The 144179-nt window shown below is 43.2% G+C and overlaps 1 protein-coding gene across 1 annotated transcript; it reads left to right on the forward strand.

Annotated features, from left to right (window-relative positions):
• Positions 1 to 953: 953 nt before the first annotated feature.
• SCNN1G (sodium channel epithelial 1 subunit gamma) lies at positions 954 to 95091 on the forward strand. The gene is made up of 13 exons (XM_033962797.1): positions 954 to 1084; positions 1540 to 1867; positions 2105 to 2408; positions 24010 to 24203; positions 49650 to 49753; positions 59023 to 59186; positions 67910 to 68008; positions 70068 to 70185; positions 86334 to 86412; positions 86526 to 86583; positions 88330 to 88391; positions 89793 to 89868; positions 93829 to 95091. The coding sequence occupies exons 2-13, from the start codon at positions 1551 to 1553 to the stop codon at positions 94204 to 94206; spliced, it is 1953 nt and encodes a 650-aa protein (XP_033818688.1). The 5' UTR covers positions 954 to 1084; positions 1540 to 1550; the 3' UTR covers positions 94207 to 95091.
• Positions 95092 to 144179: the final 49088 nt, after the last annotated feature.

Raw genomic sequence — 144179 nt, forward strand, 5'->3', positions numbered from 1 at the left:
TCTCTTCCTGCCTCCTATGCAGCAGCATTTCTCTCCCCCCACTTCCCTGTGCAGCAGCCACAGCAGCAGCATTCTCTCTCCCTCCATTTCCCTCCCCCCAAACCTCTTCCCTGTGCAGCAGCAGCATTTCACCTACCCCCCCTTTCCCTTCCCACAGTCAGGCCGGCTCCCTTAGTCCCTTACCGCCCCCCCCCCCTTTCCCTTACCGTGGTCCCAACAAACCTGCCGACTCCAGCAGTGTCTGCAGCACTCTACGTTGACACACCGCTTCGGGGCCTTCTACTGCCCTGATTTACTCTGGCTCGTCCCTGATGACATCATCAGAGATGCGGCAGAGCAAATCAGGGCAGTAGGCGGCCCCGAAGCAGCATGTATAGAGTGTTGCAGACGCTGCTGGAGTCGGCAGGTTTGTAGTCAGGACCGTGGGAAGGGAAGGGGGGCGGCAAAGGACTAAGTGAGCCGGTCAGACGTCAGGAAGGGATGAGAGGGTCAGACCGCAAAAAAAACTTACGGAGTGAGTGGGGAGCCAGCAAAGGAGTCTTTTTGGTCAGTTCTTCTCTTCCCGGGCCGCTATTTGGGTTCTGCTGCCGCGAGCGTGGGGTCGTTTTAAGCGCGCATACGCACTCTTGCTGGCCACGGACATACGGATCAAGGATCACGCGGTAAGAATGCGCATGCGCGCTTAGCATTTTATTATATTAGATAACTACAGGGAGCCCCAAAGTAATTTCTATCAACTGAAAATCCAAGTTGGCAAAGATAAGAAGATCCAAATGGTAACAAAGCCTTGATTGCTTTGTTGCTCAAGTTAGATAACTATTACTGAAAGAATGATGCTTGTCTGGCCGGTTGTATCCTTTCCTTATGTACCCAGATGCTCATAACCTTGACAGACTTGCATGTCATAAATTCTGGAATCTGCTGGCACACAGCTTGGGCCAGTGCTATGAAGAGGGACCGGCAGGGGGCGTCCTGGTTCTGTTTCGGTGGCAGGTGAAGTTCTGGTACGATCGCTGGCGGCAGCCAGTTCGTGGACGGAGCCCAGCAGAGAGAGAACGAAGCTCCGGTACCGGGGACAGAGCAGGTGAGAGGCAGGAGGCTCGGCTGGGCTTCAGATCCGAATCTGGCACCGCATTCGGCTTTTCTACGCGTCTCCGATTCTCCCCAGGCTTTCGTTTCGTTTCGTTTCGTTCACTTTTTGGAATTCCTGCCTCGCTGCATTACATACCTAAACCGTGCAGACACATCTAATTGGAGCAAAGAGCGCTGAAATTAGATTGAGAACAGAAAGAGCGACTTTTTGAAAGCTTTACAGAAAAAGAGCCTGGTTTTCTAAAGCATTTTAACTGAGAACAAGGCTAAAAACATTGAGAGCTCTTCTCACAAGGCTCCGAGAGCGATTCTTTCAAGGCAGTGGGCTTCGGTGCCTGTGAATGTAACATTTACCTTGCTCTGGTTCTGTCGATTGACTAGTACTTTGCACATCTCGGTGGTCACTTTGTATTTCTAATGTGTTTTGGGGTTGTTTTTTTTCCTCAGGCCAGTCCATCATGCCTCCAGGGAAAAAGCTGACCCAGAAGCTGAAGAAGAACCTGCCTGTGACAGGTCCCCAGGCTCCCACAGTCTATGAGCTTATGCAGTGGTATTGCCTGACCACCAATACTCATGGCTGCCGTAGAATCGTGGTTTCGAAGGGGCGCCTGCGGCGTTATATCTGGATTCTATTGACCCTGGTGGCTGTGAGCTTAATTTTCTGGCAGTGTTCCCTGCTTATCATGTCTTATTACAGTGTGTCCGTCTCTATCACCGTCACCTTCCAGAAACTGGTCTTCCCTGCAGTTACCATCTGTAACCTCAACCCGTACAAGTACTGTCTGTTTATTCCTTCAGTCCCAGCTCCTATGAGTATCAGTTATTAATACCTTCCTGAGATTAGTGACCCCTCTTATCCCTTTGTTATCTTAAATTAATAACACTGCTCTCTTTAGCTACTCTAGGGATTTAAAATTTTATGGATTACTCACTTGGGGCAGTATCAGGTTTCCAGGGCTGCTTTTCACTACCTTATTTCTAATAAATATGATATTTGTTTCCCTGAATGCAGGTATAGCAAGATTAGACCTTACTTAGCCTCGCTGGAAGAGGAAACGGCTCTATATTTGCAAGATATCTTTAACTTTGATGGGAGCAGTGCACGTAGTCGGCGAAGCGCCAGAGCACAGCCATCCACAGATTTCCTGCAGGACATTTCCCTGGTGAAGCTGGTAACCGCCAAAAAGGGGAATCGGATGGCTTCTGAGATTAGCACTGGCAAGATGCGTAGCATTGATCCCAGGAACATTCGTTCTAGGACACAACCAGTAGTGAGGAGCGCAAATCCCATGGAGGAAGCAATTGGCTTCAGACTGGTGAGTTACATGACTGGCTTGCTGTAGTCTTTTCATGTGTCATTAACGTAATCGGTCCCAAAATATTTCCCAGGTACTGTCATCCCCACTATTCACAAAGTATGTGTCTGGAAAACCAAGACTTAAATAATGTGTGCCAAGGTGTTGAATGCTCACTTCTAGAAATGTAAGATCGGGGCTTTGTGTCAAATCCATGGGAGCAGGTGCTGAGACTCAGACCTCCAGGTTGTGTGAATTCTCTGTCCTCCAGGTCATAAGGGGCAAGGAACTCAGGCCTGCTTTTCAAGTTTATTTCAACACATTCAGGCAGTAAGGACGCCTCTGGAGAAGAGAATGGAGAGCACCTCTTGACCTAGGCAGAGTCGGTCTAGCTGATTGAGGGTAATTTTTAGAAAGCATTTCCTGCAGGTCAGATGTGTTTTACCTGTGGGAAAGGGTTCTTATAAAATGTGAGAGCAAGTCATTAAAGGGAGCCAGGTTTTAGGCATCAAGAAGGCCTACGATTTTAAATACGATAGCTTAGCACTGCAAATGCGCAGATATAATTTATGCCCAGCCAACTGTGCTAACCATAGAGCTGCTTCAGAAATGATTATAAATGAGACTGTTTTATAGGACTCCAGCCGTGTGCAGCCCATCTTCAAACTACAGATCGTTGCATTCAGCTGCTGTTTTTAAGAATAGTGACTAGCTGGATTATTGCCATTTCTATGCAAATACGCAGGCATTCCGGCCTTTTCCACAGATTCTTGGCACCTTCTGTATTGAATCGCCTCAGTATGCCTACTTCTACTCTTTGCAGACTTAGTCAAAAAACTCTGTAGGGGTAATAAACTCGACTAATTTGTTGTTGAGTGACTAAAAATACAACTACAAATGTTAAGAAAAGTCACTCCGTTGAAGTCAACTGAATTCAACACAATTTCAATTCATTTACATGTCTAATAGAACTCTACTCAGAGACATGAAGACTGAATGCTCCGCCTCACCACCCAATCATCGCAGTGTTCAATGTGAATACGCACCAGTACTCATAATAGTTCATTATTTTGTCACTGACTACTCAAGCTCCAGAAAATATCTATTTTAAATTGCTTGAAAGTAATATAAAATACTGGAACTTAGCTTAAACTGTTTACTGGTTCCGACGTGCCATGTTTCGGTACTGCTTGAAGAGTAAGAAGAAATAACGATTCATTGAGACTTCACCTCCAGTTTAATATTGTATTTAAACCTTTTGTCTGTTCCCTGAAGCAGTACCGAAACGTGACACGTCGGAACCAGTAAACAGTCTAAGCTAAGTTCCAGTATTTTATATTACTTTCAAGCAATTTAAAATAGATATTTTCTGGAGCTTGAGTAGTCAGTGACAAAATAATGAACTATTATGAGTACTGGTGCGTATTCACATTGAACACTGCGATGATTGGGTGGTGAGGCGGAGCATTCAGTCTTCATGTCTCTGAGTAGAGTTCTATTAGACATGTAAATGAATTGAAATTGTGTTGAATTCAGTTGACTTCAATGGAGTGACTTTTCTTAACATTTGTACTTCTACCCTTTAGCATAGGTGTTCCCAGGGGCACAGTTTGGGTATGTTGCATGTTTATAAAATTTGCAAACAGAGAATATGACATAGATAAAGAACAGATGAAGGTTACCCCTAAACATGAAGTTTGGTCAGTGGCCGAGGTCACAGTTTCGGAGGTAGTTTTGGAGTGTATTGCCCTCACCGCCTTGAGTGAATTCCTTCAAAAAGCCGGTAAATAAATCCTAATAAATGTCTATTGGACTGATGATTATAATTGGATATACCGATTGGAGAAGATCACTTTTTATGCCTATACCAAAGAAAGGTGATGCAAAAGTTTGTTAAAACTATAGGACAATTTCATTACTTCTGCATACCAGCAAAATAATGCTGAAAATAATACAACGAAGGTTACAATCATACGTTGAGCAAGAACTACCTGAAGTTCAGGCTGGTTTCAGAAAAGGTCGAGGGACTAGAGACATTATTGCCAATGAATATGGGAGAAGAGTAAAGAATCTCAAAAGCCTGTATGCTTTTGCTTCATTGATTATAGATTACGATAAACTATGGAGAACTCTAGTGCAAATGGGAATACCAAACATACTGTATAATTCAGTTGATAAATAACCTCTTTGAAAATCAAGAAGCTGCAGTGAGAACTGAATATGGCAACACTGATGGCGTAAGGCAAGGATGCATCTTGTCGCCCTATTTGTTCAATCTTTACGGCAAAGCCAGGGGACGGAGGGGAAGGCCTGCGAAGACAGTACACACTGGCGGCTCTTATCCTCTCTGCCCGTCCACATACCTCTTTAAGTGTTGGCACATGCAGCATCTTTCACTTGCTGCTCACACCAGCCTTGGCTCCCTTCTGACATCATTTCCTGGTTGCATGGCGACACTAGAAAATATTTCTTCACCGAAAGGGTGGTTGACCGCTGGAATAATCTTCCACTACAGGTAATCGAGGCCAGCAGTGTGCCAGATTTTAAGAAAAGATGGGATTGGCATGTGGGATCTCTTCATGGAGGAAGTTAGGGGGTGGGTCACTAGTCTGGGCAGACTAGATGGGCCGTGGCCCTTTTCTGCTATAATTTTCTATGTTTCTATGAAGGAAGCCAGTGAGCAGCGGGCAAAAGATGCTGCTTGTTCTGACAGACATTTCAAGAGGTATATGGGGGGGGAGGGGGCGCTCAAACAGTGGAGAAGTGGTGGGAGTGCTCAAGCAGTGCGGAAGAGGGGGGGCATACAGCATAGCGATGCTGGGCACCACTGCCCTAAGTACCAACCTTCCTTGCTACGTCACAGGCAAAGCTATTAAAGGAAATTTGGCAGATGAGAGCTTGGTTTTTAAAGTAGGTGGTCGAAATATAAACAACCTGTAATATGCAGATGAGACAATCCTCATTGCCAGTAGTAAAGAAAAGTTAAAGCCGAAAGTCATAACATGAGATTAGAACTGAATGTAAATAAAACAAAGGTTAGGAACATGGAAAATGGTGAAATTTTTGAGAAGTTGTAAAGAGTTTTAATCTTTCTGGCTCTTTGGTAAACAAGGGAACAACTAGCAGTTGCTATATAATAAAGGCTCTTGATAACTGTTATTATCCCAGGACAAGCAGGCAGCCTATTTTCAACCTGTGGGTGACGTCATCCATAGAGCCCGGATGCGGACAGCTTTGCAAGCTGATTTGCATGCAGAACTTAGAAAGTTCGCGACTGCCGCACCACACGTGCATGAGTGCCTTCCTGCCCATGCAAGGGCGCGCATCTCCTCAGTTCAGACAGCTAGCAGAGTTTTGAATTACAACTTTATATTCATCTCCTATTTCAAGCATTTGGTTAACACACTGCCTACATATTTCAAGTATGTTCCTCAACACCGTCTTACAGGGTTTTAGAATGCCATTACTACTCTGAACCAACTCCGCATGCATCTCCTCCAATCTTCCTATGATGCATTTGAGCTTTCCTCGAGCATCACCGCCTTCTCAGTGGCCTTGCGCAGGCTTGCCTGGCTTCGCACTGTTGACATGGACCCTAATCTACAGGATCGCCTCACCAACATTCCTTGTCAAGGCAATGATTTATTTGATGATTCTATCGAGGAAGCCACTAAGAAGTTGTCTGAACATGAGAAGTCATTTGCTTCCATTATTGGTCCTAAGCCTAAGCCTTCCACCTCTAATCTTGCCTCTTCACTCGAGTGGCAACCCTCCTTCCCACCCCCCAACCCAACATGCTCTCTCCATGCACCATCTCACCCTCCCCTCCAGTGTGTAGCACCTTTCCTTTCCCTCCCTTTCTGCCAGGTCCAGCAGCACCTCTTCTACCTTCCTTTTACCTCCCCCCTGTCCAGCAGTACCCCTTCTCCCTTCCCTGCTCCTCCTGTCCAGCAGTACCCCTTCTCCCTTCCCTGCTCCTCCTGTCCAGCAGTACCCCTTCTCCCTTCCCTCCCTCCCTGAAGGCCTGCCCCCCTTGAAGGCCTGGCCCACCCTCCTTCTTTGCAGGTCCTCCGGCTTCCCTCAGGGCCTCCCGCTCTTACTGCAGCCTGTAGAGAGGATCACTGGTGCTCTACGCGATCCTTGTAGGCTACCACCATCCTCAGAAGCACTTCCCTCTGATGCAATCCTACCCCTGATGTCAGAGGAGGGGCGGGACCATGTCAGAGGGAACGTGCTTCTGAGGACGGTGGCAGCCTACAAGGATTGCGTAGAGCACCGGCGATCCTTTCTGCAGGCTGCAGTAAGAGTGGAAGGCCAGGGGGGAAGCCGAAGGATGCAGCAAAGAGCACCAAACACGGAACAAGGTACAACCAGGATTTCTGTAGCTCTTCCCGACTGACCCTCCCCCTCTCCCCCTAAAGCAAGAGCAGCAGTGGCCTGCTTTAGGAAGGCATGGGGAGGCCAGGCCGATTTTTTTATTTTTTTTTAATCAAATCAATTCGAAAATCGGGCAGCACTGTTGCAGATTTTGATATCATCTACAAAGAGGCAGGCGAATGAAACTGAATAAATATGTATTCCCTGGAGGCGAGAAGAGATCAGAGATATGATAGACATTTAAATTTTTGCAGGAGAGTAAGGAACAAAACAATATTTTCCAAAAATGGAGAGGCTATAGAACCAGAGGGGAGAAACTTAAAAACCATCAGGAAATACCTTTTCACAGAGAGGGTGGTGGATGCCTGGGATGTTCTTCAAGAGAAGTGCTGGGTTGAAAGCAATGATGAATTTCAAAAAGGTGGGGTTAATCACACAGGTCCTCTATGGCATGAAGATGGAATAGAGCATTTCCATTTTAAAGAAAAAAAATGGGGTAGACTGCACTGGGCATCAGTTTCCACTAAAGGCTACTACTATGAAATATAAACGGGAGGTAACCCACACAGAGTCACAGGTATAACCCCGATTGCATTTCTGGGCAGACTGGATGGACCATGCTGTGTTTTTCTTTTTTACATTTAAATTCACCACTTCATAATCATTCCTGTGACAGTTTGAATCTATTTGTATATCCTGAAGTCACTCTATATTTCCTGCAATATTTGTGCTTTAGTTAATTGTTTTTTTTCTTGCTTGCTGGTGTAATTCTTTAGAGAGATTTTTTATCAAGTCTGCTGCTTCTCCACCCCATCACATGTTGGGGGACTCTCCCGTGTTCCTTCTATTCATTGAAATGCTTGTCCATTTTAAAGTAGAGATTTGCGTGGGGACAGAAATCCCACCCGTCCCCGCCGGAATCCCCTCTGTCCCTGCGAGAATCCCCTCCATCCCCACGAGAAATCCCCTCCGTCCTTGCCTGCCCCCCATAAAAGTTACCTGTCCCCATAAAAACCAGCAATTACTTCAGAAAGTTTTTTTTTTTGGGGGGGGGGAAGTCTCTGTACTTGAATAGCTATGCATTCTTGATGTACCACTTGCAACAAAATATTTTTATATTATTCCAAAGTATAATGAATGAGAGAGAACTCAGAGGTATTAAACCAGCATATTAAACCATTTCTAAACTATACATGTGGGGATAATTGAAGAAATGTATTTACACATAATATAGAGAAGGCTGATTTACATGCACAAAAGGGCTTTTAAAAACATGTGTGCCCTCATTTGCACATAAAAAGTATGTGAACAGAAAGTGCATACCTTTTCTTTTATGCAGTCTGCAGAAGGATGTTGCTGTGTTGAGTTAGGTCTTTGGTTGGCGTGGAAGAGGAGTTGTGATGTTGAATGAGACAACCATTGGGAGAGGAGACACCAGGGATCATTCCTGCCCCCCTTAACTAGACCCCCGGTGATCAAGTTTGGTCCGGTGCTGCGGCAGGAACGTCTATACTGAGCATGGAGCTCAGCTTGTAGGCTCAACATGTGGGCAGTGAGCTCAGCACGTAGGCACACAGAGTCCCCTCCCCCGGATGATGCGTGCCTACGTGTGCCTAAGTGCTGAGCTTATGTGCTGAGCTCTATGCTCAGCATAGACGTTCCTGCCGTGGCGCCAGACCCAGACTCGGACTGAATTTGAAATTAGGTAGGCCTCCCCATGGGAGTCCCGTGGGCCTGGGAGGGGTCCCCGTGGGAGTCCCGTTGACTGGGGGAGGATCCCCGCTCCCGTGCAGATCTCTTATTTTAAAGAAGGAAACTGACCTGACTGTTTTACTTTTGTACATTGGCACTTTTTGAGTATTTGGGTATGATGCTGTTAAATATACCTGAAGGTCTATGATGGTAGTGTTGAATGTGCAATCTACTGGTTCTTATAAATTGCCTGGTGGCCATGGAGAAGTTTTCTTGCTCTTGATCAATTGGTTCTATGAGAGCACAGAGTTGATTGATAACATATATCTTACTCCACTCTTTTAAAGCACTTTTCAAAATCAATCTTCTGTGATATATTTTGTTTCTTTTCTTTCTATAATTTATTTATCGCCTTTTGAAGGCATTCATTCAAGGTGGTATACAGCAAGAATAAGTCAAATATAAGCAATAGACAATTACAGCTAGTGGCATAGTAAGGGGAAGCGGGGGGGGGAGGGGGGTGGCAGACCACCCCTGGCACCATCTTCATAGGGGCTCTGTCGCCTCTCTTCCTCTCATCCCTCCCCCATGTACTTCTTGCAGCACCTTCCACCTGCTGCTCGCATCAGCCTCGGGTCACTTCCTGGTTGCAGGACCAGGACATGACATCAGAAGGGGACCAAGGTTAGCAGGTGAAAGATGCTGCTCGCCCTGGCAAACATTTCAAGATGTACACAGAGGGACCCTGAAGTGGCAGGGAAGAGCAGGGGGCACAGGGTGCCAATCTCCCTAAGTATGCCATGGAATACAGCAGCAAAATATTCAAGTAATACAAAGTATGGCATAGTATGCTGTTATTGGAATATGCAATAAAAATCTTCTTGATGTCTATTCAGAAACTCTTCACTATTTGGAGAATGTTCTATCAAGTGTTGATCACAGGAGGAAATACAGCTTCAGAACCTCCACCAATAGGTGTGACTTTATTTGAGGATCGTCAGCATTTTTAAGATTAAGGCTAAATCTGTAGCCCAGTAAGTTAATAGAGTATACACTGGATTTAGTGCCAGGTAAAACAAGATGTCAGAGAATTTTCACTGATGTTAGGAAGCGTAAGGAGAGGGGGGACATGATCGAGACGTTCAAGTATCTCACGGGCCGCATCGAAGCGGAAGAAGATATCTTCTTTTTCAAGGGACCCACGGCAACAAGAGGACATCCATGGAAAATCAGAGGCGGGAAACTACGAGGTGACACCAGGAAATTATTTTTCACTGAAAGGATGGTTGATCGTTGGAATAGTCTTCCCCTGCAGGTGATTGAGGCCAGCAGCGTGCCTGATTTTAAGGCCAAATGGGATTGACACGTGGGTTCTATTCACTAAGCAAAGGTAGGGGAGGGTCATTAGGGTGGGCAGACTAGATGGGCCGTGGCCCTTATCTGCCGTCTATTTCTATGTCTATGTCTAAATAAATTGTTCTTCATAATAAAAATGAAGTATACCTGCCACATTTTCAGGCTTGATAAAGTCACTCAGTCTAGAGTTTATTCTATATTTTAAGGCAATTTATAATCTAAGCATGTATTATGCTATTGATAGTTTTCTTTCTGTCTTGCTATCCCATAATATCAGACTCTGTGTGCTCATGCTCACAGAAATGGATGCAGATAATATAACTTGTAAATGTAGGCAAGCAAATTATTTATTTATTTATTTGTTTATATACCACTTATATCCTAAGTGGTTTTACATTCAGGTACTTTATCATATTTCCCTACCTGTCCCGATGGGCTCAAACTCTACCTAGTGTACCTGGGGCAAGGGAGGATCAAGTGACTTGCCCAGAGTCACAAGGAGCAGCGAGGGATTTGAACCCACAACCTCAGGGTGCTGAGGCTATAGCTAACCACTTCAAAAAGCAGTAGCTTTTGGAGAGTATAGTTGGGTCTCATTTAGAAAGTAGAGGGGTTAATAATAGGAAAGTGTTAATTCTAAGTGTTTGATCAATTAATTTTTGTAGTTCTGTCACATCATGTGAGGCGAGGGTAAATATTTGAGCCAAAGTTGGGCATTCCTTCAGGACCAGAGCTCTTCCCCAATCTAGATTCCTATTCTTTAGTTTTACTTCTGGTCATTTGATAACTTTCATAGGACATGTCTGTGGACATTTCATTAGAGAATGGCATGTAGACAAAGTCCTTGTCCCCGTGGGATCCGTTCCCATCCCCGCCCCATCCCCAAGAGCTCTGTCCCCATCCTGTCCTTGCCCTATTCCCATAGGCTCCATCTCTGTCCCAACCCCATTCCCATGGACTCTGCCTCATTTGCATAAGCTTCAAACACTTATGATTTTATATTTAAATCTTTTAATTAAAGTATTAATAATAATAATTAATTGTTATATACCGCCTAACCAGCAGTTCATAGCAGTTTACACAATTAGGTACTCAGCATACAACATAATAATAACATCATACATAATAAAATCAGAGTAACTAATACAAATATTAAAACTAATGAATAAGGATCCTGTACAACTGTTAATAAATCGCAATTAGATCCTTCCATTTTGATTTGGCTTTGGTACAACCTTCCCAAGATTCAGTTGCCTGTTTTTACATCATCTGTGAAGGTAATTGGATTGTCTTTCAGACATGGGTGTAGAAGAGAACTTAAACTGTGTATAGTAGATGAACAGGAAAATAAGTGTCGATTAAATGCTAATGTGAAATGGTGTGATGGCCGTGTTAGACCACTTTCCAAGGTAATATAAAGAAATAAATCAAAAAAACAAAGGAAATAAGGTGATACTTTTTTTATTGAATTAACTCAATGCATTTTATGATGAGCTTTTGAAGGTAACCCTTTTCTTCAGATCATAAAAAACCAAATGTTGAAAAATATCAGTATATATAAGGAAAACATGAAAGCATTTTGGGGATAAAAACCAAAAGGAATTGACTCCAAAATATTCACAAAGAAGAAAATCCAGAGAAAACCAAAAAAACTCTGTGGAGTGACGATGTTCCCAAATGGGCTTTATTTGAAAGTATCAAAGTTCCAAAGGTACACTAAAATCATCCACATAAAATAATTCCATCCACATAAAAGTAAATCATCCACATAAGAGCCTTAAAGGACCTAGTCCGCTAGGGATACAGGACCCAACACGGTCCGCGTTTCGACAAAAAGTCTTCTTCAGGGGTCCCTGGGGGTCCTATAAAGGTGAGTACGTGGGAAACAATTGTGGGTGAACTGGAAGTGAGACACTGCTTGCATTTGCAATGGGAAAAAAAAAAATGCAAGCAGTGTCTCACTTCCGGTTCAACACACAATTGTTTCCCACATACTCACCTTTATAGGACCCTCAGGGACCCCTGAAGAAGATTTTTTGTCGAAACGCGGACCGTGTTGGGTCCTGTATCCCTAGCAGACTAGGTCCTTTAAGGCTCTTATGTGGATGATTTACTTTTATGTGGATGGAATTATTTTATGTGGATGATTTTAGTGTACCTTTGGAACTTTGATACTTTCAAATAAAGTCCATTTGGGAACATCGTCACTCCACAGAGTTTTTTTAGCATTTTGGGGATAGAAAGAGGGAAGAATAGGTGGGCAGGCAGGAGACAGAAAGGTGGCAGAGTAGTTTTAAATGTCTTTATAATGGGAAAGAAAGCACAGTCTCTGTTAAGTCCTGTCTAGTAGGTGTCAAAATATCTTATCATTTTGATTGCAAAGGTTTTACATCTTGGATTGTCTTAAAGTTCCCTTTTAGTATTCTCACCATAAAATCATTGGTGCAGTGGTCAGTTTTTCCAAAGTGGTGTCTGACAGAGGTGACATCCTGGTTGGTATTGCAGTTCTTAATATGATATCTGTTGTAGGTTGATTCTGGTCTTTAGCATTTGGCTTGTTTCACCAATATAACTTGCCTCTTTGCACTTTTTGCACTGAATGATGTATACAACATTAGAAGATGAACATGTGAAGGATCCCTTTATGAATAAAAGGCTCCTTCATATGTTCATCTTTTAACGTGGTATACATCATTATCCCAGGACAAGCAGGCAGCGTATTCTCACACATGGGCGACGTCACCGACGGAGCCCCGCAGCGGACAGCCTCGAAAGCAGACTTGCTTGAAGATCTTTCTAAGAGCTTCCGAGTGCTGCACTGCGCGTGTGCCTTCCCGCCCGAACTAGGGGGCGCGACTCCTGTGAGGATCCTCAGTTCAACGTTTTCCGCGGAGCCGAGAATACCTGTTCTTCTTAGCTCTGCAGCGTTAGAAACATAGAAAGATGACGGCAGAAAAGGGCTACAGCCCATCAAGTCTGCCTACTCTACTGACCCACCTCATTAAGTCTGAGTGCTAATGACCTAGTTCCTTAACTCGACCCTTGTAGGGATCCCACTGGATGTCCCATTTATTCTTAAAGTCGAGCACGCTGGTGGCCTTGATCACCTGCACCGGAAGTCTGTTCCAGTGATCCACCACCCTTTCTGTGAAGAAATACTTCCTGGTGTCACCACTAAATTTCCCTCCTCTGAGTTTGAGTGGGTGCCCCCTTGTGACCGAGGGTCCCTTGGGAAAGAATATGTCATTTTCCACCTCGACACGACCAGTGACGTACTTAAATGTCTCAATCATGTCACCCCTTTCCCTGCACTCCTCTAGAGTATAGAGCTGCAATTTGCCCAGTCTTTCTTCGTATGAGAGACCCTTGAGTCCGGAGACCATCCTAGTGGCCATCCGCTGGACCGACTCAGCTCGAAGCACATCTTTACGGTAATGTGGCCTCCAGAATTGCACACAGTATTCCAGATGAGGTCTCACCATGGTTCTGTAAAGTGGCATTATGACTTCAGGTTTGCGGCTGACGAAGCTTCTATTGATACATCCCATCATTTGTCTTGCCTTGGATGAGGCCTTCTCTACTTGTTTGGCAGCCTTCATGTCTGCACTGATGATTACTCCCAAGTCCCGTTCTTCTGAAGTCCTAGCTAGTGTTTCTCCATTCAAGGTGTATGTTCTGCATGGATTTCTGCTGCCGAGATGCATGACCTTGCACTTCTTAGCGTTGAAGCCCAGCTGCCATGTCGAGGACCAGTTTTCCAACGTGATCAGATCCTGCATCATACTATCCTTGAGATTGCTTTTGCTTACTGTATTACACAGTTTGGCGTCGTCGGCGAACAGTGCTACTTTACCCTGAAGCCCTCGGGTCAAGTCCCTTATGAATATGTTGAATAGGGATGGTCCCAGGACTGAGCCCTGCGGCACTCCGCTAGTCATCTCCGATGTCTCAAAGAGGGTGCCGTTGACCATCACCCTCTGAAGTCTTCCACTCAGCCAATCATTGACCCATGCAGTTAGTTTCTCACCTAACCCCATCGATTTCATCTTGTTTAATAGTCTACGGTGTGGGACACTGTCAAAAGCTTTACTGAAATCCAAGTACACTATGTCCAGAGACTCTCCCGAGTCTAGCTTTCCTGTCACCCAATCAAAGAAGCTGATAAGATTGGATTGGCATGACCTGCCCCTAGTGAATCCATGTTGACAGGGATCCCTTAGATTCCCCTCATCCTGATGGGCCGCCATGGGAGCAGACCGCTGGGCAGGATGGACCTCTGGTCTGCCCCAGTGGAGGCAACTTCTTATGTTCAATATCGTGTCTAATTTACCTTTAAGTAGAGTTTCCATGAGTTTACACACTATTGATGTGAGACTCACTGGTCTGTAATTCGCAGCCTCTGCTCTGCAACCCTTTTTGTGCAGAGGAACGACGTTAGCTGTTTTCCAGTCCAGGGGGACTCTCCCCGTACTTAGGGAGAGATTGAAGAGCATGGCAAACGGTTCCGCCAGAACATTGCATAGCTCTCTGAGCACTCTTGGGTGCAAATTGTCCGGTCCCATGGCTTTGTTCACCTTGAGTCTTGACAGTTCTCTGTAAACATCTGCTGTTGTGAACTCAAAATTCTGAAATGAGTCTTCCATGCTTTGCTTTTTTTCCAGCCGTGGCCCGTGCCCTGGTGCCTCGCAGGTAAAGACTGAACAGAAGTAATCATTCAGTAGTTTGGCTTTATCGGAATCTGTTTCCACATAATTTCCATCTGGCGTTCTAAGGCGTACTATCCCGTTTTTGTTCTTTTTCCTGTCGCTAATGTACCTGAAGAAGGATTTGTCCCCTTTCTTAATGTTCTTCGCTAGAGTTTCTTCCATTCGAAGCTTGGCCTCCCTGACTGCTGTTTTGACCGCTGCAGACTTTGTCCTGTATTCAATGTTTGCTTCTTTTTCCCCCGTGCATTTGTATGAGAGAAATGCTCTTTTCTTCTCCTTGACAAGGTACAAGACCTCATCAGTGAACCATTGGGGTTTCTTTTTTCTTTGTTGTTTAGTTACCGATTTTATGTAGCGGATAGTTGCCTCATGAAGGGTCGATTTCAAGGTTGACCACATAGCTTCCACATTATCAGTTACTTCTTGCACCTGCAGCGTCTGATGGACGAAATCTCCCATGCGTGCGAAGTCAGTGCCCCGGAAATTGAGTACCCTTGTTTTTGTTTGTGATCTAGTGAAGCCTTTCTTAAGGTTAAGCCATACCATGTTATGGTCACTGGTGGCTAGCGTTTCTCCCACCGAGACCTCCGAGACGCTTTCCCCGTTCGTAAGTACCAGATCCAGGATGGCCTGGGCCCTAGTGGGCTCTAGTACCATTTGTTTGAGCCGTACTCCCTTCATGGACGTCAATATCCTCCTGCTATCACAAGTTGTCGCTGAGAGTGTGTTCCAGTCTACATCAGGCATGTTGAAGTCTCCTAACAGAACAACGTCCCCCCGTAAGGTGATATGCTCAATGTCTTCAATTAATTCTGCGTCCTTGACCTCCGATTGTCTTGGAGGTCTGTATACCACACCAAGATACAGGCATTTTTCTTCGCCTCTGGCCAGGTTTACCCAGATGGATTCCCCAGTATACTTGACATCCGTGATCCTGGTTGTCTTGATGTTCTCTTTGATGTAAAGTGCTACCCCTCCACCTAACTTACCCTCTCTGTCTTGGCGAAGCAGGTTGTATCCTGGTATAGTTATATCCCACCCATGAGAGTCTGTGAACCATGTTTCGGATATTGCTACTACGTCAAGGTCTGCATTAACTATTTCTGTTTCCAGTTCTAGAAATTTATTCCCTAGGCTGCGTGCGTTAACATACATAGCTCTCCACTCTTTATGTTTATTAAGCTCCTGTAGAGAGCCACCCATTTGAGTTAAGGTGTCTCCTAGCGATTCTTTTGCAGTAAGGGTACTTACCTCAGACTTAGAAGCGGAGTTCTGGTTTGCCACATCAGGATTGTTACTTACTGCTCCGGTGTAAAAGGCGTTGTGCCTTCTTTTCACCGCGGCTGGATTTTTGATTTAGTCGCTGTGTTCGCGTGTATTTGTTACCAGTTTTTTTCTTTCAGTACAAAAAATATATATATATTTTACTTTTCTTTCGTCTCGTTTGCCATCGGGTGCGGGGGCTTTGGGCCTAGGTCCAACCCTTCATCTTCCTGCGGTACGGACTTTATTTTTTCTATGTCCCGGCCTTAAACAGGGTTCAAACGTTGTTTCCAGTGCGGCCGGACGATCTCCATCACCGACCCTTATAGTCGGTGTATGGTTTGTTTGGGGGACAGTCATCAACCTGAGGATTGTGTTCGCTGTCTGACCCTTCAGCCTTGAGCTTTTCGCCGCCGTTGTGACCGGTTTCTTCAGCTCTTCGCAGTCATGGAACCCGATAAGACCTCGATCTCGACCTTGGCGACGACTTCGGTGTCGAAGACCTCGACTTCGGGGGCTGCCTCAGGCTTGAAGACCTCGCCCTCCACTCCGGTGCCGGCCTCGACCTCAAAGACCTCGGGGTCTTCGGTCTTGAAGGCCTCGTCGACTCCTTCCTCGAAGTCTGCTCCTGTGGGTAAGTCTCCTGCCTCTTTTTCAGGTGCCATCCCTAAGAAGCCACCGGAACCTCTGCCTCCGCAATCCGTGACCCCGGATTTGCCTGCCTCATCGAGACCTCCAGCTAAGCATGCCTCCAAGTCTCAGGAATACTCACATTCGAGGTCGCCCTACTTGGAGCGCACTGCGGCACCCACGAGACCTGATCCTTTTGTCTCGGTGCCCATGTTTGAGGATATGTTAAAGTCTATCTTAACTACTCAAATTTCCTCGATTGTGGCTCAATTGGTTCTGTCCTTGACTATGCTTCCAGTTGACCAGCCTGGGCAGCAGTCTGAGCCTCCTGTGAAGCCTCCTCGGGGCAGGTCTCGCAAGCGTGTTTCTTCCACTGACTCCTCGCCAGAACCTTCCTCGATGTCTTCGTTGCCTCGCCCGAAACATCGATCGAGGCACTCGAAGCACCTTGCTTCCAAACTTCCTAAGACTACCGAGTCTTCTTCGAAGTTAAAGCATCAGTCTCATCATTATGGTACCTCGTCACCTCCATCTCCAAGACCGTCGAGATCGGGGACTCCTCCATCGAGATCTCTGTTAAGGGACTCGTCTCCTCCTGCGTCGAGGCATTTCATGCCTCGAACCACGAGAACTTTGCCATCGAGGAGTTTGAAGGGCAAGCACTCCTTAACTCCGCCACAGACTGATAGTGCGGCTTCTTCCATCATGGTGCACTTGGAGTCGGAGCCTTTATCTCAATACTCTTGTGAGGCTTCACATTCCTACTCGGTGGCTCCTCGGTTTTGTTTTGCCTCCCCCAAGGATGCTTCTACTTTGAAATCTTCTTTGTTCGCCAAGTTTGTCTTCGATATGGGGCAGGCTCTTCATTTAGACTTGCACTCAGATTCCAAGTACACACCGGAATACTTGGCTGACATGGAGCTGCTGCATCCTCCTAAGGAGACTTTGAGGTTGCCCATGACTCCAGTCCTTAAGCAAACCTTCATGAGAAACATGGAAACTCCTTATTCTGTCATGGCCATTCCTTCTAAATTGGAGTCTCGATACCGCACTGTCCCATGTAAGGGATTTGAAAAGTCTCAATTATCCCATCAATCCTTGGTGGTGGAGTCCTCCCTGAGGAAAGCTCACCCATCTAAACTTTCTGCAGCTGTTCCACCTGGCAGGGCAGGTCGAACCATGGATAAGTTTGGCTGTCGATTATACCAAAATTCCATGATGGCTAACAGGATTCTCAATTACAACTATGTTTTCACCACCTACTTCAATCATTTTCTGAAGCTGCTGCGATCCTTCTATCCGGACCTGCCCAAGCCACGTCTCCAAGAATTTAAACAAATCCTCCAAACTCTTTCACAATTGAGGCTTTTCATATTACAAGCATCTTATGATGCTTTTGAATTTTCTTCCAGAGTTTCTGCTTTTGCGGTTGCCATGCGTCGCCTTGCCTGGCTCCGCACAGTCGACATGGACCCTAATCTACAGGATCGCCTTGCCAACTTGCCCTGTCAGGGGAATGAACTCTTTGATGACTCCATTGAAGCTGCCACCAAGCGACTCTCAGAACATGAGTGCTCTTTTGCTTCTCTGATTCGACCCAAGCCCAAGACGCCTACTTCTCGGGCTTACAAACTCAGAAAATGACACCAGCTTTTTCCAGACCTCCTCCTAGATGCCCTCAGCAACATCAGCATCAACAGAAGGCTCAAAATCCTGTTGCTACCAAGCCAGCTCAGTCTTTTTGACGTTCCAGACTTGAGCATTCCAACCTCGCTGCATCCGAATTCTCTTCTACCCATTGGAAGCTGTCTTTCCCATTTTTGTTCCTAGTGGGAAACCATCACTTCGGATCTCTGGGTTCTGACCATTATCCGAGAGGGATACTCTCTACGCCTGCTTCAGGTTCCTCCAGATCACCCTCCAAGAGAGTGTCTTTCCAGATCCTCACAACTTCCCCTTCTTCTTCAGGAAGCCTGGGCTCTTCTTCGCCTTCGAGCGGTCGAGGAGATTCCTCTTTCCCAATGGAACCTGGGACGGGGGACTTGCGACCCATTCTGGATCTCCAAGCCCTCAACAAATTTCTAGTCAAAGAGAAATTCCGCATGCTCTCATTGCCGACCTTGTACTCCCTAATGGATCAGGGAGATTGGATGTGTTCAATGGATCTCAAAGAGGCTTACACTCATATTCCCATTCACCCGGCCTCTCGTCAATACCTTCGATTCAAGGTGGGGAATCTTCATCTGCAATACAGGGTTCTTCCTTTCGGACTCGCCTCCTCCTCCAGAGTTTTTACGAAATGTCTGGTGGTCGTGGCTGCTGCTCTTTGTTCTCAGGGTCTTCAGGTTTTTCCGTACCTGGACGACTGGCTTATCAAGGCTCCCTCTTCTCCAGAGGTTATTGCAGCGACCCATCAGACTATTGTATTTCTCCAGAGTCTAGGGTTCGAAATCAACTTTCCCAAATCCCAGTTGACCCCTTCTCAGTCTCTTCAGTTCATCGGGGCCACTCTAGACACTGTCCTGCTGAGAGCATTTCTACCTCCGACACGTCGAGATACCCTCTTTTGCCTTTGTCATCAGGTTTCTCATCTTCCCTCGATGTCTGCAAGACAAATGATGGTTCTGCTCGGCCACATGGCTTCGACAGTTCATGTGACTCCTTTTGCCAGAATTCACCTTCGCATTCCTCAGTGGTCCCTGGCAGCTCAATAGCAACAAGCAACAGACCCGCCTTCTCAACAAATTATGGTAACGCCTTTGTTGAAGAACTCTCTCCGCTGGTGGATGCTCTCTTCCAATCTTTCCAGAGGTTTGCTATTCCACAATCTTCCTCATCAGAAAGTTCTCACAACCGATTCGTCCACTTACACATGGGGAGCCCTTGTAGATGGTCTCTGTACTCAGGGGCTGTGGACTGCAACAGACCGTCGCTGTCACATCAATCTGTTGGAACTCAGAGCGATTTTCAATGCTCTCAAAGCTTTTCAATACCTTCTTCACGACACAGTAGTTCTTGTCCGGACAGACAACCAGGTGGCCATGTATTACATCAACAAGCAGGGAGGGACGGGTTCTCATTCCCTTTGTCAGGAGGCTCTGAGGCTATGGCATTGGGCAATTCATCACAACATCTTTCTCAGAGCTGTCTACATTCAGGGTCAAAACAACTGTCTGGCGGACATATTGAGTCGTCTTCTGCAACCTCACGAATGAACACTCAATTCCCCCACACTTCGTCAGGTGTTTGCTCGTTGGGGAACCCCTCAAATAGACCTTTTTGCGTCCCCCCTCAACTTCAAACTGCCTCAGTTTTGCTCTCCTCAACGTCTCGAGGCGGATGCTTTTCTCCTGGACTGGAGGAATCAGTTTCTTTATGCCTTCCCTCCATTTCTACTGATTCTCAGGACTCTTGTCAAGCTCAAGACGGAGTGTGCCACTATGATTTCGATAGCTCCTCGGTGGCCCAGACAACCGTGGTACTCCCTTCTTCTTCAACTCAGCACCAGGGAGCCTCTACTTCTGCCAGTTTTTCCTTCTTTGCTCACTCAGAGTCAAGGGTCCTTACTTCATCCCAATCTGCAGTCTCTACACTTGACAGCTTGGTACCTTTCTACATAACAGACTCTTCTCAATTTTCTCAGTCTGTTCAAGATATTTTACTTGCTTCCAGGAAGCCGTCCACTCGACAGTGTTACGGCCAGAAATGGACTAGATTTTCTGTTTGATGTTCCACACATCAGCTGCAGCCAGTGTCTTCCTCCTTGGCATCTGTTCTGGACTATTTGCTTCACTTGTCACAATCTGGACTTCAATCTACATCTATTCGAGTCCATCTCAGTGCTATTGCTGCTTTTCAACAGCCTCTTGATGGAAAACCTCTCTCTGCACATCCCGTGGTTTCCCGTTTTATGAAAGAACTTTTTAATCTTCATCCACCACTTAAACCGCCTCCAGTGGTTTGGGATCTTAATGTTGTTTTGGCACAACTGATGAAGCCTCCTTTTGAACCACTTGACAAGGCTCACCTCAAGTATCTCACTTGGAAAGCTGTATTCTTGATTGCCCTCACATCTGCTCGAAGAGTCAGTGAGTTACAAGCTTTGGTTGCGGACCCACCTTTCACAGGTTTTCACCATGACAAGGTGGAATCACTAGTCAAGGACAGCATCTGCGAACACATGGAAAGCAATGGACAGCTGAGGGCGAGCCAACATGGCTTCAGCAAAGGAAGGTCGTGCCTTACGAACTTACTGCACTTCTTCGAACGGATAAACAGCCAGATGGACAAAGGGGAATCCATTGACATCATTTACCTTGACTTCCAAAAAGCCTTCGACAAGGTACCTCATGAACGGCTGCTTAAAAAGTTGTGGAACCACGGGGTGGAAGGGGATGTCTACCAATGGATTAAACACTGGTTGGAGGGCAGGAAACAGAGGGTTGGAGTAAAGGGCCAATACTCCGACTGGCAAAGGGTCACGAGCGGAGTTCCGTAGGGGTCGGTACTGGGACCGCTCCTGCTCAATATATTTATAAACGACCTGGAGACGGGGACAAATTGTGAGGTTATAAAATTTGCAGATGACACCAAACTCTGCAGCAGGGTTAGAACCACGGAAGACTGTGAGGACCTCCAAAGGAACTAACGAAACTGGAAAAAATGGGTAAAAAAGTGGCAAATGAGCTTTAACGTAGAGAAATGCAAGGTCATGCATGTAGGGAAAAAGAACCCGATGTTCAGCTACAAAATGGGGGGATCATTGCTAGGGGTAAGTAACCTTGAAAGAGACCTGGGTGTGTTGGTGGATACAAACACTGAAGGCATCGGCACAATGTGCGGCAGCCCTCAAAGAAAGCAAACAGAATGTTGGGTATCATCAAAAAGGGTATCACAACCAGGACGAAGGAAGTCATCATGCCACTGTATCGTGCAATGGTGCGCCCCCATCTGGAGTACTGTGTCCAGTACTGGTCACCGTACCTCAAGAAAGACATGGCAATACTTGAGGGAGTCCAGAGAAGAGCAACTAAATTGGTAAGAGGTATGGAAAACCTTTCATACACTGATAGGTTAGATAAGCTGGGGCTTTTCTCCCTGGAAAAGCGGAGACTTAGAGGAGACATGATAGAAACCTTCAAAATCTTGAAAGGCATAGAGAAGGTAGACAGGGACAGATTCTTCTGACTGAGGGGAGCCACAAATACAAGGGGGCACTCGGAGAAATTGAAAGGGGACAGGTTTAGAACAAATGCTAGGAAGTTCTTCTTTACTCAGAGGGTGGTGGACACATGGAACGCGCTCCCGGAGGCTGTGGTAGGGCAGGGCACGCTACAGGGGTTCAAAGAAGGTTTGGATAAATACCTACAGGATAAGGGGATTGAAGGGTATAGATAGACATAGAGATAGGTATAGGAAAGGCAGGGACAGATAGACATAGAGATAGGTACAGGAAAGACAGGGACACTTAACAGGTCATGGACCTGATGGGCCGCCGCGGGTGCGGGCTGCTGGGCGCGATGGACCTCTGGTCTGACCCGGCGGAGGCAACTCTTATGTTCTTATGTCCTCTGTACTCATCCTAAATTCTTACTTAAAGTTGTTTCAGAATTTCACATCAATCAATCTATTGTTCTGCCAGTGTTTTTTCCAAAGCCTCATTCTCATCCTGGAGAAGCGGCACTTCATACTTTGGACTGCAAACGTGCCTTGACTTTCTACCTCCAACGCACTCAACCTCACAGAACATCTCCTCAACTTTTCATCTCCTTTGATCCGAATAGGTTGGGACGTCCTATCTCGAAGCGTACCATCTCCAACTGGATGGCTGCTTGCATCTCTTTCTGCTATGCTCAGGCTGGTCTACCTCTGCAGGGTCGAGTGACGGGCCACAAAGTTCGAGCTATGGCGGCGTCTGTAGCCTTCCTCAGATCAACTCCTATTGAGGAAATCTGCAAGGCTGCCACTTGGTCCTCGGTTCATACTTTCAGCTCTCATTACTGTTTGGATACTTTATCCAGGAGGGATGGCCATTTTGGCCAATCTGTTTTGCAAAATCTTTTTTCTTAACTTGCCAACTTTCCCTCTATCCCATTTTGCTTAGCTTGGAGGTCACCCATGTGTGAGAATATGCTGCTTGTTATCCAGGGACAGCAGGCAGATATTCTCAGAACCCACCCACCTCCCCTGGTTGGCTTCTTAGCTAGGTATCACAGGAGACGCGCCCCCTAGTTTGGGCAGGAAGGTACGCGCGCATGCGCAGTGCAGCACTCGGAAGCTCTTAGAAAGATCTTTAAACAAGTTTGCTTTCGAGGCTGTCCGCTTCGGGGCTCCGGTTCGGTGACGTCACCCATGTGTGAGAATATCTGCCTGCTGTCCCTGGATAACAACTGTTACGGTAAGTAACTGTGCTTTCAGGCAAGTCATAGGCTGGGGCAAGCAAGTAATTTTTCAACAGTTTAAAATTAGATACTGCCTGAACTCCAAAGACAAGCTATTCCGCTCTTTAGGGCCTACATGCTCCTCTCCCTCCTTTTTAGCCCTCCCTAGTCCTCCCTGCCCTCTTCTAACCCCTCCCTCTGTAAGTCGCCTAGAGCCTGTATAGGTATGAGAGACACACAAATGGAAGATTAGATTAGAGGTGCCAGTCTGTGGGTTTTGGGGTTTTTTTGAGTCTCAGATGACAATAGGTAGTGAAGGAATGGAAGAAGATTAAGAGAAATTGGAGAAAAAACATTGGAAAGAGCAGAAGACATAAGAATAACTACTGGGTCAGTCCAATGGTCCATCTAGCCCAGTATCCTGTTTCCAACAGTGACCAATCCAGGTCACAAGTACTTGGCAGAAACCCAAATAGTAGTAATATTTTAGGCTGCCAATCCCAGAGCAAGCAGAAAAGAGAAATAGGGACCAACATCCTTGGAAAAATAAAATTATCAGACAACTTTATTTAGAATTTAAGAAGAATATGCTTTTTTTGAGAAGCTTTGGGAAATGTGTATCATAGGTGTCTTTATGTTTTGTTCAGTAAAAAGGAAATGCATTTGTTTTTATTTTTTCATGTTGTGGTGCAAGCCTAGCTTGACTTATTGAGATTCCCAGTTCAGTTTTTGTCTTCTTTTTCTATTTCTAATTTTTGATCTTTTTTTTTAATGTATTTAATGCAGCATTTTGCCTGTGACCAAGGAATGTTATTTTGTTTGCATGTTCTATTTAACGTTCATTTAATCAGTTGTAGGTGAATTTGTTCTAGGGCCTAACCTGAAATGTTCTTCAGGGCCTTCAGCAGATCTGTCTTCATGGTATTCTCTTTTATCTTTCTTTCCTATCTATTGTTGAACTGCTCAGAAAGTGCATCTATTGGGTGGTATCTCAAAATTGTAATAAACTTGAGAAACTTGATCATCTCCAATACAGCCTAGCTCAGGAATGAGGTTCCTGAGAGTATGCCCGAAATTTAATTCCTTTGGAGGTGATAATGAAAAAGTGTTTCACAGTGACTGTCTCACTCATAGCAATGTGAATCAGATATCTCATGAAGTGTCTCGCTGGTTATAAACAGCACAGACTGCTTATATATATTTTGTCTGTATTTTTAGTGTGATCAGCAGAACCAGACGGATTGCATGGTTTATACCTTCAGGTCAGGAGTTTACGCCATTCAGGATTGGTACAAACTGCGTTACATGAATTACCTAGGTAATATATCTATGGAGGAGAAGATCCAGTTGGGTTACTCTGCTGAAGAGTTCATCGTCATGTGCTCTTTCGATGGGATTTCCTGCGACTACAGGTAAGAAGGTTCAGTAATTCTGTACTCCATGCTCATGTATTGCCCTTCTCCTTCTAGTCACCCTTCCCCTAGGCCACCTCTGAGCCCTCATCCTATCAGTCACCTGCTAGGCTGCATGCTTAGTTGAGTGTCCTATCACCCTGTCACCTACTTGACTGAGAGGGGTAGTTCCTAAGCTGTGGTACTGTTTACAATGGGATTGACACTCACAGTAAATATAAACTTACTTACTGAAGCTGGGAACATCATGCAAAGATACTTGACCCTAAGTGAGGCCCACTGTTGTTTAAAGTAGCTGGTAGTGGTCTTTTTTTCCCACAGATAACACAACTTACAGGTGTAACTGCAACCTGTATTAGCTCGTATCATGAAGAGGTCTTTGCATCTCATTATTTGGCTCGTGTCAATAAAATGATATGCATTAAGGGCAAATAATGCACAGTTTTGCCATTTTATTGCACATCATTTGGCAAAAATTGTATATTTCTCTTAATGCATCTACCCCTTTGCCCATGTCACATGTTGAGGTGAATGTTCCATAACTCTTCCTTGATCACCTACTCAGGTACACATTCCAGCCTCACCCCACCGGAATCTTCTCTGATAGTGCCACAGTGTCATTTTGTGCATTAGACCATATGGAGTGTCCTGACTGTGTCACACTATGGAAAACCCTAACCCCATGTCAGATCCAATTTCCCCCATACCGTAGACAAGAACATTAAAAAGAGAAGCAACTTTATTTGAAACGTATAAAGTATTTATTGAGTGTTTCAATTATTGAAATGTCATTTCATAAGCATTGATGTAGCATGAAAAAATATTGTGGATCAGTGATGATATGCACATAAAGCTGTACCGCAGTGAGACATTTTGAGCGGTGAGTGGCATCGCTGAGATCCTGAAGACAGCTTGAATAAATCCTAAGAGTTAATATCTCTATACTATTATATAGAACAGTGTTTTTCAACCTTTTTACACCCGTGGACCGGCAGAAATAAAAGAATTATTTTGTGGACCGGCAAACTACTAAGACTGAAATTAAAAAACACATTTCCGCCCCGTCTTCGCAAGCTTGGTCCCCACAAACCATCTGATCCCATCCGCACAAGCCTCAGTTATGATTTTATATTGAACGTATTTTATTAAAGTATAAAAAGAAACAATATTATGAACAGTGATATAGAACACTTGGATTAGTGATTGAGTTTCTGTTACACTATGGAAAACAGCATCTATGAAAATCTGAACTCGTATGAGACATGTAAGGTTAGCAGCTGCTCCTAGAGGTGTGTCTTACTGGATGAGGTTATCTCATTCAGGTTTGAGGCAGACTGAACTGCTATGCCTATCCCTTATGGCCCTCCCAAACTCATTGTGCTTTCTTAGGCTAGCTTCCAGATTTGCTTGAAAGGAACATGAGGTGTGTAGTGAGTTATGAGAAACATCTTGTTATACAAGATCTCTCAATTGGATAGTGTGTATTTGTGTGTGTGTGTGTGGTGAATTAGTTACATAGTAAATCTCACCTTGACTGTGTATTATGTATGTTAACCTGTAACCCGTTCTGAGCTCATTGGGGAGAACGGAGAGAAACAAATTAAATACAGTAAATAGTTGAGAGGCCTCAAAGGAGCTCCAGCTATATAGGGAAAAGAAATTAGGTCTTTGCAAGACAATAGATTACTTATACCAGCAGTTAATTCAACAACGTGGGAGTTACACGGTTAAAGGCTTCTTTCTACTTAGCACCTTGCCTTTGCAATAGCCTCCCAGATCACATATGTCAAGAATTTAATTTTAAAGCATTTAAGATATCTTAGAAAATGTACTTTTTAAATTTGGCTTTTGAGGAAAATAGTCCCCCAAATGAGCATATATACTAATCCTATAGAGGTAAATATTCAGTGAAATTGCCTTATGAATGATTGTGTTAGGTCTGTCCTATTATATATTTATTAAGTTCCTTTCATTTATATTTGCTTTGTTGTAAACCTCTGAGAACTGTCATAAGCTTCGACACTATATCAAATTTTAATAAACATAATTTGCAGCCTGTATGCAAGAGCCCTGCGCTGGCACAGAGAGAGCTACTGTAGTTATGTTACCATGAGGGTTAGGCTACAGGAGAGGCGGCCAGTAAATCCTGGGCATATGCATTCATTTCAAACAGAATAGAAGGCAACAATTTGGTTTCCTTTCATTTCTTTAAACAAAACAAAGGAAGTATTCTTTTTATTGTTTCATTTTAAAATAATGAAAGACAATCCTACTGCTGAAAATGAAAACTCCTGCCAGGTCGTTGGGTTCTTAAAAGTTCATAGACTAGTAGCGTGTGTGTACACAATTGGCACCAATAGCCGGCAGCAACGTATGTCAGGGGGCATGTATGTGGTCAGAACATGGGTGTGACATAGGCATGTCAGCAAGCTGTCTGCGCAATTTCTATAGTGAGAGATTAGAGAAGCTGGGCCTATTCTCCCTTGAAAAAAGGGGACATGATCGAAACATTCAAGATAATGAAAGGCATAGACTTAGTAGATAAGGACAGGTTGTTCATCCTCTCCAAGGTAGGGAGAACGAGAGGGCACTCTCTAAAGTTGAAAGGGGATAGATTCCGAACGAACATAAGGAAGTTCTTCTTCATCCAGAGAGTGGTGGAAAACTGGAACACTCTTCCGGAGGCTGTTATAGGGGAAAACACCCTCCAGGGATTCAAGATAAGGTTGGACAAGTTCCTGCTGAACTGGAACAAACGCAGGTAGGGCTGGTCTCGGTTGGGGCACTGATCTTTGACCTAAGGGCCGCTGCGTGTGCTGGGCACGATGGACCACTGGTCTGACCCAGCAGCAGCAATTCTTATGTTCTTACTATCAGTTGCATGCACTGCATAGCACACTTAGAAGTGTCTCACCAGATAATGGCTTTTTTTTTTTCTTTTAAATTCTAAGTTGTAAACTGCTTTGTGTTTAATAAGATAAGTGGGATATCAAATTTTATTACATAAGCACATAAGGCATTGCCCCCCGCTGGGTCAGACCAGAGGTCCATTCATGCCAGCAGTCCGCCACACATAAATATACACCAACCATTGACCTCTCATAAGTAGATGTCCCCTAATGTCTGGTGCACTGATGTGCCTTTGCAAAATTTTATTTTTTACAGATTTGGTCACACCCTGAAGTGCTTAGAGAATTGACAACACACCCATTTATGATGCCTAACATGTCTAGATTTACTGTGAAGTCTCGTAGGTCAGTGGCTCTGGTCCCACTTGTGCACACATGCACAAGAAGAGGTGACTTGACCAATAGTTGTGTGCGTGCGTTCTTGTGCATGCATGTCAGCATGACCATGCAGTCACACATGACCCAGCAGAGCTTGGCAGGGCTTCTACTCTACCTGCTATAGCGGCAAAACCTCCCAGTGTTCACATCTGCTCCAGCTCAGTCCCGAAAATTACAGCAAAATGGAATTAGTACAGGTTTACTGGTTGCTGCTGATATATGTCTCCCATTTGAACACTGGCTGGCTTAATAGGTTTTAAAAATTTATGAAAAAGTCTGTGATAAGCAAATTAATGGAAACGCTTTTAAAACAGAGAATGGTCAAGTTTCTGGAATCCTGTGGATTACAGGACTGGAGGCAACATGGATTCCCTAGAGGTAAGTCTTGTCAGACAAATCTGATCAATTTCTTTTACTGGGTGACCAGGGAATTGGATAGAGGATGTGCGCTAGATGTGGTGTATTTAGATTTTAGCAAAGCCTTTGATGGTATTTCACACAGATGTCTATAAATAAACCTGAGTGCCCTCAGGATGGGACCCAAAGTGACAGGCCTGGGTCAAGAAACTGGTTAGGTGGAAGGTGACAGAGGGTAATGATCAATGGAGATCGCTCTGAGGAAAGGGATGTTACCAGTTGTGTGCCTCATGGTAGAGAATGACACGGTGGTTGTTATCCGCGGCTAGCTGCGAGTAGCTGCGGTTAACCCGCCAAAACGGGGAAGAAAAAATAGTGGTCTCTGCTGGGACGGGGACAAGGCCATTCACCGCCCCGTGGAGCGGTGAATGGTCTTGTCTCTGCAGTGAGGCAATCACGGATCGCACGGTCCCTCAGCCCCCCCCCCCCCCATCGCAGCGTTCCGCCATTTCCCTCCCTCCACCCTCACCTTATATGCAGAGTTTGCCGGCTTTCTTTTTCGCCCAACCAAATGCGTGGCTGCTGGAGTTGATCAATCTTCTCCTCTCCTGCAACTTCCTGTTTCCGGTTGCATCAGAGGAGAAGATTGAACAACGGAGCAGCCGTGCGTGCGTGACTCTTTGAAAGCGTGTGGCTGGGCGAAAAAGAAAGCCAGCAAACTCGGCATCTAAGGTGAGGTGGAAGGAGATGACGAAACGCTGCATTCGGGTGGGAGGGGGCTGCTGGACAACGCGATTGCGCGTGTTCCGGCTCACATTAGGAAGGAGGGGGTGAAAGGGAAAGAGATTCTGGGCCAAGGGAATGAAGAGGGAGAGAAAGAAACCCACAGCAGGAAAGAAAGGGGAGGACAGGCAGGTGAGCCAGATGCTGGAAGCAGGGGGGGGAAGAAAGAGGGAAAAATGCTAGATGGGGTTGAAGAGAAGAGACACATTGGTGTGGAAGAGGAAGAGAGGGAAAATCTGGACACAGGAAGGTAACAGAAACAGGGTAAATTATGTGCATGGGGGCATAGGGACAGAGACATAAAGGGGACATACATGCCATGGTGATGGTATATGGACACAGGGGGTGGGGCAATGCCAGATACATAGGGGAGATATTAGAAATGGGGAGAATAGGAACACAGAAGCGAGATTGTTTGGGGACCGAGCTCGCAGGCTCCAGCTGCTTGCACAAATTACATTGTAACGTGCCACGAAAGTAAGAGGGAGGTAGATAGGCTGTGCGAGAAGAACTGAAGGGTGGTAGAAAGGAACAGATGGTGAAGAAGGGAGGGAAGTATGGTGGTAGAAAGGAATAGAACAGATATTGAAGGAGGGTGGAGAGGAACAGACCCTGAAGGGAACTGTGGAAGACAGAGTGGAGAGAAGACGCTGGAAGGGAAGAAGACAGATGCCAGACTATGGGGGAGCGGAGATAAGAAGATGGGTGCCAGACCAATTGGAGGGAGGAGGGGGGTGAAGGGAGAGGCACAGTAAACAAGCAAATGGAAGACGCAGAAAGAAGACACACAGTGGATGGAAGGAATTGAATGAGAAGATGAGGAAAGCAGAAACCAGACAACAAAGATAGAAAAAAAATTCTATTTCTTTTCTTTCTTTTTTTTTTTTTGCTTTAGGATAAAGTAGTATAAGTTGTGTTGATAAAAATTTATAAACAAAGCCCTGCCAGCTGAACATCTCTTTCTCTAGTTCAGTAGCCAGAACTTTGATTTATAAGGAAGGCATAAGCTAAATATTGCAGTACTAAGGCTTATATGGATGCTGAGGGGATGGTGACAGGGCGGTGAATGTGATGGCAGTGACGGTAACGGGGCGGTGAAGGGGATGGCAGTGATGGTGACGGGGCAATGAAGGGAATGGCAGTGACGGGGCGGTGGGATGGGGACGGGGCAGTGACGGGGACAGATTTTTTTCCCCGTGTCAATTTTCTACCTCATGGTTCTGTTCTTGGGCCTGTTCTTTTTAACTTTTTTATAAATGATATTGCTGAAGGGTTGTCGGGTAAGATTTGCCTCTTTGCGGATGATACCAAAATCTGCAATAGAGTAGACATGCCAGATGGTGTGAATAACATGAAGAAAGACCTGGCGAAGCTTGAAGAATGCTTTGAAATTTGGCAGCTAAAATTTAATGCTAAGACATGCAAGGTCATGCATTTGGGCTGCAAAAACCAGAGGGAACAGTACAGTTTAGGGGGTGAAGAACTTATGTGCACGACAGAAGAGCGGGCCTTGGGTGTGATTGTTTGTGATGATCTTAAGGTTGAAAAGGTGACAGCGAAAGCTAGAAGGATGCTAGGTTGCATAGGGAGAGGTATGGCTAGTAGGAAAAAGGAGGTATTGATGCCTCTGTATAAGACTCTGGTGAGACCTCATTTAGAATATTGTGGACAATTCTGGAGGCCACACCTTCAAAAAGATATAAAAAGGATGGAGTTGGTCCAGAGGAAGGCTACTAAAATGGTATGCAGTTTTCATCATAAGGCATATAGGGACAGACTTAAAGATCTCAATCTGTATACTTTGGAGGAAAGGCGGGAGAGGGGAGATATGATAGAAATGTTTAAATACCTACGTAATATAAATGTGCATGAGTTGAGTCTCTTTCATTTGAAAGGAAACTTTGGCATGAGAGGGCATAGGATGAAGTTAAGCGGTTATGGGCTCCGGAGTAATCTAAGGAAATGCTATTTTACAGACAGGGTGGTAGATGCGTGGAACAGTCTCCTGGAAGAGGTGGTGGAATAGGCACATGGGATCTCTCAGGGAGAGAATGAGATAATGGTTACTGTGATGGGCCATTTGGCCTTTATCTGCTGTCATGTTTTTATGTTTCTAAGTCTGAGGTAGTTTTCACAAGGTTGGCTGACAAGTCGCAATGGAATGTTGTTACACCTTCATTACTTGCACTTAACCTGCACAATGTTGTATTGTTGAATGGCGGTATGATTGCAGAATCAAAATTAGTATTTAAAATTACATTTATAAGCCTAAAATCTTTTGGAGGGTCCCAGAGCTTTCTAGTGTCCACATGGAAAAGGTTGGAGATCTGTTTTATGAAATTTCATACAATTAGCCTCTCAACAGTTTTACCCTATTTCAATTTAATTAGGGGCGAGCACAGACCATTGAAGCAAACAAAACATTTTAAAACAAACAAACCCCAGAATAGAAGAAGAAGCAAGATATCTGCCCCTTCTCGGGATTCTTGAAACCCCAATTTTTGAGACCTTCACAGGGTGGCATTTTTGTATGTAAGAAATTGTCAACAGCGCCATCTGAAGGTTCACTGGACCTTTTCTCTATGCTTAGTAGCAGCAGGGGGCACTGGATATAAGGACCAAATATTGGAGACCACTGCCCTGCTACAGAGGTCAGCATTTTAAGGAGCAAGGTGGGTGCGCTCTGGGCATTTGCAGTCTGAGGGAAGAGGGCAGTGTGTGATCTTTGGCTGGTTTTTTTTTTTCTATACATGTGGATTAATGGAAGAACTTATACATTCTCCACTGCTCTTGTCTGCGGTATATACAGTGGAACCTTGGATTACGAGCATAACTCATTCCAGAAGCATGCTTGTAAACCAAATTACTCATATATCAAAGCGAGTTTCCCCATAGAAAGTAAGGGAAATTTGCTTCATACGTTCCCACCCTTCTGGTTCTTGCTCTCTCTGATATGCTCGAGGCCCAGGCAAGAGGCAGGAACTTCTTTCACTGGCACCAGCACGTCCTGTGGGCTGCGTGCCGGTGCCAGATGGGGGGTAAGATTGAATGCTGTTCGGGCGGGGGGATGGCGGTTCACACGGGGGGGGGGGGGGATGCTCGCAAATTGAGTCAATGCTCGGTTTGCGAGACAAGATTTGCAAGAATGTTTTGCTCGTCTTGCAAAACACTCGCAAACCGCATTACTCGCAAACCGAGGTTTGATGTATATGGAAGCATTTGGTGATATCCTTCAGGAATTTGGCAACTATTATCTTTATACGGATGAAGTGAAACTGTCTTCCTCTAGGTGGAAATCTACAGAGACTTCAGTTCAATTAATCAGCATCAGAATGGGTGAGAATAAATAGAGATTGATCCTAAAATAATAGAGATTGTGATGTAGCAGACAGGAATCTGAATCTGGAACGAGCCATGGTTTGGGTGGTGTTCTGACCTATTAATATAGTGCTGCTATTACACAACTTAGCTAGTTTGTCAGTTGCACCCATGTCATGAGTAGATTTAGCTTTGAATTAGTGCTTTAGTTACATCACATTTGAATTATTGTAATTCTCTTGTTGAATGTTCTAATTAATGCAAAATGCATGTGTCTGTATACCATCTGGTTGTTGTTCTGAGGATCGTATTATTCCTATTTTAAGTCTTCACTGGTGTCCAATCGTGGGGGGGCTCCCAGTCTCAGTCTCAGATTTTGACTTTCAATTAGTAAGAACTTACCAGTTTATCTGATGTGTAAATGGTTCTAACTTACAATCTGCCTGTTGAAGTGCACCATCTCTGAATAAGAAGTGACTATTTACAACAGGGGTGTTAAATTCAATCACATTAAGGGGCTGAAATCCAAAACACAGGCTAAGTCGCAGGCCAGACCCCGCCCCCATAATAATACTAATTATAACACCATTTTCCATTCATTTTTCATATATACACACACAATATAATCTTAACACATAATGGTAATGGTTAACCACAAAATTAAACTACATGAAAAACACACTGTATGCTTCTCAACATTAATTCCTACCAGAACACAGATAACCCTATGCAAATACGGGACCAAAATCTAAAAGTACTAATATATTTTTAAAAAACGCCCTAAGATTCAAGATTCTGCATGAAATACAACCCCCAGAGAAAAAGAAACAAATCAGTGCAAAAGATAGACAGCAGATTAAAATACTCAAAATTGACCTTGTGGCCGGCTCCCTCCTCCTCACAGTCGTAGTGTACACGGAGTCGCATGCAGTGTCTCCTCGTGCGTCCTGCACCTGAACCGGAAGCCTTCTCTCTGACGTTACAACTTCGGAGGGAATGCTTCTGGATCAGGTGTGGGACTTGTGAGGAGCCACTGCACGCTACGGCTGTGAAGAGGAGGGAGCTGGCCACAAGATAAAATGACCAGACGAGCCGGATTTGGCCCGCTGGCCTTGAGTTTGACACCTGTGATTTACAAGGTGGGAAACCTTTTCCAGCACTTCTCCTTGTTTATTTATGCAACTCTTCTCCAAAGGAAATCTGGTCAACAACTGTTTTTGTTGGGATTGACATATGAAAGGATGTTTGTGGCTGAAATCAAGTGCTGAACAACACACATTTCAGCTGGACATCTTGCTGTCTGGTCAAGCATTATGGAGGCTCCAATTAGTTCCTCAGCGCATTCTATAAAGGATCTGAAGTGCCGAAGTTCTGTTACTAGTGAAGCAGGTTATCAGCATACCTAAAGTTTGAGTACCCAGACATAGACTGGCTGCATTAATGCTTGTGCCTAACATGCATGCAACTTCTATGCGTACTCTACAGAATACTGGGCCTGAAATCCCCACGTACCCCCCCCCCTTTGCAAAATGGGCTTTAGGCATCGCTCTAGCATCTATACTCCCAAAGGCTGTTTTCCAAACAGACATAAATGGTAGAGGCAGGATCAGAGGCATTGCAGGGATGTGTCCAAAATTATGTGGAGAGTGCCAATATCCAGACCACATACACAGAAACTGAGACAATGATAGCAGATAAAGACCAACTGCTAACTCTGCTGTCGCTCTGTGCTTGTCCATTGCTCTCTTGAATTTGCTCTCTTGATAAAAATCCTTGTGTCCACCAAGTCCAATGTGAGATACTCAAGTAAATAAATTACCTTCTAAGTTTCTGTGCAACTGTTTAGTTACATATTTTTTTATTTTTTTTATTCTAAGTGCTTTTGATCTCAATCGACCTCTCATCGGCTTTCGACACCATTGATCACACTCTTTTACTTAATAGACTTCAATCTATAGGCATCTCTGATCAGGTACTTGCTTGATTCCACTCCTACTTTGACAACCGTTTTTCTACAGTCAACTTTAATAATACCACTTCGGAAAGTATCTCAGTTCCATATGGAATCCCACAAGGGTCTATTCTTTCTCCTCTTTTATTCAATATTTTTCTCGCCCCCCTCATGACCCTCTGTCAATCCATAGGTTTTACTGTATTTGCATATGCGGACGATATACAACTTTTACATTCCTTGGATCCCAACAGTTCTTATGAAATAGCCAATATTAATTCCAAATTCAACCAGATTCATCAGTGGCTGGAAATAAATAGACTTGCTCTAAATATTGATAAAACAAATGTCTTACTATTCCCATGGAAAGATACTTTTACTCTCATTAACCCAATTACTATTAGAGGTATTCCTCTGAAACTTATTCATAAGATCAGGATTCTCGGAGTAATTTTTGACGAAAAATTAACTTATCATGATCATATTAGTCATGTTGTGAAATCTACTTTTTATAGTCTCTGCCAAATACGTTCAATGAAAAAATTTCTTTGTCCAAAATCCCTGAATATTTTGATACCTTAGTAATTTCAAAGATAGACTATTGTAATGCCTTATTTAAAGGAATAGCACAAAAGGAAATTAAGCGCCTGCAGATTATCCAAAATACCTCGATTAAACTTATTGAAAACGCTAAGAAATTTGACCACGTTACACCGTTGCTCGAGAAAGCTCATTGGTTGTCAGTTTCATATCGAATAATGTATAAATTGAATTTGCTCACTTTTAAATCAATAATTTTTAAGACTCCGGCTTTTATTTATAAATTTTTAATTCCCTATAAAACTTCAAGAGTTTTACGGTCAACTGATCAACATTTATTAGTTGTTCCATCGTTAAAAGTTATAGGTACAAGACGACATTCTATTTTTTCAGTTGCGGCTCCTCTAGCCTGGAACGCCTTGCCAATTTATTTAAGAGAAGAAAGAATTTTAGATAAATTTAAGAGCAAGCTTAAAGGATTTCTTTTTAAAGATGCTTTTAGCGATTAATTGATTTTTTTACATTTTATATTGAATCTTTTTTTCAGTCCATTTCAAATTTCCGTACCTCTCCCTATTGTTTTTATCCTTAAATGTTTCTTTTATATTGAATTGTATTTCTTTCCATTACCTTACCTACTGTTGTCACGTATGTTTATTGTTATATTGGAATGTTTAGTCATGTTAAGTATTTCAGACTATTCTGATTTGTTTTAAGTTGTTATAAATATGTATTTTTTACCCGAAATCTGTAATTGATGTTGTACATCGCCTAGAACCTTGAATAGGCGATTAATCAAATCTTATAATAAACTTGGAAACTTGGAAACTTTCTGCTTCATTTAAATGATACTGTTTTAATTTTATGCGTATGAGTTTATTTTAAATTGTGTATGTTGTACTGTAACCCGCTTTGGTTTAAATGGAGAACTAAAAAATCAAATATTCCTTAGATTACTCCCAAGCCTGTTCCCTTTCACCTTCATTCTATGTGCTCTCATTCCAGAGCTTCCTTTCAGTTGAAAGACGTCCACCTCCAATGCATTTATGCCACAGAGATATTAAAATGTCTGTCTTATCATCTCTCTCCCACTGCTCTTCCAAAGTATTGAGATCTTTTGATAATCTTTGAGGGCCACTCACCATTTTACTAGTTACCTTCTGAACTAACTCTATCCTGTTTGTCTATTTTTGAAGGTGCAGTCTTTAGAACTGTACAGAGTATTCGAAATGGGGTCTCACTAAGGACTTATGTGCTGGCTATTCCTTTCTTTATGTACCCAGCATCCTTCTGGCTGTTTCCATTGCTTTTTCTACCTGTTTGGCCACCTTAAGATCATCAGATATGATGATACATTTAGAAGGCTACATAAGAAGATAAGATCTACTAAGTTCATCAAGCCCAGCATCTTGTCTCAGAGTGGCTAGATCAGGTCATGAGGAAAATTCCTTGCCCATACCCAAAGATGAGCAGTGTTTAATGGCTTCTCAACTTCTCCACCAGAAACCTCCCAAAGCCCTTTTTAAATCCAGCTATGCTGACAGCCTTGACATCTTGCAGCAACCAATTTCTCAGTCTGATTATGTAAGTGAAAAAAAGTCCATTCATGATTCTTCTCAGCTATCTTATCTCCAGCTGAATCTGAACAGGTTGAGGTTCGTTCTTTGTAGGGAGCTGTTCCAGCCTCTTTATCACATATTTAGTATTTAATAGGACCAGTAATCTGGGGCATAAAGACTTTTTGTCATTCACCACTATGATTTTTAGACACCTGAGCTCATTTCATTTCTTTCTTATATGCACCTTTTTGGTAGAATTTGGTTATTTTTAACATGCCTTTGATATTTTGTGCTTTTGTAATTTATTTAGTAGAAAACTGTTGAAGTCTTGCCTGCTCATTTGAGCTAAATGAGATCAATATTGTTGCAGTGAATTTGACTTACCTGTATAACTTCAACTTCTGCCACTTAATATAACTGATTAACTCGTTAAAGCTGTCTGGAAATACTTCCTATATAACTTTGCTGTTTGTACAGCCAGATGTACCCAGATAAGTTAACTGGACCAGACTGAATATTAGCGCTGTTCACTTCAACTAAGCATGACCCTGGAACATCACAAGGGCTGCCTTTCTTCAACTGGATAAACTTGTCTAGCCAGCGAGTTAGCAGAACAAAAAGTATCCAACTGGTGGGAGGGATCTTCAACAACAAATATATCTTCAGTTAACTCCCAAAGTTACCCAGATAGATTTTCTCATTATCAGCTTCTGTGTTTGTCCTTACTGTTTTCTCCTTGAGCATTTTAAATGGAAGGTGGTTTTATAGATGTGAAAAAAATAATGTTGCTATTTACATATGGTTATGCGTGTGCAGAGCTCTTGCTTCACAAGAGGCCTCTGGAGGCAATAGTGAAAGACCTGATGAACATGAAGCAGACAGAGGTATATGAGGAGACCTCAAGGAATATAGTAGCGTGGAACAAGGGTACCCGAAAGAACAGCATCTCAAAGGAGTAGCAGGAAGTAGTTATGTAGCTAGGACTCCCATTAGATGAGTTATCCTCTCACAATGTGCCCCTAGAGCTTTGATAGCAGTGTGGGTGGCTGATGGCTTTAAGTATTATTTGCTGACTTGCCTGCCTATTACAAAGCTAGCAAACTTCACAGGTTACCTGGATAGAGTTTTATAGAGAGGAGCCGGTTCATGGTTCACTCGGCTGTCAATTACCTAGGAAGGTGTGGGGGAAGATTCTGGAAGCCATACGTAGGAAACTGAAATTCAAAACCTCCAAGGTACTGTTGTTAGCATGGCATAAATTCCACACATATTGTATGAGCCCTAAGACAAGCTACATTCTGTAATTTCAATAAGTGAAAATAAGATAATGGTTCTAGATTCTTTAGGAACTGGTGGTTGTTGAGCCTGTTCTAATGGGAGAGGCTCCACCTTAGCCATAATGAAACTCAACTACTGTTGCTAATAATTGAAAAGGAAAGAGAAAGAGCTGGGAGAAAGCTGACTGAGCCACACACTGTGAACAACAAGGGCATTGTTTCTGCAGGGAAGTGAGAGTATCCTGATAGAGAAGATCTATGTGTTTATCTAAGCTTAACTTTCTTGCAAATTCTCTTCCATCTAAACTCTGGTTCGATTCTATCCGTAGAACTAGTCCCAGCTGAATGGAATTCTCTTTGATATGTGTATGGAAATTTAAATCAGTGCTGAAAATAACCTTTTCTTGAAGTAAATTAAACTTCCTGGTAGTTTAGCTGTCAGCATCAAAAAGGGCCTGATCCACCCTTTCAGTTCTCTGTTTACTATATCTTTTTTAATGAAATTTTCGTTCTATGGCATCCCCACCCTTTTATCTTTATGTATTTATTGAGAGATAACAGAGAAAACCAATAAATCAAAATCCTCCCAATTGGAGCAAAAAAACAATCGATTATGTACCCATGCAACACTGGGCATCTACTGAGGCACCATCCTTTCCAGTGTGGACAACCCGCATGACAACTCTGGCCCTTTATGGAAAGAATACTGTGCGCTATGGGAAAAATTCCCGCTGTCCTGCGCTATGCCTTAGCACTAGCCATAGTATGAGCTTCACACGGCTCATTTTGTTCTGTTTGTTTAGGATTTGACCTGCATATGCTTTTGCATTCATCTCCATGGCATCCCACACAGTGGGCTGTTTGTAGTGTGCTTGTTGGGGGGGGTGGGGAGCGAGTGTTGTAGGGTGAGTGCTGGTTTGACTGTGGGTTGACTGTGAGGTTTTTTTTGGGGGGGTTCTTTTCGCAGAGCAGGGGGTCTACGGCCTTCCATTACAAAATGGGCATTCTGGGTGACTGCAATTCCCTTACTGCTGTTTCTTCTTTTGATTGGTATTTACTGTTCCAGCTTTCACATTTAGACTGTACCAATGCTGTTATGTACCTTGCTTGTTGTTTTGCATGTTGACTCATTTTGCTCAATAAACATGATTATACAAAAAAAGGGTTAACAAAGCAGTAAACTTTGTCCCACCCAAACCCCCCAGATGAAATGAGAAGCAACACTTTCCCCAAATAAGTCCAATACATGAAGGGCAGAGAAAAAGAAAGGTAGGACACCAATAATGACATATGCATTCAAACTTCTGTAAATTGCCAGTCTTAAAAAATCTCATTGGCTCCCAGTATCGCACAGAATAATTTACCAAATATCTCTGTTATCATTTAAGACCCAATTCCATAAGTCTCCAGCTTTCATCGACAGGATTCTAATTCCCTACGCTTCCACTAGAACTCTTTGATCTAATGACCAACATTTGCTAACCGTTCCATCACTTAAAACCAATAATACACAAAGACAATTCATTTTTTCCATCGTGGTCCCTCAATTGTGGAATTCCTTGCCAATCGACTTAAGGGAGGAAAAAAACGTTGACAGATTTAAGAGTCTTTTTAAAGATGCATTTGACTGCTAGACATCATAAAAACACCAAACCAAAGCAAAATCCATCCTTTTTTAATAAAACAAAAATCCCTCCTAAGAACATAAGAATTTGTCTCCGCTGGGTCAGACCAGAGGTCCATCCCGCCCAGCGGTCCGCTCCCGTAGCGGCCCCTCAGGCCTATCACCTGTGCAGTGGTCCCTGACTCTTCCTATAACCTACCTCAACTCCTATCTGTACCCCTCAATCCCCTTATCCTCTAGGAACCTATCCAAACCTTCTTTGAAGCCCTGTAACATGCTCTGGCCTATCACGGCCTCTTGTTGTTCTCCTTGATTGTTTCATTTGCCTCCAATTATTGTATTTCTATCCTATTTACCCAATAGTCCCGTCTGTTTTGAAAGTCATTTATTTGCTATATGAACTTTTTGTTCCTCTGTGTATTGTTATAAACCATTTTTAGAATTGTACATCGCCCTGAATATATGATAGGGCGATTAAACAAATCTTAAAGAAACTTGATATTCTTAATAGATTTTTGGCTTGATTATTAGTTGGTTGTCAGTTGCTGTTTATAATAATAGTAAAAGCAATGTTTGACTAGTTGTATACCAAATTCCTAAATAAATAGACAAATGCGAATGACTAAATTATCTGAATCAAATGTCAATAGTCAGTTGTATATAGGAATTTAAAGAAAATATCAGTTTAAGAAGCTTCAACAAGAGCAGAGAGGGGAACGGGACCAAAAAAGTAAAGTTTGAAGTTAGTAATGGGAGAGAAGGGTGCAAGAGGTTGTGAAGAGCAATATAGAAGCAGGTAAGAAAGCAGGAAGGTGTGAGAGAAGAGGAATAACATGGTCTTAGTGATGCTGGGGAGGAAAACTGAATAGACTGTAGTGGAGAAAAATGATTCAGTGGCACAAATGCAACATGACAAGAAATGAATGCAAGTTTCGTTAGTGTGTTAAGATATTGTATGGAATGAAATGTAACATTTTGAATAGACATCAAAGATAAAGGCCAAATGATCCATCCAGCCTGCCCATCCGCAGCATCTTTCCTCTGGACCGTCTTCATCATGTTTATATCTTTATGAAGGTGAGGTCTCACCAGAGTCTTATACAGAGGCATCAATAGCTCCTTTTTCCTGTTGGCCATACCTCTCCCCAGCATCCTTCTAGCTTTTGCTGTCACCTTTTCGAACAGTTCTCCTTGTAGAGAATCCAGGATTTCCCTACTTCTAGAAGATCCCAATCAACATCCATTCTGTTAAAATCATCTATTAGTAAAAATTTCCCTTTTTTAGATATATTCTGAATATCTACTATTAAATCTCTGTCCACCTCTTCCTTCTGTGAAGAGGCCTGTATATCACATCATTGTAAATATATTCGCTATTGCCTCTTTCCAGTTTGATTCACAGTGCCTTTTCCTTACCCTGTAGATCCTGCAATTGTGTGGCTTTAATACAGTGTATCACAAATTGTGTTAGTGTGCCACAGCGAGATTCCATGTGTGCTGCGAGACGCTGGCAAGGAGGCATGTTCTGTAGGCAGTCAGCTGGCGCCAACGCCTCTCCACTTGCAACAGCCCCCACACTGGCTGCCCAGGGCACAGTCTGGAGGGTCTTTGCACATGTGCGGACATTGTCATGATGATGTCATGCATCCTAGTGACATCATCGCATTGACATTCATGCATTTCCAGATGCCATGCAGCCATGGTACAGAGTTTAGTGTGCTGCTGCTTCCAGAAGTTTGCGAGATACTGCTTTAATATAATTTTTAACATATAATGCCACTCCCCCTCATTTTCTCCACTCTGGAATCTCTATAGACAAAAGTCCCTCATATGACAGGGAGGAGTTATAGCCATAGGCAGCAGAATAAGGTGGGCTAAGGGGTCCCCACCAATATCTTCTGTTGGAGCACCAGCATCTAGAGAGCTTAGAAGTAAGGCTGAAGATTGATTTGTTTTGCTCCTCTAACCAAAAAGCTGTCTCACAGCCCCTGAGTATAGTAGTGAGATTTCCTGTCATGCAACCGACTAAGATGATGAAATGATAACAGAACAGACAGTTTTCTAATTGCGGCAACACAGTAATAATGGAAATATTCAATTACTCCAGATGCTGTGTTTTAATCTCTTGTTTTATGTTCCATTGTGAATCACACTGGGCAGTCTGGTTAAACTGGTAGAGTGGAATATAAGCAATACAATGGAATGAAAAAAGTCAAGTCTCATCAGGGAGGTTAAGTATCTCAATGCATTAAATGGAGCATCTGATCCTAAAACCTGATGAGAGGGAAGGCTACTTTGATTTGGGTCTTTCTGAAATGCAGAGAATAACGGTGGTAAAGTGATCATAATGGCCTGGATTCTGTAAACAGTGCTGTCAGTGGTGGACTCCTAAGAAATGGCTGCTGATCATGTGTAATTCATGCAATAGCGCCGTTTATAGACTCACAGCTTCATGAAAGGACGGGGCCTACATTTCCAGCACCTTCCTTTCATGTGAATCGTAGCTATGGAGGTGCTTTATCACGCCTAACGCTACTTCCGGCATTAGCCATGCCTTCGGTGGTTTTAGGCATTGTAAAGCACTTCGGTAGCCGCAATGCAGGTACTGTTTACTGGCGCTTACATTTTTCTTTTAAAACCACTTGTAATCGTTATTAAATTGCATTTTGCATTTAAGTTATGTGCCAGTGGGGCCTATCTTTTCTCTGAGTAAAAAAAATATTTCCTCCTATTAGTTTTAAAAGTACACTTCTCCCTCCATATTCGTGGGGCATGCGGGCAGAACATAGGTACGAATATGGAAAAACCACAAATAACTTTTAAAATGTTATTCACGGTTTTTAGAAAAAGCTGTCGTTTTTTTTGTATTGAAACCGCGAATAACTTTTCTAATGTTATTCGCTGTTTTTGGAAACAAGCCACTAATTCTATTACAGTATTAAGAGATTGAACTTTAAAAAAAAAAAAAAATTTTGTTGAACAACAATACCAGTACTGTACAGTCATATTCTCAGGGCAAACAAAAAGTTCAATACTAATAGTTCAAAACAGTACTGAGAGATCAATACTGGAATACAGTACAGTACTAAACAATACTCAGGCAGTGTCTTCATCCTCATCGTCCTGTACAAGTATTGCAGGAGCAGGAGACGAAGAGGATAAGTGAGCACCAGGGGCCTCATCATGCATTGAAAGTGGGTCTTCAGTAGGAGGAAGATGAAGAGACAAAGGGGATGCCTCCTCATGGGTGGAACAGGTGGATTGTGAGGCAGTGGATGGAGAGGCACTGACTCTAGGTATCCTTGGGAAATACATTGTGATTTCTGTCTGGGTCTTCTGCTTCATCATCTCTTTGTATATATTTTTATATGTAGAAATTGCTGCTTCTGCTAACTCCCTCATCTTTAATGCACGTACCATGGATGAGCTGATATCATAGAAAAAGTCAATCGCACCATTGAACCTGCATATGCCCTCTTCAACATTATCCAGTGTAAACTTGTCTTCTATCACTTCTTCTAATCCTTTCTTCATCTTCATTATCTGCTATTGCCCCTCCTTCAGGAACAGTCAGGTCAATGAGATCATCTTCCATTAGTTCATTTGCTCTGGTGTCTATTAAGTCTTGAATATCCTCCATATCCATATCTTCAAAGCCTTCCCCACCCACCTACTTTGCCAAGTCAATGATGTTTTCCACAATTTCTTGGCCGTGCTCTGTGTTATTGATAGTGTTATCCCTTTGTACACATTCAGGCCAAAGATTCTTTCAGCACAAGTTCACTGTCTCTGGCTTGACAGCTTTCACCGCTCTTTCAATAATATTGATGGCATCCGCAATAGTGAATTCCTTCCAATTTTTTATGATGATCTCAACATTGGGGCCTTCGTCCATAGCGTGGACAATCCTCTCTAATGAATACCGTGTGTAGTGTGCTTTGAAGGTCCTTATTATCTCCTGGTCGAGAGGCTGGATGAAAGATGTTGTGTTAGGGGGCAAGTAGACTATCTCAACACCCTCATTGTGGAACTCATGTGTGTCTGGGTGGCCAGGGGCATTGTCCAATACCAACAGAACCTTAAATTCAATTCCTTTATTGGCCAGATATTTTCTTACTTCAGGCACAAAACAATAATGAAACCACTCTAGGAACAGAGCTCTGGTTGTCCAATCCTTCTTGTTGTTCATCCAGTAAACAGGCAGCTGGAACTTATCTTTTCCCTTCAAGGTTCGGGGGTTTGCGGCTTTATAAATCAGGGTTGGCTTTATCATATGGCCTGCTGCATATGCACAAAGGAGCATGGTTAATCTATCCTTGCAGCTTTGAAACCTGGTGCTTGCTTATCCTCTTTGCTAATGAAAGTCCTCTGTGGCATTTTCTTCCAAAAGAGAGCAGTTTCATCGGCATTGAATGCCTGCTCAGGTTCATATCCCTTCTCTTCAATAATTGCCTTAAAGGTAGAAGGAAACTCTCTCTAGTTGCCTCTTGGTTGGCAGATGCTGCTTCTCCTGTCACTCTCACATTTCTCAGGCCATACCTGTGACGGAATTTATCAAACCACTCTTTACAGGCCAGGCGCTCTTCAATCTCTCCCTTAGTACGGGTAACGTCCCATTGGACATGGAAGACGGCTAACGTCATTCCACTCCACAAGAAAGGCTCCAAGATGGAGACAGCAAACTACAGACCAGTGAGTCTCACATCAATAGTGTGCAAACTAATGGAAACTCTAATCAAACGCCAATTGGATACGATCCTGAAACGAGGAGAATCTACGGGATCCCCGTCAACATGGATTTACTAAGGGGAGAATCCTGCCAATCCAATCTGATCAGCTTCTTTGACTGGGGTGACGAGGAAGCTGGATGTGGGGAGTCCCTGGACATCGTATTACCTGGACTTCAGTAAAGCATTCGATAGCGTAACACACCGCAGGTTGCTGAGCAAGATGAGTTCTATAGGATTGGGCGACACATTGACGAAATGGGTTGGGAACTGGCTTAGAGTAGGCTTCAGAGGGTAGTGGTGAATGGCACCCCCTCCGAAATGACGGAGGTAATCAGTGGAGTGCCCGCAGGCTAGGTCCTGGGCCCGATTCCTATTCAACATCTTTATAAGAGACTTGGCAGAAGGCGGCGAGGTAAAATAACATTATTGCGCCGATGACCGCCAAACTAAGCAATGTAGTGGGCAAAAGCACAACAGACATAAATTCAATGTCCGACAACATGATGCACGACCTACTCCTATTGGAGTGCTGGTCTAGGTCCTGGCAACTCAGCTTCAGTGCCAAAAAATGCAAAGTCATGCACCTGGGCAGCCATTAATCCATGCAAAGACTTACACCCTTAATGGCGAGATCCTAACAAGAACTGAATCTAACGAGACTAGGGTGATCGTCAGGAGAACATGAAGACTGCCAATCAAGTGGAGCAAGCTTCATCCAAGGCAGGCAAATCATAGTTGCATACGCAGGAGTTTCATCAGCCGTAAGCCTGAAGTCCATTATGCCATTGTATAGAATCCATGGTGAGGCCCCACCTGGAATACTGGTGTGCTAATTCTGGAGGCCGCATTACCGTAAGGATGTGCTGAGACTGGAGTCGATCCAGAGAATGGCCACCCGGATGGTCTCGGGACTCAAGGATCTCCTGTATGAGGAACGGCTGGATAAGTTGCAGCTGTACTCACTTGAGGAACGCAGAGAGAGGGGTGACATGATCGAGACATTCAAGTATCTCACGGGCCGCATGTGAGGTGGAAAGAAGATATCTTCTTTTTCAAGGTCCTGCGGCAACAAGGGGGTATCCGTGGAAATCAGGGCGGAAACTACACCAGGACACCAGGAAATTCTTTTTCACTGAAACATAAGAACATAAGAAATGCCTCCGCTGGGTCAGACCTGAGGTCCATCGCGCCCAGCAGTCCGCTCACGCGGCGGCCCATCAGGTCCAGGACCTGTGCAGTAATCTTTTATCTATACCCCTCTATCCCCTTTCCCAGCAGGAAATTGTCCAATCCTTTCTAAACCCCAGTTACCGTTTCGCTGCCCTATAACGTCCTCTGGAAGCGCATTCCAGGTGTCCACCACACGTTGGGTAAAGAAGAACTTCCTAGCATTCGTTTTGAATCTGTCCCCTTTCAACTTTTCCGAATGCCCTCTTGTTTTTTTATGTTCTGAAAGTTTGAAGAATCTGTCCCTCTCTACTCTCTCTATGCCCTTCATGATCTTCATGATCTTCATGAAAGGGTGGTTGATCGCTGGAATAGTCTTCCACTTCAGGTTATTGAGGCCAGCAGCGTGCCTGATTTTAAGGCCAAATGGGATAGACACATGAGATCTATTCACAGAGAAAGGTAGGGTAGGGTCATTGGGGTGGGAAGACTAAATGGGCCTTGGCCCTTATCTGCCGTCTATTTCTATGTTTCTATGTAGATTGCGACATTTCACCTTCTCTCTTCTTCAAGTATTCATATAAAGACTTAGCCTTTCCTCTTATCATCAAAGAGTCTTGCAGGAGACCTGATCTGTTCCTGAAGGAGGCAAGCAATCATTTTCTGGGCTTGGAGCAGACAAGCAGCGGTTTTCTGGGCTAGGAGCAGGCAAGCAGCGATTACCAGCAATTCAAAGAGAATTCAGGGCTTGGGCAGGCATGCAGACAAACAGCGATTTTCTCCATGCATGCTGGGAAGAAGCCTTTCTTTCTATGGATCCTGGAAGCAGCGTTTTTCTCAGTGCACACTGGGAAGCATGGAAGTAGTGAATTTGTGGGAGAAAGTTTATAAGCAGCAATTTTCATTGCTAAGCAATAAACTTTTTTATCGGTTCAGTACAGGACAGTAAAAGGAAAAAATGCTTTAATGATGATGTAATTTTGGGGGGGCGGAGTCAGCGGCCGAAAAATTGTGAATAAGCAAATCCGCAGATACGGAAACCACAAATATGGAGGAAAAAGTGTATATCCCTGTAACTTCATCAGCGTCCCCTAGTCCTTTTAATTTTTGACGGAGTGAAAAATTGATCTATTTGCCCCGTTCTACTCCACTCAGGATTTTTCAGTCATATCTCGCCTCAGACGTCTTTTTTCCAAGCTGAAGAGCCCTAACCATATTAGTCTTTCCTCATACAGGAGGAGTTCCATCCCCTTTATCATCTTGTCCACTCTTCTTTGAACCTTTTCTAGTTCCACTATATCTTTCTTGAGATAAGGAGACCAGAATTGATCGCAGTCCTCCAGATGAGGTCACACCATGGAGCGATACAATGGCATTTAACATTCTTAGTCTTGTTAACCATCCCTTTTTTAATAATTCCTAGCAGCCTGTTTGCTTTTTTGGCTGCTGTCACACATTGTGCTTAAGATTTCATCGAATTGTCTACAATGACACCCAGATCTTTTTCTTGGACGCTAACTCTCAAGGTTTGACTCTTAACATCCAGTAACTGTGATTTGGTTTATTCTTCCCAATGTGCATCACTTTGTATTTGTCCAAATTAAATTTCATCTGTCACTTGGACACCCAGGAAATTTCCTAAAGTCTGCTACAATTTTTCACAATCTGCATGCATTTTAACAGCTTTGAACAGTTTAGTGTCATCTGCAAATTTAATCACCTCACTCGTTCCAATTTCCAAATCACTTATAAATAAGTTAAATAGCACCAGTCTCAGTACCCCTGCAGCACTCCACTATTTACTCTCCTCCAAGTTTAAAAAAGGGGATAGATTCATAAGAACATAAGAACATAAGCAGTGCCTCCGCTGGGTCAGACCATAGGTCCATCCCGCCCAGCAGTCCGCTCCCGCGGCGGCCCGAACAGGTCACGGCCTGTCTGAGTCACCAGAAGGGGCCCCTTGCCACCTTGGTTTCCCATTGAGTCTTATCTTCCCATCGAAGTACAACTTAAGGAAGTTCTCTTCACCCAGAAAATGGTAGAAATCTGGAACGCTCTTCTGGAGGCTGTTATAGTGGAAAGCACCCTCCAGGGATTCAAGAAAGGGTTAGATAAGTAGATAAGTTTCCTGCTGAACCAGAACATACACAGGTAGGGGCTATCTCAAATAGGGCACTGGTCTTTGACCTAAGGGCTGCCGCATGAGCGGACTGCTGGGCACGATGGACCATTTTAACCCTACCCCTCTGTTTTCTATCCAATAACTAATTCCTAATCCACAACTGAACTTTGCCACCTATCCCATGACTCTTTAATTTTCTCAGTTTAAGTGAGACTCATGACTTGAATATTGTGGGAGAGCCGCTTTGCTCATGTTACCCTCTCCTAAAATCACTTCATTGGCTTCCCATCCATTTCAAAATACAATTTAAGCTCTTCTTACTGACTTACAAATGCACTCACTCAGCTGCCCACTATTTCTCTTAATTTTTCTCCCCGACAGCTCTGCTCAGGCTGGTAAGTCCCTCCTTTCTGTGCCCTTCTCTTCAACTGCCAACTCCAGACTCTGTCCCTTCTGCCTTACTGCGCCGTATGCTTGGAACAAGTTGCCCGAATCCCTACGGCGGGCTCCATCTCTAGCAGTGTTCAAGGCCCATTTAAAAGCCCACCTCTTTGACAGTGCTTTCGACTCCTAACTCCTCTCGGGTTCTGCATCCCCAACCCTATATATCATGTCTATCTGTCTGTAAGCTCTTCAGAGCAGCAACCGTCTATAAATGTCAAAATGTACAGCGTTATGTAAGTCTTTTCAACGTTATATAAATGAGGAGTAGTAGACAGAAATGATGAATAAGGGATGGCTGCCTTATGGAGAGAGGCTAAAGAGGTTAGAGCTCTTGACGGAATTGGTTCATAACCTCTAACATTATCTGATCGGACATAAAATTTACTCTTAATCCAGCCACCCACTTCTATTTATCCCAATGCCTTTGTCTTGCTTATTTTGTCTGTCCCCCTCTGCTGCTGATTGAGATGTTTCATTGTATGTGCCTCTATCATTCCATAATTCATACAAATGTTTTAGTGTGCTGTTTTAACAAGACTGTATCATATTGTTGCTATTACAGTGCTTTAATCTGACCATTTCCAAGTTTACCTTACTATTTTAATTGTGTATTATGCTGACATTTGGTCATTCTACTGATGTTACATTCATGTTTGTTTCATTTTTATTAACATTTGATATACCGCCTTATCAAAAATCAATGCGGTTTTACATAGCTAATTGATAAAATAAAAAAGAGACGGGGACAACAAAACAACACCAAAAATGAAAGACATCAAACCAACGGGCAGACAGTGACCAACTGGAATGGAAGGAGATGGGGAGGAACTACAATGGTTGTAAAGAAAAGACCAAAAAAAGGGAAAAAAATGAACTCAACCAACAAAAGGCTTGGCTACCGTAGACGTAAAACATCCTTAAAAGGGCGATTATGATTCTAACAATATGATGCCTATATAAAGCTATACCTGTTGTATAAGAACATAAGAATTGCCATCTCCGGATCAGATCCTGGGTCCATCAAGTCCGGTGATCCGCACACGCAGAGGCCCCGCCAGGTGTACCCTGGCATAGTTTTAGTCCCCATATCACTGTATGCTTCTCAAGGGAGATGTGCATCTAATTCATCCTTAAATCCTTCTCCCCGGCATCCTGGCCCTACTCGGTGGTCTAGTGGGCTTTCGGGGCAGGAGCGATCCTCCCACGCTCCTGCCCCGTGTAGATCGCCAACAGGAAATGGCTGCCATGAGCTCCCGTCGTAGTCTCAAGAGACTACTGGAACTCATGGCAGCCATTTCCTACCGGCATCTTTACAAAGAGCATTGATAAATCTGAATAAATAAAAATAAAGCTCTATAAAATTATGAGTGCGATGGAGGCGTTAAATAAGGAATTGGTTGAACTAGAAGGATTGCCATGATAATAAAAATAATAATAATTTATTTTCTTGCATACCACCCCACCAACAGTTCTAGGCGGTTCACAAAAAAAAAAAAACTGAGACATTTCAGTAAAAATGCAGCTTCAAAACACACAGCTACTATAGTTACAACATCAGTTAAAAATAAATTTTAATGTGTTGGGTTTTGTTGGTTTTTTTACTTATGGGACAGTTGAGCTGTGAAATTTGTTCCTGCAAGATGGCTGTCTCCTTCTCTTTCATATGCTGAAAGGCTAGAGAAGCTGGGGCTTTTTTCCTTGGAAAAGCAGAGACTTAGAGGGGACATGATAGAAACTTATAAGATCATGAAAGGTAGAGAGGGACAGATTCTTCAGACTAGCAGGGGCAATAAAAACAAGAGGGCATTCAAAAAAATTTAAAGGAGACAGATTCAGAACAAATGCTAGGAAGTTCTTCAGTCAGAGGGTGGTGGACACCTGGAATGCATATTGAGGAGGTGATGGGGCAGAGTACGATTTTGGGTTTCAAAATGGGATTGGATGATTTCCTGAAGGAAAAGGGGATTGAAGGGTATAGTTAGAGGGTTACTCTACACAGGATATTAAATGATTAGGGAATAAAATGTTTTAGGTAAAAGATCACTTACAGGTCATGGACCTGGGGAGGCCGCCGCGGGAGCGGACTGCTGGGCATGATGGACCCATGGTCTGATCCAGCAGAGGCGATGCTTATGTTCTTATGTTCCAAGAGGGAGCAGACTTTCTGATTTGGTATTAGGGTCAATTAATCCAGACTGGCCAGGGTCAGAGCAGGATATATAAATCTAACTCTACATTGTGTAACAATCTCTCTCTCACCATGTTTGATCATATTCTTTTTTTTCAGAAATTTCACCCTGTTTCATCACCCGCTATATGGAAACTGTTACACGTTCAATGGAGGAGAAAATGGAAAAGTCCTGATGTCATCTTTTGGAGGCCGGGCCTATGGTAAGTGATGGGAATACTACATTTATTATGTCAGGCCGGTGAGCTTGACCTCGGTTCCGGGAAAGATGATGGAAGCACTGGTTAAGAACAGCATCTGTGAACACATAGAAAACAATGGACAGCTGAAGGCGAGCCAGCACGGCTTCTGCAAGGGAAGGTCGTGCCTCACGAACTTACTGTACTTCTTTGAGGGAATAAACAGCCAGATGGATAAAGGGGAATCCATAGACATCATTTACCTTGACTTCCAAAAAGCCTTCGACAAGGTACCCCACGAACAGCTGCTTAAGAAGCTGTGGAACCACGGGGTGCAAGGGGATGTCTACCGATGGATCAAACACTGGCTAGCAGGCATGAAACAGAGGGTTGGAGTAAAGGGCCATTACTCAGACTGGCAATGGGTCACGAGCGGAGTTCCACAGGGGTCGGTGCTGGGACCACTCCTGTTCAGGGAAAGGGAGGGAGAGGGAAAGGGGAAGAGAAATGCTTCTGCTGCACAGGAAAGGGGGAAGGGAAATGCTGTTGCTGCTGCACCCAATTGGGGAAAGAGAGGGAAGGAAGGAGAAGGGAGAGGAGAGGAACAAGAAAAGCCAAGTTCATGGGAGGGAGGGAAGGAAAGGAGATATCAGACCATGGAGGGGGAGGGAGAGATGCCAGGGCATGGGGGAAGGGAAGGAGACAGATGCCAGACCAGGGGAAAGGAAGGAAGGAGGGAGGGACAGAAAGGAAGGAAAGAGATGCCAGACCATGGAAATAGGACGGAAGAAGAGAGAGATAGGAAGGGAAGGTAAGACATGGAAACGTAGATTTTGAAAAGAAAGCAGAAAAATTGAACATTAAGTTAATGCCAAAGATGGATGCAATGTTCACAGTATACACAGGGAAAGATTATGCAAAAAGTCAGCCAAAGTGTGTATAATAGCCAAAATAAGAACTGACTGTACTGAAAACTAGTGCACAGAGAGTGGAAAGGATTTATAAAGAATATGCTCAGAAAAGTGAAACTCTGAAGAGAGAGTGACAACCCTCTCTTGGGGTAAGAGTTTACCGTCCAGTCATTGCATAATTGATTCAAAAAATCACTCTCTGAGAACTAGTAAAGGTAATAAAAGCTAATTTCAAATCTTGTAATTTCTAAACACAGTCCAGGTTCAAAAAATTTTTGAGATATAAAATATAATAAATCTCATTGGATTTTTGATGATGCACTTATCTTATAAAGATAAACTTGTTATAGGGGTCTCGGGTCTCGAGACCCCTATAACAAGTTTATCTTTATAAGATAAGTGCATCATCAAAAATCCAATGAGATTTATTATATTTTATATCTCAAAAATTTTTTGAACCTGGACTGTGTTTAGAAATTACAAGATTTGAAATTAGCTTTTATTACCTTTACTAGTTCTCAGAGAGTGATTTTTTGAATCAATTATGCAATGACTGGACGGTAAACTCTTACCCCAAGAGAGGGTTGTCACTCTCTCTTCAGAGTTTCACTTTTCTGAGCATATTCTTTATAAATCCTTTCCACTCTCTGTGCACTAGTTTTCAGTACAGTCAGTTCTTATTTTGGCTACTATAAAGATGAATGCAAGGCAGAACATGAAGACGGAGAGGAAAAACAGTCAAAGGACAAGAAGGCCCTGGAAACATAGTTGAAAGTACAGAAAAATAAAGTCACCAGACAACAAAGGTAGGGAAAATGATATTATTTTCAATATAGTGATTGAAATGTGTCAGTTTTGAGAAAGAAAAGATATTGAACTTTAAATGTGAGGGCTGCAGAAAAAATAGAGTATTTGGAGGGCCGCAGAAAAAATAGTTAATGTCTTATTAAAGAAATTACAATTTTGCATAAGGTAAAACTTTATAGTTTATATATCTTTCCTTTTAACTGTTAAAGGAAAGTTTTATAAACTATAAAGAGTTTTACCTCATGCAAAATTGTCATTTCTTTAATAAGACATTAATTATTTTTTCTGCAGCCCTCCAAGTACCTACAAATCCAAAATGTGGCCCCACAAAGGGTTTGAGTTTGAGACCACTGGTCCAGAGTATTTAAAGAATAAGTTAGCCCTTTATACATCTTTGAGACTTCTAAGGTCCTTTCAAGGGCTATTGCATGATGATGTCATCAAGAGTAACCTCCACACACTGGAACGTACTCCCATAGGGGCTGCGTCTAACTCAAGACCTGTAGTTCAGGAAGCAGGTGAAAGCCTGCCTCTTCTTCCAAGCCCTTAGTACATATGGTGATGGACTATCCACTCAATCCGCACCTAGACTAGGTCACTGCACACCCTGTCACTTAGGCCAGATCTCATATTTTATTTAACTGTACATTAAATTTGCCTTCAGTTTGTCCTGTCAATATGTCTCAACTGCACTTCCTGACTTGTAGAACTATTAAGATGTTTCCTTGTATGATATGAACAGTGTTAGCTTCTAATCTGTTATTTGAGTGTTTTAATGTGTTGCCTATTAGAAACCTAAAACATGATGGCAGATAAAGACCAAATGGTCCTTCCAGGCTATCCATCCACAGCATCTACTATCTCTTCCTCTCCCTTAGAGATCCCATATGCTTGTCCCATGCTTTCTTGAATTCAGACACAGTCTCTTGTTTCCTCCACCTGTACTGGGAGACTATTCCATGCATCTTCCACCTTTTCTGTAATAAAGTATTTCCTTTGATTATTCCTGAGCCTATCATCTCTTAAATTCATCCCATGCCCTCTCACTCTGGAGTTTCCTTTCAATTAAAAAAGATTTGTCTCATAAATATTTATGCCACCTAGATATTTAAACATCTCTATCATATATAACACTCTGTGAGATCTCATTTAGAGTACAATTCTGGAGACAACACCTTCCAGAAGATATAAAAAGGATGGAGTTGGTCCAGAAGAAGGCTACTAAAATGGTGCATGGTCTTCATCATAAGGCGCATGGGGACAGACTTAGAGATCTCAATATGTATACTTTGAAGGAAAGGCGGGAGAGGGGAGATAGGATAGAGACATTTAAATACCTATGTGGCATAAAGATGCATGAGGTGCACCTCTTTCATTTAAAAGGAAGCTCTGGAATGAGATGGCATAGGATAAAGTTAAGAGGTGATAGGCGCAGGAGTAATCTAAGGAAATACCTACTTTTTTACAGAAAGGGTGGCAGATGCGTGGAACAGTCTCCCAGTAGAGGTGGTGGAGAAAGAGACTGTGTCTAAATTCAAGAGATAATGGTTACTACGGATGGGCAGACTAGATGGGTCAATTGGCCTTTATCTGCCATCATGCTTCTATGTTTCTATTTACAGAAAGGGGGTAGATCCGTGGAACAGTCTCGAGACAGAGACGGTGTCTGAATTCAAGAGGGCCTGGGATAGGCACTTGGGATCTCTCAGAGAGAGAAAAAAGAGAATGGTTACTTCAGATGGGCAGACTGGATGGGCTATTTGGCCTTTATCTGCCTTCATATTTCTATATCTCTCCTCTCCTGCCTTACACATATTGAGATCTTTGAGTCTATCACCATACGCCTTATGACAAAAACCACTGACCATTTTAGTAGCCTTTGGACCAACTCCATTATGTTTATATATTTTTGGAGGTGCAGTCTCCAGAATTGTATACACAGGAGAATCAATACCTCCTTTTTCCTACTGGCTATTCCTTTCCCTATGCACCCAAGCATCCTTATAGCTTTCACCGTCACCTTGTCAACCTGTTTGGCCACGTTAAGATCATCACATATTTATTTATTCAATTTTTTATACTCTTCTCCTAGGGGAGCTCATAACGGTTTACATGAACCTATCCAGGTATTCAAGCATTTTTCCCCATCTGTTCCAGTGGGCTCACAATCAATCTAATGAACCTGGGGCAATGGGAGGATTAAGTGACCTTGCCCAGGGTCACAAGGAGCAGCGTGGGTTTGAACCTACAACCTCAGGATGCTGAGGCTGTAGCTTTAACCATTGCACCACACTCCCACATACTATCGCACCAAGTCCCGCTCCTCTTTCGTGCACAAAAGTTCTTCAACCCTAAACTATATTGCTCCCTTGGTTTTCTGAAGCCCAAATGCATGACCTTGCAGTTCATAGCATTAAATTTTAGCTGCTAAATTCCAGACCATTCCTCAAGCTTCAATATGTCCTTCCTAATGTTTTCCACACCATCAGGGGTATCTACTTTATTGTAGATTTTGGTATCATTCATAAAGAGGCAAATTTTATCAGTTAGCCATTCAACAATATTACTTACAAAAATGTTAAAAAGAACAGACCCAAGAACCAAACCTTGTGGCACACCACTAGTAGCATCCCTTTCCTCAGAGTGATCTCCATTGACCACTACTTTGTCACCTTCCACTCAACCAGTTCCTGACCTAGTCCATCAATTTGGGACCCATACTGAGGGCACGCAGTTTATTTATTAGATGCCTGTGTGGAACACTGTCAAAGGCTTTGCTAAAATCTAAATACACCACATCTATTGCACTCCCTCTATCCAATTCTCTGATCACCCAGTCAAAGAAATTGATTAGATTTGTCTGACAAGACCTGCCTCTAGTGAATCCATGTTATTAACCATCCCTTCTTTAAAAATAATTGGGACAAGAAGACCAACCATATGTTCAGTACAAGCACCCCAACTGTGGAACAATTTACCAATTTATCTACGTAACGAACCATCACTGGTCAAATTTAAACGCGGTTTGAAAAACATTCTTTATAAAGATGCATTCAATACATAGATAAATAATTGTAATAAACACAGTACTTATTCTCTAAAGAATCAAATGAGTAGGACATCAACATGGAAACTATAAGTGCTTTTTAATCTTAATCCTCTTTCTTCTCTTCTTTCAAAAGATCATTAATACTAATCTGGATCTTTATTTATTCTTCATATTAAAACTATCTACTTTTAAACAGATCAATTATTCCTAACATTACCTCTTTCCATGAATCATTTTAAAATAACTGAAGCTCTTTTTATCAATTAATTTTCTTAATAATTTTTTTCTTTTTTCTAAATTGACCCTATCCTTATGTACAAACCTTAAATGTTTGTTTTTTATATTTTTTTCTTTTTTTATTCTTTTTTTAATTAATTTTATGAATTGTATAAATTGTATTTCTCCCTTTTACCTACTTGTTTCAGTTTGTATTAATACAACATAATGTCTGTATAATAGTCTTATTTGTATTTGTATTTGTCATCCCTGGCTTTTACAATTATGTAATACGCATTGAAATATTGGATATTGCGTAAAATCAAAATTTAATAAACTTGAAACTTGAACTTGAAACTTGAAACTTGCCTTTGGTCCTGTACACCTTGCGGGGCCTCCGCATGTGTGGATCGCTGGACTTGATGGACCTAGGGTCTGTTCCGGAGGTGGCACGTCTTATGTTCTGTAATCCACAGGATTCCAGAAACATCACTATTCCCTGTTTTAAAAGTGTTTCCATGAGGGGAGTGGGAGGATAATTTTATTATTATTATAAATTGTACAAAGTATTTGATTATATGATAGGAAAGGGTGGGAAGGGTGGGAGATAAGTACATATTATTTGTACCATTGATGATAATTAAGTGATATATTTATTGTTAATTATTTTGAACATATTGTCACACTTATTGTAATGAATAAAGATTTTAAAAAAAAGTGTTTCCATTAATTTATTTATCAAAGAAGTCAGACGTACTGGCCTGTAGTTCCCTACTTCTTCCTTACTTCCACTTTTGTGGAGAGGGACTACATCTACCCTCCTCCAATCCTCCGGTACCACTCCTGACTCTAGAAAAGCATTGAAAAGGTAAGCCAGCAGAGCCATCAAAACTTCCCTAGGTTCCCTCAGTACCCTCAGATATTCACCATCTGTCCCCATCGTTTTATCCACCTTTAGTTTAGCGAGCTCCTCATAAACACAGTCTTCTGAAAATCGATCAGGGTCTGCCACACCTCCAGCCCTATTTGTTTTTGTTTTCTGTTGTCCCTTCTTGGCGCTTCAGCTGTTGTTAAACAATTCTGCCTTATCATTATTAGCTTCTACATATTTCTCCCCTTCACCCTTGAGTTTCACAAAGACACTTTTGTACTTCTTTCTATCACTACTATATCTAAAATATGTCTTATCTCCCCATTTTCCTGTGTGCTGTTTTTTCTTCCATTTGCATGTTTGCTTTCCTGACTACTCGACTAGCCTCTCTTAATGTTTCCAGATACTTTTGCCTGTCTTCTTTCTGCAATCTTTTGTAGCTTATCTCATGTTCCTTACCTTCTCAGCTACTACTTTTGAGATGTTTCACTCTCATTGTTCATTAGATAATTGCCCTACCTATTTGTTTTCTTCTGTACCAGCAGCAATCATAAATTAGATTATTTTAGGAGTAAATAATCTGTTGCAGATTACCTGTTACCTTCTGATATGGGTCACATTGTTCTGTCACTAATACCTAAAGCACCTGAATCAGACTTATTTTTGCCTGCCAGCTTTCATCCAATTGCAAGTATTCTTTTTTCACAAAATTGAGACTTCTGTCAGCCTACAGTTTGCCAAATATTTTGATGGATTTTCTTGTTTACATCCTTCACAATTTGGACTTGGGTCTGCTCACAGCACAGAAACTCTGCTTTTAGTACTAACTTATTTTAGTACTAACTGCTAGAAAATCGTGGATAAGGGTAATGATGTCCTTCTGGTGCTGCTGGATCTCAGTGCGGCGTTTCACACTATCGACCATCCTCTCCTCATTGAACAGTTCTCTGAATCTGGAATCCAAGACATTGCGCTTTGACAGTTCAACTCTTTCCTGAATAACAGATCCCAAAGCATTCTGCTCAACGACACACTATCGAAACCGATCAAATATGGTGTACCGCTATCCCCCCTATTATTCATTCTCTATGTTAGACCTGTCCTAGACATAGCCTGTAAATATTAAATACAGATTCACTGTACCTACCACTAGGAGAAGCTCATGACACGCATATAGCAAAACTCCTAAACTGCCTCTCAGAAATCAAAAATTGTATGTCCATCAACAAATTACAACTACACGCTTCCAAGATGGAACTCCTTTGGATCCACAAAGAACACTGTGACTGCACCCATCCCTCGCTGCATAGGGATTCGACTACCATAACTGCGAAAGACCAAGTGCACAACCTAGGAATACTCCTTGACTGCAACCTGTCGCTTTCCAGCCATATCTCTCAAGTGATATCTTCCTCATTTTACTACCTGCGACAATTCCGAAAAATAAGGAACTACTTTTCAGAGTCTGACTTTGCCCAACTGCTCTATGCCTTAGTACTCTCCCGCATGGATTACTGCAATGCGCTATTCAATGGTCTCACGGCAAAGAACACACAACGTCTCCAGCATGTTCAAAAAACGGCAGTCGGCCTTCTAAAAAACCTCCGTGCCCACAACCCTGTCTCCCAGGCTCTAGCATTGGCTCACTGGTTGCCCGTAGCCAAACGTTGTGTCTTCAAGGACCTGATGCTAGCATTTAAATCCCTGCATGACATGGTGCCGGGCTACATGATGGCTAAGTTTCCTCTGTATGTGCTGAACCGGTTCCTCCGCTTCAAGGATGAAATATGCCTGAAAACGCCCCCGGTTGTGCCCTGCAATCCGCCAAACAATATTCCTACTTCCACTTCATACCAAGCTATTGGAATTGACTGCCCCCGCAGATCAGATCCCTTGAAGGACTCCTCTACTTTAAGAAAGCAATAAAAACATACCTCTTCACTTAACTCCCCTACCCTTGACCGATGGATTACAAAGAAATGTATATTGGTACTGGATCCCAGTATGTGTCATGTAAATGAAACTTGTATTGTAAAATCTTGCACTACACTATGGCAAATCTAACTTGTCTGTGTTAGGACAAAACTTGTACAGGAAAACTTGCACTATAAGGATAACTATGGCAAATTGTAACCAGTAAACTGTATATTATGGGACTCGTAATCAAAACTTAAACGTCTAAAAACCCGCCCAAGTCGGTACTTGGATGATCCCAAGTAGTAAAACAGATTTTATGCTGCAGTGGATTTCCCCAAGCCATCTCAATAACGGACTTCTCTTTTAGGAAATTACCCAAATCTTTTTTAAGCCCTGCTAAGCTAACTGCTTTCACTTCATTTTCTCACAACAAATTCCAGAGTTTAATTACGCATTGTGTGAAGAAATATTTTCTCCAGTTTGTTTTAAATCTCCTACTTAGCAGCTTCATCCTAGTATTTTTGGAAAGAGTAAACAAACGCTTCACATCTACCCTTTCCACTCCATTGAGCATTTTATAGACCACTGAGCCGTCTCTTCTCCAAGCTGAAGAGCCCTAGCCACATAAGCCTTTCCTCATAGGGAAGTCATCCCATCCCTTTTATCGTTTGTCGCCCTTCTCTATATCTTTTTTGAGATGCACATTGAAGGCAAGATGCTGCACATACGTTCTCCACCACACATCTGCCATACTCTGCCTATGATGGGCTGCATTTTAGTGATTCAGATGTATGTTTAAATTTCTTTGTTTCATATTCTACTGTGAAACCTAGTGACTGAAATGTCTAGCTTGCTTTATGACTGTGTATACCAGCTTATACTTGGACTGTGGCATCCTGTGGTTAAAATGTAAAATCCATCCTTTGACATCTGTTGACAGTGACATCTAATGAATTATTTCCCTTGGCTTCATTTTATTCTTATTTCCAAAACAGAATGTTTGGGTTCAGCTCCAGTGTAATTTCAACCCTCTCTATTTTATGGGAGGAGTTGTCTGTGTCATGCTTGCAAACATGAGCTTAGTAGTGAAGACTGTAAGTGGTGGATAGATGGCATTATATGCTGTGGGCATAGTACACAAAGGCTTGATAAAGTTCTTCCATGCTTTATTATAACTTGGAAACTAATTTCTTTAAAAACTGCTGGTCAGATTCCACTGTTTATCTTAAGCAAGTCACTAAACCTTCTTGTGCTGAGGTTAAATTAGAAGCTCTCTGTAACCAAGTGAAATGTTTTTTATAGAATGTATATGGTAACAGTCCAGGGTTCTTTTCAAGAATGAATCATCATAGGAAGTCTTTGTAACGACTAAAAGCATGCTGGACAGAATCCTGGGAATGACACAGAGGCAGACCTGGGAAAATGCAGGAAGTAGATTGGGGAATCTGAATTCAGCTTCAGTGCCCAGTATTTAGCAAAAATGTGACATGTTATGTTTTCAAACCATTTCCCTCTGCTACAGGCTTACAGGTTGTGCTGTATATTGATGAAGAAGAATACAATCCATTCCTTGTTTCATCATCGGGAGCAAAAATCCTTGTTCATGATCAAGATGACTATCCATTCATAGAGGATATAGGAATTGAGATCCAGCCAGCAACAGAAACCAATATTGGAATGCAGTTGGTAAGTGATACTTTTGAGCACCAAGGGGGGGGAATAAGAGTCATAGAAATCGTAGAAGCTAGTGAAGATATTGGGGTCCTACTTATTCAAAGTGCATCTCTACTGCCTGCATGGGGAGTAGCCCAATCGCACCTGGAATCTATTTATTCATTAAGCCAGAAGTAGCTAAGAAGGGGTCATTTTTCCCTCTTGTTTATATTTCTTAAATGGGAGGAACAAGCAACAAAAGTGGTGATGGAGAAGAAGTGGGAAAACTAAGGACTGATGAGCCTCTCTTTGATAATTGGAAAAGTAATGGAGACACAGCGGAAGGAAAGGATAGTGAATTTCCTGGATTTGATGGGTTACAAGATCCAAGGCAACATGGTTTTACTAAACGAAAATCATGCCAAACGTACCTGAGGTTTTTGACTGGGTGACCACAGAACTGGATGAAGGGTGTGCACCAGATGTAGTCCACTTGGATTTCAGCCAATCCTAGAGGCTTATAAATAAATTTATAAATAACACTATTTTTTCTCTAATACTGTATCAGATTAAACTTATTCCAATGAACCTCAGCGACTATACTCAATAAATCAATCATTTAATATTGAGGTGAACTTAGCCAAACTTCCGTCCATTGTAACTTCCTGGCTAACTGGCCCAACCTCTTATGATGTAATCTGACATTGAACTGAATGGGTAAAGGAAGAATAGAAAACCTGATTAACATAACATAACATTACTCTGGTTTCATTTGAATCCAAATTTTACTATTTTCAGATTTAAGACTAAAATCAGATACTTATCTTGAAGCCTCTGATGAAAATATTGGGAACTCCCGACATGACATCATGTTTCACCAAAAGGCTGTTTCAAGGCTTGTCCCCTAAAGCAAAGAGCAGCTTTTTAATTATATTTGTTCATTAAAATAGTCAAACAAAAGTCAATTATACTTTTTTTTAAATTAACAGCTTTTTATTGTAGAAACACAAAAGAAATATGCTTTACAACAAACAGTGCACAGCAAAAGAAACAGGAGTACAGTGATTCTTCAGTACCCTCGCATAAGTAAATGAAAAACAGAAACCCCACCCCAGTACAGCAAATATCAAACATGGCATGAAGTTCCCTCCAACAGTCAAATCGTTTCCAAATTCAATTAAAGGACCTCATTCTAGAGTTCTTTTGAGCAGTCGGAAAGTACAAACTATCCCACTGATCCAAGCACTGAAGCAGCTTAGCACAAGACGGAGAATATGGCTGCTTCCACACTGCAGCCAACTCCAGACGAGCCACAGTCAATAAATTGAGTTTACTAAAAGTCTCATCTTCCAGTTCAATGTCCAGAGGAAAGTGGTGCAAGAATACCAAGGCTGGCAGGCACTCAACCCGTCTATGCAGAATGGACAAGAGAAGATCAAAGACCTGTGCCCAATATCTCTGCACCACAGAACAAGTCCACCACATGTGAAAATAAGTGCCCCTTTCACCACACCCATGCCAACAATGATCTGTTTTGGTCGCCATATTTCAGAAAAGATATAGTGGAATTAGAAAGGATTCAAAGAAGAGCGACCAAGGTGCTAAAGGGGATGGAACTCTTCTCGTATGAGGAAAGACTAAATAGGTTAGGGGAAAAGTGATGGCTGAGGGGAGATACAATTGAAGTCTACAAAATCCTGAGTGGTGTAGAACAGGTAAGAGTGAATCGATTTTTTACTCTTTAAAACGTTACAAAGACTAGAGGACACTTGATGAAGTTACAGGGAAATACTTTGAAACCCAACGGGTGGAAATATTTTTTCACTCAGAGAATAGTTAAGCTCTGAAACGTGCTGCCAGAGGATGTGTAACAGCGGTTAACGTAGATGGAGGGAACAAGAGGAAAAATTATTATCAATAGAGGTGAGCCTCGAGAACGTATTCAAACAGATAGATAGACTAAAAACTGACAAATCGCTGGGACCTGATGGAATCCACCCGAGAATATTGAAGGAGCTCAGAGACGAAATAGCGGAGTTACTACAGAAGATTTGCAACCTATCCTTGAAAACAGGGGTAGTCCCGGAGGACTGGAGGATAGCGAATGTTACACCTATCTTCAAAAAGGGATCCAGAGGTGACCCGGGGAACTACAGACCGGTGAGCTTGACCTCAGTCCCGGGAAAGATGGCCGAATCATTAATCAAAGACAGCATAAATGAGCATATAGAAAGAAATAATCTGATGAGAACCAGCCAGCATGGTTTCTGTAAAGGGAGATCCTGCCAAACGAACCTACTGCACTTCTTCGAGGGGATTAACGAACAATTGGACAAAGGTGACCCCATAGACATCATATATCTGGACTTTCAAAAAGCCTTCGACAAGGTACCCCATGAACGCCTGCTAAGGAAACTGGAACCATGAGGTGGAGGGGGAAGTGCACAGATGGATCTGTAATTGGTTGGCGGACAGGAAGTAGAGGGTAGGAGTAAAAGGACACTACTCTGACTGGGAAGCAGTCACAAGCGGTGTCCCGCAGGGGTCAGTGCTGGGACCACTGCTGTTCAATATATTCATTAATGACCTGGAAGTGGGGACGAAGTGCAAAGTCATAAAATTTGCGGACGACACAAAACTCTCCAGTAGGGTTAGAACTGTTGAAGAATGTAAAGAACTACAAAGGGACTTGAAAAAAACTGAGTGAATGGGCAAATAAAAGGCAAATGTGTTTCAATGTAGAGAAATGCAAAGACGGGAGCACAATGCGCAGCGGCCTCCAAGAAGGCGAACAGAATGTTGGGAATTATTAAAAAAGGAATCACTACCAAAACCAAAGAAGTTATCCTGCCGCTATATCGGGCGATGGTATGCCCGCATTTGGAATACTGCGTTCATTTGATCAGACATACAACATAACCCATTTACCACAAAACAACAAGATCTATCTCCCTCACCAATAACAACAGGACAAACGACTTTCAGAATCAGTCCAGACCCCCACCAACTGCCACTAAAGATGAAGCTATCCACACAAACACATACTCAAGCCACCCTAATAACAATCCTCCTCATCACCAGCTGGAAAGTAGTAGCAAACAACTTATACACCACACCCACAAGCTCCTCTGTAACCAATTTCCAACTCCATAACGGCAGAACCTTCTTAACAAGAAACTCGAACCACCAGACCAGCACCCAACATTCCATCACCACAACCTGGAGAAAAAGAACAACACCTCCCAAGACCAAACCTCAACCTCCTCCCAAAACACTCATCTACCCTGAAACGACCCACAAAAATCAAACAGAAACCACTACTCTAACGTGTGCCTACCTAAACATCAGAGCCTTAGGATCCAAAACAGAACATATAAAAAATTGGTTAAAAACCGAAAACCTAGACTGTCTCTTCCTCACAGAAACCTGGTTAACCTCAGACACAGACCCCAGAATAACAGAGGTATGCCCGCAGGGGTACAAAATAACAGTGACCTGCAGAGAGAAAAAAAGAGGAGGAGGACTAGCAATAATATTCAAAGACTCCCTAACCCTAAATATACAAGAAAAAACATCCACCACACAAATGGACTTCCTTGCCTGTCATCTCACAAGCTCCACACTAAAAAACTCACTAGCATGCATGCTCTGTTACATAACACCGGGAAATTGGACCACAACGAGACCTGAATTTGAAAACTTCATCTACCAAAACTCCTTAACAGCAGAATATAACCTTATCCTAGGAGACCTAAACCTCCACCTAGAAGACCCAAAATCCACACCAGCAAAAAACTGTCTAGCATTTCTCAATGCCTTATCCTTCCAAATCCTAGACCCACAAACCACTCATGAAAAAGGACATCAACTAGACATTGCAGCCTTCATGACCCACCAATCAACCACCCCAGTAATTCAAACACCCAATGGAACCTGGTCCCCATCCCTCTGGTCAGACCACTACACCTACAATTTCAGCATTAACTGGACCAAGAACAAAACCACACCTAAATCCCAAAAAATAACATACACCTCACGCAAACATATCGAGCCAACTGCATTCTGGAAAAAAATAGATGAAACACTCCAGGACTGCGACCCAAAAGACTTCATCTCTCACTGGAATTCTCTAGCCACCAACACCCAGGACGAACTAGCCCCACTACAAACCAAAACTAGAACCAGTAGAAGATCAGACCAATGGTTTGACAATGATCTGCTCCAACTTAAAAGACAATGCAGAAGATTAGAAAGAAAATGGAGAAAAACAAACCTAGATCAAACGAAAACCGCCTGGAAAAAAACTAACAAACAATATAAAATCCTACTAAAAGACAAGAGAAAAACTCACTACACAAACCTTATAGGCACAGAAACCCAAGATACCAAAAAACTATTCAAAATATTAAAAGACCTAACGGACACCAAACCCTACACGACCACTAACAACAACCCAACCCCCTCAGCCACCCTTCTAGCAGACTATTTCAAGAACAAAATCACTAACGCCAGAGCCACCCTCAACTCTACCCCATCCCACCTAAACGAAATCACAACCCAACCCACGGATAAAGAATCTACTACAGCGGACAGAACATGGTCTCAATTCCCCAACATACAATGGTCCGAATTCAATAAACTCTACAAAAAATACAGCCACGCCTCCTGTGACCTCAACAACTGCCCAGCATATCTCCTTACCACCTCCAGTATAAAATTCCGTACTCTACTTCTGCAATGGATACAAACAACACTCACAGATGGCTTTTTCCCTACTGACTTCAGCGAAATTATCATCACCCCAATTCAAAAAGACCCAAAAGGACCAACAGACCAACCATCCAACTTCAGACCCATTGCCTCTATACCGCTATATGTCAAAATTACAGAAGGCCTAGTAGCCAAACTCCTCACAAACTATCTAGATGACCATAACCTACTCCACCCCATGCAATCAGGATTCAGAACTAACTTCAGCACAGAGACACTCCTGGGCTCCCTTATGGACACAGCCAGACAACACCTCAGCACAGGAAAAAAAATGCTTCTCATACAACTGGACCTAACTGCAGCATTCGACCTAGTTGATCATAACATCCTTCTCCAAATCTTGGATGCAATAGGTATCTCAGATACAGTATATTCTTGGTTTGAAGGCTTCCTAAAATCCAGAACCTACAGAGTAAAATCAAACAAAGAAAAATCAGATCCTTGGTCAAACCCTTGCGGCGTACCACAGGGATCCCCACTATCCCCTACTCTCTTCAACCTATACACTGCCTCTCTCGGGGCATACCTGGAGAACCTAGGCATCACCACCTATAGTTATGCGGATGACATCACCATCCTCATACCATATGATCAGCCAAAGACCACCATGACAAACATAATACACCAAACAATAGAAACAGTTACAACCTGGATGAAAGAACACAAACTAAAACTCAACCCAGATAAAACTAAATTCATCCTCCTCGAAAATGACAAAGTCCCAACTATAACCAATTTAGAACTTAACTCAATCAACTATCCAATCCAAACCACCATAAAACTACTAGGAGTGACAATAGACAGATGCTGCACTATGCAACTGCAAATAAATAAAACCATACAGAAATCCTTTGCAATAATGAGAAACCTGAGACAAGTCCGGAAATTCTTTGAAAGATCACAATTCCAGCTCATAGTGCAATCCCTAATCCTAGGATTGCTAGACTACTGCAACATCCTCTACCTCCCCTGCCCTGCCACGATGACCAAGCAACTACAAACAATCCAAAATACTGCTCTGAGACTCATCTACTCACTGAGGAAACATGATCATATCACAGAAGCCTACATCAACTCACACTGGCTACCAATCCAAGAAAGAATATTATTTAAATTCTACTGCATGATATTCAAAACCCTAAATGGAAACAGCCCAGCCTACCTAAACAATCGCCTCATCCAAGCAACCTCAACCAGACATAGAAAAACGCACTCCCCTTTCACACCTCCCCCGATCAAGGAAGTAAAACGGTCAAAACAATACGACGGCCTCCTAGCCACTCAAGCTGCAAGAATGGATAACCAAATCTCCAACCTACTGTTAATCACCCCAGACTACAAGATTTTCAGAAAACAAATAAAAACTATACTCTTCAAGAAAGCCCTGAAACAGTCCTAACCACACCCACTCTTAAAACCTCTTACTCTTAACAACACTTTTACCTATCAAATGCTATCTAAAACCCATAATTTCACCATATTCTTACCTCCCAAAGACCTCCACTTCCCTTTGGTAACTCTTTATCCAATGTTTATTACCTTAAAAAATTCTATGTCATCGCTTATTCTATTCCTTTTAATTTGTATGTAATTCCTGTTTTTTAGTTGGAATGTAATCCGCCTTGAACCGCAAGGTAATGGCGGAATAGAAATCACTAATGTAATGTAATGTAATGTAATACTGGTCGCCGTACCTTAAGAAGGATATAGCGACACACGAGAGGGTCCAGAGAAGAGCAACAAAGATGATAAGGGGCATGGAAGGCCTCTCATATGCTGAGAGTCTGGAGAAACTGGGGCTCTTTTCTCTGGAAAAACGGAGACTTAGAGGGGACATGATAGAAACTTACAAGATCATAAAGGGTATAGAGAAGGTGGAGAGGGGCAGATTCTTCAGACTGGTGGGGGAAACAAAAACAAGAGGGCACGCAAGAAAATTGAAGGGAGACAGATTCAGAACAAATGCTAGGAAGTTCTTCTTCAGCCAGAGGGTGGTGGATACCTGGAATGCGCTTCCGGAGGAGGTGGTAGAGCAGAGTTCGATTTTGGGTTTCAAAAAGGGGTTGGACATGTTCCTAAAGGAAAAGGGGATTGAGGGGTATAGCTAGAGGGGTACTATAAAGGATAAAATGTCTTAAGTAAAGGATCACTATAGGTCATGGACCTGGGGGGCCGCCGCGAGTGCGGACTGCTGAGCCCGATGGACCTATGGTCTGACTCGGCAGAGGCGATGCTTATGTTCTTATAACCTCCAGGTTATAAGAGGTCTTATGATATGAGTCTATCCGGCTTTATGATACGCACTCCTCCTTAGTCTCATTTATTATTTATTAATTATTTATTATGTATATATTTACACATTGAGACATTCGTAGATGAAGATATTAGAAAGGTGAGAAACTTTCATTGAAGGGTTGAATAAGTGATATTTTTTATATAATTGTGGTGAATGTTTTCCATTACTAATTTTGTTGCTTTGATTTGGTAATAAGTTTTAAATTTATTTAGTTTAATCCTTTGCTTGCCCATTTGTTCTATATTTTTGATTCGTTGTGATGGGTAGGATTTTTGAAAAGCCCATTTGACATTGTTTCATGTTTAAAAAAAATGTTTGACAACTTCTTGGAGGAAAAAATCCAGAGTCTGCTATAGAGACAGACATGGAGGAGCCACTGAATGTTTCCACAAGTACTTGTTACTACTACTACTATTTATTATTTTGGAAGCGCTGAAAGGCGTATGCAGCGCTGTACATTTTAACATACAATAGATGGTCCCTTCTCAGAAGAGCTTACAATCTAATTTAAACAGGACATTTCAGGGTTGGGGAGATTATAGTGGATATAGGTATCTGACAGTAGTGAGTGGGAGTTAGGAGTTGGAAACAGATTCAAAAAAGTGGGCTTTTAGCTTGGATTTGAATGCTGCTAGTTAGGGAGCATGACGTATTGATTCAGGCAGCCTATTCCAGGCATACAGCTGGCAGTGGAAGAAAAGGGTACAGATAAGAGGGGGTTGCCCGATGAACGGAGATCACGGTGAGGAACATAGGGGGAGATAAGTGAAGAGAGATTTGGGGGGGCTTCAGAGCGAATGTAGTTGTAGGTCAGCAAGAGGAATCTAAATTGTATTCAGAGATGGACGGGGAGCCAATGAAGCGACTTGAGGAGAGGGGTAATGTGAGAATAGTGGCACAGCAGAATTTTGAACGGATTGAAGAGGCAAGAGATGGGCACGTGGGAGGCCCGAGAGAAGTGCATTGCAGTAGTCTAAGCGCGAGGTGACGAGAGCGTGGACAAGGGTTTTGGTCGTGTGTTCAGAGAGGAGAGAACGGATTTTGGGAATGCTATAGAGCAGTGTTCTTCAACTGCTGGTCCATGGTGCAATCGATGCGGCGTTATTTTCAAGCCAGCTCCCTCTTCCTAACTGATTCAGTGCACAAAGCCATGGGCAGTGGCTCCTACGGGCATCCTGCGCCTGGAACCGGAAGCCTTCTCGCTGATGTTGCAACGTCAGAGGGAAGGCTTCCAGATGAGGCATGGGACGTGCAAAGTGCAATTAGTACTATTATGGGGGTGGGGTCTGGGGTAGAGCTGGGCGGTGTCTGGCCTATGACTTAGCCCGGTGTTCTTCAACCGCCGGTCCATGGACCGATGCCGGTCCACAGAATAATTCTTTTATTTCTGCCGGTCCATAGGTGTAAAAAAGTTGAAAAACACTGCTATAGAGGAGGAAGCGACAGGATTTGGTGGTCTGTTTAATCTGAGCAGAGAAGGAGAGAGAGGAGTCAAAGATCACCCCAAGGTTGCGAGCCAATGAGACAGGGAGGAGGATAGTGTTATCCACCGAAATAGAGATTGACCACTGTGGAAACAGAATACTAAGCTAGATGCAGCCCTGGTCTGACCCCGTATGGCTATTCTTATGTTCTTATCATGACTCTTCCTTTCTTATCGTTTTTCTGGTTGTTCCATGTTTCATTCCAGATGGAAAGCAGTAAGTTGAGCTCACCTTACAGCGACTGTACCATGGATGGCAGCGATGTACCTGTGCCAAACCTCTTTAATAAGAGCTACAATCTGAACGTAAGCACAAACCTTTTCTTAAGCTGTCTTTTGTTTGAGCCTCGCAACTAGAGAACTACAGTGTTTTTTTCACCACACAAATTTCTGCCATTTTTTTTTAATGTCCTAATAACGGGACAGAGCAGGAGTGAGGCGCAGTAGTGGAGGAGGAGATGTGAGTACTGGGGTAGAAAGGGTCCTGCAAGAAATTGTAGCTCTTCCTCAATGCCTCTGCTTCTATTCCCTGCATCAGTGCCTATTTATATAGGCAGGAAGAGGTAGAGGCTCCTCTTCTAGTCCCTACATGGTTATATATTGCCACAGAGACAGGAATCGGCTATGCCAGAGGCAGAGTGGGCTGTGGGGTCAACCCTGAATCTCCCCTTTTTGAGGGGATTGTTATTATTTTTCCCCCTATCTTAATGTACTCATCCCTCCATGCCTGATTGCCAAGACTTCCTCTGTCTCTAACCTGTGAGTTGGCAGTGCCCCTGCTTGCAGCCCATTTAAAAAGGTGTTTAAAGTTCATAACTGACTTCATTCCTTCTCTTTTTGAGGCATGAGTCTATTTATTTGTAGCCGTTCTTTAACCCTACTTTCTTATCTTTGGTGGCCTCTCGCTCTTTAACTCTCCCATTACTGACCTCCAAGTGCATTCCCTCAATATCTCTCCACACTTATCTCCACCCCCCCCCCAGTGAACTCCATTTATCGGGCTAGACTCTCTTATCCTTCTCCACTGTCAACTCCAGACTCTATCCCTTCTATCTTGCTACACCGTATACATGGAACAGACTGCCTGAGTCTTTACATCAGTCTCCGTCTCTATCAATATTCAAATCCAAACTACAAGCCCACTTGTTCGAGGCTGCTTTCAACTCCTAACTCCCACTCACCATAAAACTCCTAACTCCCACTCACCATAAAACTCCTAACTCCCACTCACCATCCTGTCATTCTCTCTGCAAGTAACTCCCCAGCCCTATATGTCCTGTCTGTCCAAATTAGATTGTAAGCCCTTCTGAGTAGGGACTGTCTATTACATGTAAATGTACAGCACTAGAGAAATGATAAATAGTAGTAATAGCCGCTGCCCTACAGCTCCTTCCTTCCCTCTCCCTGATCTGTCAAGTTATGCAGTTCCAGATGTGAATTTTTGGACTGATTCTGGATTTCTGACCATCCCCTCCTGATTCAGTATAAGAACTGCAGCCCGGATTTCCAACTGTAAAAACTGGACTGCATTGGAATGTAACTTCCAAAACCAGGACTGTCCAAAAATTCTGTAACTCAGCAGCAATATTTCTGCCTGAACAAGAAGAGGGACAAATAAATCCTTGGAAAAAGGAAAGGAGGAGATAAAAATTGCTGTAGGGTGAGAAGCAGGATGGATGGGGCAGTAAAGAAGAATGCTGGATATTGGGTGCAGACAGCAGTTTCAATCACCTTAGAGAAGGATTTATAGTTTGAGGAGAGGAGAATAGCTGCTAGTTATGTTCCCTCTGAGCCAGTAAATCACGGCACACTAGGGTGAGATTCTGGGTGTGCTGCCAGGAATTGAAGGACACACGACATATACAGAGTGTTATGTCCGGCATCAATGCCTCTCCTTCTCTCTGTCTCCACACGAACCTCATCTCATTTTCCTGAGCTCCGGGCCATCCGGAGGGCCTCTGAGCATGACGTGTGGGGTGGGGCTGGGAGGTGAAGCAGGGCCAGGGGTGGGCTGGGGGTCGGGCTCCATTAGTGAGTCAGAGCAAAAACATGTTTGTGGGACACTAAGCAGAATGTGTGAGCAATTGCTCATATATTGTGGGAGCAAATCTGGAAAACTGTTGATTTTTAGAACTTGTCGCTCACATGAAAAAAAATGTGCATGCATCTGGGCAATCCGTAGAGGGAGCATTGGCTGCCGCCAGTACTTTCATGGCCATTATATGTACCGAAATTCTGCACAATTGTATGGACAAACTCCTAATGTCTTTTGCTGCTCTGTGACTCCTAATATGGGAATAACGAGAAAGAAGCAAAACTACTGAGTCCATTGAAGGGCTGACACCTTCCTGTGCTTCCCTTCCAGATTTGCCTTCATTCTTGTTTCCAAAGGGAGATGGTGGAAACCTGTGGATGTGCCCACTATAGTCAGCCCCTGCCAAGTGGGACCCAGTATTGCAGTCAGGAGACAAATCCCAACTGGGGTAAGTGCGCAGAGTCAGCTCTCCTTGACAATGTCACCGTCCTCCAGAACAGAACGTAACTGCTGTCCCTCTTGCAACAATGTAACCTTCCTCTACAATGGGTTGTAACTTGTTCCCCTCTTATAACCTTCCTCTTTATTGTGATGTAACTATTTCCCCTTGATGCTGCTTGGGCATCTTATTTTGTAAATCACTTAGAACCTACCTGTACTGGATAAGTGCAATTAAGAAATCCTGATTCAATTTTGATTATATTTTTTTCCCCACAATTTCTAAACCTCTAAATGACATGGTAGCTGTGTTAGTCCACCTTTGCAGGTTGTAGATTGAAATTTTTTTAAAAAAATTGATGATGCCTTTTAATTGGACTAACATAATATGTTTTGACCAGCTTTCAAAGGCAATAATTCCTTCTTCAGCTCATTAATGAGCAAAAGATGACAAATACCAGAACATATAAGTGAAACACAATAGCATTGCAGTGAATACAATTTTAAACAAAAGGACCTGAAACAATGGACAAAGCAACAAATTTGGAGTTTCAGTCACAGATGAAGCCACAACTTCCCAGCAAAGAAAATTCTGTACAATCTCTGTCTATTAGAATGAGCTTAAGTGACTTGCCCAGGGTCACAAGGAGCAGTGTTGGATTTGAACCCATAACCTCAGGATGCTGAGGATGTAGCGCTAACCACTGTTCCACACACTCCCTGCATTTGATAATGAGGGTTGCAATTAGATGATTGTTATATTTGGGGTGGGTCCTATGGATGTGATAGCGTATGGTCAAAATAACTATAAGGACAATAGTAGAATTGTTGTTGCTTAGCTGTTTTTAGAATTGTAAACCACTATAGCACTTCAGTTTGTATATTAAGTATTCCAGTCAAACCTGGAAACTCTGACAGACCTATCCTGCCTGGTTTTGGCACATTCAAGAGGAAATATCTGGACTTACAGAGGGGGATTATCCCCAAATTCTCTATAAGGAGCCTTAGGTTGTGCACTTACATTGGCATGCCAAGCTGATGTAACTGCACAGCTTAATTGAGCAATAGACTTAATTGGCATTAATTGAAAATTAGGCACACAGCTTGCTATGAGCATAGTACAAAGTAGTGTGTATCTACTCCAAGGTGCATAGCTACAGTACATAAGAACATAAGATTTGCCGCTGCTGGGTCAGACCAGTGGTCCATTGTGCTCAGCATCCTCACGCGACGGCCCTTAGGTCAAAGACCAGTGCCCTATTTAAGTCTAGCCTTACCTGTGTATGTTCTGTTCCAGTAGGAACTTATCCAAAGTTTTCTTAAATCCCTGAAGTGTGTTTTCCCCTATAACAGCCTCCGGAAGAGCGTTCCAGATTTCTACCACTCTCTGGGTGAAGAAGAACTTTCTTACGTTTGTACGGAATCTTTTCCCTTCTAACTTTAGCAAGTGCCCTCTCGTTCTCTTCACCTTGGAGAGGGTGAACAATCTCTCTTTCTCTACTAAGTCTATTCCTTTCAATATCTTGAATGTTTTGATCATGCCCCTCTCAGTCTTCTCTTTTCAAGGGAGAAGAGGCCTAGTTTCTCTAGCTTCTCATTTATGGCAACTCCCCCAGTCCCTTAACCATTTTTGTTGCTCTTCTCTGGACCCTTTCGAGTAGTACTATGTCCTTTTTCATGTACGACAACCAGTGTTGGACACAGTAATCCAGGTGGGGGCATACCATGGCCCAGTATAATGGCATGATAACCTTTTCAGATCTGTTTGTGATCCCCTTCTTAATCATTCCTAGCATTCTGTTTGGGGCAGATGGTGAGTGTTTTTTCATGTCATACACATGTTGGGTTTAAACCCTGGGCAAGTCACTTAATCCTCTACTGCCCCAGATTGGGAGCCCCCTGGGACAGATAGGGCAATACTAGAAGTACCTGTATGTAAAACCACTTTGAGTTTGGTTGTAAAACTACAAAAAGGCAGTATACAAGTCCCAATCCTTTTCCCTGATGTCATAATGCCTGGCAGAAACCCAAAGACTAGCAACATTCCAGAGCTCATATTGTGATGTCATAATGCCTCATTCCACCAATGCCTAAGAGCCAACCTCATCATTGATGTCACAATGGCTTCATTGTTCTATACTTGGATCATTTCTGATATTGTACTGGAGGAGAATGTGGCACAGTGGTTAGAGACTACAGCTTCATCATCCTGAGATTGTGGGTTGAAACCCTATGCTGCTCCTTGTGACCCTGGCCAAGTCACTTAATTCCCCACTGTACCAGGTACATTAGACAGACTGTGAGCCCACCAAGACAGATAGGACAAATGCTTGAAGTACCTGTATGTAAAACCGCTTTGAGTGTGGTTGAATTAACTACAAAAAGTCCCAGTCCCCTTTTTGACATGGATGCCAACACATATGCCAAGAAAACCCTGGCATAATTAGGGTGCACCTAAGAGAACACATAGCGATGCTTAGGTGGCTCTAAACATGATTCTATAAAGTGCAAATAACTTTCATAGACTCACGCTTAGCTCCGCACTAGTTGGTGCTAATTATTTTGGCAAAAGATGTAGAATTGGGCCCCTAGTGCATAAGACAAACAGCTTAATACAAATAAGAAAAACTGAGTGATGCGGCTACCTTCAAAATTCTAGCTTCAATCATTCACATACAAAAAAGTCCATTATACAGAGCCAAGCTACACAGTATCAAATCTCCACCTCAAGACACAGAAGAACCTCGAACCCTTTCGCCTTCCCCCCACTCAAAGGCACACAACGCAAGAAAATGTTTGACAACCTTCTGGCAACACAAGCAGCAAAAATCAACCATTCCATCTCCAATCTTATGACAATATCAGACAACTTCAAAACATTCAGAAAAGAAATCAAAACCCTGCTTTTCAAAAAATTCATCCAAATATCTTTACCCCTCCTCTTTTACCTCCAGAAGATTCACCTACCTTCAGATAACCTTCCCCCAAATTACCCACCTTAACACCTTCCAATTAAACAAATACCATAAATAGATTGTAACCTACCCTCTCTAACTGCATTCCATATGTATTTTTCATACAGTTCTTCACTGTCAGTTTAATTTCCATCCTATAAGTTCACATAGAATTTTTCTTTTTTCAACCATCTTTATTTTCTCTTCTTTATTAATTTCCAGGTACTTTAGTTAGATTGTGAGCCTTCGGGACAGTAAGGGAATTTTTTTAAGTACCTTCTTACTTCTCATTTATAATCTTAATGTATATTTTCTTCAAACCGCTTAGAACCTAACGGATGTAGCGGTATATAAGAAATAAATTACATTACATTACCATTGTGTACCATATCATAATTGTGACTGAATCCTTCAATCAAAAATGGTAGAACCCCAATATAATCTCCAGGAAGATTTGCCTCTTCCCTTAAAACACCCAGGGGAAACCTGTTGCAGTATAAAGAAAAGAAAATAGTGAGAATAGTGAATTTTCTGGAATTGAATGGATTCCAGGACCTGATGCAAAAATGCTTCTCTAGAGGGTGACCAGAGAATTGAATAGAGGGAATGCGCTAGATGTGGTGTATTTAGATTTTAGCAAAGTATTTGACAGTGTTCCACACAGGTATCTAATAATCCGAGTGCCCTCGGTATGTGACCCAAAGTGACGGATTGGGTCAGGAACTGGTTGAGTGGAAGGCAACAGAGGGTAGTGGTCAATGGAGATCACTCTGAGGAAAGGGATGTTACCAGTGGTGTGCCTCAAGGTTCGATTCTTGGACCTGCTTTTTATTTTTGTAAGCAATATTGCTGAAGGGCTATGTGGTAAGATTTCTTTGTGGATGATACTGAAATCTACAATAGAGTAGTTGGATGGTGTGAATAACACAAGGAAGGACCTAGCAAAGCTTGAAGAATGGTCTGAAATTTGGCAGCTAAGATTTAATGGTAAGAAATGCATTTGGGCTGCAAAAACCCAAGGGAACGGTACAGTTTAGGGTGGTGAAAGAGGAATGGGACTTGGGATGATAGTATATGATTATTTTAAGGTGGCCAAGCAGGTAGAAAAGGTGACGGCAAAAGCTAGAAGAATTCTTGGGTGAAGAATGGCCAGTAAGAAAAAGGAAGTAATAATACCCTTATATAAGACTGGTGAGACCTCATTTAGAATATTTTGTACAATTCTGGAGACCACGCCTCAAAAAAGATATAAACAGGATGGAGTTGGTCCAGAGTAAGGCTACCAAAATGTTCAGTGGTCTTCATCATAAAGCAAATGAGGAGACACACTTTTTTTCCACCCAAAAGTGGGTGGAAATCTCAGTGCATCTTATGGAGCGAAGGTACAATTTTTTAACCCCCCCCCCAGTACCGTTTAAAAAATCCCCCTGCTGCACGCCCCTTTTTAAAACATCCCCCCACATGCCTGCCGCTGTACCTTTTTAAAACACCCCCCTCCCACAAACACCCACCTCTACACCTTTTTAACCCCCCCAACACCCGTCGCTGTCGTACCTTGTTAAAAACATCCTGGTGGTCCAGCGTGATTCCTCCCTCGCTAGCTGTCTCCTCCTATTTCCCAGCCAGGAGCGCGGAGGTCAGGCGCGAGCTTTCCGTGCTCCTGCCTAGCCCTGCGCTGCTTTCTGATTGGTTGCTGTCAGTTCTCATGAGTTTCTGCGCTCCTGCCTGGCCCTGTGCTGCTTTCTGAATGGCTGCCATCAGTTTTCACGAGTCCCGCGTGAACTGACAGCAACCAATCAGAAAGCAGCGCAAGGCCAGGCAGGAGCATGGAAAGCTCGTGCCTGGCCAGGAAATAGGAGGAAACAGCTAGCGAGGGAGGAATCACGCTGGACCACCAGGATGTTTTTAACAAGGTATGACGGTGGCGGGTGTTTGCAGGGTGGGGGGTATTTTAGAAAGGTACCAGGGGAGGTGATAAAAATATTGAGAAAGCCATCGAGGGAGGGAGGGATTTAAAAAGGTACAGGGATGGCTACCAATGAGGGGAGGGGTGGGAGGGTTTTGTGGATCATGGGGGCTGCTTTTCTCTGTTTTGCTGGAGGGGTTGTATACAGGGGATGGGTACTTTAGATTTCGCCATAACAAAAATTTTGTATTGGGCATGCCTTCAGTTCAGATACTGTACATTATGCTTGATCTTTACTTCATCTTGTTATTGTTATTCTGTATTTAGTGGTATTCAACACTGGTTCTGCCCGAGTGCTATTGATGTACTTGTATTCATTATGGTTTTGCCTAATAGAGATTTTACAAAAAAAAAAAAAAGGTACGGGGGTGGGGTGTCTGGCTGGCTTGGGGCTTTCTAACTGCCATTAGACGTGCCCACCACTAGACATACCCTGTCCCGGCCTACCACTAGACCACCAGAGGGGAGACAGGGCACACCATTTGGTTCAGAATTTTTTGTTTGTTTTTCCTCTTCTACAGGTGGGTGCTTCTTATAGTCAGGTGCATCTTATGGAGCGAAAAATATGGTGTATATATATATATATATATATATACACATATACATACTTTGGAGGAAAGGCAGGATAGGAGCAGTATGATACAGACATTTAAGTACAGACTGGGTATCAAAACAGCAGATGATGTTTAATGTGAGCAAGTGCAAAGTGATGCATGTGGGAAAGAGGAATCCAAACTATAGATATGTGATGCTGGTGATATGTTGAAACCCTCAGCTCAATGTGCAGTGGCGGCTAAGAAAGCAAATAGAATGTTAAGAATTATCAGGAAAGCAATTAAAAACAAAGATGAAAATGATATAATGCCCTTGTACCATTCTATGGTACAGCCACACCTCGGATACTGTGTGCAATTCAGTTTGCCATATCTCAAAAAAAGATATACCGCCTCTTCTGCGAAACTGCGATAGCAGTTTCTAGCGTGGGGAGCCGTGCTGAATGGCTCATGCTGCTCCTGATGCTCTTAGGAATTCGATGAGCGTCAGGAGCAGCGCGGGCCATTCAGTGCGGCACTCTGCACTAGAAACTGCTATTGCAGTTTCGTAGAAGAGGGGGATAGTGGAATTAGAAAAGATACAGAAAAGGGTGATGAAAATGATAAAAGGGATGGGATGACTTCCTTATGAGGAAAGGTTAAAGCGGCTAGGCTCTTCAACATGGAGAACAGACAGCTCAGGGGAGACATGATAGAGGTCTATAAAGTACTGAGTGGAGTGGAAAGGATAGATGTTGTTTGCTTGTTTACTCTTACCCCCAAAAAAAAAACAGAAAAAATATTTCTTCACTCAACATGTAATTAAACTCTGAAATTCATTGCTAGAGAATGTGCTGAAAGCAGTTAGCTTAGCAGGGCTTAAAAAAGGTTTGGATAATTTCCTAAAACCAAAGTCCATAGGCCATTATTGAGATGGCTTGGGGAAATCCAGTACTTATTCCTAGGATAAGCATTATAAAATCTGATTTACTTGTGACCTGGATTGACCACTGTTGGAACTAGGATACTGGGTTTGATGAACCTTTGGTCTTCCCAGTATGGCAACTCTAACTTCTATAAAGCTAATCAAAAATTATCCCCCCCCCCCTTTTACTAAACTGTGATAGTGGTTATTAGTGCAGGGAGCTGAATGCTCACTACACTCATAGAGTTCCAGAACAAGGCAGAAAAACCCACAATTCGCACATCAGCAACGCTTCTTCTGTGAAAATTATTAAGAGGAGGTAAAAGCCTCAGTTCCCCCCTCCACCAAACTGAGAAACTCAGGTTGAAAACAGGTGGAGTTTTACAGGGTGTAATAAAGTCACTGGCATAAAAAACCTCCTCAATAATATTTCAATAGAGAAAAGCCTTGTGCAATGCAAGTGGGATATACTCTGCCTTGTATCAGGACCCCTATGATCTGAAAATGATTTGAAAAGCCAAATTCTATTGAGTAAACAGAAAGACACCGCACATCGACAGTGGCCAGCGTTTCGCTAATTATAAGCTGCCTCAGGATGTGAAGTCACAGTCAATCCTGCAAAACACAAAGTTATATATGATCAAATACTTAACGTTTGAAGGATAGCTGCTCAAACCTCTCAATGAAATGGACCGGACACTTTTCAACGTACTCTCAAATCAACTCCTCGATCAAACATGGTGGTTCCCCAAACACAGAGAGTGGATTATGCCCCGCCTATTTAAATCCCATTGGTTGTGGTCACATGGGACAGAGATAGAACAGGATTGGATAAAATCCTACATGTTAAAACCTCTCCCGAAAGTCCTAACCCATCCCCCACACGCACCACACTACCACTGCTGTCAATCACAATGCATGATGCCATTCAGTTCTAGAGTTTAACCCTTTAGGTTCCTCAGTTTCCAAAGCACAAATCCAAAAAAGTTCTCTTTGTAAAAGCAGACGCTGGCGATTATGATGGTTTGTAGGAATATAATCTATTGCACAACACCGCAGGTCTTCAAAAACATGATTAAACTCCAGACAATGAGCAACGATTGGTGCGTGCAGTTTGCCAGTGTGGAGACAACTTTTATGTTCTGTCATACGTGTTTTAAAGGGGCGTGTTTGACCCACATAAATCATCTGACAGGGACAAATAATGAGATAAACTACATAGTCCGTGAGACAAGTGGTATGAAAACGAATAAAATGCATTTTACCCGATGCTGGGTGTTTAAAACCACCAGATAAAACCATCGTTATGGCACAGATTTGACACCTCTGACATTTAGAATGACTTCCTTCATGTTGGCTGTATTGAGGTTTTGAAACAAAACTATCTGAAGGACTCAAAAGTTCCTTAAGATTCTTTTGCCTAGAATAGGCCATACAGAGGTGGCAATCAAAAAATGCAGGATCCTGACTCAAAATGTCCCAATGTCGACGTAAAGATTTAACCACATGTTTTATTGATGGCGAAAACTGTAATACACACGTAATGGTTTGTGCATCTGGGGTTCGTACTTTAGGCAGAAACAAAAACCTCCGATCTACATATTTAGCTCGTTTATAAGCTTTCTTTAAGATTTGTGGAGGATAACCACGATGCAATAATCGCTGAGAAAGATCCTTGATCTGCCAACGAAACTCCCTGGAGTCAGAACAAATGTGTTTGAACCGTAGGAACTGGGACGTGGGTAAACTCTGTTTGAGTGGCAATGGATGATTACTAGTGAAATCTAAAAAAGTGTTCCTATCTGTGCTCTTACGAAAAACTGTATTATCCCAGGACAAGCAGGCAGCATATTCTTGACTGATGGGTGACGGCACCGACGGAGCCCTGGTATGGACAATTTTAGAGTGATTGCACTCTAAGAACTTGGAAAGTTCTGGCATGCCGCACCGCGCACGCGCGAGTGCCTTCCCGCCCGACAGAGGCGCGCGGTCCCCAGTTTCTTAGTTTCCGCGGAGCTAAGAAGACGCGTTTTTTCAACGGCTGTTGAAAATTTTTTTCACTTGCCTTCCCGCTCGCGTAAACCTTTTTGGCTTTTGCCTTTTTCCTTTTTCTTTACTTTTTGTAAAAAAAAAAAAATCTTTTTCTTTTTAGTCAATTTGGCTTTTCCCCTGCGGGGCCTTCTGCCACCATCGAAGCCTCGGCCTTCGATTTGGCTGAAGCCGTTTTTACTTTCATGCCCCCTCAGCCAAGGTTTAAAAAGTGCCAGCGGTGTGCTCGGCCTATATCTCTCACGGACCCACACAACTGGTGCTTACAGTGTTTGGGTCCTGAGCATCAGGCCTCCACCTGCACCCGCTGTGCCACACTTAAAAAGAGAACATTAAAAAATCGCCAAATACAACAGCGATTACTGTTCGGTGCCGAGATGTCCGATCCCGTTCCATCGACTCCGACTTTGGCACCAGTTCAGTCGGCACCCTCTTCTTCGATGCCGCGCGACACCGCACCGGCGTCCCAGCATGCAGGTAAGCCGGCTAAGAAGCCTTCCCCGCTGGAGCGTCCTCCGGTCTCGAGTGCAGTGAGTCCAATCCTGCCGACTGTGAGGCGCCAGCAGAAGCGCTCCGCCCCTATCGAGGTGAGTCCCTCGACATCGGGCTCCTCATCTCCGGGGCGTCGAGCGGCACCGCAGGTACCGCAGAAGAAAAAAGCGGTACCGGTGCCATCCCTTGATGACCGTATTACGGCCATTCTCCAGGCACAGCTCAAAGAGCAATTACAACAGCTCTTTCCAACTATCCTGGCACCGAACCTTCCGGTGCCAGTCCGCACTGAGCCGGTACCGATAGTGGAACAACCTGTATTGTCGGTATCCACTCCCTCGGTACCGATTCACTCCACCTCATCGGTATCGATGCCAGTCCTTGCACCGGAGCCGAGAGCTCAACATCAGTCGGTGCAGACTTCGGCACCGGTGCCACCGATTACATCGCCTGGTTCGGTATCGATGAGATCGGGTAAATCGGTGCGCAAAACCCGACATGTAGAACCATCTACACCAGAGTCTCGGGACCGTTCTCCCCATGTCAGGGATCCTGATCTGTGGGGAGATTCAGAGGAACCCTTTCTCTCTGAAGGAGAATGTTCCTCAGATGAAGAGGAGTCTGCTGTACATGACCCGTCCTCTAGGCATGACACTTCATCTTTCTCCAGTTTCCTAAAAGATATGTGTGATTCTTTGTCCATCCCTTTGGAGGCTGAGTCCAAAAAGTCTAAAGCTTTTTTGGATGCCCTTGACTTTGACCAACCCCCAAAGGAATTTTTGAAGCTCCCTCTTCATGACATCTTGAGGGAGACTTTCTACAAGAATTTAGAGACTCCCTTAACGGTTCCAGGGGCCCCACGTAAGTTAGACTCTCTATATAAAGTAATTCCCATTCCTGGATTCGACAAACCTCAACTTCCACACGAATCTTTACTTGTCGAATCCACCCTTAAAAAATCTTCAGGAGCCAGTGTATATGCTTCTGTACCTCCTGGCAGAGAGGGTAAAGCCATGGACAAATTTGGTAAGAGGCTCTACCAAAATGCTATGTTGGCAAATAGAGCTGGTAATTATGCTTTTCATTTTTCTTTCTACCTTAAACATCTCCTTACCACCATGGCTTCATTTGAGAAGTACCTTCCCCAACGGAAACAACAATCCTTTCACCATTGCTTGTCGTCTCTGTTTCAACTGCGTAAGTTCATGGTTAGGTCCATTTACGACACCTTCGAACTTACATCCAGAGCGACAGCAATGTCTGTGGCAATGCGTCGCCTGGCCTGGCTTCGGGTGTCCGAGCTTGATGTTAATCATCAAGATCGGTTAGCCAACGCCCCATGCCTAGGGGATGAGCTCTTTGGGGAATCCATGGACTCGACCACCCAAAAGCTCTCGGCCCATGAGACACGCTGGGATACCCTGCTTAAAAATAAGAAAAAGCCTCCCCCAACAAGGCCTTTTAGACAACAGTCAGCCTATCAACGCCGCTTCACAGCTCGCCCATTGCCAGCAACAGCTCAGCAACCCAGGCGTCAGCGGCAGCAACAACGTCAACCTCCCAGACAGCAGCAGCAACAGCAGCCTGTGAAGCCACCTCCACAGCAGAAGGCACAGCCCTTTTGACTTAATTCTCCAAAGTATAGCCAGTACCCCTATATCTGCTCTCCTGCCTCAACCTATAGGAGGTCGTCTCTCTCTGTTCCTCAGCCGGTGGGAAGTTATCACTTCGGACCAATGGGTCCTCAACATCATCCGCCACGGCTACTCTCTCAACTTTCAGACTCTTCCGCCCCAAAGCCTGCCAAAAGAGTCTGCTTTGAACAGTCCTCAATCTGCCCTCCTGATCCAGGAAGTCCAATCCCTCCTCCTTCTAAACGCTATAGAAGAAGTTCCTCTAGATCAAAAGGGGCAGGGATTCTACTCCCGTTATTTTCTAGTACCCAAAAAAACAGGAGATCTCAGACCAATTTTGGATCTTCGCGAACTCAACAAACATCTGGTAAAGGAAAAATTCAAGATGCTTTCCTTAGCCATTCTTTATCCTCTTCTCAATCAAGACGACTGGCTATGCTCCCTCGATCTCAAAGAGGCATACACTCACATACCGATCAACATAACCTCAAGACGGTATCTCCGCTTCATGATCAATCATTGTCATTACCAATACAAGGTGCTGCCCTTCGGTCTTGCTTCATCTCCAAGGGTGTTCACCAAATGTCTTATTGTGGTAGCCGCTTTTCTACGCTCTCACCACCTTCAAGTATTTCCTTATCTGGACGACTGGTTAATCAAGGCCACATCCGCTCAAGCAGTTCTCTTGGCCACCAACCAAACCATCCTATTTCTTCAAATATTGGGATTCGAGATCAATCTACCCAAGTCTCACCTCATTCCCACTCAAAGACTTCAATTCATTGGAGCGATACTGGACACACTCCTCATGAGAGCATTCCTACCATCCAACCGTCTTCAGACCCTTCAGTCTCTATGTCAGCAGGTACTTCCTCAACATTCCATCTCTGCCAAGCAAATGATGATACTCTTGGGTCACATGGCATCCACAGTCCATGTCACACCCCTCGTACGTCTTCACCTGCGCACTCCTCAATGGACCCTTGCTACTCAGTGGTCCCAAGCGACGGATCCTTGCTCACGACACATATCTGTGACATCATCTCTTCGTCAATCTCTACAATGGTGGTTGGTATCCTCAAATCTATCCAGAGGTCTTCTGTTCCATCAACCTCCTCATCAACTAGTCATCACCACCGACGCCTCTCCTTATGCATGGGGAGCTCATTTGAACGAGTTCCAGACTCAAGGTCTTTGGACAGCCCAGGAAAAGAAGCATCACATCAATTTCCTGGAACTCAGAGCGATGTTTTATGCCCTCAAGGCCTTCCAACATCTTCTCTTTCCTCAGGTCCTTCTGCTGTGCACAGACAATCAAGTGGCCATGTACTACATCAACAAGCAAGGGGGGACAGGCTCTCGCCTCTTGTGCCAGGAAGCCCAGAAAATCTGGACTTGGGCCATAGATCACCATCTCTTCCTGAAAGCTATCTATATTCAGGGAGAACAGAATTCCTTGGCGGACAAGCTCAGCAGAATTCTCCAGCCTCACGAGTGGACACTCGATCCTGTAACTCTACAGTCTATCTTCGCTCAGTGGGGCACTCCTCAGATAGACCTCTTTGCAGCTCCTCACAATCACCAGCTGCCCCTATTCTGCTCCAGACTCTACTCTCCTCACCGTCTAGCAGCGGATGCATTTCTCCTCGACTGGTCAAATCTGTTCCTGTACGCTTTCCCTCCTCTGCCTCTCATGTTGAGAACCTTATTCAAACTCAAGAGGGAACGAGCCACCATGATTCTGATTGCTCCGAGGTGGCCCAGGCAACATTGGTTCTCCCTTCTACTTCAACTCAGTTCCAGGGAACCTTTTCTTCTTCCACTGTATCCTTCTCTGCTTACACAGCATCAGGAGACCCTTCTACATCCCAACCTCCAGTCTCTGCACCTGACAGCTTGGTATCTCTCGGGCTGACCTCTCATGATACTCTTTTGTCTCAGCCTGTTCGTTCCATTCTAGCTGCCTCCAGGAAACCAGCCACTCTGCAATGTTATCATCAGAAGTGGACAAGATTTTCTTCCTGGTGTCTTCTTCATCATCTTGATCCAACTTCCCTGGCAGTGGAGACGTTGTTGGATTATTTGCTTTCTTTGTCTGACTCTGGCCTTAAGTCTTCTTCTATCAGAGTCCACCTCAGTGCCATTGCTGCTTTTCATGAGCCGATCCATGGAAAACTTCTATCAGCTCATCCCCTGGTGTCCAGGTTCATGCGGGGTCTTTTCAATGTGAAACCACCTCTTAAAGCCCCTCCTGTTATCTGGGATCTCAATGTGGTTCTTTCCGCCTTAATGAAGCCTCCATTTGAACCTTTGGCTTCCACTCCTTTCAAGTTTCTCACTTGGAAGGTACTTTTCCTTATTGCTCTTACCTCTGCCAGGAGGGTCAGTGAGCTTCATGCACTGGTTGCGGATCCACCTTTTACGGTCTTTCATCATGACAAGGTGGTTCTGCGTACACATCCAAAGTTTCTCCCTAAGGTTGTCTCTGAATTCCATCTCAACCAATCCATTGTTCTGCCTGTTTTCTTTCCAAAACCTCATTCTCATTCTGGGGAACAAGCTCTGCATACTTTGGATTGTAAAAGGGCTCTAGCTTACTATCTAGAGCGTACGAAACCCCACAGATCAGTTCCCCAACTCTTTCTGTCCTTTGATCCGAATAAATTGGGACGTCCTGTTTCTAAACGTACGTTGTCTAATTGGCTGGCAGCGTGCATTTCATTCTGTTATGCTCAGACCGGACTGACACTGGAAGGTTCTGTCACGGCCCATAGAGTCCGAGCAATGGCAGCATCTGTAGCTTTCCTCCGTTCCACTCCTATTGAGGAAATCTGCAAGGCTGCTACTTGGTCCTCAGTTCATACTTTTACATCTCATTATTGTCTGGATGCATTCTCCAGACGGGATGGACACTTCGGCCAATCTGTGTTGCAAAATTTGTTTTCCTAATGGCCAACCTTCCCTCCATCCCTCTTTTTGTTAGCTTGGAGGTCACCCATCAGTCAAGAATATGCTGCCTGCTTGTCCTGGGATAAAGCACAGTTACTTACCGTAACAGGTGTTATCCAGGGACAGCAGGCAGATATTCTTGCGTCCCTCCCACCTCCCCGGGTTGGCTTCTTAGCTGGCTTATCATAACTGGGGACCGCGCGCCTCTGTCGGGCGGGAAGGCACTCGCGCGTGCGCGGTGCGGCATGCCAGAACTTTCCAAGTTCTTAGAGTGCAATCACTCTAAAATTGTCCGTACCGGGGCTCCGTCGGTGCCGTCACCCATCAGTCAAGAATATCTGCCTGCTGTCCCTGGATAACACCTGTTACGGTAAGTAACTGTGCTGTTTCCAGCTTGGAACCCTTTTTACAGAGGAAAATGTCCAAGAAAGAAATTCTAGTGGAATGTACATTGATGTCAAACTGTATTTTGGCGTGGCGGGCATTAAGCCAGTAATAAAACTCAAAAAGAGTCTCATGAGAACCGGTCCATGCTATAAAGATATTATCTATGAACCGGAGCCATAGTTTAATATGCATGCTATATGGGTTAGAAAAAATCCATTGATTTTCAAAATGCTGTATATACAAATTAGCCACTGAGGGGGCCATAGTGGCACCCATTGCCACGCCAGAGACTGTTGAAAAAACCTATCGCCATATCGAAAATAATTTCTTTGCATTGCCAAGGCTAGAATCTGTACAATAAAAGAGGTAGGTATCTTCCATTCAATAGCAGTGGCATCTAGGCAAGTATGAATAATAGAAATGGCTTCAGCCTGAGGGATCATGGTGTATAAAGATCTAACATCAAGTGTGACCAAGAATGGAACTGCTTGCCAATCGGTTATTTCTTCAAGTCTCAACTGAAAATGTGCAGAATCTCTTAAATAGGAAAAGCCTCTAGGAACAAGTGACTGAAGGAAGTGGTCAACAAAGCATGATAGGGGCTCTAAAATGGAACCATTACTGGATACTATAGGACGGCCGGGAAGCTGCTATAGTGACTTATGTACTTTAGGCAGGACATAAAATACTGGAACTCTGGGATGTTCTTCATTAAGATACTTATGTTCCTGTCTAGTGATATGTTCATTCAACAGAGCAGAAGATGTTATTTCTCTAATTAGAAGACTAAGTTCTGTGGTAGGGTAAGAGGTTAGTTCAAGATAATCTGTCTGAACAGATAATTGTCTGATGATTTCATTGTGATAGTATACCATATCGAGGACCACCACCGCACCAACATATTCTTATGGAGGGGTTACCTCGTAGCCGTTCCAAGGCTATATATTCCTCCTTGGAAAGATTAAACGGCTGAAATTGCCTACGATTCCCCAACTTTTGAGTGTCACGTAAAACCAAATCCTTAAAAGTTGTCAAATGAGGACTTGGTGCTGTGGGCGGAAGCCAACGCGATGGTCTACGAAAAGCAGAAGGGGTAACTGGAGGGCAAGATTTTGAGAAAAGAATTCCTGTAAATGCAGCTTACGGAAAAATCTATCTAGATCTTTATGCAGATGCAAATATTGTAGCGGCTGAACAGGAACAAACGTCAACCCTTTCGAGAGCACACCAACTTCTAGTGGTGAGATAAATTAATGACTAAACTCTCTGATTGGTCACTTGACCTCTCTGTGACCGAGTATTGGGCTGATATTGTTGTTGATTGCGGTTCCGCTGACGGCCTCGATTCTGTTGATATTGTCTGTTGTGTTTGTTCTGTCGGCCTTTGCCCTGTGAAAAATCCTCATCAGATGTAGACAAAGAACTGCCATCGGACTTATCAGACCGTGCAAAATCAGGGTCTGTTGGCTGAGATTGAACTTCTAACCATGGGTAAATGGGACCTTTGGTGTAGTCCACCTCATCGCGTTTGAATTTTTGAATTTTGTATTTTTGTAGTCCTACCTTAAAACTATTTATCTTTTTCTGTATATCATTTAATTGTGTATCAAAAGATTCAGAATCCAGAGTACTCTTCAGTTCATTCAGTTTTGTGTCCAATTCAAACTGAATGGACTCAGTAGCTACTCTCGTCCGTTCGATGATTAAGACCATAAGGTCCAAAGAACATTTGTTAAGAATGCCAGCCCATTTGGTAAAAAAATCATTATCATTCACAAACAGAGTTGGTGCTTTAAGGACTCTCAAGCCCCTAGGTATAAATTCCTTTTTACAATATTCCAATAAGGTAGCACCATGTAAAGTAGCCCTTGTCAATTTCTTAGAGATGTTAAAAAATTCAGTCCATGATGTACACTATCAGTATTATCCTCTATCTGTAAAATAGATGGCCGTTGAAGGACATTGGACACAAAATCTGAAGTGAAACCGTATCCACTTGTCCATGTTTGAGAAGCCATGTAGAGTGCTGTGCCCTTCAAAATCCTACTACTAGCAAACACTACACAGCCCCTCGAAAAACCAAACAATATAATCTCACTACACTTTCGACCTGGTTTACAACACAGCACAACTACTTATGAAAGATCAGCAGTAAACAGTGTCATCTATTTTTGTTGTTTTTTATTTCTATTTATGATCTTGAATCTGTAAATAAGACAGTTGATTGATGAACTGATAGACTAACAGTATCTTGGTATTTTCTTTGCAGTTTTTTGCTTTTACAATCTGCATGAAAAGTTTTTGCAAGAAGAGCTGAAATGTCAGCAGATCTGCAGAGAGGCTTGCAGGTGAGCCGGCTGTGGAACCGAAAGTTTGTTTAAACATGTAGATAAGATGCTCATTTATCTGAATTTCCTGAAACTTGAATTTACCAACTGTACATATACACATTTTTTTAAAGGTCTAAGGAATGGGATTTAACCAGTAGCTTTGCAGAATGGCCAGATGTCATGGCAGAGGTAAATTTCATTTTTCCATTTTATCAGATTATTAAGATCTTGAGTTGACCCTGTCCTTAGGATATTGCAGTAATAATTCCAACATTTATATGATGAAACAACTTACACCAGCCTTTTCTCTGCCTGTCTTACCCTTGTGGATGTGTATAGGTTTTATTTGGGAATCTTTTTGTGTGTGTGTGGGGGGGAGAGTAACTAGTGAATAAGTGTATGTATGTGCACGCATGCATTCATGTATGCTCTTATTGGGGAACAAGGGTACCTCTCTTCTGCAGGGGTAAGAATTTTGTGAGAAATGGCTCTTCTGCTGTCCTCATCTGTCAGGTTTGATGCTCCCTCTCTCTGCTTTATGGAGGAGTTTTACCCCCTTAGCCCAATTTACCTCTATACTGGGTCCCTTCACCATATGATTTTATTAAACCGTATGAATATATGAGGTGCTTAGACAATGCATATTTTAAATCAATTATTTTCTGAGCATAACAGGATATGATTTAGAATTTACAGTATTTGGTGATAATGAACTCCATTTCCATAATAGTTTTATCTGTGGAATGTGGTTTTTTTGGTTAAGTCAATGCTATATGTGGCTTAAAGTACATGTGTAGGTCGACAGTGCTACCTGCATGGTTTTGGAGGGCTCCTTGGAACGTGGTTATGTTGGGAGAGCTGGGTTCACACGTTGTTTTTAAAGCAAAACTGCCTGAAAAAATTTCCAGAAGGCCTTGAGCATGCGCAGATGTTGATTCTCAGGGGGGGGGGGGTGGAGCAGCGCCGGTGGCCTCGGGGGAGGGGGGAATGAATCAAGCGAGTTTCCTTTCCTTTACTTCCTATGGGGAAACTCGCTTTGATATACGAGCAATTTGGTCTACAAGCATGCTTCTGGAACGAATTATGCTCGTAAACCAAAGTTCCACTGTATTTCCCATAGTTTTCTGAATACACTGGTACCTTGGTTTATGAGCATAATTAATTCCAGAAGCATGTTCGTAAACCAAATTGCTCGTATATCAAAGCGAGTTTCCCCATAGGAAATAAGGGAAATTCGCTTGATACGTTCCCACCCACCTCCACCCCCCGAGGCCAGCGGCGCTGCTCTACCCCCCCCCCCCCGAGAAGTGGCATTGCTGCCCCCGAAGGCCCCCCCCCGCAATCCGGCACCCTCCCCCTCCCCACAATCTGGCACCCCCCCACTCGCGTCGCACCCCCCCCCCCTGCCGCGATCTGAAATCCCCTAGACCCACCCAAACACGCTGCTTACCCCCATCTGGCTCTCGGAGAGAGCATGAAATCGCAGGCTTTGAGCATGCGCAGATGCTCAAGGCCCAGCAAAGAAGAGGACGCAGATCTTCGGGCACCGGCACCAACGCACAGGACAGGCTGGTGCCGGTGGCCAGATTGGGGTAAGCAGCGTGTTCAGGTGGATTTCAGATCGCTTCGGGGGAGGGGATGTGACGTGAGCAGGAGGGTGCCAGATCGCGGGGGGTGCCACTCGCAAATCGAGGCAAGCTTGGTTTCCGAGGCGCCGATTTTGCGAATGTTTTGCTTGTCTTGCAAAACACTAGCAAACCGGTGCACTTGTAAACCGAGGTACCACTGTAAATCACATTGTTTTCACACTTTTCACTGGGGTTTTTTTTGCTATTTGTTAATGAAAAGTACCTCTATATTGAACATTAAGCAGCAATAAATGTTTCTGCTTTTATGAGTATTTCCTGAGCTTATATATTCTTTATCTTATGAAAGGAATGGATGCTTCAAGTTTTGTCCTGGGAGATGGGTGACACCATCAACAAAAATCTCACCAGGTAATTTTTTTTTTTAACCTCTCTGCTTTGCTTTTAATTTTAAGTTCAATCTTTTTTTTATTGAGTTTTGCAATGTTACTTAACAATACAAATAGAACTTGGTATATAGCAGAGTACATTAATAATAATAATAACTTTATTCTTCTATACTGCCATAGTCATGAGACTTCTAGGCGGTTCACACTGAAGAGAACTGGACAGTCAGCGAGTTACAATATGTAGAAATCCAGGATACAGTATTTAGAAAACTTACAAAAAAGCACATAGAATCTTACAAAGAGCATTTAGAGTCTTACAGAAAGGTAGAGATACAGCATAAAGATTCTTACAAAATGCAGTGAAATATAGCAAGTATAATCTTAAACAGAATCTTAAAAAGGCAGCAAAGTTAATGTTAGGCATTTCAGACTTAAAAACTGGAGTGGATATATGTAGTGTTTTTGTTGAATAAGGCCGTTTTTATGGCTTTTCTATGTCCGTCTTGCTCCATTTATGTGTTGTCGTTTGTTAGCTTGGTACATGAAAGTTCTATCCAGGAAGGTTTTGTATCTGCAGCCGGTAATGCTTGGGTATTACAATATATCATTTGTTTAATGTTTGGTTGTCCAGCAGTAGCAATTCTCTTCTACTGTCACCTGGGCCGGTACCGATGACCCCTCATGGTGGTCTTGTGGGACTATCACTGAGGACATGATTGATTTGGCCCCTCTCTGCCACCCCCTGCATTTATCCCACAGTCTTTGCACTTAACCACAAGTTTATTCTGCTAAAGTGTGGTGAGTACACAGAGTCCCCAATAAGTTAATGGGGTAATTTTATAGCTGAGCACATCAAATAAAACAAAAGAACAAGCTTCAAAGGCAGAACTTTCTTCCAGTGCAGGGTTTGTGCACCAGTGTCTGGCACTAACTTCCGGCACATCCTCTGAGATTTTTAACATAGAACTTTCTTCAAGTGTCCTATAGCCCAGTCTTCAGCCTCATTAATTCTTCATTTCATATACAGTACTCCCCCGATATTCGCAGGGGTTCTGTTCCAGTAACCTCCACGAATATCGAAAAACTGAGAATATGGTTTTTCACCTGGGGAGGCAGAAGAGGACAACTGGAGAGGCAGGAAAGGGCAGCTGAAGCGCCGGTGAGTGAAGGAAATCATTCGTGGTATGCTCCGACCGCCTCTTCCTGCACTAAAATCAGGCTTCACCAATCAGGAGCTGCTTTGACACGCAGCTCCTGATTGGTGAAACCCGACTTTAGCACAGGAAGTCCCGGTTGGAGAATACCGTGAATGACCAGGGGAACACTGTACTGTATAATGAAGTATAATTATTTTGGAGTTTTTCAGTAGCTATCCATTGCTTGTTTTAATAAACAAATGTAATAAACTAATCTCCTTTTTCAGGAATGATTTAGTAAACTTTGGAGTGTTTTACAACGACCTGAACTTACGGTCTCTGAGTGAGAACCCATCCAACAGCGTAAGTCTCTTCCTCTTTTACACATGAACCTCACTGTGCATAAAGGGGGTCATTTTAAACAGGATTTAAAATGGGACTTATAACCCACTTCTGTCAAGAAGATTCAGAGTAAAAAGACACAAACATTCAATAACATAAAAATTCTATGAATCCCAAATCCAAAATTGACTGATAAATTAACAGAGTTTACATCCAGCAAATACAAGTCAACAAGTAATCCCGTAAATTGAGTTCACTGCATTACTTTGGTCAGGTGAAGTGGTGTGCTAGTCATGTTAGTCCACTTTTATAGGTAATAATTAGAAAGAAAATGCAAAAAATAAAATAAGATGATATGATTTTATTGGGCTAACTGCCCCTTGTACAAAACTGTAGTGCGGTTTTTAGCACCGGCCGTGGTGGTAACAGTTCTGATGCTCATAAGAATTCTATGAGCATTGGAGATAAAAACCATGCTATAGTTTTGTAAAGGGGAGGGAAGATAAATTAATTCATTATGATTGGCTTTGAAGGCAACACCTTCTTCAGACCAGAAATGAGCAAATGTTGACAGAATACCAGAACACATAAGTGAAACATAAAAAGCATTCCAATGACAGTCTCACAAGGGTTACGTGAGAAACAGAGAGAGATGGATGGGTGATAAGATGATCAAGTTTCAAGTTTATTAGGATTTTATATACCGCCTATCAAGGTTATCTAAGCGGTTTTTATAATCAGGTACTCAAGCATTTTCCCTATTTGTCCCGGTGGGCTCACAATCTTATCTAACGTACCTGGGGCTATGATTAAGTGACTTGCCCAGGGTCACAAGGAGCAGCGCAGGGTTTGAACCCACAACCCCAGGGTGCTGAGGCTGTAGATCCAACCACTGCGCCACACACTCCACAGTATAAATTTATGGTTTTTAATATGATAGAAAACTTAGATCCTGTCTGGCGAGTGTCAAAATATTTCATCATTTTGACTTCAAATTAGAGAATGGCATAGGGTCAAATTTTTCCCATCCTCACGAGTTATTTTCCTGTCCTTGCCCCATTCCTGCATTCTCCGTACTCATCTGCACAAGCCTCAAACACTTTAAAATCATAAGTGTTTGAGGCTTGTGTGGTTAAAGCAGAGCTTACAGGAATGGCAGAAGGACAGTGACAAAACTCGCGAGGAAGGGATGGAGAAATTGAGTTCCTGTGGGGACGGGTACAAATTTGTCCCCGTGTCATTTTCTATTTCAAAGGTCTTATGCTCCTGAATTGTCTTAAAATTTCCTTTTAGTATTCTCACTATAAAATCATTGATGCAGTGTACTGGTTTTTATTTTCTGTCATAAACCGCTTTGACCTTTTATTAACAAAACATTAAATATAAAAGGGATAACTAACTGTGCATTTGATGGCATGTATGGTGGAAAGAGGGATAATTATGTATTTGATGGCATGTATAGAAGAAAGGATAACTGTATATGGTAGCATGGATGGTAACAAGGATAACTGTGTATTTGGTGCTATTTACAGTGGACATAGGGATAACTGTATATTTATATATGGGTTTTCTGTGTGGATAAGCGCAAAATCACTGGACCTTCAGGTAGCAGCAGTGAACATTTTGCTCACTGCTGATGGAGTTATTCCTGGATATTCAAAGCCAGGTCCTGTCTGAGCTTCGGCTTTAAATATCCAGTTATTTTTTGAGTTGACTAACACATAACCACTTAAGTTGATGTTCAGCCATAACGATAGGATAGACTTGAATGCAGTCCCATTTATGCACTAGAACTGGCTGCTTAAGGGCTCAATATGAGCCTTTAAGTGGCCAAGTGCTGACTCCATCCCCAAACACTCCCAATAGAGCTGGCTTTGAGTTAGGTTCTACTTGCAAATTTTAGCAGCACTTAGCTGCTGAAAATTAGCAACTAGCCCTGACCAAGTGATTTAACTGGTCAATGGCCAGCTAAATTGCTCTGAATACCAGTTGGACTGTTTCTATGCAGATAAGCAACTGTATGTAACAGCAGAGAAGACAAAGAGACAAAACAATCTTTGGCGTTGAAATGGAATAAATTTATGGAGTAAAAGGCGACTCAACATGATTCGTGTTTCGGTCGAGAGGCCTGCATCAGAAGTCTGGTGCATTGTAAGAAAAATGGGGCCATAACACAGAATGCTGGTCTTTTTGAAAACATGAAATCTCTAAAGATCTTCTAAAATACACTGGATTATAGAAACTGAATTAAAAGGCTGCTTACTTTACCTCACTGGGGATCCATCGTGAAGGAAAAAAACCAAAAATAAAAATAAAACCCACAAGATTACATTGTATGTTCCAAGGCAAATAACTTTTTATTCTAGTAATAAGTATTATAACAACATTTGTCAAATCAGAAATAAATCAGTTTGGACATATACAATGGAGAGAAAAAACCTCATACAAACAGTGCCAGCATATTTCTGTAAGTATGGTGCAGCTTCTCTAAAGAAACTCTGCCAAAGCATGGGGATTTTATACAGAAAGTATCTTTGTCTTAGACCATTCCCCTGACTGTGAATATGTATCACCCTATTGGAGCAGACCAACTGCCTATCTAACCCTCTCCTAGTCCACACCTCCATTCTTCCCTGGGGGGGCCCTGGACAGGCATAGCTTCTGGAATTTTCTTCTTCTTGAAGTTTCCATTCTTCACACGGGTACATCAGTATCAGTGCATTAGCCTGGCATCACTTTATCAGTTCTTAGGTTCCTGGATGGAGTGTCCTGCTGACTTGCATTTGCTTTCAGCACTGTCAAATAGCTCATTGTCTTTCCAGCACTGGTTGGTGTCCTTGAGAAACTTCACAGCAAGAAATTTACACACTCACATGCCACACATTAGCATCTCAACATCTGAACTGAAACCAGTTTGTAGAAGCCTGTGACTTCAGCAACTCCAGCAAAATGCAGGAATAGGTCTCACAACCTGTAAAAGTTTCCCATAGGCTCCTGTCATCTATCTCAAAACAAACCCACTACATAAACATCTCTTCATCTCCTCTGCTGTTACTGGTTTGGATTTGTGGTGGAATTGCCTTCCCCCTTATTTGAGTTTATTCTATGCAGATAAGTACAGGATTAGTGCTAGATTCACTAAGCAAACCGATCGATTTGTGAGCCCTTTACGACCCGATTTCCCTCTGACCCGATTCATTAACTTGTGTACCGATCCGATCCCGATCTGTGCATGCAAATGAGGGGAAACGGCATGTAAAGCAGGAAGGATGCGATTCACTAAACTTTCTTCTGGCACACCGACTGGCTGGCCGATCAAAAAACAAGCGACTGGTGAGGACCAATCGCTTGTGCTAAAACCCTGCTCTCTGACCCGATTCTCCTGCTCTGGCCGCCATGTTCTCTGCCCCTATCTCCTGCTCTGGCTACCCTGCTCTCTGTTCTCTGCCTCAATCTCCTGCTCTGGCCACCCTACTCTCTCCTGCTCTCTACCACCCTTCCTTGCAGTGTGAGCCCGTGGTTTTAATCCATGGGGCTGCACTGCAGGGAAGGGCAGCAGAGAGCAGGAGAGTCAATAATTATGCCTGCTTGGCTGTGGAGACTCGCTGGGGCTGAGTGAACTTGAGCGCCGCTAACCCCAGGAAAAACGTTTTCATGCTTGCAAGAGGGGAATTGTTGGTGTAGGCCAGGACTCCTGAGGGTTCGGATGAACAGGTGGGACAATAAACGCATGTGCAGACCATCTACAGGCAAAGTAGATGGTCTGCACATGTGATCCGTGTAGTCGGATGGGGGCATGCCTCTGATCGCCCCCATTTGAATATTCTCCCTTCGTTAATTGGTTGTCCTGCCGCAGATCGGGCATGGAGAGGCAGGTTAGTGAATCTAGTCGTTAGTCACCTAACTGTTAGATATGAAGGGTTGAATAATCAGACTCTCAGATGTGATGCATTTCAGCTGCTTCTCTGTTTTGTTTTTCAGATTGTGACCTTGCTTTCTAATTTCGGGGGCCAACTTGGGCTCTGGCTGAGTTGTTCCATGGTGTGTGTGATTGAGATTGTGGAGGTGTTCATTATAGACTTCTCCTGGGTATTTATCCGCCAGCACTGGGGGAAGTTGAAGAAGTGGGCGCAAAAGAAAGAGAGTCAAGTCCAACAGGAAGCCAGTACCCAGGAAAGGAACAGTTACAACAACCCAGTCTCCCTCAGTGACGAAGATCCCCCCACTTTTAATACAGCACTACAATTGCCGGTGCCAAGACCAGACCAAGTGCCCCGAACCCCCCCTCCTAACTACAACACCCTCAGGATACAACACGCTTTTGTGGACGACTCAGGAGATGACATTGAACATTTTTAACATCTTATTTCATGCTGAAATTGTGTGTTTATATATAAATATATATATGTACATAATACATAACTTTATTTTAAATGCATATGTATTTTTAGAATGGATGTTACACACTTTATGGGAGCAATTTTCAAAACTGCCTGCAGCAATGCAGAATGTACTATGTTTGTGTGAATTTTTGCTCCAAGTGGGAAGTTTAAGCAGGCATTCCCTTAAAATATTGCGTTGAGCCAAAATCCCTTCGGATGCCCATGTCTGCTTGCGAGTCCTGACCTCACTCACCCCAAGGGTGCCATACAGTGTGCATAAAATGACTCTTGCTATACAGCCCACAGAGTACACATGGTAGCCAGGTAAATCATGTTTGAAAATTACCCCAAGTATTTCCAGGAAGGCATTAGGTGCTTGAAAACCTTGAATAATTGTTTGTTTTTTGTTCGTTTTATTTTTAATAAATTATGCGTTTGAAATAAAGAACGAAGAGAGCAAGACTCTGCTTGATGTGTCCTGATCTGTTGACAAAGGACATCAACTGCTGGAAAAACTGAACTGAAGCCAGTGAAGATGTATTATTCACTCATTCTTGATTACATGCTTTTTCCAGTCATAAGTTCAAAGGAAGTCACAAATTACTAAATTACATCTTTTAAAAAAATCAGACTAACTTCACCTGTATCACTCCCATTTATCCCACTAAGAAGTTTTGAATGCAGGGTACACTGCAAGGTAAAATGTAACCGTTTAACTCCAGTGTTTGGTTAAAATTTAGCCAGTCAAATGTGATTCCCTTTTTAAAAAACTGTTTTATTTTAATGTTTTCAATTATTTTATATATGTTTTCATTTTGTTAACTACTTAGGCCCCCTTTAGAAAGACGATTTTCGTGGCGAGCTGCAGTAACCGCTCCAACGCCCTTAAGGGATTCAGTGGGCATCAAAACAACAACTGCTATCACGCCTTTGTAAAAGGGGGGATTTGTTTTTAAGCAGAATATAAATCTTAAATAAAAATATTATGAGTACTGTTCTAGAAACAGGAAGCCTGAATTTTTTTTATCACGCCAGGGCAATTTAGCCCAACTTGACTTTATCCCAGGACAAGCGGGCAGCATATTCTCAACAGTGGGTGACGTCACCGACGGAGCTCCGCAGTGTACAGCCTCGAAAACAGACTTGCTTGAAGATCTTTGTAAGAGTTTCTGAATGCTGCACTGCGCATGCGCGAGTGCCTTCCCACCCGAGTTAGGGCGTGCGTCTCCTGTAAGGAACTCAGTTCAACGTTTTCCGTAGAGCCAAGAAGTCATCTGTACTTCAGCTCTGCAGCCTTCGTTGCCTTCTCTCACCACTGCTTTTTTATTTTTATTAAGTCACTGTGCTCGCGTTTCTCTATGGTTTTCTTTTGTAAAAAAAAAAAAAATTAAAACTTTTATTTTATTTTTTGTATTTCTTCCGGCCGGCGGCCTTATAGCCTAGGCCTGGCTGCTCGCCTCATTTGATACGTCGGCCTTTATTTTTTCTATGTCCCAGCCTCTAACTGAAACATAGAAACATAGAAGATGACGGCAGAAAAGGGCTACAGCCCATCAAGTCTGCCCACTCTGCTTACCCACCCCCTGTCTATGCCCTAATGACCCAATTTCCTTATCTTGACCCTTGTAGGGATCCCACATGGGTATCCCATTTATTCTTAAAGTCTGGCACGCTGTCTGCCTCGATCACCTGCACTGGAAGCTTGTTCCAATGATCAACCACTCTCTCTGTGAAGAAATACTTTCTGGTGTCGCCATGAAATTTTCCGCCCTGAGTTTGAGAGGGTGCCCTCTTGTGGCCGAGGGTCCCTTGAGAAAGAAAATATCATCTTCCACTTCGACACGTCCCATGAGGTACTTAAATGTTTCGATCATGTCTCCCCTCTCCCTACGTTCCTCAAGAGTGTAGAGCTGCAATTTGTTCAGTCTCTCTTCGTACGAGAGACCCTTGAGCCCCGAGATCATCCTGGTGGCCGTCCATTGAACCGATTCAATTCTGCGCACATCTTTACTGTAATGTGGCCTCCAGAATTGCACACAGTACTCCAGATGAGGTCTCACCATGGCCCTGTACAACGGCATTATGACTTCAGGCTTTCGGCTGACGAAACTTCTATTGATACAACCCAATATCTGCCTTGCCTTAGATGAAGCCTTCTCCACTTGATTGGCAGTTTTCATGTCTGCACTGATGATTACTCCTAAATCTCGTTCATAAAGTGTAGCCAGTGCAACAAGACCCTTTCAATCACCGATCCTCATAGTCAGTGTATCGTCTGCCTGGGTCCTGAACATTGTCCCGATGCTTGTTCGCGCTGTGCTACCCTCCAACCTTGAGCACTTCGTTGGCGTCATGCCAAGCTCCTCCAGCTTTTTGGCACGATGGACCAGCCGGCTGACAAGGCCTCGACCTCAGCTTCGGGGATGGCCTCGACCTCTAAGTCCTCGATCTCGACTCCAGTTTCTACCTCCACCAAGGCCTCGGCCTCGAAGGCCTTGGTGGCACCTCCTCTGAAAACCTCGACGGGTAAGTCTCCTGTCTCTCCTTCAGGTACCATTCCTAAGAAGCCTCCAGAGCCTCAGGCATCCCAGGCCGTGCCTACGGTCCTGCCAGCCTCTTCGAGACCTCCAACTAAGCGTGCCTCCAAGCATCGGGAATACTCAAACTCGAGGTCGCCCTCCTTGGAGCGCACTGCTGCACCTTCGAGACCTGATCCCTTTGTCTCAGTGCCCATGTTCAAGGACATGCTAAAAGCCATTCTGACCACTCAGATTTCCTTGGTCATGGCTCAACTCCTTCCGTCCTCGACCCTGCTTCCTGCGAGCCAGCCTGAGCGACAGTCTGAGACCCCGGTGGAAGCACCTAGAGGCAAGCCTCGGAAGTCTCGTCATCTCTCATCCAGTGACTCTTCGCCTACTCCTCGACATCAGTCTCCTCAACCTCGATCGAGGCATCGCTCGAGGCATCTCACTTCCAAGCTCAGTCAGGAGTCCCTTCTTCACCAGAAACCATCTACTCCTCCGAATACTGAATCTTCCATGCCTCATTTATCAAAGGCTGTTGAGGCTTCTACAAAACTTAAGCATAAGTTTCGCAAGGCCCTTACACCAGCTGCTTCTCCTCGCAGTCCATCGAGGTCGAAGACTCCCCCGTCGAGACCATCTCCGAGGGACTCTTCCCCTCTTACCCCGACCCTTTCTGTTCCTCGAATCCCGAGAACTTCACCATCAAGGGTTTTGAAGCGCAAGCACTCTTTAACGCCTCCTATCGCAAGTAGTGCAGCTTCTTCAATCACTGTGCATCTAGACTCTGAGCCTCCTTCGCAGTATTCCAGGGAGACTTCTCCCTCGTATTCGGCAGTTCCTAACTCTCGCACTCCTTCTCCTGAAGGTGCCTCGACCTCGAAGTCTGCCTCTTTTGCCAAGTTTGTTTTTGACATGGGACAAGCTCTTCAACTGGATCTCCACTCAGATTCCAAGTACACTCTTGAATACTTGGCCGATATAGAATTGCCTCATCTGCCTAAGGAGACCTTGAGGCTTCCTATGACTCCAGTATTGAAGCAAACTTTCTTCTGGAATATGGAAACTCCTTATTCCATTACAGCCATTCCATCCAAGCTGGAATCCAGGTATCGCACAGTACCTTGCAAGGGCTTTGAAAAATCTCAATTATCCCACCAGTCCTTGGTTGTTGAATCTTCTCTAAAGAAAGCTCAACCATCTAAGCTCTATGCTGCAGTCCCTCCAGGTAGGGAGGGCCGTACCATGGACAAGTTTGGCCGCAGGTTATATCAGAATTCCATGATGGCTAACAGAATTCTCAATTACAACTACACTTGTACTGATTATTTCAACTATTTCCTCAAATTGATGACTAAGTTCGACCTGGCTCTTGAGGAGCAGAGATTTCCTGAATTTTAAACAGATCATCAGAACTCTGTCTCAACTTCGACTCTTCATGCTGCAAGCCACATTCAATGCCTTTGAGCTTTCTTCTAGAGTCTCTGCCTTTGCTGTAGCCATGCGCCATCTAGCCTGGCTACGCATTGTTGATATGGATCCCAATCTGCAGGACCATCTAGCCAACTTGCCTTGCCAGGGGAATGAATTATTTGATGGTTATATTGAGGTTGCTACAAAGCACCTCTCTGAACATGAGCGCTGTTTTGCTTCCTTGATTCGATCAAAGCCTAAGACTTCTCCTGCTCGGCCATATAAGCAACCATCGCGTTGTTATCCCCAAAAAACGACACCAGCTTTCTCCAGGCCTCCGCTTAGATGGCCTCCACAACAATGTCAGCAGAAGGCTCAGACTCCTACTGCGACTAAACCAGCTCAGTCTTTTTGACATGCCCAATCTGAGCATGTCAACCTCCCTGCATCCAAATTCTCTTCTGCCCATAGGAGGTCGTCTTCACCATTCTCTTTCTGGCTCCCTGTCTCCCCCCCCCCCCATTTCTTTCTTTCTCCCTGCCCTCCCCATGCCACCGCCATTGGGAAACATGCTGCTGCCACTACTTCCGGAGAAAGGCTGCCACTGGCCATCGCAGTGCAGCACTTGGAAGCTCTTACAAAGATCTTCAAGCAAGTCTACTTTCGAGGCTGTCCGCTACGGGGCTCCGTCGGTGAGTCACCCACTGTCGAGAATATCTGCCTGCTCTCCCTGGATAACAACTGTTATGGTACGTAACTGTGCTTTCCTGCCTCATTAGCTTTCTGCACTGGTGTCCCTCCCCTCCCAAAAACCCTAGTGGACCTGACCCAACCACTCTTAACCCTGACTTAATTTTAAAGAAATCCCCAAATGTCTATAGCCCCTAACCTGACCCCCTCCACACTACTTACCTAGACAATGGGGAATTTTTTAAAATTAAGTTGGGGTAAAGGGTGGTCCTGGCTATGCAGCTCTGGACTTAATGAAAGGGGAAGGGCCAACGGGAAAACACCGCAGCAGCCCAGAGAAGCAAGGAGGCAGGAGGAGAAAGAAGCAAACTAGCGAAAAAGAAGGAATCGGAGCAAGAAGGGGAAGGGCAGGAGAAGGCAGGCGAAAGGGGCAGTGGCGAGAGGTTGCTCCGCCCACCCTTCTAATAGCATCATTCATATCCGGAGCTCCCCCTTAAAAGGGGAAGGGCCAATGGCGCTCAGCCGTTCTGCGCCTTACAAAGGACCTTAAGAAGAGAAGAGTCTCTGCAAAGCAGAGGGCAACCACAGCAGGCACACAAGCAAGCAGAACAGGAGACGACAGCAGCCACACAAGCAAGCAGAACAGAGGGAGACCACAGCAGCCACAGAAGCAACAAGCAAGCAGGGAGAAGCCACTTCAGATAGACCAGCAAGCAGACAGCAATGGAAGCAGCAGACAGAAGCAGGATATTGAGCTACCCAGTTTTCTGCACCGTTTGCCATATGTATGACTTCCTCCCTTCTGGAAGGCGGTCTTATGTATGCACATGATGCAGGGAACTGGAGCGCCTGAAGAAACAAGTTAGACTCCTGGAAGGCAGAATATTGGAACTAGAGGCACTTCAAGCAGTGGAGGAGGCAGACAACTTCAAGTCAGAGGAAACCATTGAGGAAGAAGTGCAGGAGTTAGAGAAGTTCATCGAGGAGGCATACAGAGAGGCCGTGGAAAATCACCAGCAACAGTGGAACTGTCGAGACACACCCACAGTGAGTGAGGATCACCTGGAGGACAACCACAAGGAAGAAATGGGTGACACAGCAGCAACACCTGGAAACAGTGAAGGGAACCCACAGGAAGACAAGTCCAGTGTGAACCACCACCAGTGTGAGGGAAGATGGAAGTACAAGGAGAACACGGACCTACAGCTGGAGAGATGGACATACACCTGCGGCTAGAGAAACAGGAGAAGACAGAGAGGACAGAGATTGTCGTGGGGGACTCCATCAGACAAGTCAACAGCCACTTAGCGGGAGGAAGACAGGATGGGTGGTGACCTGCCTACCGGGAGCCAAGATAGACAACATAGTGAGCCACATCGACAGGATCATCGACAGCGTGGAAGAAAAAGATACGGTGGTGGTGATCCATGTGGGAGCAAACAATGTGAGCAACAGGAACTACAGCAGGGAAGTACTGAAGGACCAGTTCCGGATGCTGGGAAGGAAGCTGAAGTCCAGAATGCCGAGGGTAGCATTGTCAGAGATCCTGCCAATACCCAGGGCTGATGAGAAGAGGCAGATGGAGCTGCAAGCAGTCAACGTGTGGATGAGGCGCTGGTGTGTGGAAGAAGGATTCCACTTCGTGCGCAACTGGACAAAGTTCTGGGGGAAACATAGAAACATAGAAATAGACGGCAGATAAGGGCCCATGGCCCATCTAGTCTGCCCACCCTAATGTCCCTCCCCTACCTTTGCCCTGTGAATAGATCCCATGTGCCGATCCCATTTGGCCTTAAAATCAGGCACGCTGCTGGCCTCAATCACCTGTAGTGGAAGACTATTCCAGCGATCAACCACTCTTTCAGTGAAAAAGAATTTCCTGGTGTCACCTCGTAGTTTCCCGCCCCTGATTTTCGACGGATGCCCTCTTGTTGTCATGGGACCCTTGAAAAAGAAGATATCTTCCTCCGCCTCGATGCGGCCCGTAAGATACTTGAACATCTCGATCATGTCTCCCCTCTCTCTGCGCTCCTCGAGCGAGTATAGCTGTAATTTGTCAAGCCGTTCTTCGTATGGAAGATCCTTGAGTCCCGAGACCATCCGGGTGGCCATTCTTTGCACCGACTCCAGTCTCAGCACATCCTTGAGATAATGCGGCCTCCAGAATTGCACACAGTATTCCATGGATCTATACAATGGCATAATGACTTCCGCCTTACGACTGACGAAACCCCTTCGTATGCAGCCCATGATTTGTCTTGCCTTGGACGAAGCCTGCTCCACTTGATTGGCAGACTTCATGTTCTCACTGACGATTATCCCCAAGTCTCGTTCTGCTACCGTTTTTGCTAGGATCTCGCCATTAAGGGTATAAGACTTGCATGGATTTTGGCTGCCCAGGTGCATAACTTTGCATTTTTTGGCATTGAAGTTGAGTTGCCATGTCCTAGACCATCGCTCCAGTAGGAGTAGGTCGTGCATCATGTTGTCGGGCCTTGAATCTTCGTCTGTTGTGCATTTGCCCACTACATTACTCAGTTTGGCGTCATTGGCGAATAATGTTATTTTACCTCGAAGCCCTTCTGCCAAGTCTCTTATAAAGATGTTGAATAGGATTGGGCCCAAGACTGAGCCCTGTGGTACTCCACTAATCACCTCCGTCATTTCGGAGGGGGTGCCGTTCACCACCACCCTTTGGAGCCTACCTCCAAGCCAGCTCCCAACCCATTTCGTCAATGTGTCACCTAATCCTATAGAACTCATCTTGCTCAGCAACCTGCGGTGTGGTACGCTATCGAATGCTTTGCTAAAGTCCAGGTACACGATGTCCAGGGACTCCCCAATATCCAGCTTCCCCGTCACCCAGTCAAAGAAGCTGATCAGGTTAGATTGGCATGATCTCCCCTTAGTAAATCCATGTTGTCGGGGATCCCGTAGATTCTCCTCATCCAGGATCTTATCCAATTGGTGTTTGATTAGAGTTTCCATTAGTTTGCTCACTATCGATGTTAGACTCACTGGTCTGTAGTTTGCTGTCTCAATCTTTGAGCCTTTCTTGTGGAGTGGAATGACGTTAGCCGTCCTCCAGTCCAACGGGACGCTGCCTGTACTAAGGGAGAGGTTGAAGAGCGCGGACAGTGGCTCCGCCAAGACATCACTCAGCTCCCTAAGCACCCTGGGGTGCAGGTTGTCCGGCCCCATTGCTTTGTTAACCTTGAGCTTTGACAGCTCACTGTAGACACTGCTGGGCGTAAACTCAAAGTTACTAAACGGGTCAACTGAGCCAACCCTTGTCTGTAGCTGAGGGCTGAGCCCCGGCGCTTCTCGGGTGAAGACTGAGCAGAAGTATTCATTTAATAGTTGGGCTTTTTCCGAATCCTTTTCCACATAGTCACCGTCTGGATTCCTAAGACGTACAATCCCACCTGAGTTTTTTCTTCTATCACTGATATACCTGAAGAAGGATTTATCTCCCTTCTGGATGTTCTTTGCTAGAGACTCCTCTATGTGGAATTTAGCCTCCCTGACTGCTGTTTTGACGGCTTTTGATTTGGTCAGGTAGTCTGCTCTAGAGTCCTGCTTCCCTGATTGTTTGTAAGAGAGGAATGCTTTTTTCTTCTCCTTGATCAGGTCTGAGATCTCCGCAGTAAACCACTATGGCTTATTGTTCCTTCGCCGTTTACTTACTGATTTAACATAGCGGTTTGTTGCTTCTTGTATGGTTGCTTTCAAAGTCGACCACATGTCTTCCACGTTATCGGTTTCTTCTTGGCTTTGTAGTGTCTGGTGAACGAAGTCTCCCATTTCTTTGAAATTTGTGTCCTTGAATTTGAGGACCTTGGTTAGTGTAGTAGATTTAGTGAAACCTTTCCTGAGATTGAACCATACCATGTTGTGGTCACTGGAGGCCAATGTGTCGCCCACCGAGACCTCTGTGACACTTTCTCCATTGGTAAGTATCAGGTCCAGTATTGCCTGATCCCTTGTCGGTTCCAACACCAGTTGCCTGAGGCTTGCTCCTTTCATAGAGTTTAATAGCCTCCTGCTGCTGCCGGAAGCAGAGATAAGTGTAACCCAATCCACATCAGGCATGTTGAAGTCACCTAGCAATACTGTGTCCCCACGCAAGGTGATATTTTCTAAATCTCCGATTATTTCCATATCCAGGTCATCCTGTTGTCTCGGGGGTCTGTAAATTACGCCAAGATACAAGCATTTGTCCTTCCCTCTGGCCAAATTAGCCCAAAGGGATTCCCCAGTATACTGGACATCTGAGATTCTCGTGACCTTAATGTCATCTTTAGTATATAACGCTACACCTCCTCCCATCCTGCCCTCTCTGTCCCGGCGAAGCAAGTTGTAACCCGGTATGACCATGTCCCACCCATGGGAGTCTGTGAGCCAGGTTTTGGATATCGCCACCACATCCAGGTCGGCATTCCTTATTTCTGTTTCCAATTCCAGGATCTTGTTTCCTAAACTGTGTGCGTTGATGTACATAGCCCTCCATGTTGTATTTTTGTTACGTCTCAGTGGGGATATTCCTGCCTGAGCTATTTGAACACCTTTAGCATTATTTGTGTTATTTGTGCTTTCCTGAGGCCCAGAACCACAATGTATACTCCCCATATACCCAGAACTACAGTGTGTACTCCCCCTAGACCCGGAATTACAATGTGACCCATAAATATGATGTGATCCTACTCCCGACTCGAAAGTGTGTGCACTCACCCCTGACCCAGACCTAGAATTTCGGTGACTACTTTCCTCAGCCTCAAAAATGTATTGGCAGTTTAGTTCGCCAGGTATGTTGTTTGTGTCTGTACCCTCCCCCAACTTACCTAGTTTAAAGCAAGCTATTCAGGAAGGATGGACTCCACCTCAGCAGAGACAGAACGAGGCTACTTGCAAGCAACATCAAGAGAGAAATTGAGAAGTTTTTAAATTAGGAAGAAGGGGAAAGCTGACAGTCAACCAAGAGTCGATGGTTCGGGAACCAGTATTCCCAGGGGATACCGTGCAAGAAAATAGCGGGGGAAACTCACGGGATCATAGGCAAGACAGAAATCCTGAAGGATCAACAAGGACACAAAGAGGGAAGGAAATGCAAGAAAGTAACAGGTCGCAAACTCAAGTGTATGTACACGAACGCAAGGAGTCTAAGGAATAAGATGGGGGAATTGGAAGCTATGGCACAAAAAGATAACCTTGACATCGACATCACGGAAACATGGTGGAATGAGGAAAACGTCTGGGACACTGTGCTACCGGGATGCAGGCTATACTGCAGAGACAGAGTGGGTCAAAAAGGTGGGGGTATTGCCCTATACGTCAAAGAGGGAATTGAGGCTACCAGAGAGAACATGCCAGAAATGAAAAATAAGTTAGTCTGTATGGGTCAAAATTCTGGGAACGAATGGAACAGAAACGAAGATCGGCATCTACTACCGAACCCTAGGGCAGTCCAAAGAAATTAATGGAGAAATGACAGATGAGATTAAATGCAACTGCAAGGGAGGCAACACAGTTATAGTGGGTGACTTCAATTATCCAGGGATAGACTGGAACCTAGGCACCTCCGGCTGCGGTAGGGAAACCATGTTCCTGGATGCTGTAGGCGATTGCTTCTTGGAACAACTTGTCAAAGAAAATACGAGAGGAAATGTGATTCTGGACTTAATTCTAAATGGACTACAAGGACCGGTGCAAGCAGTAGAAGTAGACAGGATGCTGGGAAGCAGGGCTCACAATATAATCCACTTCAACCTAGACACGGGGGCAAAACATCAATCCAGAATGACGGCTACCGCACTGAACTTCCAAAAAGGGAATTACAAAGGGAAGAAACTCATGGTGGGGAAAAAGATTAAGAAGAGGATAAGCACTGTAAAAACTCTAGAGCAAACATGGTCCCTTTTTAAGGACACAGTCACCAAGGCGCAAAATCTATATATACCGCATATCAACAAGGGATCCAAGAGGAAAAAGAACAAGGAACTGGCGTGGCTCACTGTAGCGGTGAAGGAAGCGATCAGAGACAAGAAGACTTTAAGGAATGGAAAAGGTCAAAAACGGATGAAAACTGGAAAAAGCACAAACAGCATCAAAGCAGGTGTCATAAGGTGGTAAGAGGGGCCAAAACAGACTACGAGGAAAAAATAGCCAAGGTGGCAAAAAACTTCAAGCCGTTCTTTTAATATATCAAGGGGAAACGACCTGCGAAGGAAGTGGTGTGGGCCGTTGGATGACCATGGAATAAAGGGAGTACTAAAGGAAGACAAAGTCATCACCGACAAACTGAACACATTTTTTTGCATCTGTATTTACTGAAGAGGATATACACAACATACCGGAAGCCAACAAGCTATACGTGGGAAACGAAGATGGGAAACTGACTAGGTTGACGGTCAGTCTAGAAGAGGTATGTAGGCAGATTGATAGTCTTAAAAATGATAAATCCCTGGGACCAGATGGCATCCATCCGAGGTTAATCAAGGAACTGAAAGGGGCTATAGCTGAACTGCTTCAACTAATAGCCAATCTGTCGATCAAATCAGGAAGGATTCAGGAATACTGTAAAGTGGCAAATGTTACGCCAAAGTTCAAGAAAGGTTTAAAGAGAGATCTGGGAAACTACAGAGCGGTGAGTCTGACCTCAGTACCCGGAAATATGGTACAAGCGCTGATAAAAGACCGCATCATTGATCACCTTGATGGACACAATCTGATGAGGACCAGCCAGCACAGCTTCAGCAAGGGAAGATCTTGCTTAATGAACTTGCTGCACTTCTTCGAGGGAGTAAATAGGCAGATAGACAAGGGTGACCCGGTCGACATTGCATATTTGGATTTTCAGAAGGCGTTCAACAAGGTTCTGTATGAACAACTACTTCGGAAAATTGCGAGCCATGGAATCGAGGGTGAAATACGTGGATTAAAAACTGGCTGGTGGATAGGAAACAGCAAGTAGGGGTGAATGGATAATACTCGGACTGGAAACACATAATGAGTGGAGTGCCGCAGGGTTCGGTGCTAGGACCCGTGCTCTTCAACATATTTATAAATGACCTGGAAAGTGGTAAGGCTTGACAGCTCAGACCTCCCCCTCCCTCACAAATTTTTTAAAAAGTCCCCCAATCCCTCCTGGTAATTCCCACCCTTTAAACAGAAGGACTACAGGAGGAATGCCCAGTCCCTCCTGCCCTGACACCCTTGCATTTTAAATTGAAGGAGGAGGAATTCTCAGTCCCTCCCACCATCAGAGGTCCCCCACCCCAACTCCCCCTATAACCCCACACACTTTAAAGGACAGCAAGACGTGTGCCCACTCCTTCCTGCCGTCGGAAGTCCCCCACCCTCCCAACAACCCCCAGACACCCTCCCCCCACACACTTTGAACTGAAGTACGACAGGAGGGATGCCTATTCCGCCTTGCCATCAGGGTCCCCCAACAACCTCCCCTCCATACTTGCACCCCCCTTCCCCCCCCCCCCGACAAACCCTGTACCTTGAAGATGATGGCTGGCAGGATGATTGCCTACTCCCTCTGGCAGGCAGGTCTGCCTTTTGAAAATGGTGGGCCTTTCCCTTCCTGGTGCATCCTAGGGCCATTTCAAGTGGATCAGTTTACTCTCTAGTGTAACCAACAAACTTTACTCCCAGATATATGTCCTAGGTTCTGGATTACCTCTTACATCTCTCCAACTATGGCCTAAACACCACTTCAGTGAAGGTGCACCTCGGTGCTATCAGTGCTTTTCACATACATCTCAATGACAAACCTGTGGCTACATACCCATTAGTTTCCAGGTTCATGAAAGGTCTCCAAATCCCCCAATCAAACCTCCACCAGTTTCTTGGAACCTTAATGTTGTACTTTCCATTTTAATGAAGCCACTATTTGAACCTCTCATGTCTTCATTCCTCATGTGCCTCCAAGCACTAGTACAATCATCCATCTTAATAGATTACTGTAACATCATAAACCTAGGAGTTTATAAAAAGAACCTCAACAAGCTGAGATTAATTCAGAACACCGCGATCCGACTAATCCACGGTTTAAAAAAATGGGAACACATTTCCCCTTATTATCAGAAACTCCACTGGTTACCCGCAGAATCCAGAGTCCTCTTCAAGTTTGCTTGTTTTTGCTACAAAGCTGTCTTTGGGATTCTTCCAGCTTACCTAATCTCCCAGTTCTCCCCCAACAAGTCCAAGAGCACTCGCAGAACAAACCTATTTAATTACCCCTTCTTGAAATCTTACCAATACAAAAAGTTTCTAGATAGAATGTTATCATTCCAGGCAGCTAGGCTGAACACATGGCTTGAAAAGCCCATACTTGAGGCCACTACATACACGGACTTTAGAAAATCCCTGAAAACTCGACTGTTTAACAAATTCTAAATTCCCATACCCAACTCTTCCTCGTCATGACCCTTCCACCTCGCCCCCTAATTCCAAGGCCTGAAACTAATTATACTTTCCACCTTGAATCTCATGTACTGACATAATGTATCTTTATTGTAACCCACCTGCACCCCATGTACTGACAAAACATATCTTTATTGTAACCCATGTACTGACTAAATGTATCTTTATGGTAACCCACCTGTATCCCATACACTGACAAAATGCACCTTGATAGTAAACCACTTGTATTGTAACCCACTTGCATCCCATGTACTGACAAAATATATCTTTACTGTAACCCACTTGTATCACATGTACTGACAAAATGAATCTTTAGTGTTAACCACTTGCATCCCATGTACTGACTAAATGTATCTTTATTGTAAACCGTTTCTATCCCATGTACTGTCAAATGTATTTTTATTGTAAACCGCTTTGAACTTTATGGTATAGCGGTATATAAGAAATAAATTATTATTATTTATTATTATCTGCCTTATAAAACATTATTTCTTGATAGAGTTGTCCTGCATACTCGTCCCAAATTCCTACCAAAAGTAATTTCAGAATTCCATCTCAACCAGTCTATAGTTCTGCCAGTCTTTTTCCCAAGACCACATCCCCATCCTTGTGAAACTGCACTCCACACATTGGACTTTAAACTTGCTTTAGCTTATTACCTGGCTCAGACCAAACCTCAGAGAACTTCAGCTCAGTTATTCCTCTCATTTGATCCTAATAGACTGGGAGTTCCTATAACCAAGAGAACTATCTCTAAATGGTTGGCAGACTGTATCTCCTGCTTTGCTCGGCCTGGGCTACCTTTAGAGGGTTGTGTTATAGCACATAGAGCAATGGCAGCTGGAAAAGGTTCAAAGAAGAGCAACCATAATGATAAAGGGGATGGTATTCCTGTCATATGAGGAAAGACTAAAAAAGTTAGGGCTCTTCAGCTTAGAAAAGAGACAACTGAGGGCAGATATGATTGAAGTCTACAAAATCCTGAGTGGAGTAGAATTGGTATAAGTGGACTGATTTTTCACTCCGTCAAAAATTGCAAAGACTAGGGGACACTCGAAGTTACAGGGAAATACTTTTAAAACCAATAGGAAATTTTTTTTTCACTCAGAGAATAGTTAAGCTCTGGAATGTATTGCCAGAGGATGTGCTAAGAGCGGAGACTTAGAGAAGACATGATAGAAACCTTCAAGATCATGAAGGGCATAGAAAAAGTAGACAGGGACAGATTTTTCAAATTAAGGGGAACCACAAGTACAAGGGGGCACTCAGAGAAATTGAAAGGGGAGAAGTTTAGAACAAACGCCAGGAAGTTCTTTTTCACACAGAGGGTGGTGGATACATGGAATGTGCTGCCAGAGGATGTGATAAACAGGAGCACGCTACAGGGCTTCAAAGAAGCTTTGGATAGGTACTTGGAGGACAAAGGGATTGAGGGGTACAGATAAGAGTAGAGGTAAATTATAGGGATGGGATTAGAGGTAAGTTATAAAATTAATCAGGGACCACTGTTCAGGCACTAGGCCTGATGGGCCGCCGCGAGAGCGGACCGCTGAGCAGGATGGATCTCTGGTCTGACTCAGCGGGGGCAACTTCTTATGTTCTTTCTTATGGCTCTTCTCCCTGGAGAGGCGGTTGACACCTGGTATGCACTGCCGGAGGTTGATAGGACAGAGCACACTAAGGGGTTTTAAAGAAGGATTGGATAAATTCCTGACAGATAAAGGAATTGAGGGATACAGATAAGGGTAAAGATAGGATACAGAAAGGGTATCAAGGCGAATTTTAAGGGATCACATACAGGTCATGGACCTGATGGGCCGCCGCGGATGCGGACTGCTGGGCGCGATGGACCACTGGTCTGATCCAGCAGAGGCGACTTCTTATGTTCTTATCGCTGGTTTTAAGAAACGTTTGGACAATTTCCTGGAGGAAAAGTCCATAATCTATTATTGAGAAAGACATGGAAGAAGCCACTTCTTGCTCTGGATCGGTAGCATGGAATGTTGCTACTCTTTGGGGGTTTGCCAGGTACTAGTGACCTGGATTGGCCACCATGAGGATGGGCTTAATGGACCATTGATCTGACCCAGTAAGGCTATTCTTATATTCTTATGGTTTCTTCATTCTACTCCTATTGAAAACATTTGGGAAGCAGCCATCTGGTCCTCAATTCACACTTTCACATCGCATTACTGTCTGGAGACTCATTCCAGATGGGATATTTATTTCGGCCAAGCAGTTCTACAAAATGTATTTTCTGTGTAGATGCCAACTTCCCTCCATCCCTTTCTTTGTAGCTAGGAAGTCTCATCTGTGAAAATACGCTGCTGCCTGCTTTTCTTGAGATAAAATACAGATACTTACCTATAACAGGTGTTATTCAGGGACAGCAGGCAGTTATTCTCAAAATTCTCCCACCTCCTCTGGTTGGCTTCTTAGCTTTTTTACTGAATTAATGGGCCCACAAGCTGACATGCATGGTACGGGCAGTCTCGACACTTCTAAAGAAGTTAGTGACAGTACACTTTTGCAGTGTCTGTACCAAGACTCTGTAGATGGCATTAGTGAACTGTGAGAATATCTGCCTGCTGTCCCTGGATAACACCTGTTACAGTAAAGTAACTGTACCACAGTTCATAATACCTTATGCAAGTGTTGTGTTGCTTCTGGCTAAGTATGTGTTTCCCAGAGGATGATTACCTGTAGGTGATGGCAGAGATCTTGAATTTACAATAGTAATATAACATTGTTCCTCTAGATTGGTTTCTGTTTAAGAATCTTTACTCAAAGTATGTACATTTGTCTTGTGATTTGGACTATTGTTCTTCTAAAATACAGTAGAAATCTGCATAAATCCATGGGGACAAAAAGTCATTACTACCGTGGGGGTGGGAGGGGATAGATTAAACGTGAATGGTACAAGAAGGGATGGATTGGAATTGAATGGGGACAGAGACCAGATTATGTCCCTCTGCACACCTTGACTTGAAAACCTGACACAACACCTCAGTTAAAAATTTAAAAAAAGTTGAAAGAGGAGCTCACCTTAATTAAAATTGATGCATGTGTTCAGTTCTTTTGGCAATGAGGGAGACCACTGATAAATTAGAGAGAATATTCATTTTTTTGTTTCAAGCGTTTTGCTAGTTTCATCTATGTGATAGATAATGCAGCTAATATGAAAGCCGGACTGAGATTTTGTTAGCCAACACCAGATCATGCCCTGAACTTAGGTCTTGTTTTCATTATAGTGCTAAGTTTAGACACTAACGCCTCAGCTGCCATTCCCGACATTTCATTAACTCACAGTGTAATTGGTTTCAGCCTACTTAAATATTATTTTATTATTCATTTTATTTATTTTTGTAGATAAGACTTTTTCTCAACATACCATTGCTAGTTGAACTTTCATTTTATGAATATAGGTCACCATAAACTTCCCAGTACTGAAGATTGTATGCATCTGTTTTTGGTCATTTCACTGATGCCATTTTCTATCATCTAATAATAATAATAATAAACAGTTTACATACCTTAGGACCATGAAGTTTACACGATTAAAAGTTTACAATGATTAAAAATGCTACAAATTGAGTAGAACTGGCAGGTTAAAACTAGTGAATAGTGGCTCTAGAGATCAGTTATTATAGGAAAGATTGTACAAAACAACTGCCTAAGTACTTCAGGAACAGATATGTTTTTAGGTGTCTTCTGAATTCCCCATAAGTATTAGCAAGCATAAGTAATTGTTCCAGGTTTTTACCCCATAATGCTGCTTGATATAAGAGAAAATGATGATGACTTTTGAATTTACATCCTTAGCCGGTGGAGATACAAAGTTCAGGTGTGAGCTTCTCTTATGTCTGTTGGTTGGGAAGGAGAAAAGGTCAGTTATATATTTAGGGGCTAAACCGAACAGTACCTTAAAGCAGAAACATCCGAACTTAAACTTCACACGGGCCTCCATTGGCAGCCAATGTAGGAGTTGGAAGGAAGGAGTCACATGGTCAAACTTCTTCAACCCAAAGATCAGTTTGACCGCTGCATTTTGCACCAGTTGTAATCGCTGTGTATTCTTTTGGGTAATTGCCAGACAGGCTCCTGATTGGTGAGGCCCGACTTTAGTACAGGAAGAGATGGTCGGAGCATACCGCGAGTGAATTCCTTCACTCAAAGGCGTTCCGGCTGCCCTCTCCTGCCTCTTCGGCTGCCCTCTCCTGCCCGGTCATTCACGGTCGGAAAATACCGTGAATGACCGGGACTGCGAATTCGCGGGGGAGCACTTTATATGTTTAAGAGATATTTATTTTTAAAATTTCTATACCGTCTAGCCCTAGGTGGTTTACAAAAGATTAAACATACATAATATTTAAAACAATACAAAAAGACAATCAGACATCAAGATTTAAATTATCAATAAATCTTAGATCAAAGTGAGTTAGACCCTATAATAAGCAGTGACAAACAGCTATGTTTTAAAGAATTTTCTAAAAGTTCCTCTGTCAACACATTTCCTTAACTTTACCCCAGCACAGCAAAAAGTCACTACACAGGTTTCTACATATTTTGGATTAACATTACCCCTCATCATAGTTGAATTTTCAGATTGCAAGGGTCTTTTAGGAAGGCAAACAGTCATCCTTTCCTTGAAATACTCTGGAATAGTACCATTCAAGAACTGATGGCAAATCATCAAGATCTTAAATTGCACTCTAAATGTCACAGGAAGCCAAGGTGTAATAGGATCATATTTAGGAGCGCCTGTGATCAATCTGGCTGCAGCATTTTGTACCACTTGCAATGCCCTTTACCTTGTCTTAAACACTCCAAGATACAGGGCATTGCAGTAGTCAAGTCTGCAGTATGGAAATTGGTTTGTAGAGTTCCACAGGCCACCCCTCTTATTTTTAACATCTATATGACCACCTTAAGGAAATTAAAGTTAATTGCTTCTGATGACACAGATGACATTTTTATTCTACTAGAAGTGGATCCAAAGCTGAATATCTTTGCATTAAATATAAATTCATGTATCTCTAGATTGCAAACTTGGGCAACATCTGTTCGGATGAAGCTCAATAAATAATAATAATAAACTACTATGGCCTGAAAATAGAACTTCTACCCTCTTCTGTGATCCTAAAGTCTGGAGATCTCTTGAAGATTGAATTTTCTTCAAGAGTACTGGGCATCCTATTGGATTCTTCGCTTTAATTTCAAAGCCAGATTTCAAATAAATGTTTCTTTGGCCTTCGTATGTTAAGGAAGGTTTGTCATTTGTTTCCTCAACAACATTTTGCTGTATTGGTACAAGCCATAATTCTGGCGCAGCTGGACCACTGTAATTCCATCTATGTAAGCTTGAGTAAAGACAATTTTAAAAGGTTATAGTTAATCCAAAATACAGCAGCAAAATTAATTTTTGGGAAGAGGAAATTTGATCATGTATCCCCTCTTTTAAAGACTCTTCATTGGCTTCTCAACCGCTTTAGAGTTCAATTTAAATGTGCAAGTGTGATATTTAAAATTCTACATGGAATATTCATCCCTTTAGTTCCTTCGTCTTTCAACTCTTTATGATCCTTAGATTCAAGAAATCCCCAGAAGTACAAACTTTCTTTTCCATCTCTCAAAGGAAAGAAATCAGTAGGCTACATCACTTGATGTTTTCATACAGCCTTACAGTGATTTGGAATGAAATTCCCTCTTAACATAAGAACACTTTTTTTCTCTTCAGATTTTTCATAAATCTCTGAAAACATTACTATTTCAACGGTTCGTTGATGACATAACATAAGAATTTATTTCTAGACCGCAATTACCAAAGAGTTCAATGCAGTTTACAAAAGACTAGCTATAATACATAATTCAAGATGACAGATGAATTAGTTTTTAAGAGCTGAAAAACTTCAAAAATAAAAATAGTCTTAAGTTATTTTCTATAATTAAGATAAGAAATAGACTTTGATAACAGCCACTTAAACTCTTTATCCCATAATGCAATCTGAAAGAGTTCTGTCGTGGCATCTTTTGTACCTGCAGCCCTTAACTGGTGGAAAAACAAATAGAGCTTTAGTACTGCGTCAATAATGTAAAGAAGAATAACAGAACAGATCTATCAAATAAGAAGGAACCAGGCCCATTGCTACCTTATAATAAAGACATCCCAGTTTAAAAAGGATTCATGCCTCCACAGGCAACCAATGTAATTCATGATAATAATATGTAATATGATCATATTTTCTCAATCCATGAATGAGCCTGACTGCAATATTTTGAATTATTCATAACTTAATATGGTTTTTCCTAGTACATGCTACGTAAATGGTGTTACAATAGTCCAAATGACTAAGTACCAAGGACTGGATCAGAATTTTAAAGGCTGAAAAATCAAAATAATTTCTGAGTGTTCGGAGTTCCCATAAGATACATAAACCCTTAGGGACAACCATGTCAACCTGGTTTTGAAGGGTAAGTTTCTATTCTAAAGTAACCCCCAAAATTTTAACTGGGTTGAATGGGATATTGAGTGTTTTTTAACATGATGTTCTAGATATGTCCTTACCTGGGGAAGCAAAGAAAAATTTTGTTTTATCAGAGTTAAGTTTTAATCTGAATTCTCTCATCCAATTTTCATTCACAGTAAATATTTCTTCAATAATATGAGTTATATTTGAAATAGTTGATAAGCATGGTAGAATAATTGTAATATCACCTGCATAGCTGAATAGTTTTAACCCTAAGTTTTCCAATCCGGTTCCAAGCGATGAAAGATAAACATTAAAAAGGAGAGGAGAAAGTGGTGAACCCTGAGGAACACCACATGGGTTTTCTCATTTCTCCGATAATTGTTCAAACAAGTGTTAATGATCTGTTGTTAAGGATAGAGGTTTAATCTGGGTTTTGGGGGAAAATTTTGGCATCTTAATTTGAATTATTGATACTTTTTCAATCAATCTAATTATGTAAACTGAGTTGAGCCCCTAATTTAGGATAAAATGTGGTATATAAATCCAAGGATTGGATATCATTAATGCAAGATGGGTTCCAAGAATGATGATGCCATGTTAGAGGCTCCAGTGTTAGGAGAACTTGGAGATGCTCCATTAAGATCAAGTGAATTTTTTTTCATTGTTTGGTGACTGGAGATGAGACTTGGGTCTATCACAGAGATCCTGAGTCCAAATGGAGTCAATGCAGTGGAAGCACAAATTATCCCCCATCCCAAAAATGTTCAAGGCAGAAAATTCTGCAGGTAAAATCATGACAGCTGTCTTCTGGGATGATGAAGGACTTTTGCTTCTGGAGTTCATGCCACACAAGACAACCATAACCAGGGAGAGTTATGCCAACATAATGATCACTTTGTGGGAATCGATCAAGGAGAAAAGATGAGGAAAACTCACAGCAGGTATGCTGCTTCTTCATGACAACATGCCAGTGCACATGTCATGGCGGTCCCATGTGTGGTTGAAACTGACACATTTGCCTGTTCCTTGCTTGAAACTCCTGTCACCAGCACATTATCAGAACGTTCTACAATCCAGGAACACAGAATAGAAGTGATCTCTGGCACTGTAGATGGTTTGCTATTTTTACAGAGTTTGAAATGATTTTTTTTCTCACTCCTTGTTTAATAAATTTATTTGTTTTTTGCTTATTTAACGAATATGCCTTTTTTAACAAGTTATAAGTTGAATTTATGAGATCTTTTAGATTTGGGTTGGGTACTGAGATGCTGAGGTGATATTACCAATATGATAAGAATGGTGCAGGAAAGGAAAATAATTGACTGGGGATGGGTGGCAAGGGGGGGGGTCCCGACTATGTCTCACACAAATCATAGTAGCATCTGAGCAGACCAATGGAAAGGAGCCTGAGTCATTGACTCAAATGATAATGCTCTGCTTTAAAAACTCAGGTATTCAAAAGGCTGACACAGGAAGTCTTATAAAATAAGACCTACAATAATTCCAGATGTGGCCAAAGCCTTTAACCAAGGCTAGTCTTACACTGAAGGATGAGATGCAATCGGATGAGGTTACGTTAAGTCTGTGTATAGGCATTTTAACACTTTAAATCATTAAACCTAATTTATACAAGTAGGGAGCAGGCATGACCTGAAAAGCCAATTATTTGAGCATGAGACAAGTAGACATCAGACAAAATAGATACTCTGAGAAGCGGAAAAGAGTGCTTTAGCTAATTAGCATATCATTAAAAGGGTGACTGTTTATATAGCAGGCAGCACCAAGAATGCAGAGACTGCACAACCAGTGCTCAAGTGTATGACGTGACAACTTAGCCAAAAATAAAAGAGGGTGGTAACTTCAACAGAAACATAAGTGGAATGATGAGAGAGAGTAATGAGTGGTATTCTGAGCAGGGCACCCTGGGGACATTCCATCCCCATTTCTTAGGGAGAGAGAGAAAGCAGGAGGCTCAGCCCTGCTTCTGGGACAACCAACCATAAGAAGGGAACTTATTCACACTTAAAAGGCAACATAAAATTAGGTCATGCCTAAAAGTAGATACTGCATTTTTGTAGAATAAGCATGCTGGGGGAGGGGCTTTTATTTGTCTTTTACATATGTGTACACATGCTTAATTGACATGCTCCTGAAGTGTCCGTGTCTTCAATGCAGGTGTGATATCTGTAAGATTTTATAAAGACAGGTACCTATGGGGCTTATTAAGAAAAAAAAAAAAGTCCAGAAAGTGGCAGATGGAAGTTTTTCTTGCCAAACCTTTCCAATTCACTATTTTTGAAACACATTTAAAAAATAGATTTCTATGCTATTCATCTGCAGTGAATATACATTTCAAAAGGGTATGTAGGAAGTATGGTTTGGGCGGGACTAGAGTGGGCTTATGATCTGGACATTTTTCTGCAATAATTGAACATATTAGAACAGGGCACATTTGGATATTGGGAGCTAGACCTGTTTTTAACAATTAATAAGTAACAGAAACATGATGGCAGATAAAGGCCAAATGTCCCATCCAGTGTGCTCATCCACAGCATCCACTATCTCCTCCTCTCCCTAAGAGATCTCATGTGCCTGTCCCAAACTTTCTTGATCTTGGACACAGTCTTAGTCTTCACCATCTCCACCAGGAGACTATTCTATGCATCTACCACCCTTTCTGTAAATGGAATGGATTAGTGGTAGACTGGGAGAGATTCTCAGAAGACTGTGTGAGGAGCTAGCTAAATTAAAAATAGACAAAGCAATGGGGCCTGATGGGATACATCCCAGGGTACTCAAGGATCTCAGGTTCTGATGGATCCATTGTCTCATCTTTTCAATGCTTGCTTACAGTCTGTTGTGGTCCCAGAGGACTGGAGAAGGGCAGATGTAAGAGGAAGTAAGGAGGAGGCTGGGAATTACAGGCCGGTTAGTCTAACCTCAGTCGTGAGTAAACAAATGGAAACCTCGATTTTGATAAATGTTCACTGGCTGCCACTCTCACACAGAATAACCTATAGTATATTACTTCTAACCTTTAAAACAAAAATGTTTCATCCTCCAGGGTTCATCAATAGAATAATCATCCCTTATAGCTCCTCTAGATTACTACAATCAAGCAACCAAAACCTCTTAGCCAACTGGTCTATGATACTACACGCAAATCAATTTTTGCAGTAACCGCGCCAACTTGCTACCATCCTTTGTGAGGGCTCTTCTTTAAATAAATATAAATCTAATCTAAAAACATTTTTATTTAAAGATGCATTTAATTTATAAACATTCTGGAATGCTTCCTACCACAAACACCTCTACTATATATGAAGAACATCTTCCCTCCCTAGTCTATTCTCCCCTTTTTTCTATCTCTGTCCTATCAAACATTGTATGTGACATTGTATCTCTTAGTCTGTATGTCACACCTCATATTAATTTTAGATTTTAAATGTTTTATAATTTTGTACACCACTTAGATATTTAATAAGTGAGACATCAAATTTTAAATAAATTTGAAACGCTTCTTAAGTGGAAGATAGTGAGCTATCTAGAATTGAATGGACTGCAGGACCCAAGACAGCATGGTTTTATGACAGGTAGGTCTTGTCAGATGAAACTGATTGATTTATTTGACTGGGTGACCAAACAGTTGCATATGGGAGGGGTGTTAGATGTAGTGTACTTGGATTTTAGGAAAGCTTTTGCCACGATGCCACATAGGTGATTGATAAATAAACTGAGTGCATTCGGTATGGACCCTAAAATGACAAACTGGATTAAAAGCTGGTTAAGTGGAAGGAGACAAAGAGTAGTCGTTAATAGAGTTTGCTCAGAGGAAAAGGATGTTGTTAGTGTAGTGCCACAGGGATCTGTCCTTGGGCCGGCTCTATGTAACATCTTTGTGAGTAATATTGCGGAAGGACTGTCTGGCAAAGTTTGTCTTTTTGCAGATGATACCAAGTTCTCTAATAGGGTAGACACCCCGGAGGAAGTAGATAACATGAGGTGGGAATCTGGTGAAACTTAAAGAATGGTCTGGCAATTGGCAACTAAGATTTAATGGTAAAAAACGCAGTCATGCACTTGAGATGCAAGATTCCAGAACGATTTACTATAGGAGGTGAAGTACTTCTATGTACAGGAGAAGAGTGGAACTTGGGGTGATTGTGTCTGATGATCTCAGGGTGGCAAAACAGGTAGAAAAAGTGACGGTCAAAACTAGGAAGATGCTTTGGTGCATAAGGAGAGGAATGGTCAGGAGGAAAAGGGAGGTGATAATGCCATTATATAAGTCTCTGGTGAGGACCCATTTGGAATACTGTGTGCAATTATGGAGACCACACCTTCAAAAAGATGTAAAGAGGATGGAGTCGATCCAGAGGGCTGCTACAAAATTCGTTAGTGGTCTTTGTCATAAATCTATGTGTCAATGTACAGGATGTGAGTCTTTTTCCAAGGAAGGAAAACTCTGGAAGGAGAGGGCATGGGATGAAGTTAAGAGATGATAGGCTCAGGAGTAACCTAAAGAAATACTTCTTCATAGAAAGATTGGTTGATGCATGGAATAGTCTCTCGGTAGAGATGGTAGAGACTGTATCTGAATTTAGGATAGCATGGGAGAAGCATGTGGGATGGGCAGACTAGATGGACCATTCTGCCTTTATCTGCAGTCATGCTTTTATGTTTCTACATTACAACTAAAAGAGAAACACAAAAACTCCTCCTCCTCCCAAATAAACCAGCATGGCCTTGACTCAAAGGAGCTATTCAGACTAGTCGACAACCTGATCGATGTCACATCTCTAACAAGCCCCTCCCATGACCTCCCTCCCTCTGCCAACACCCTCGCTCACCATTTTCAATCCAAAATACAAACCACAGGAGCCTCCCTCATCACAAACCACTCCATTGACCTCACAAACACACTGAACTCAAGAAGTCCTGCACCCTGAGCTGATGTGATCTGGAGCTCCTTCATCAACCAATTTCACTTCCTATTTAAAAAATACACTACAACATACTCCCCCATTGACTCCTGCCCACCTGCTCTAATGTCTAAAGTCTCAGATAAGTTCCTGGCAGATCTCTGTTCCTGGCAGATCTCTACTCCTGGCTAATAGACACACTACACAAAGGAAAATTCCTAGCAAAAGAGGACACATCATTATCAGACCCATCATAAAAGATAAGAAAAGTACCATTTTCAGCCTCACAACTTCAGACTCTTCACAATAATCCCACTCTTAATAAAACTGATGAAGAGGATAGTACAAATTCAACTGATGAACCACCTCAAACACTTTCAATTACTCCATGACTCCCAATCACTGACCTATATGAACTACTAAGCAAGGGTCTAACTTTGCTCGTCCTCCAACTGGACCTCAGCAGTGCTTTTGACCTTGTGGGTCATGACCTGCTGCTATCCTGCCTAGATGCCTATGGACTATCAGGAAAGGTACTGAACTTGTTCAAAGGCTTCCTGAAATCTTGCAGCTACCAAGTCAAGACTAGGGAAACACTATCTACAGCATGGGCCAGCGACTGTGGTGTCCCACAAAGTTCCCCATTGTCGCCCTTGCTCTTCAATGTCTACCTTGCTTTCCTAGAAGAACACCTCAGCAGTCTAAATGTCTCCCATTACATCTACGCTGATGACATTACAATCACCCTCCCTGTCACATGTTTGATGCCCACAGAAATACACAGAATAGACACCATCCTGTCTACATTAGAAATTTGGATGACCCACTTCAAATTAAAACTGAACACCGAGAAAACAAAATTCTTCTTAGCCACAGCCACTAACTCCTCAATAAACTCCATAACCCTAAGAAGAACCAACTTCCCCATCTCATTCACAATCAGAATCCTGGGTGTGCATCTAGACAGATAATTGTTCATGTCTGTTCAAGTCAACCCTGTCACACACAAAGGATTCAACACACTCTGGAAACTCAGATCCATCAGAAAATACTTTGACTAGGTGCATTTCAAACTCCTAGTCCAAACACTAGTCCTAAGCATCCTAGATTACTGCAACATCATCTATCTAGCAGGACTACGCAAACAGTCCAGGTCTGGTCCTCCCAGTAGGAAGGATAGTATTTAATTCATGAAAATATTTATAATCTGCCTCTCAAACCACCCATAACATCATATTAATGTTTAGGGCACATGGCTGTGTTTCTGTTGCCTGGGTAGTCAACTCAGAGACCCCAAAAGGAGGGCAAGGACAAGATGTGTATGGAACTATTAAAATGTGCAATCTAACCTCCAGGTCCCTTGTTTTTCATAGAATTTGTCCATGCCCCCTCTCTCCCCACAAAAATAAACATCCCCATCTTGTACAGTAGTTGGAAAGGGGGAGCAGGATAATATTATAGATTAGAGTTTATCAGCCTTGACAGACTGCCAAAGTTCACATGAAACCACAGCTGTGTACAATTCAGAATTAAAATAGGCACAAAGGAAAAGGATCTGCCGTATATGAGAGTAGAGCACACTCGCACACATAGGCGTAACCAGTGGGTGCAGTTGAACCCCCCTAACCCACAGAAAATGAATGCAATGTTAAATGCTTGTGGCCAGGCCCTGACTGCAAGCAGCCTGTTTACAGCGATTCCTCTGCTGGCCGGCTACTGCTGCTGCTTTGGGAGGGTAAAAAATACTGGCTGCACAGGGGGAGGGGGGATTGATTGGAGGCCAGACCAAGGTGCTCCAGCATAAGCTGCAAAGCGAGTAAGCACTTAGTTTATCATTAGTCATAGAATCTCCACCAATAGCCAAAGTAATCAAATTTCCCATCCAACAACAGGATCAACACGAGTAGGAAAGTTCATGAAACTGACGAGATGTGAAGCAGCAACAGGGGAGGGCAAGGAACTGCATTTATAGTCCAGTCCATGAAATAAGCTAGTCCAGGCCACCTATACGGGATATAAATCCATTCAAAACAGCAAGTAAAGTTCAAAAGTACTTAGCTCAAATTGATGGCCAAATCCACGGCTGGAAAAGATTAAGCTGCTGTCCATTTTCCGGCTAAACACACACTGCGCCATACAAAAGCGCAATGAATCCATTTTTAACTCAAAGTTGTAAATGTAAATCCATATGGGAGTACCCCGTTTCGCTTGTGCGTCTTCAGGGGGTGAAACAAGGTTAGCACACCTCAATGCTGCTTACTCTAAACACGCAGAAAGACAGGAAATTTTCTAGATACTCACAAATGCCAACGTCATGCGCTCTCAAGGAACACCTTGAACTTCATGGCATCATTACACAGAAACATAGAAACATGATGGCAGATAAAGGCCAAATGGCCCATCTAATCTACCCATCTGCAGTAACTGTTATCTCTTTCTCTCTCCAAGAGATCCCACGTGCCTATCCCAGCCAGGCCCTCTTGAATTCAGACACAGTCTCTGTCTCCACCACCTCTTCCGGAAGACTGTTCCACGCATCTACCACCCTTTCCATAAAACAGTATTTCCTCAGATTACTCCAGAGTCTTATCATCTCTTAACTTCATCCTATGCCCTGTCATTGCAGAGTTTTCTTTCAAATGAAAGAGACTCGACTCATGCGCATTTATACCACGTAGATATTTAAACGTCTCTATCATATCTCCCCTCTCCCGTCTTTCCTCCAAAGTATACAGATTGAGATCTTTAAGTCTGTCCCCATACGCCTTACCACGAAGATCACACACCATTTTAGTAGCCTTCCTCTGGACTGACTCCATCCTTTTTATTTTTTTTTTACTTTCTTTATTTATAATTTTAACAATTGACAATAATTACAAGTCAATAAAGAAAAACATACTATGTAAACTGAAATTAAATTAACATTCCAAATTGCTTAAAGGATATCAACCTATACAATGTATTGTTAGTCCACAATTTTGGAGACGAAGCTGAAGAAAAAACTGAAATAAGGCAACCAAGAAACTAAATATCAAGCAAACTAAAGAGGCGATCTGACTGCTCATAAACAATTCTTTTGAGCTAGCTTGAGAACAGAGAAGCTCATGAAGACTCTCTATCAGAAATAAACCTAGATAACTGCTGTGGATCATAAAACACATATCTATTCCCTCTAAATGTCATGACACACTTACAGGGATATCTTAGGACAAAGGTTGCCCCTAACTGTACAGCCTGAGGTCTCAATATAAGAAACTGCTTTCTTCTTCTCTGGGTCGAACGCAATACATCAGGGTACTTTCTTATTATATTAGTCAAAAATGGAACATCTTTATGCTTAAAAAACATCTTAAGCATCCAATCCCTATCTGAATCAATTGCAAACTGGACTATTAGTTCTTCTTCACTCAGCGGGTTGTGGACACATGGAACACGTGGTTCATAGACAACCCCGCGAAAGACAAAGGCGCGCGCCGACAACTGAGCGCAAGACGGAGGCGCGTGCTGAAGAAAATTACAGTTTTTAGGGGCTCCGACGGGGGTTTTTGTTGGGGAGCCCCCCAGTTTACTTAATAGAGATCGCGCTGGCGTCGACCCCCCACATTTTACTGTAAACTTAACTTTTTCCCTAAAAACAGGGAAAAAGTGAAGTTTTCAGTAACGCCCCCACAACGCGGCGCGATCTCTATTAAGTAAAGTGGGGGGGTTCCTCCCCACGCCCCCCCCGTCGGAGCCGTAAAAACAGTAATTTTCTGCGGTGCGCACCTCCGCGCTGCGCTCAATTGTCTGCGCGTGCCTTTGTCCCGGCGCGCTTTTGACCTGACACCGGAACACGCTCCCGGAGGATGTGATCGGGCAGAGTACACTACGGGGATTCAAAGAGGGATTGGATAGATTCCGGAAGGATAGGGGGATTGAAGGGTATAGATGGAGGTAGATAGGGATATAGGGCTAAATCAAGAAAACCTGACAGGTCATGGACCTGATGGGGCCGCCACGGGTGCGGACTGCTGGGCGTGATGGACCTCTGATCTGACCCAGTGGAGGCAACTTCTTATGTTCTTAGGGACCTGAATCTCAGTATCGGATCTCTCAAGAAATTGTGTCAAATCCAAACTATCCGCAGATAAATTCTGCTGGTTTGGATTTGGATTTTGAAATTTAGCTCTCGTTGGCAGGTAATATATTTTTGAGAGAGGTGGATACGAGGTTTCTGGTACCTTCAAAATTTCAGACAAATATCTTTTAAACATAGCTAGGGCAGTTATAGGTTGGACTTTCGGAAAATTAATATCCTAACAGAGTTTTCTAACATTTCTTGTTTAAAGGGCAAACTAGCACTGTCCTCGACCCAAGTCAGAGCTTGTACTTCCAACGTTTTTATTTTGGTCTCAATGTCACACGTTTTATTCTCCAGACTTGATACTTTATTTTTAAGTTCCAAATTTTCTGAGAGAACAGTAGTACAGCGCGAGGATAAATGTTGAATTTGGTTCCCCAGTGAAGTATGCATATTTGATATGGCCTCCCATATGGATTCCATAGTAATTACCTTTGGCCTTTGAAAGAGAACAATCTCAGTTCCAAAATTCCCTGCAGTTCTCACAGTACCAGTAACCACCTCAGTTATCAAAGAAACTTCTTGGGCTCCCAGAGTACCTGTAGCCTCCAAAGTGCTTGAAGAAGCTGCTTGAGCTTGCTTTGATCTCATCACCGCTTGCTGAGATCTTGAAAACTCCTCCTTCCTCCTTCCAGGGTCAGTCCTCCCACTCAGAGAGGACAGCAAGAGGTCATCCCGAGCCAGCAACGGGGCAATTAAGCAACTCCGCTCATCCGGAGATAAGATGGCAGCCTCAACGGAGAAATCCTGTGCCTCAGCTTGCGTGCCCTCTCTAGCCATGGCAATCTCCGGTTGTGGGGTTCGTGAGCCGCGATCGACAAAGACATCCATCGGGCCAAATGGTGCCGTTGCCTCAACGGGAAACACCCGTATTTTCGACTTCCTCTTCACCATATCACCTAAGGAAACCTTCACCACATGGACGACGACGTCTCCGTAGATACCTCAGACTGCCATCTTGGGTAAGCTCCGCCTCCAGGATTTTTGACTCTATCCTTTTTATATCTTTTTGAAGGTGCGACCTCCAGAGTTGTACACAATATTCTAAATGAGGTCTCACCAGAGTCTTAGGCATCGATACCTCCTTTTTCCTACTGGCTATACCTCTCCCTATGCAACCTAGCATCCTTTTAGCTTTCGCTGTCACCTTTTCAACCTGTTTGGCCACCTTAAGATCATCACATACAATCCCATCCAAGTCCCGCTCTTCTGTCGTGCACATAAGCTCTTTATCCCCAGCAGAGCCCAACATGAAAATCCAGTGCTGCTCCCTTTGACGGAAGGGCCATCTACTACTTATTATTTCTATAGCGCTACTAGACATATGTAGCGCTTTATATCAAAACATCTGACCTTATCTGCCATCTTGTTTCTGTGTTTGGTCTTTATCTGCCTTCATTTTTCTCTGTTTCTATATCGCTGAGAGAACTTCTGGAGCTCTGAATTTACATCTTCACATGCTGGGAGAAACATTAAGCTCTTTTGTAATAAAACTATCCAAACATACTCTATGTCGGGGGGGAGGGGGGGAGGGAAAGTAGTGACTCACATAAGGCAATCTCTGTACATGTCAATTTTGTTTCCTGAAATAATTTGGTTATAAAGGTTGATCTGGTGTTTTATGTCCGTGATTTTTCCAGTCTGATTCATTCAACCAGAGTTTCTCGCTTTTAGTTTGCATCTCTTGCTGCCTTTTCTAGCTCTAAATACTCAAGGACAGCCACAGCCATGACCTCTGTAATGAGCTTCCATTCCCAGCCTCCTCAGACCACCACAGAGCAAGGAGGTGCTTCGAGACAGAAATGAGGTGAGTTGGCAAAGTTGAGTGTGAGGGTGTGAGTATGGAAACAGTCTGAGGTAGGCAGAGCAGTAGAAGGAGTACTGGAAGAGCAGGAAGTGCTTCAGGGCAGGAGTGAGGTACAGAGGCAGAGGCTGGAATGAGGTACACCAGGAGAGAAACCAGGATTCATATCCTGCCAATGCCACTCCTTGTAAATGTAGCACTTTACCTCCTGTTACATCAGGACCTATTTATAGTTTTAGCTCTTTGGGGAACAAACTTATCGGACTGGAATGCTTATCTGCCAATGGGGCTCTGAAAATGATAAGATTACTTTTGGACCAAGCTAGCAATGTGTTTAGAAAGTGGGCGAGTAAGGAGGCCTGTTCTGTAAAAGCAGGTCCAGAAAGAAAGAGGAAGTCAGATTGGCAGCGGGGGGAGAGAGAGAGTCAAAGGATTTATGCTTCTAACTTGGCCTAAAATTATACTCAACATTTCAGTTAACTGCTACACTTAGAAGTAGAAGAGTGGGTGGCCAAATGGCGAGAGAGAAAAATGTTACGAGTTTAACATCACTCGGCTCATAAACTTAGGCAAATGTATGAGAGGCCTATATGTATAGGCTCCTCAACTAAGATGCTAATGATCTGGCAGTGGTCAATATTTTTTTTTAAAGCTGAACACATCTGGTGAAATTCTTTGTAAATTTCTGCTTCTGCTGGGGGGGAGGTTCTAGTTCAGATTTTGTTTGAGCACGGTCCTAGTTAATTATTTATAGATATATTTTTTAAAATGTAGTAACATAGTAAAAGTGAACAGATAAAGATCTGCCCAGATTCCACTTCTTCTTGATTAAACACTGGTATATTTTATCTCCACCTCTGTCTGCCAACTGGGTAACTTGGTAGCTCTGCATTAGAGAGGCTGCTTAGGACGTGGTTCCTGGCACACCTGCCGGAGTTTCATGCAGAAGAAGCCCAAGTAGGAACATTTCTCGGCTCCTCAAAGATAAAACCTGGTGCCGAATGACTTCCCTGCAATCTGAGAGACTTTGGAACTACTATGACCCTCACTTGCTCCAAAAATTCCTAATTACAAGTATGTGGTTGTAAGCTTTGCTTCTGAGATAGTTCAGTCCAAGGTAGGGTTACCATATGGCTCCAGGAAAAGGAGGACAGCTTGAGACATCCTGGTTTTACTTCCATGACATTCCACGAACTGCAACACTGCATTCCCGATATACATGATACAATGCCCATGTAGTAAAATGTATATTGGTCGTACAACACGCCAGATCAACATAAGAACATAAGAACTGCCGCTGTTGGGTCAGGCCAGTGGTCCAACATGCCCAGCAGTCCTCTCACGCAGCGGCCCTCCAGTCAAAGACCAGCACCCTAACTGAGACTAGTCCTACCTGTGCACGTTCTTGTTCAGCAGGAACTTGTCTGACTTTGTCTTGAATCCCTGGAGGGTGTTTTCCCCTATGTCAGATTCCGGAAGAGCGTTCCAGTTTTCTACCACTCTCTGGGTGAAGAAGAACTTCCTTACGTTTGTACGGAATCTATCCCTTTTCAATTTTAGAGAGTGCCCTCTCGTTCTCCCTACCTTGGAGAGGGTGAACAACCTGTCCTTATCTACTAAGTCTATTCCCTTCAGTACTTTGAATGTTTCGATCATGTCCCCTCTCAATCTCCTCTGTTCGAGGGAGAAAAGGCCAATTTCTCAAATTTTTCACTATACGGCAACTCCTCTAGCCCCTTAACCATCTTAGTCATCCTTCTCTGGACCCTTTCAAGTAGCATCATGTCCTTCTTCATGTACGGCGACCAGTGCTGGACGCAGTACTCCAGGTGAGGGTGCACCATGGCCCGATACAGCGGCATGCCTTCTCCAATCTGTTCGTGATCCCCTTCTTTATCATTCCTAGCATTCTGTTCACCCTTTTCGTCGCCGCCACACATTGTGTGGACGGCTTCATCGACTTATCGATCATAACTCCCAAGTCTCTTTCCTGGGAGGTCTCTCCAAGTACCGCACCGGACATCTTGAATTTGTGCATGAGATTTTTGTTACCTATATGCATCACTTTACACTTATCCACGTTGAACCTCATCTGCCATGTTGATGCCCATTCCTCGAGCCTGATTATGTCAAGTTGCAGATTTTTGCAAATCCCCTGTGTTTTCACTACTCTGAACAACTTTGTATCGTCCGCAAATTTAATCACCTCACTCATCGTACCAATGTCTAGATCATTTATAAAGATGTTGAAGAGCACGGGTCCAAGCACCGAGCCCTGCGGCACCCCATTGGTGACTCTCTTCCAGTCTGAATATTGTCCATTTACCCCCCACTCTCTGTTTCCTATGATCCAGCCAGTTTTTAATCCATGTGAGTATTTCACCCTCGATTCCATGGCTCGCAATTTTCCAAAGTAGTCTTTCATGCGGAACCTTGTCAAACACCTTCTGAAAATCCAGATATACAATGTCAACCGGGTCGCTCTTGTCTATCTGTCTGTTTACTCCCTCAAAGAAGTGCACAAGTTCGTCAAACATGATCTGCCTTTGCTAAAACCGTGCTGACTGGTCCTCATCAGCCTGTGCCCATCAAGCTGATCAATGATGCGGTCCTTTATCAGTGACTCTACCATCTTTCCCAGTACCGAGGTCAGACTCACCTTCCAGTCTTCCGGAATCTTTCCTGATTTGATCTGACCCAGCATTGGACTCTGATGAACCACTCTCTGCAAGATAATAATAATAATAATAATAATAATAATAATTTTATTCTTATATACCGCCATACCCGGAGAGTTCTAGGCGGTTTACATCAGTTACAGTAGTATCTGCGTTGACACGCAGATTTACAAACAGGTTGAACAATTTTAAACAAGTTATCAGCAGTATACAATTTATCAGGTAGAAACAAATGTAAGAGCGGGGTTTACAGCATTTTATCATGTAAAGACAATTTATCCGATGTAAATAGTTTATCGGATATAAGCAGTGTTAATCGAACTTAACAGAGGATGACTGGCGGAGGGGAGATGGGGGAGAGGGGAGCAATTAAGGGGGGAAGAGCGGGGGTGGGGTGGGGGGGTGTAGTAATGTAAGCGGGGGGGGGGGTTGTTAGGGGTCTTGTTTGCCGAATAGGTAGGTTTTGAGTGATTTTCTGAAGCCGAGGTAAGTGGGGGCCTCGAGTATCATTTGTGCAAGCCATGGGTTGAGCTTAGCTGCTTGGAAAGCGAAGGTTTTGTCTAGGAATCTTTTAAGGTGGCAGAGTTTTAGAGACGGGAAGGCAAACAGCTGAATTCTACGGGATTTCTTGTTTGTGTTGTAGAGGTTAAAGTGAGAATTGATGTAACTTGGTGCTGAACCATTTATCGATTTGTAGCAGAAGCATGCGAATTTAAAGAGGACTCTAGATTCAAATGGCAGCCAGTGAAGTTGGTGGTAGAAGGGGGTGATGTGTTCCCATTTCTTAAGGCCGAAGATGAGACGCACTGCGGTATTTTGGATTATTTTTAGTCTCATGGTGGTTTTCTTTGTGGCGTTGAGGTATATGATGTTGCAGTAGTCAAGGATGCTGAGGATGGAGGATTGTACAAGTAGGCGAAAAGAGGTGTCGTCAAAGTATTTTTTTATGGTGCGGAGTTTCCACAGTACGGAGAAGCTTTTCCTGACCATGAGATCGGTGTGGTTTTCTAAGGATAGATTTTTGTCCAGAGTGACTCCCAGTATCTTTAGCGTGGGCTCGAGGGGGAAAGTTTGTCCTTTTAGTTGAATTGAGGTGTCCTTGATTTTGTCCTTGGGGGTGGCTAGGAAGAATTTTGATTTGTCGGGATTGAGTTTCAGTCTAAAAGATAACATCCAGAGTTCGATCTGGTTGAGAATGTTTGTAATGTAGTTGAGTCGTTCTTGTGAGAAATTGGTTAGTGGGATGGCTATTGTGATGTCGTCTGCATAGATGAAAGATTTAAGTTTGAGGTTGTGTAGAAGGTTCCCTAGGGAGGATAGGTAGATATTGAACAGGGTGGGTGACAGGGGGGAGCCCTGAGGGACCCCGCAGGTATTGTCCCAACTGTATGAGAACAAGTTGTTCTTGAGCACCGTGTAGGATCTATTTCTTAGGAACCCCTGGAACCAGTTGAGGACCTGGTCGGAGATGCCGATGTGGGCCAGGCATTCAAGGAGAATGGAGTGGTCGACCAGGTCGAAGGCACTGCTCAGATCAAGTTGTATAATCAGGGCGCTTGAGCCCTGGCTAAAGAGGGTGTGGAGGTGGTCGAGAAGGGAGGCTATGATGGTTTCAGTGCTGTGGTCTGCGCGGAAACCTGATTGATTGTCGCTTAGGATGTTGAATTTTTCAAGATATGCAACGAGTTCCGCCTTTACCATCCCTTCTGCTATTTTGGTAAATAGGGGGATGCTAGCAATTGGTCTATAATTAGCAGGGGAGTTTGATGGTTCTTTCGCGTTTTTTATAATTGGGGTGATCATAATATGACCATGCTCTAACGGGAAGTTTCCTGTAGATAAAAGTGAATTGACCCAGATCATCATGTTTGCTTTGAAGTGGGGCGAGTGATTGACTCAGTACAAATTTGGTGGGAGGGAGGGAATTATGAAAAAATCCTTAGTTTAAAGGAATTAAAATGGATATTCAAATTGAATACTTTAATACCTTATGGACTAAATGACAGCATTGAGTGGATTAGTAGGTCTTTTTTGGCCAGATTTTGAATCAATCTCCCTTTTTGTATCGGGCTGTGATATCTCTTTAAGAATGCCAGAACCTATTATGATGTCGGGGAGTTCTCTCTTGATTTAGAGCTCTGTTAGGACATCGCAACGATTTAAATTAATGGCGGCTCATGAATAGTGAAGTACAAACAGGCTCGCCCTTGGTAAGAATGGTTGTTTGAATGAAAGCTGTATATATATATATATTTTTTTTTTTTTTTTCAATGATAGAAGAATAAAATTTTAGGTAGAACTGAACGGTTATGTCCTTCTTTTTTTCAGTGTAACCGCATCCCCAACCCTGATGAAGGTTTTGAGACGCGTCGGCGTCGGATGTGACAGCATTTTAAGCTAAGAGTTCAAATTAAATTTAAACATAAGGAATATGAATAAAGTAGCAGCAATTAGGATGTACACTGATTACTAAGCAAGTAGTGAATGCAAGCGAATCACCGTTGGCTGCAACAAGGCCCCCCCCCCCCATCGACGGAAAGTAAGACAAGCAAGCAACGCGGGTAAGAAAGGCATCGGGAACTGTAATTGTGCAAGCGGTGCTGCTTGCCCAAAGCTTCCCTCTGACGCAGCTTCCTGTTTCCGTCTGGGCGCATGGTGGGGTGGGGCAGGGCAGGGGGGCCCAGTGTACTTGTGTGCCTAGGGGCCCTCGACGAATTAATCCTGCCCTGACCTTAGGGATTTATGAGGATACTGGCCGGATTGGGTTATGCTAACCTACCAGTAATCTGAAGATCCCGGTAACTGGTTACGGTTGCTGAATCAGTTTTGTGCTTGTTGTAATCACCATACGTTCTAGTTTAGTAATATACAATTTGATCATATATGGACAAACCACCCAGCTTAAGACTTTGCTTTTGGATCCTAAATATTTTGTGTTACGCAACTTAAAGGAAGTACTTTTAAGATAGAAAACAAGTGACATATTTCTTTTCAGTAGACAATTCTTTTTATGGTAGAAAATGTATATGGAAAGGCTCACCCAAGTGTCTGTATGTTCCAGATTTGCAACCCAAAATCTGATAACTTTATTCAAGGAGTAGGATAAGATTTCTGGGGTTTGTTGTCTCCTCTTTTATTTTGGTAACACTGAGGGGGTGACATTAAAAAAAAATAAACAAAAGGAGGGTAATTTTCTGATGAAGCGACTCAGTTGTTCCACCTTTAGTTGAAGAAAATGCTCAAGACTACACTTTTTATAGAAGCATTCCAATGAATGTGAATTAACTGTCTACATTGAAGGATCTGTAATCTTTGATGTTTGTACCCTTTATTTTATGTATGTAACTATTTGTAAAGCCGCTGTTGAGAAATCCCCTGCCCCACAGGAGACAATAGCCTCTTAGAGGAACCCTCAGCAGCTGTTCTTCACCATTAAGACAACCTTTGGTCTCCTTTATGGAATTTGTAAATGGCTTCTTTGTTATACTGTGTAGGACAAAAGTCGCATTACCAAATCTATGAATAATCTGAATCAGAGGCAAAGGCCATGGCTAACAGAAACAGTTTTAAAGATGACCACTACCCTCATTCCCCACTTTCTTATTCAAAAAGATTAAATCTCTTCAGGCCTTAAGGGAGGGGAGCCTAAAGCCTTTTGAATAGGTCACAGGAAACCAGTTGATGGGGGACAGTCTGATCTCCAAGACACTTCAGCTCTGTACTAAAGCAAAACACCACACCTGTCCCTGTATTTTAGGGGCAAAAACAGAAAGCTAGCACATGTGGACATGCACAGATAGAATGATATCTGCTCACAATTTTCCAGGCACATGATACAGAAAAGGGTTTTGCTCATAAGCTAACCCTGTACAAAACCTTGAGTTACACACCAAACCACATCATATTAAAATCCATGGCAATGAGGCTCTTGGGTAATCTACTGCTTATTCCTAGGATAAGCAGCATAAAATCTGTTGTACTCTTTTGGGGTCTTGCCAGGTACTTGTGACCTGGGTTGGCCACTGTTAGAAACAGGATACTGGGTTTGATGGTCTGTCCCAGTACGGCAACTCTTATGTTCTTATGTGAGCCAAGTCTAGGACAATCGAGCCATTGTGACATCACTGCTGAGGTTGGCTCTTAGGCATTGGTGGAATGAGGCGTTATGACATCACAATCCCAGCTCTGGAATGTTGCTGCTCTTTGGGTTTCTGCCAGGCACTTGGGACCTGGGTTGGAAACAGGATATTGGGCTTGATATAGGGCAATTCTTCTGTTCTTAGGAATACAGTTTAGCATAATCAGGCATTTGCATTTGTTATAAAGCAAGACTTGAAAGGTGTGTGCAATTACTGTAATTATTTTGCAGTGTACTGTGATGTGCATTGAGATGTTTGCCTAAAACCTGAACCGTCATAAGCCTACTATAAATTATACCGTAACTGGATGTTAACCTTGGATGACCAAATTGTTTGCTAAACTTGACTCTCTGCATATGTCAACCTACGACAATCAAACTATTCCTATGTAAATGTAGAACCTGTTTGTCTACGCATTATGTATGGCAACTTTGTAACCCGTTCTGAGCTTGTTGGAGAAGACATATATAAAATGAATCAAATAAATAAATGTCATTATATATAAAATGTTGGTGATTCCATTAAATGTGTGTGGCGAAGCCAGTGCTTGCCCTGGATCAATGGCATGGAATGCTGCTACTCTTTAGGTTTCTGCCACTGGCCTCCTTGAAGACGTGATACTGGTCTGAGGCTATTCTTATGTTCTTATCTGATCCGTGTTAGATGTCTGTTGGAAGCCATGTGCTCAAGCTTTCTGCATCAGCCCCTGCCCTCTATAATGCTTAGACGATTCCCTGTGCAATAAAGAGAAAACCCTTTCACATTACTTCAGGACACCTCCCAGAACAGTATTTCCTGAGTAGATGAACTATAACTAGCAGTGTTCAGAATCAGCTTCTGTTCCTTAGCCCCATGGCCCCTAGAAGAGTGGTAGTCAATTTTGAAACTGCATCCAAAGGGGGCATCTAAGGCTGAGATGTTCCCATCTAAGGCTGAGAACTTCCACCCAGACTGTTCAAATGATGAAATCTCCCCACTCTCTCTCTCATTTCACCTTTTCTTGAGATGAGCTTTCATAACTATATAAATATTTTCTCCCAGTTTGTTTTAAATTGACTACTTTGTGCACCCCCTAATCCTAGTATTTTTCCTCATTTTGTGTTGCACAGACCATCCAGAGAAACTAGAAACTTCTACTTATTTGCTTATCCAAAAATTAATGGGTGTAGATATAAGACCTTCATAGATAGGACCCTAGCAACAATCTTGATTAGGTAAATGTATTCAGCAAGCTATGTTATCGGAAATTAATTAAGACCACTTTGTTCGATAAGTTTATTACTTAGTGAGTTTATTATTGAAATTCTATTTTACAAATATTTGTATTTTTTACTGTATTATTGTATTTTGCTCTTTTTAGTGTAAACTGCCTAGAACTTTTGGTTAGGGCGGTATAAAAGAATAAAGTTATTATTATTATTATTACGCCTTCCACTTTATAGACCCCTGAGCCGTCTCTTTTCCTCATAAGTCATCCCATCCCCTTTATCCTTTTCATTGGCCTTCTCTGTACGTTTTCTATTTCCACTATATCTCTTTTGAGATACGGTGATCAGAATCGCACACAAGGGCATTATAATATTCTCATTTTTGTTTTCCTGATAATTCCTGCTGTGCTGGTGGAGCTGACTTCTGTTTCAGTGAATCAACGGCCTTGCACAGAACCAGATCGATGTGGCGCCTCATTTGATCGCGCCAATGAGATGATCTTTAAAGGTTGGCCTTTATTTTATCTTTCTGTTAGATTTTTTTTCCCACTTTTTGCCTTTCCTTTCCACTCTATCTTTTCTTTTTATCGAGAACTTGATATTGCTTTACTTCTTAGACACTTTAGCTTAGAATTTGAGCCCATCTGGGACAGTTATGGAAAGTCTATGTACCTTAATACCATAAACACAAATGGTTTCAATTAATTTTACTGCTAATAATTCTATTGCATGTAATCCATACAGATTATAGGATGCAGCAGGATATAAGTCTTTAAATAAATTCCTACCATTCTGTTTGCTTTCTTAGCGGCCACCGCACACTGAGCAGAGGGCTTCAACCTATCATCGACAATGACACCGAGATCCTTTTCCTAATGTGGAACCTTGGGTCGTGTAATTATAATTTAGGTTCTTCTTGCACACTTGCCTACATGAAATGTCATCTGCCATTTGGATGCCCAGAGCTGTGGTTGTAGCTCATAGCGTCAGGCGCTGCAGCGTTCATGCACGTGTTGGCTTCATGCCAGGACTGGCCAGTGACAGTCTTTCACAGAGCAGACATACTGCTGCTCTCCCACCACAGCCACTGAAGGAGATGCAGCCTAAATCACCACGGTTTGAATTTCAGGCTTCTGGAACATTGGAAATGGCAGCAGATAAAAACCTCCTTGGTCCAACCAGTCACAGTATCTCAATTTATCACTGAACTAGGGTTACCAGATGTCCTTTTTATAGAGGACTGTCCAGGCATTCAGATGGCTTCCAACTCAGGAGCTGCGGATGCAACGCAATGGCGATACATGCATGTGGGCATGCGAGTGATGCCATTGGGTCACAGCTGCGCATGTGCAGATGCCCTCCCAATGCGGCTCCAAGCACAAGAAGAAGTTGGGGGTGGGGCTGGGGCAGAACAGGGAGTGATTTGGACAGAACAAGGCAGGGCAGGGTAGAACTGGTCAGGCCTGTGGTGGGCAAACCTACACTGAACCAACCATTTAATCGTGCTGAGTTTCTCTATAAGATGTCTTCCCTTCTCCCACCTTCACTCGTAATATACAGTATAAATGTGGTATAAAAAGTATATACTTGATCCTGATTCATCCTTGCCATTTTTGCCCTGCACTGGCCCTATTTCCCAACTTCTGGAGTTGCCATTTGCCCTTGAAGTCTTCACCACCCCTTGCCACATAACGGACACAGAATGTAGGTAGAAGTCTGACTGGCATCGACCTTGCTTCTGCGCTGTTGCTGTTGCTGCTTAAGCACCTTGGCAAAGAGAATGCTTGCACTGAGCAGGTTGTATGTTCGTCCTTACTGTATATAGAACATCGGGATACACATTCAAGCTCTCTGTTTGTAAGATATGGGGGGGGGAGAGTGGGCTCAACTTTCAACCCAATGTTTCTGGAGCATAAACTTATGATTAAGCATAAGTACATTCAAAGCCACAGGAAGTTCTGAAGAAACTAACTCGTGTAAACAATTACTGTAGGACTCCCCCATCCAAACTCTTGCATTTACGCCCATACCGAGTATCATGAACAGGAAAGGGTTTTCCAACACAGTGTCCACAATAACACTCGCCATAGAAGAAGAAAAACCAACAGTCTCCTAGTGTGCGCATCATTTTTGCATGAAGGGGTGCACCAAGGGGTAAGAACATAAGAATTGCCGCTGCTGGGTCAGACCAGTGATCCATTGTGCCCACCGCCGCGGCCCTTAGGTCAAAGACCAGAGCCCTAACCGAGACCAGCCTTACCTGCATATGTTCTGGTTCAGCAGGAACTTGTCTAACTTTGTCTTGAATCCCTGGAGAGTATTTTCCCCTATAATAAGCCTCCGGAAGAGCGTTCCAGTTTTCCACCACTCTCTGGGTGAAAAGGAACTTCCTTATGTTTGTACGGAATCTATCCCCTTTTAACTTTAGAGAGTGCCCTCTCGTTCTCCCTACCTTGAAGAGAGTGAATAACCTGTCTTTTTCTACTAAGTCTATTCCCTTCATAATGTTTCGATCATGTCCCCTCTCAGTCTCCTCTTTTCAAGGGAGAACAGGCCCAGCTTCCCTAATCTCTCACTGTACGGCAACTCCTCCAATCCCTTAACCATTTTAGTCGCTCTTCTCTGGACCCTTTCAAGTAGTACCGTCTCCTTCTTCATGTATGGCGACCAGTGCTGGATGCAGTATTCCAGGTGAGGGTGTACCATGGCCCGCTACAGCGGCATGATAACCCTCTCCAATATGTTCATGATCCCCTTCTTAATCATCCTAGCATTCTGTTCGCCTTTTTCGCCGCCGCCGCACATTGCGCAGATGACTTCATAGACTTGTCGACCAGTACTCCCAAGTCTCTTTCTTGGGGGGGTCTCTCCAAGTACCGCCCCGGACATCTTGTATTCGAGTATAAGATTTTTATTACCGACATGCATCACCTTACACTTATCCACGTTGAACCTCATTTGCTATGTCACAGCCCATTTCTCGAGCGTGTTTGTGTCACGTTGCAGATCTTCACAATCCTCCTGCGACTTCACTACTCTGAATAACTTCGTATTGTCCACAAATTTAATCACCTCACTCGTCGTACCAATTTCCAGATCATTTATAAATATGTTGAAGAGCACAGGTCCAAGCACCAAACCCTGCGGCACTCCACTCGTGACACTTTTCCAGTCTGAGTATTGTCCATTTATTCCCACTCTGTTTCCTATCTATCAGCCAGATTTTAATCAACGTGAATCCACTTTAGCATGTCCCCTTGATGTGACATCTGTGGCGAAAAGGGTGAACAGAATGCTAGGAATGATTAAGAAGGGGATCACGAACAGATTGGAGAAGGTTATCATGCTGCTGTACCGGGCCATGGTGCGCCCTCACCTAGAGAACTGCGTCCAGCACTGGTCGCCATACATGAAGAAGGACATGGTACTACTCGAAAGGGTCCAGAGAAGAGCAACTAAAATGGTTAAGGGGCTGGAGGAGTTTCCATACAGTGGAGAAACTGGGCCTCTTCTCCCTTGAAAAGAGGAGACTGAGAGGAGATATGATTGAAACATTCAAAATACTGAAGGGAATAGACTTAGCAGATAAAGACAGATTGTTCACCCTCTCCAAGGTAGGGAGAACGAGAGGGCACTCTCTAAAGTTAAAAGGGGATAGATTTCGTACAAACGTAAGGAAGTTCTTCACCCAGAGAGTGGTAGAAAACTGGAACGCTCTTCTGGAGTCTGTTATAGGGGAAAACACCCTCTAGGGATTCAAGCCAAAGTTGGACAAGTTCCTGCTAAACTGGAACGTACGCAGGTGAGGCTGGACTCATTTAGAGCACTGGTCTTTGACCTGGGGGCTGCCGCATGAGCGGACTGCTGGGGACCAATGATTTGACCCAGCTGCGGCAATTCTTATGTTCTTATCTTAACTGCAAAGAGAGAGCATAGGATGAAGTTAAAAGTTGATAGGCTCCGGAGTAATCTGAGGAAATACTTTTTTACAGAAAGGGTGGTAGATGCGTGGAACAGTCTCCCGGAAGAGGTGATGGAAACAGAGACTGTGTCTGAGGATGGGCATACAAGATGGGCCGTCATGTTTCTATGATCTCATAAGGCCCCTGTATCAACATCCTTCAGGAGGCAGAGCTTGCAGTACAAGTCAAAAGAAGCTCTCTTAAAACAATGAGGAGGAGTTCTTCTATAAACAGGGAGGCTGAGCCTGCGCCCCGCTCTCTCATAAACAGGTTGGGTGTACAGTATACTCTGCTCTCTTGTAAACAGAGAGGCTTTATAATATCTGGGTGTATAATATTCCATAACACATAAGGCAGTGTGTGTAGATCTAGTCGGGCCTGTTTTATAATCCTAACAAAAGCAGAACATTCAGTTCAGAAGACGGCATTCATTGCGGCCTGAAGGTTTGAAATTTGTACTATACTGAAAAGGTGTGAGAGAGTAAATTCTCATTGAATCTAGTTACAATGGCTTGGCATCAATTTCTTTAGTCTTTTTGTAAATTTGAAGTTTAATGAAGTGGTTAAAAAGAAACATATCAAACCTGGCACCCAAAGGGGAAATGTTCTTCCTTTCACAAATGAAACCTGGAACACTCCTCCTTGAAGCTTCAGGGACCTGTATTACAAGTTTTTCATCCCGTTCACTTCTAGTGACATGTGTCTGGAGTTTCTCTATAGGCACAGACGAGCCTTTAAGATATGGTGACTGATTATCTACTCATTTAGGCCCAGATTCTCTAAGTTTAAAAGCGGCCGCTGATCATCTGTCAATCACGTGATGACACAGGTTAGAGAATCGCACCTCCAGTCAAGGTAGGCACTGGAAATGTAGGCCAGGGTTTTCCAGGCCTACATTTCTGGCGCCTACCTTTGATGCGAATCATGCCTGCGTAGGCTGCCTAATGCCACTTCTGGTGTTATAACCCACTCTATCCCAGGCAGGCTACAAAAGTAAGACATAGAAAGTATCACAAAATAAACATGATATCATAAAATAAATCTAAAATTGCCTCATCTAAGATTAAATCACTGCTAAATTTACTATTTAGTTCTGTCAAAATTCAGAGAGTGTATTGTCATGTTTGACATGCGGTACCTATGAATTGAAAGCGCACCTGTATACTTAGGCCTTCAATATAGCAATTTAGAAAACAAGTAAATTATGCCACATAACTCAATAGGTAACTCAAGTGGTGGAGACAAAGACTGTGTCTGAATTCAAGAAAGAGTGGGACAGGCACGTGGGTTCTCTTAGGGAGAGGAGGAGAGAGTGGATGCTATGGATGGACCATTTGGCCTTTATCTGCTATCAGGTTTCTATGACCTCACAATGCAGGTGTAAAGAGCCTTGGCCTATAGGAAAAGGAGATGCAAATGTTAAGAGCCTTAGCCAATAGGGAGAGGAGAAGAGAGTGGATGCTGCGGATGGACCATTTGGCCTTTATCTGCCATCATGTTTCTATGACCTCACAATGCAGGTGTAAAGAGCCTTAGCCTATAGGAAGAGGAGATGCAAATGTTAAGAACCTCAGCCAATAGTGAGAGGAGGAGATAGTGGATGCTGCAGATGGGCCATTTGGCCTTTATCTGCCATCATGTTTCTATAACCATAAAGCTCTATGACCTCACAATGCAGGTGTAAAGAGCTTAGCCTATAGGAAAAGGAGATGCAAATATTAAGAGCCTTAGCCAATAGGGAGAGGAGGAGAGAGTGGATCCTGTGGATGGACCATTTGGCCTTTATCTGCCATCATGTTTCTATGGTTTTATAACCATAAAGCTCTATGACCTCACAATGCAGGTGTAAAGAGCCTTAGCCTATAGGAAGAGGAGATGCAAATGTTAAGAGCCTTAGCCAATAGGGAGAGGAGGAGAGAGTGGATGCTGCGGATGGGCCATTTGGCCTTTATCAGTCATCATGTTTCTATGACCTCACAATGCAGGTGTAAAGAGCCTTAGCCTATAGGAAGAGGAGATGCAAATGTTAAGAGCCTTAGCCAATAGGGAGAGGAGGAGAGAGTGGATGCTGCGGATGGGCCATTTGGCCTTTATCTGCCATTATGTTTCTATGTTTTTATAATATTCTTCTAAAAAGAGAATCAAAAGAGTTTAAATACAATGAGAAATATTGAATACATTGTGCTTAATAACAACCAACACATATCAAACTTCGAGCACTCCTCCCTCTTAATCACTAAACAGATGAAATAGCAACAAAAAATAACAACATTTAATAATAGAAGTAGAGGAGTACTTATCTTCGTTGAAAAAAGTTTTGGTAAAGTCCTGGACTCAGCTGCAAACCCAAAGTGCTTAGTGCTCTCCAATCATAACCCCAACAGACAAACGCAAAAAGAAAACTTCCCATCAGTCCATAGTTCATCAGTGCAAAAACAATTCATAGTCCATCACTCCAAATCTATACAGTTCATTTTATTAAAATCCAGAAACTTCCTCGACACAGTATGGAGTCTCCGGTAGTTGCATGACTCAGTACGTGTTTCTCTTCAGCTTTGTCAAGAGGAAGATATTTACAGCACTTTGAAAAAGTAGCAACATATCATAGTCAAGCTAAATAATTCATACCTTAATCAACAAAATTTTAAATTCTATAAACATATTACATCTCTGCAGCAGCAAGCAGCCTCATATTGGAACAAGTAGTCCTTGTACAGGGCTCTATGGCGGCACACCCACAAACCTCAACTTACTACAAGCTCACAATTCTCTTCTTAATCACATGACTGCTTCTGATGTTTTTCAAATTGATTGGATAAATCACATTTACCAACCCAAAGGCCATTCCACAACTTTATTTAATCCATTAGGGGATACAGTGTCCCAAGTAAAAATAAACCTTTGTTCGCAATTCACTAGTTGCCTAGAAATATTGCCCCCATGGGTAACATGAAATTGCTTCAACACTACAAATTTTAAATCAGATTCCCGATGATGTTTCTCAAGCCAATGCTCTACCGATGGCGCTTCTTCTTTCTTATTACTTAAGCAACTAAGATGTTCCGCTATTCTAAGCTTAACTACCCGGCGTGTTTGACCAATATATATTAAACCACACGGGCATATAATTGCATATATCACTTGCATAGAAGTGCAATCAGTATAATCATATAATTCAGGGGTAGGGAACTCCGGTCCTCGAGAGCCGTATTCCAGTCGGGTTTTCAGGATTTCCACAATGAATATGCATTGAAAGCAGTGCATGCAAATAGATCTCATGCATATTCATTGGGGAAATCCTGAAAACCCGACTGGAATACGGCTCTCGAGGACCGTAGTTCCCTACCCCTGATATAATTCATAATGTTGATCTCCATGAGGTATCTGTATCCTAGAAGTCACTAATGCATGTTGACAATCGACCACAATGCCCACATGAATGATGTCCCCGATTTACATTTGAAGAAAGACCTCGAAACTTTGAACTTTTTATTAATTCCCCCAAATTTTGACCCCGTTTATATGCAAAATGAGGTAAATCTATAAATTCAGAGTGATACCTTAAAATATCCCAATGTTTCTGTATTATCATACGCAACTGCAGGGTCTCATTTGAATAAGGAAGAACACAAGTTAAAGCACTAGGTTTCTCTGACTGAGGTTTACAATTCAACCACTCTCTGTGTACATTTGAAGCACGTTTATATTCTAGCTTTAAACATCTGTCAGGATAACCCCATTCCTTAAATCTGTTCACCATAATATGTGTCTGAGTTTTAAATTTTTGATCAGAAGAACATTGCCTCTTTAATCTGAGCATCTGACCCGCCGGAATACTTTATTTCAAATTCCTAGGTTGATGGCTCTTATTATTCCTATCGGTATCCTTACGGTGGATAGAAGTATCAAATGTACCCTGTTCATATTTAACAGTAACATCCAAAAAATCTATCTGATCTGCATGTATGGTAGCAGTGAAAACAAGGTGGGGATTACATTGATTCAAATAATGAACAAATCGATGAACCCTATCTCCCTTCCAAATGAAAAAAATATCATCTATAAATCGACACCACACGGCGACATTTGCAAAATACTGAAAATGATAAACAAACTGTTGTTCAAAATCAGCCATTTATAGACACGCTACCACAGGGGCTACCGTTGCACCCATGGCCACTCCTACTTTTTGAAGATAAAAACGAGTCTCAAAACTGAAACAATTGCATTGAATAACAAATCTCGCCATGTGCATCAATAATGTGTTGGTTGTTATTAAGCACAATGTATTCAATATTTCTCATTGTATTTAAACTCTTTTGATTCTCTTTTTAGAAGAATATTGTTGGATAAGAGAATTTTGCTTAAACTAATTAGATACTCCCATTTTAAGTGAGTGTGTCTATGTTTTTATAACCATAAAGCTCTATGACCTCACAATGCAGGTGTAAAGAGCCTTAGCCTATAGGGAGAGGAGGAGAGTGTGGATGCTGTGGATGGGCAGACTGGATGGGCCATTTGGCCTTTATCTGCTGTCATGTTTCTCCATTTCTAATTTATCACCTTCAACCTGAATCATATCCGATCGGAAAGTATCCAATCTAATTTGATTAAAAGAAAGAACATATAGTAACAACTTTTCAGCTGGGAAACAAAAGAAGACAACAATTTTGTCCTATGGGATCTGTTAGAGAGAAAGAAACTATGGTATTTTAATTGGAGAATGAAGGGCGGAGCTCCCCTTACCCTCTACCCCCAAACCCTGTTGTACTAGGAAGGGTTTGGGGATCAATTTTCTGGCTGCCTGGCATGCTAATCAGTCTCCTGTATGCATAGTGTCAATGACTTGACTTTAAAGTACTATTCACACCTTCTTAATCTCATATGCAGAAGTAAAAGTCAACAAACCAGCTGTAGGTGAGAAATTTTTATTAGATAGCAGTATATTTTTGATGAGCTTTCAATCTTCTGTTCCCTTCATGAGGTACTTGTGGAAGGAAATTGTAAGGCGTGTTCCTAAATTGATGTGGGGGTGTTTGTTATCAAAACTGTAAAATTAGGAGATCAAAGGCACAGCATTCACAGAGGGGGGGGGGGTAGGTTGACAACGGCAGAATTGACACCTACAGGAGGCCAATAATGTCTCAATAATAGTTTGCCAAAACAAGAGCCCAATAAAAAAGGTGCCAGGTTGAGAAGCTGCCATTACCTTGCAGAAAATGCCCACTGTGGTGTGTGCAGTCCTTGTGCTTCTTGTGTCATCGGTGGGAAACCCAATTGCCTCATTGGTCCAAATAAATAACTATGAGGTCAATAAAGGAGTTGCCTGGTATTCCGCCCTTACAACTGAACAACATGAACTAATTCTACAGGTAGGCACCTATAGATAAGCAGAACATACCAAGAACAACCATTGAGCATGTTCTTGGAGCCCCACTTTGACCAAAATGAAGCTCTCTAATGGGAAGTTGTAGATGCAGAGAAGCAAAAGAGGGGAGAGTGTGGCATAGTGGTTATAGCTACAGCCTCAGTACCCTGAGGTTGTGGGTTCAAACCCACACTGCTCCTTGTGACCCTGGGCAAGTCACTTAATCCTCCTATTGCCCCAGGTACATTAGATAGATTGTGAGTCCACTGAGACAGACAGGGGAAAATGCTTGAGTATCTGAATAAATTCATGTAAAACCGTTCTGAGTTCCCCTGGAATAATGGCATAGAAAATTGAATAAATAAAATCCTGCTCTGTATGGATGTAGGAATAACGTTACTTACTTGAAATAGGGGTTCTCAATAGACAGCCTTGTGATTATCATCCAACAGTCAAGGACAGAAATATCTCTCTTAGGCCCCTTCTTGTAGGACTCCCCAACCCTGTAGGGATATGTGTGGCTGACTTATCCTGCTGTCAACTGAGACAAGTTCCTGCTGAGCCAGAACATACGTAGGTAGGGCTAGTCTCAGTTAGGGCTCTGGACTTTGACCAGAGGGCTGCCACGTGAGCAGACTGCTGGGCACGATGGACCACTGGTCTGACCCAGCAGCAGCAATTCTTATGTTCTTATAACCCCCGCAGTGGCAAACCTGGAGGGGTGGGAACCCAGGGTGGAGCACTCCCCCCCCCTCCTCCAGGCACTGAAAAAGTGTGTAGATTAGTCACAGGGTTGCGGACTGCCTGAGCAAGGCCCTTGACTTTGCTGGTCCCCTGCCCCGGAACAAGAAGTTGACGTCAGAGGGGGTGAAGATCCACAATCACTCCAGCACCCCCCGAGCTCCCTACAGCCAGGGTGGGTGGACTACCCCCCTCCCCCACCCTTGGTACTCCACTGAACCCCTGTTACAGGTAAGTAGCCTTACTTTCTTTGTGGACAAGCAGAATGAGTCAACCACACCTGCTGAAGTTTGAGCAGGGATGTGGAGGGGTCAAAGTGCCTTGAAGTACATTTGTATGTCCCACTGTGAGACTCCTTTTTTTGTGATCCTAGCTCTGGTGGGGTGTACCTTTGAAGAGTGGATGAGGCAGGAATGACAGGAGAAAAGAATTACGTGCTTTGTAAAGAAAGATGACAGTATATATCGTTATCACTTTGTTCTGACTTCAAAAATAAATTAAAAACTTTATAGGGCAAACACGTGGTAACTGAACCATGAAAGAAGCACTTGGGCACTGAAACATGTGACAACACAATTTAACTGTGTATCAGAACACTGGTTATAAATACAATATAAGGGATAATATTTGGAACAGGTTAAAATCCTTATGCTGGGGGTGTCAATATGTGAGACTCTAGAACACTCTACCCAAATATGCTGTCAGCTGATGCCTGTTGATGGAGGCAGAAGCATCTCATGAAAGTGTTTGGAAAACCATATTGCAGCCCTGTAGGTGTCCTCCATTGGGATGGAGTGAAAGGCTGGCAAGGGAGGTCATCATAGCACGGAGTTGATGGGTGGAGATGAGCTTCTTATAACAAAAGGAGATACTCTGGAACGTATGCGGGTGAGGTTGGACTCATTTAGAGCACTAGTCTTTGACCTGAGGGCTGGGCAGGATGGACCAGCAGTGGCAATTCTTATGTTCTTATGTTCTCTGTGTTTGGTGACTGAGACCCCTGGTCTATTAGACTTGAAGGAGATGTAAAGCTGGTTCCAAGAGTGTGAATGCAGAATGTAGGTCAGGGTATGCATTTGATGTTCCTTGGAGTTAGTGTATGACTCTGGTCAGAAGGTTGATATGTAAAACAGATGCAACTTCCAGAGGGAACTTCAGGTCCCAAACTTGTTCTCTTAGCGGCACCGTTTGTGCAGGAGACAAAGGACACTGAGCACTTTTCACATTATATTTTTATTTTTAAGGTTACATGTATGGACACTATTGAATATTTTGATAATCAAATGTTCCAAGAGTGACCTGGGGACAAGATAGGTGATGCATACCTGGGACTCACTGGCCCTTCTAGCTGAGGTTTTTCTAGGAGCAAACATGAGTGGAGAATCCATGAGGGGCTTGAAAGGCAGTCAGAGATGATGGGTGAAGCTCAGGTCCCAGCAAGGGACTGGCTACCAGACTGAGGTTCCTCATAAAGTGAGAC

Source organism: Geotrypetes seraphini, chromosome 11 (assembly GCF_902459505.1).
Source record: "Geotrypetes seraphini chromosome 11, aGeoSer1.1, whole genome shotgun sequence".
Taxonomy (NCBI): domain Eukaryota; kingdom Metazoa; phylum Chordata; class Amphibia; order Gymnophiona; family Dermophiidae; genus Geotrypetes; species Geotrypetes seraphini.

Excerpts from the sequence above, each read along its gene's own strand:
- SCNN1G (XM_033962797.1), top strand. The coding sequence starts at position 1,551 with ATGCCTCCAGGGAAAAAGCTGACCCAGAAGCTGAAGAAGAACCTGCCT. Across the intron at positions 2,409-24,009 it reads AAGCAATTGGCTTCAGACTG|TGTGATCAGCAGAACCAGAC; the intron begins GTGAGTTACATG and ends CTGTATTTTTAG. Across the intron at positions 86,413-86,525 it reads ATCTGCAGAGAGGCTTGCAG|GTCTAAGGAATGGGATTTAA; the intron begins GTGAGCCGGCTG and ends ATTTTTTTAAAG.